Source organism: Macaca thibetana, chromosome 20 (genome assembly GCF_024542745.1).
Source record: "Macaca thibetana thibetana isolate TM-01 chromosome 20, ASM2454274v1, whole genome shotgun sequence".
Classification (NCBI taxonomy): domain Eukaryota; kingdom Metazoa; phylum Chordata; class Mammalia; order Primates; family Cercopithecidae; genus Macaca; species Macaca thibetana.
In genome coordinates this window covers 41,902,403-42,006,810 of record NC_065597.1, presented here as the reverse complement: position 1 = coordinate 42,006,810, position 104,408 = coordinate 41,902,403, and the positions used below count along the sequence as shown (strand labels likewise).

The 104,408-nt window shown below is 43.2% G+C and overlaps 2 protein-coding genes and 2 pseudogenes across 4 annotated transcripts in view; 3 read left to right on the top strand and 1 right to left on the bottom strand.

Moving 5' to 3' along the window:
- Nucleotides 1–11,540, top strand: part of CNEP1R1 (CTD nuclear envelope phosphatase 1 regulatory subunit 1) — an 11,953-nt gene extending 413 nt beyond the window's left edge. Inside the window, exons 2-6 of the mRNA XM_050774830.1 lie at nt 765–836; nt 3,731–3,804; nt 7,369–7,478; nt 7,912–7,966; nt 9,546–11,540. Coding sequence (XP_050630787.1) covers nt 765–836; nt 3,731–3,804; nt 7,369–7,478; nt 7,912–7,966; nt 9,546–9,587 — 353 coding nt within the window. The 3' untranslated portion in view covers nt 9,588–11,540. The remainder of the gene's footprint in view (nt 1–764; nt 837–3,730; nt 3,805–7,368; nt 7,479–7,911; nt 7,967–9,545) is intronic.
- Nucleotides 11,541–15,378: 3,838 nt separating this feature from the next.
- On the top strand, nt 15,379–23,901 carry LOC126944119 (regulation of nuclear pre-mRNA domain-containing protein 1A-like; annotated as a pseudogene).
- Nucleotides 23,902–34,492: 10,591 nt separating this feature from the next.
- On the bottom strand, nt 34,493–35,977 carry LOC126944924 (actin, cytoplasmic 2-like; annotated as a pseudogene).
- Nucleotides 35,978–43,434: 7,457 nt separating this feature from the next.
- Nucleotides 43,435–90,384, top strand: HEATR3 (HEAT repeat containing 3). Of its 3 annotated transcripts, none has more exons than XM_050774818.1 (15): nt 43,435–43,761; nt 43,860–44,032; nt 46,620–46,707; nt 48,026–48,138; nt 50,449–50,558; nt 53,691–53,831; nt 56,989–57,266; nt 63,134–63,224; nt 63,332–63,489; nt 63,768–63,850; nt 65,401–65,537; nt 78,115–78,203; nt 83,939–84,082; nt 85,945–86,121; nt 88,945–90,384. In XM_050774818.1, exons 1-15 carry the CDS (start codon nt 43,624–43,626, stop codon nt 89,065–89,067), a joined length of 2,043 nt encoding a protein of 680 aa, XP_050630775.1. In that variant the 5' UTR covers nt 43,435–43,623; the 3' UTR covers nt 89,068–90,384. The 3 variants fall into 3 exon arrangements, with proteins under 3 accessions (XP_050630775.1, XP_050630774.1, XP_050630776.1); XM_050774817.1 differs by lacking the exon at nt 88,945–90,384 and adding an exon at nt 88,408–88,936 and having other exon boundaries at nt 43,465–43,761; XM_050774819.1 differs by lacking the exons at nt 43,435–43,761; nt 43,860–44,032 and adding an exon at nt 44,062–44,476.
- The last annotated feature ends 14,024 nt before the right edge of the window (nt 90,385–104,408 follow it).

Below are 104,408 nucleotides of genomic sequence, written 5' to 3'. Positions count from 1 at the left end.
CAGCCTGCTAATTCATTTCATTTCATTCTCACAGCCCCGCGAGTTGTATCCCTGATTCCTACGGTGGTTTTCGGTAACTGCCAAGGTTAGGAAGTGCCGCTCGGTGTTTTAAAGTTTAAAGCACACCACTGCGGAAAGGATACCCCACCACTCGGAGGAGCTTAGACGCCCCTGTCTTCTAGAACTAGGCGCTGCCTGGGCGCCACGAAGATCACCTGTACCCCCTTCGGAATGTCTTTCCACACCCACCCGCTATCAGTGTCAAGAAGTCTAGTAAGGCCAGACAGCGTAGCCATTAATTAAATATAAGAGCTGGAAACAGCAGGCGGGTAATTGTAGTCAGGTAGACCTCGAAGACTTTGATGTTAGGCACTACGTGGTTCTAATAGGAAGTTCTTGGTTCCCGGAGAGCTAAAACTGGATTTTAATTTTATTTGCAACCCTGAAATTGTTCGCTTTTGGCGCTGGCTGAGGCAGCTGCTTAATTTCTCCCCATACCATTTTTATGAAGCTTCTAAAAGTGAATCAGTAAGTTTTCTTATATGAGAAATTGGAATTAAAGAACTCTAATGTTTTTGTCAAGTGCTTAAAAAGCTGTCATAGTAAATGAAATAAACAGTGCAGTGATACATGGAAGTTAGTGTGTAAGACCTGAAGCAGTTAAGAGTGTCTCACGTGTCGTCTTAATGTTAGGTAAATACTCTGTGACATTTCGTCAGACGAGTAAGAGTGGCTAATTGGAAAATTGACATCTTTCTACCTAGATCTCAAGGCTTTTGAGAGGAGACTTACTGAATATATTCATTGTTTGCAACCTGCTACTGGTCGTTGGAGAAGTAAGTTCCTGAATGTTATTTTAAGGGAAAACTAACAGTTGATAATTTTATCCTTATGTAGGAATGATTTGCTTTTATGTAAAATGTTTGCGTAAATTTATTTAACATTGTGAACAATGCCTTATGAAGAAATTTTTAAGAAAAGGAAATTGTAACTGGCCTTCTCAAAAGAACAGTCTATGTCGTGTGGTTGTTTTTGTTTTTGCATTAAAAAACATATTTTTGGCCAGGAGCTGTTGCTCACGCCTATAATCCCAGCACTTTGGGAAGCCCAGGCAGGCGGATCACCTGAGGTCAGAAGTTCAAGACTAGCCTGGCCAACACGGTGAAACCTCGTCTCTACTGAAAATACAAAATAAGCCGGTCATGGTGGTGCCGCCTGTGATCGCAGCTACTCGGGAGGCTGAGGTGGGAGAATCGGTTGAACCCGGGAGGCAGAGATTGCAGTGGGCCGAGATTGCGCCATTGCACTCCAGCCTGGGCGACAAGAGCAAAACCCAGTCTCAATAAATAAATAATAAAAATATTTAAATTTTTAAATTATTACAACTTTGATAAAGACATACCTAATAAAAATTTCACTAGCCCGTTTGGCAGTTTTATAATTTGCCTACAAACTATTGGAATAAAATTTTAGTAAGAAGAATCATATTGGCAGGGCGCAGTGAGTCACGCGCATAAAAATCCCAGTGCTTTGGGAGGCCGAGGCGGGAGGATTGCTTGAGCATGGGAGTTTGAGATCAGCCTGGGTAACATGGAGAGACCCCATCTCTACTCAAAAAAAAAAAAAAAAAAAAAAAATTTAGCCAGGCATGGTGGCACACCCCAAGGTCCTAGCAACTTGGGAGGATCACTTGATCCCCAGGAGGTTGAGGCTGTAGTAAGCTGTGTAGTGCGCTAAGTGAGCTATGTTCACTGCACTCCAGCTTAGGGAACAGAGGGAGACCCCGTGTTTTTTTTAAAAAAAAAAGTAAAGTCATGTTATTTAATGTATACTTGGAAAAGTTACAAAATTACCCTTAGTTGATTTTTAACAAAGCATAACTGCTGCTTTGAAGTCTGACCTAGAAAAGAAATTCACATTATTAGTATCTATTCATAAGTATAATGAGTGCTACAAAATATAATTTGAACAGTGATTACTTGCCCATGGAAATACATAGGAAGTGTGGACAAATATAGGAGCCATGAGATCATCAAACAAAATGCTTTGTTAGTATGTGTTTGGAATAGTTTTGGTTTGTTTTTTGGAATGAAGTCTCGTTCTGTTGCCCAGGCTAGAGTGCTGTGGCGCCATCTCGGCTCACCGCAACCTCTGCCTCCCGGGTTCAAGTGATTCTCCTGCCTCATCCTCCCGAGTAGCTGAGATTACAGGTGCCCGCCACCACGTGTAGCTAATTTTTTTGTATATTTTTAGTGGAGATGAGGTTTCTCCATTTTGGCCAGGCTGGTCTCAAACTCCTCACCACAGGTGAGGCTTCCCAAAGTGCTAGGATTACAGGTGTGAGCCACCACACCGGGCCAAATAGTTTTAATTTCTTGGATGGTCATTATTTAAATTTAATTCCTATCAAGAAGGAAGTGTAGTAGCACACATTGAGGATTTACTTTATTTCAAAGCGTAAATCGGTTTGCTGGACCAAAAAAGTACTATTGAAGCTAAGGATCTGGCAAGATTTTTTGTGTAATTGTTATTAAATCTATTTGCAAAGTTTTATTAGTATGCTGTGAGAATTCTGGTTGGTCAGAATTTACAGGTAATGATTTTCCTAGGTTCTCTGGTTTACCTAGGAATTATCCCCAAAACCTATGTTTCACTGTTAATTGAATATCTTTTAAAATGTATATGATACTGCCCTATCTTATAAAAGGTGATATAAATATACTTACTTTTTCTCTGACTCATGGTCTTAGCACTTACTTGGTTAATGAACCAGCCAAATAAAGCATGTGTATGAGGTCCTTTCTAGTGTATTGATTTTGCTTTTGCTTATTTTTTTTAAAACATACATGTGTAATATAGTGTGTGTATTTCTGCAAATACAGAATTGTAAGAAATTGAGTTAAGTCTATTCTGAGTTCAGAACATAGTTTTGATATTTTGATCCTGTTTTTCTATATTTGCTATATTTCTGTTGCTCTTGGAAACTGGATTTCCACATTTGAAAAATGTATGCGTCCTAACTGAAAGACAGGCAACGGTCATCATCTCCAGAATATTAACTGGGTCTTGATGCCCCTTTATTATTTTTTACTAATACCATTCTTAAGTTTTACTTACAATTTATTTAGAATTTCTAAAATCATGCTAGCTCAGTGGAGAGAAAGACCTTTTCTTAGTTTTACTGGCAGAATTTCTACCCTACCTTTAAGTCCCTTAAAGAAAATCCGATACTAACTGGTGTGCTCCATACTTCCTGCACTGACTTTAATGTAACCATGGCAGTCATCTGCAAAGCAAAATCCTTTAGTCAGTCTTCTCAGTACATTCAAAAAGGAGTCTTTGATGGTTTCTTTACAGTAGAAAATGAGTTTGTTGTTTTTTTAATTTGAGTTTACAAGATCTGTAAAATCTTCACTAAGCACAGTGAACATTACATAGCATAGACTCTTCTACTGAAGTGTCACCATCGAATTGCTTTTTATTTCATTGATCTTCATAAGTTCTGACCAAATCATAAGAGAAACAGTATCCTTAATTACTAAGGTTCACAATGTTTAAGAGAATTCCTGGAAGCCATATGGCAAGCCTCCTAATTCCTGAGTCTAGTTAGTGCATTTTCCATTTAATAAAGTGCTATATTCTTTGGTTGTCATTTAGTAGGAACTTCTGGTGATAGTATCACATATTAAGTATGTATTTGCTTACTAATTTCGTGTTTATCTTTCATCAGTGCTTCTTATAGTGGTATCTGTCTGTACAGCTACTGGTGCCTGGAACTGGTTAATAGACCCTGAGACACAAAAGGTAGAAGTTTTGTTTTAAAATCATTAGCATAATTAAATGAGATAATGGATATTGTAGTGCTTTGTTAATGATAAAGTATTCAAACACTACTACTAGTGATATTGTCGTATTAAAAATATGCCTTTTATTAATTTGCTCAAGGAAGATTTTGGCTGGCTGTTGTGAATTAAGTGTCTTTACAGGGAAAAGGTCTAAGAGATGCTATTATTTCTTAGACATTTAGTTGTTATTTGTCATTCACTTCTGAATTTATCATTTGTACATTTTTTATATATCTCTCATTTTTACTTCAGTGTGAGTATTCTCTTCATTCTGCTTTGTTCATTGAGTGTCATCAGTGCCAGCTTTTAAAAGTTCTAAAATAGGCCAGGCATGGTGGCTCACACCTGGAATCCCAACACTTTGGGATGCCAAGGCAGGAGTTCAAGACCAGCCTGGGCAATGTAATCTAGCAAGACCCCATCTCTACAAAAAATTTAAAAATCAGCCAGGTGTAGTGGCGCATGCTGTACCCAGCTACTTTGGAGGCTGAAGTAGGAGGATCACTTGAGCTCAGGAGATCGAGACTGCAGTGAGCTATGATTGTGCCACTACACTCCAGCCTGTGTGCCAGAGCGATACCCTGTCTCAGAAAAAAAGAGGGAGAGAAAAAAATTATTAAAAAACATTTTTTTCAATGAGTTATCTCACTGGAGATGACTTTATGGGAAACATATGATAAAATAGCAAAATACAAGTATAATAAAAAGGACTAGATAAAAACAAGTTGGACCATGAGGTCAAAACCAGAAAGGAAACCAGCTCACTGATGTATAGGCCATGTAGCCCAACACAGTTGCCAAAATTGGATTATAAATTAGTCTCTGAGTTACCTAATCAGTGAAGTCACAGTTAATTCTGTGATTTTCATTGTCTGTAAGATAACACATATATCAGTTCCTTGGGCTAGCAAAGCTTTTCTTTCCCAACATTTCTCTCTGAAAAAAAATTTCTTGCCTGAAGTTTAATATAGGAAACACTGAGGAATCTCCCATTGGGCACTGTGCAAAAATATCCCTATACCAAATGCAATAACTGATTTCATAATGTTATTCCTTGAAGCATCCTTTGATGAAAGCTGATAGCATGTTTCTCACATTTCCACCTCTTTCTACTAACTTGTGCCTTAATTTCAAACTCAGGGCTTTTTTTTATTAGGGAAGTAGTTAGTCTCCAATTTTTCAGTGAAGTTTCTTTCCCCCAGTGCAGTTTTATTTAGGGAGTAATGATGTAATTTTCACAAATCTTAAAAATCCCCTCCCCACTTTAAGCTGCAATTAACCAAGTAGTACTTTCAGTAGCTCTGTTTGTATTTGTTTTACAGAAGAAAAACCTAAGAGAAGGCTTTTGTCATCAGTCTCTATGGCAATTCAGACAGCCAGAGAGGTTTATTTCCCACATAGTCTCCCTAACTTTATCTGCTGAGGTGGAGATGTATAAAAGGATAGGTGGCAAGGGGAAATTGGTGATGGAATTTTATGTTAATAGAGGATTTTTATGGCAGACAGGAAACTCTCTTGTGTGTTCATTTATAAAAATCTGATCTTAAGGCTGCATTTGGTAGTCATCTTTAGGGGAAGAGTGGAAGGAGGCTGGCAAGAAGATTGAAAAAGATCCATCTTGGGAAATGAGTCTGACTTCTAATTGGGAAAAATATAAGCTGATTTCAGCTAGTTGAGATCTTAATAAAACACAAAATTAAATGTAATTTGAAATAGGCCCAAAACTATGTAGTTAATATAATTTTCTAAATTAGGTGAGAATATAACTATTCGCCTAAGGGTTGGCTCTTTATATTTCAGTATTTAATAACCCCAAACCTGACAGGAGTTTTAACCAGCAATTGTATTTGTAGCAAGAGTTGCAAACTCAGGAGCCAGTGGCTAGCTGGAAGAACCTAGGGAGAGAAAGAATATGGCAGACAGGAAGTACCTGACTGCCTGGCCTGGAGAGAACCACTGTTTCGATGCACTGGAATGTTGCCACGGAGGGAGGAAGGCTGAAACTGATGGCCTAATTAAAATGAAGACATAAAGCATTGTATATGCTAACCTGGTGCAGGCTACACACAACAGAGCTGGCTTGTGAAAAACTGTCCTCGGAGGTTTGAAGAAGACATTCTTCTGGAATATTAACTTTTCCTTGGGTCATCATCTTTCTGGCAGCTTCTTTCCTGGTATTTTCAGACTCTCATTTCTTCATCTGACAAACTTCTGTAACCAGTACCATGCTGGGCCATCTGATACCTGGCGCTTCTGTCTTAAAACGCGTACCTGCGCATCTCCTGCTGTGAGAGTCGAGTGGGGTGTGTGGAACTTGATTCTCTTGCTCCCATCTAGTTACTAATTCACTTGATTTCTTTCTACAGAGGCTCTAAATGCTTGTCTTCTCTGTGTCTCCAGTCGACATTTCCATTTCGGTGCCTACTCTTGTTCCAGTCATGGATCCTGGACCCTTGGCCCTCTACATATTCTTAGACTTGTGGATTGTGCTGTTTTCTGCTGTCATTCGATATATCCAGATCTGAAATCAGCCCTTTCTCTCTTTCATTTTAGTTCTTTATGGATAGCTACTAATCGTTTTTCCCTTCTTGAATGTCCTGTGGTCATTTAGATCTCAGTAGCTTCAAAACCAAATTTGTTTTTTTGCCTCTGCAGGGAGGAAGGGGTGATGCTGGAATTGAGTGTTACGAGGTTATGTAAGAGTTAGCCAGGTGAAGGGAGAGAAGTGAACAAGGCAGCGTATGTGTGGAAATATGGCAGGAGATGAAAATTAGACTGGGACCAGGTTATGAATGGCAGTTTGCTCAACTCTTCTAAGGAAGCTTTATAACAGCGAAAGTAGGCCGGGCGTGGTGGTTCATGCCTGTAATCCCAGCACTTTGGGAGGCTGAAGTGGGCGGATCACCTGAGGTCAAGAGTTCAAGACCAGCCTGGACAATATGGTGAAACCCTATCTCTACTAAAAATACAAAAATTAGCCAGGCGTGGTGGTGGGTGCCTGTAATCCCAGCTACTTGGGAGGCTGAGGCAGGAGAATTGCTTGAATCCTGGAGGTGGAGGTTGAGGTAGAGGTTGCAGTAACCTGAGAACGTGTTATTGCACTCCAGCCTGGGTGACAAGAGTGAAACTCTGTCTCTAAAAAAAAAAAAAACAGGGAAGGTAACTAAATCATGTTTGATTTGTGTTTTCATTGAGACCAGAGGCCTCATCTTCACTCGTTCAATGCAGAGTTCAGTAAATATTTTTGATAGGGTTGTTTTTTGATGATAGGAATGAATTTGTAATAGTTCAAGTATTTGAAATGGATGGGGGGAATACTGCTATATTTATCTTTATAGAAGATAGAAAGCCTATACATTTTTATTTTTACAACACAGCAATACAGAGAACTAAGATTATTAGAAGTCTTCAAATCCTCATAGTTTAGATGATAAAAAAAATTATATATATTTACGTACAAATGGGGAGGTAGGAATCAGCCATCCCAAGATTTTTAACATTTTTATATTTTCAACTCTTACAGGTGTCCTTCTTCACATCATTATGGAATCACCCATTTTTCACCATTAGCTGTATCACTCTAATAGGCTTGTTCTTTGCTGGAATACACAAGAGAGTAGTTGCACCATCAATGTATCCTTTACCAAGGATTAAGTTTCATTCTCTGAAGTGCTTTCTTGATGTAGGTAATGATTAAAAGCTTACTCTTGCTGGGCGCGGTGGCTCATGCCTGTAATCCCAGCGCTTTGGGAGGCCTAGGTGGGCGGATTTCCTGAGCTCAGGAGTTCGAGACCAGCCTGGGCAACATGGTGAAGCCACATCTCTACTAAAATACAAATAATTAGCCAGGCATGGTGGTCTGTGCCTGTAGTCCCAGTTACTTGGGAGGCTGAGGTGGGAGAATCGCTTGAACCCGGGAGGCAGAGGTTGCAGTGAGCTGAAATCATGCCACTGCATTCCAGCCTGGGCTACAGAGGAAGACTCTGTAAAAAAAACAACAACAAAAACATAATGCTTACTCTTGAAATGAGAAATGAGAAATTTTCCTTTGACCACATGTATTCAGTATAGCTGCTCGATGTCGGACGGTATTAGCAGAATACAATATGTCTTGTGATGATGTAAGTATTTTTTTGGTTAGAAAATTATAAACCTGCATGAAAACACTGAAATTTTTGGCTTTAGAAAGGTAGATGTTTTATTAGCAATAAATTTTCTCTGTGGAATGAATAATGAGAATATACTTAGAGCATTGATTTTAAGAATCTTTTACATTGAACATCTTTGACATTGAGATCTATGTTACAATCAGTGAGATCTGACAAATTGGGAGAGTTGACAATATTTCTTAATGGCATAAAATCATGGTGCATCTTATAACTGATGCATCTTAGAGTCAGTGAAGTACAGTGGTTGTTTGTTATTGACCAAAAATGGCTCAGCAGATACTGGTTTTGTAAACTACTGTTATTTATCAAGTGATATGCTATATATGTTATTTGTAAATAGAGTCATAGATTAATTTGTGGACTATGGACATATGAACCTATTGTGTTTTTAAAAGTAGATGATGGGAGACTGGGCATGGTGGCTCATGCCTCTAATCCCAGCATTTTGGGAAGCTGAGGCAGAAGGATCTCTTGAGTCCAGGAGTTTGAGACCAGCCTGGGCAACATTAGCAAGACCCCATCTCTACAAAAAATGTAAAAATTAGCCAGGCGGGTGGCGCACACCTGTATTTCCCAGCTGCTTGGGAGGCTGAGGCAGGAGAATTGCTTGAGCCCAGGAGTTTGAGGCTGCAGTGAGCTGTGATCATACCACTGCAGTCTAGCCTGGACGACAGTGAGACCCTGTCTTTAAGTAAATTAAAAACTATCATGTACCAGTGTATAATAAGGGTGTTGCACAATTTTGGTAGGTAGCTTCTATTTTGATTTGCTTATTTTATTTATAAAAGTGTCTTAGCCTTCAATTTAAAAAATCATTAAACAAGTAATACGTATTCATTACAGAAATTAGAATAAAGAGGCCAGGCATGGTGGTTCATGCTTGTAATCCCAGCAACTTTGGGAGGCCAAGGCGGGAGGATTGCTTGAGTCCAGGAGTTTGAGATGAACCTGGGCAACATAGCAAGACTCCGTCTCTACAAAAAATGAAAAGAGGAGAAAAAAAGATGTATGTAGTATTTTAAAATAAAGAGCTCAGGGCCGGGCGCAGTGGCTCAAGCCTGTAATCCCAGCACTTTGGGAGGCCGAGACGGGCGGATCACGAGGTCAGGAGATCGAGACCATCCTGGCTAACACAGTGAAACCCCGTCTCTACTAAAAAAATACAAAAAAATAGCCGGGCGAGGTGGCGGGTGCCTGTAGTCCCAGCTACTCGGGAGGCTGAGGCAGGAGAATGGCGCAAACCCGGGAGGCGGAGCTTGCAGTGAGCTGAGATCCGGCCACTGCACTCCAGCCTGGGCGACAGCGCGAGACTCCCTCTCAAAAAAAAAAATAAATAAAAATAAAAAAAATAAAGAGCTCAGAAGGAAACTCCACACAAAGGAAGCATTGAAAGCATAACTATTAATTGTTTAGTCTTGACTATAGAGAAGCGTTCTTATTCCTTGCACATAGCATTTAAGGTTTATAAATAAGCAATGTTATTTTTACTAGAACTGTGTATTGAAAAAATTTTATCTTTTCATTTTTGCAGACAGGAAAACTAATTTTGAAACCTAGGCCTCATGTTCAATGACAATCTTCACTCATTGTTATGGGACTTAAAATAGCCTTTCTTCAAATAAGTGATACAGCAAAAAGCCATAAAGGATTCCTTTTGCGGTTGGATATGTAAAGGTCATAGCAGCAACTGACAAGAAGTGTGCAATATTTACCTGGATTATCTTGATGATGGTGACTCATTATCAGTGCTTTGGTACTTTTGATTACCTGTGTTTCAGTATTAGTGTCACTTTAGTACTTCAGATCCTGCAAAGATTTTTGCAGATGAAGTATGTATGTATGTTACTAAGTTAAACTTAGAAACAGAACCTCATTCAGTTTTTATAATGTATTTTTTGCAAACTACTGTAAATAGCAGATCAATGCCAATGTTAAACAAAGAGGAAAACGTTGTGTGGACTTTGTTCTCCTGCACCGGTATTTCAGGAACATCTGCTTGCCATCCCCACAGCTCTTTAAAACTGGCTATTATGTGTGCCTTTCATTCTTACACTTCTAATCATACTGCAGGAAAAACATTGGATTCAGCTTAGACTGAGGAAAACTCTCCATTATGTTGTAAGAAATTATAGATGTTTTGAGAAACACTTTTTGTTAAGCCAGATATTGAACTCCAACTATTGTGGTTTTATTTTTAGTTTATTGTTTTCTTTTTTTTTTTTTTTTTTTGGTTTTTTTTTTTTTTTTGAGACGGAGTCTGGCTCTGTCGCCCAGGCTGGAGTGCAGTGGCTGGATCTCAGCTCACTGCAAGCTCCGCCTCCCGGGTTCACGCCATTCTCCTGCCTCAGCCTCCCGAGTAGCTGGGACTACAGGCGCCCACCACCGCGCCTGGCTAGTTTTTTGTATTTTTTAGTAGAGACGGGGTTTCACCGTGTTAGCCAGGATGGTATCGATCTCCTGACCTTGTGATCCGCCCATCTCGGCCTCCCAAAGTGCTGGGATTACAGGCTTGAGCCACCGCGCCCGGCCTGTTTTCATTTAAATGCTAAATATCCTTTATATTGCTTTAATAATTTTTTTTTTTTTTTTTTTTTTTTATGGAGTCTCGCTCTGTCGCCAGGCTAGAGTGCAGTGGCACTATCTTGGCTCTCTGCAACCTCTGCCTCCTGGATTCAAGCGATTCTCCTGCTTCAGCCTCCCGAGTAGCTGGGACTACAGGCACATGCCACCATGCCCGGCTAATTTTTTTTTGTATTTTTAGTAGAGACAGGGTTTCACCATGTTGGCCAGGATGGTCTCGATCTCCTGACCTCGTGATCCTCCTGCCTCGGCCTCCCAAAATGCTGGGATTACAGGCATGAGCCACCGTGCCTGGCCTCTTTAATAATTTTTAAAATACCCTAAAGGCTTTTGAATATACGAGTCTACTGATAAATTATGTATTGTCTGGGAATTTGATAGTCACTGTTTTAGATAACTGGATTTTACGCTGTGTTAGACAAGCTGTGACACTAGTGTTGCACAGGTATAATTGATCATCCTACACCTTCACCAGAATAACTTGGGAGCGGTGCCACAAACTAGAGTCTACAATTCTCACTGTTTAGAGAGTGTTAATGACATACTGTGTATGCATAATAGCCACATGTACTATAATAGCCCTTAAAATTAAACTATTGGGATTGCTGTAAATATTTTAAAGTACTGGAGGTGCCTTTTACCTGTTTATTAGATTTTGAAAAGGTTTAAATTATTTCATGAGCAATCTTTTAAATTTCATTTAACATAAAGCTGAAAATTCAATAACAGGATAAAAAACTTTTTAACAAGGCTGCCATTTAACTTAAATGTGTTCATCTTAGCTTTCACATGTATAAAATTTTATTCTTTGAACTGCAGCAATAAAACCCTCTGCTCCTAAGAAGTCTTAAGAGGGTATTCTATATATTCTGCTTTGTTTTATTTTCTGTAAATTTTGTAGGTAAATATGTGCATAAAAAATAAATACTTTATATATAACTCGTGATTGGACTTTTTATTTGGTTTATTGTAAGTTTGTAACTCTGAAAAAAATGTTAAAACATATTGTCTGTATCAGATATAAGCTAGTCCCAGATGAGACATTTTACTTTAGCTCTGTGTCCAAGACAGCAAATTTTAAGTAGCACGTGTAGCTACCCAGTTTATTAGGTTATGATTACTTTTGATATATTTATCATAGTGTAATAACACTTGGCTGTTAATAGGAAATACAGGTTTTGTCATATTGCCCTTTACAAACTTGGATTGCCAGTTTCCTCCAAGAGCATAAAGCCGAAGAAGTATGTTATAGGCCCTTCATCTTTTTTGGAGTCATGAATTCCTTTGAGGGTTTAATAAAAGACTTGACTCCTCCTCTAGGAAAACCCACCTGTGTCTTTGCATGCACTTGGAGGGAACTTCAGATGCCACATTACTTGGATTCCACGGGCTTCAAAAGAAAACAATCTGTTATAGTCCAGAGACTTTTCATACCTTAACTTCTAGCAGAACAACTCATTTTCCTAAAGAGTCTTCTTCATTTGGAATGGTCCAAGGATCCTTGTGACGTTAGTGTCTAACCACCACCTCTACCTTCTCATCCCTTCTCGCACGTTGTTAGGAGGTCACTGATAGAATCCAATCATCTAATTTTACAGGTGGGGTAGACAGTCTCAAATTTGCGAAGTCTCGGCCGGGCGCGGTGGCTCAAGCCTGTAATCCCAGCACTTTGGGAGGCCGAGGCGGGCGGATCACAAGGTCAGGAGATCGAGACCACAGTGAAACCCCGTCTCTACTAAAAATACAAAAAATTAGCCGGGCGCGGTGGCGGGCGCCTGTAGTCCTAGCTACTCAGGAGGCTGAGGCAGGAGAATGGCGTGAACCCAGGAGGCGGAGCTTGCAGTGAGCCGAGATCGCGCCACTGCACTCCAGCCTGGGCAACAGCGTGAGACTCCGTCTCAAAAAAAAAAAAAAAAAAAAAAATTTGCGAAGTCTCTATACGAAATCCCCACAACTTAACTAAAGACAGAGCCAGCACCAAAATCCAAATCTCTGACTCAGATTGAATGGATCTTTACATATGTGTGTGAAGTGAATTTATTCAAGAGCCATTATAATATTACTGTTAAGAATGTAGACTGTTAAGCCAAACTGCCTGGATTTGAATCTCAGATCTGCTACTTGGTAGTTTTGTAACTCTAGCTAAATTATGCAACCTTAGTTTCCTCGTTTATTAAATGGGCATAATGCCAGTTTCTTTGGTACATTGAGATAATATATAGGATACAGGCATAATGCTAATCTTCCAGGCTTATTTCAAGTCTTAAAGTGTTAATTCATGTAAAGCACTTAAATAGTGCCTAGCTACAGAGTCAATCCTCAGTAAGTGTGTTAACCCAAATCTTTAAGGGGAAAAAAAACCCCTGACTGTTACAACTTTGCCCAAAGTCAACATCTTAGTTGAGATAACCATGAGGAAATTTCACCTAATCTTTTGAACCAAGCAAACTCCTGAAAACGACTAAAGGCAAAGAGAGGATATTTGGCCTTACTCAGAAAATGGTGTTCGGTGTTTTCCTCTTCCTGAGGAACCTCTCTGAAAACATTCAAGCTCATGACTATCTGCTAGTGCTGCTTTTTGAGACGCTCCTTTTTCATTTAGAACTAGCCATCTTGACTGGCATTTTATAAAGATTTAACAATCCTTCTGACAAATGCCCTGCCCTCAGCAACTGAGGTGTCTCTCGCTCCCTGTCCTGTTGAAACCATAGAAATTTGAGTCTTACTCTTCAGACTCTAAACTTTATGCTTTTACAAAGGGTAAGTATAATTTCTTTTTTTCCCACCAAAGATAGGAAGTGCGTCTTGTCTGCTTCATCATGGAACACGTTAAAATCTGATGTTTTTAGTGTACCACTGAAACCTGCTATGCCAGTCTGACTGTATGAGAGACAGAGAAAAATAAAAGGATATTTGTTACCCTATTTTAAAGTGTGTCATCACTTTATAGACTCCCTTTTACATGGCAAGTGTTTTGCTGGGTTATTAATGTGTGAGAAAATTAGCTGGGCATAGCACACACCCACAGTCTCAGCTACTCAGTAGGCTAAGGTGGGAGGATTGCCTGAGCCTAGGAGTTCAAGGCTGCAGTGAGCTATGACTTGTGTGACTAGGACTCCAGCCAGGGTGACAGAACAAGACTGTCTCAAAAAAAAAAAAAAAAAAGGAAAATGAATTTCTGCCCTGTCAGAACCTCAGAACTTGTTATCTGGTGGGGAGTACAGACCAGTGGTCAAGTGGTCAAGCAGTTACCATGCGGTTTAAGTGCTATGAAAAGTAAAAATGCAGGATGCTACAGGAGTCCATGGGAAGAGGACCCAGCCAGACCAGCCTTTCCAAAGTAGGTGATTAGCAAACATCTGGTGTGTGTTGCCAGTAGGGGGAGAAGTTTTGCCGGGGAGGGGGCTGTGACGAGAGAAAACGGGAAGGAAGTAGGAACCAGAACATGGTATTTCATGAGGGCAATGGGAAGCCATCAAAGTGTTTTCAGTTAAGGAAGTGACAACTGGATTTGCATTTGTGATGACTGATAGGGCAGGACCTGGGAGGCCAGCTGGGATTGGCTGCTATAGCTCAGATGAGATATGTGGGCCCCAGAACTAGAGTTCAGGGAGTGGAATCGGAAATAAAACCTTAAAAAAAAAAAAAAATCTGTGCCTGGGCTTACCCAAAAACCTCTTAGAAGGCAAATGATAGGTCAGCTTTGGCAAGTGGGGAATTTTTTTAATATTAAAAAAACAGGCTGGGCGTGGTGGCTCATGCCTGTAATCCCGGCACTTTGGGAGGCTGAGGCAGGTGGATCACCTGAGGTCAGGAGTTTGAGACCAGCCTGACCAACATGGCGAAACCCCGTCTCTACTAAAATAAAAAAATTAGCCTGGCATGGTGGCTAATGCCTATAATCCCAGCTACTCGGGAGGCTGAGGCAAGAGAATCTCTTGAACTTGGGAGGAAGAGGTTGCAGTGAGCCGAGATCACGCCATTGGACTCTAGCCTGGGCAACAAGAGTAAAACTGTCTCAAAGAAAAGGAAAAAAAAAATATTTTTTAATGTCAAATGAATAGGACTTAGCAGAGGGCAGGAGAAGCAATTAAGCATAAAGCCTACCACCAGCACCACTTTTTCCATCATATGGATTTAGCCTGTTACAGAAATAAAAGTTCCATGATCACCAATATTTGGGAACTACTACATCTTCCTTCTGGAGATTGCTCATGCTGTAAAGCATATTAAAAGCTCCATGTTGGCTGGACACGATGGCTCACGCCTGTAATCCCAGCTGCTTGGGAAACCAAGGCAGGCAGATCGTTTGAACTCCAGAGACCGGGGCTGCAGTGAGCTATGATTGCACCACTGTATTCCCGCCTGAGCGACAGCGTGACACTCTGCCCCAAATGAATGAATGAATGAATGAATGAATGAATGAATGAATGAATGAATGAATGTCCCGAGTGGCCCTGCAGTAGATAAACCTGTTAAACTGCCTGCTTTTCTGCCATTTCACCAAAGACTTGTTCACATTCTTTGGGGGATGGAGGGTGTTTGTTGTGGTTTCTGTCTGTACAGTTCCTCTTCTTTAATTGGAGAAGAGGCATGCAAATGTATTGAACATCCCACAGAGAGAATCACAGGGTGGTTGCCCTGCCCAGCTCCCTCTGAGCACCCGTGCTAGATTTGGGGAATGCTGGCTATGTCAGTTCATCCTCTCTCAGGACAACCCAGAAAACTCTGGACTCCTGCATTTGGGACCCAGGCATGGGTGGAGGTGGTAAAGCTGTGTTTCCATGGCAGAGTACTCATTGGCGCTCAGTGTAGGTGGCATCAGTTTCCTCATCCGACCAGTTCCGTAAGATGGGTTTGGGCATTTTTTTCTTCTGGAACTTTAGCCTTGAACCAGTCTCTCTAGACCACTCCAAAACCCTGAAATACCCAATATCCTTTAAATAATTGGTTTTCAGTTTACTCAAAGTCAGTTTCTCTTGCTTGCCTGACTGCTAGAGTAGTACACAGCAGTTGTGTTCCAGGAGCATGCTGTGGAGAGTTGAACTAATGGATGAGAGTGCTTCCATCAAGCCTCAAGCCATCTGGCAGGTGAGAGAGCTCAGGGCCATGTGCAGTGGAAGGATCCAGACTTGGCAGATCAACGTGGATTACAGTCCCATTTCCTCCATTAGCCAGTGTGGCAAGTGACTTACTCTCTCTGAACCTTAATTTCATTTAGGCCTATTAGATAGCTATCTTGCAGAATAGCTAGAAGGATGAAATGAAATAATGTATGTAAAAGATAACTTTCCAGCTTTTTTTTTTTTTTTTACCACAAACTAATTTTTGAGTCGCTATTCTGAGTCCTTGTTATAGGTGTACCTTGAGTACCCAAGAGTGCTGGCATCTATGGAAGATGCTCAATTGTTGTTGAACAAATGGATGAATCTTGACTTTGGTATTGAAATTGAGTTTGTACATAAATACATAAATACACTAAAATATAAATTTTATTTCTTTTTGCAGTTGGGGTCTTGCTCTGTCACCCAGGCTGGCATGCAGTGACACAATCATGGCTTACTGCAGCCTCCAACTCCTGGGTTCAAGCAATCCTCACACCTCAGCCTCCCAAAGTGCTGAGATTACAGGCTCTTACCATTCCTAGCTAACTTTTTGATTTCTTGTAGCAACATAGTCTCACTATGTTGCCTAGGCTGGTCTCGAACTCCGGAGCTCAAGTCATTGTCCCGCTTCAGTCTCAGATTTGTAATTTAAATAACAGTAGGGAAACTAAAATAACTAAGTCTACTGTAAGTTCATTAAGTAAATTTAAAAAGAAATATATCCTTGCTAGAAGATGAGTTTTAAATTCTGTCTCCTACAATTATCAGATTTATTTTTTTTTTTCCTGATCTACCCTGAAAACCATTTAAAAACAAATTATTCTGGAACGTTTTAAACACATGTAAACATAGACAGAGTGATATAATGAACCCCCATCACCCAACTTGAGCAATTATCAACACATAGCCAATCTTGTTTCTTATACAGGTTAAGAATCCTTTATCCAAAATGCTTAGGACAAGAAGTGTTTCAGATTTCAGATTTTGAAATATCTGCTTTATGTTTACAGGTGGAGCATTCCAACTCCAAAACTCTCTCATCTGAATGCTGCAAAACAAGCATTTCCTTTAAGTGTCGGGTTAGCACTCAAAACATTTGGGGCTGGGCATGGTGGCTCATGCCTGTAATCCCAGCACTTTGGGAGGCTGAGGCAAGTGGATGGCCTGAGGTCAGGAGTTCAAGACCAGCCTGGTCAACATGGTGAAACCCCATCTCTACTAAAAATACAAAAATTAGCGGGGCATGGTGGAAGGTGCCTGTAATCCCAGCTACTTGGGAGGCTGAGGAAGGAGAATCGCTTGAACCTGGGAGGCGAAGCTTGCAGTGAGCTGAGATGCGCCACTGCACTCCAGCCCGGGCGACAGAGTGAGACTCTGTCTCAAAAAAAAAAAAAAAGTTTTGCATTTTGGAGCTTTTCAGATTTTTGATTTTCAGTTTTGAGATGCTCAGCCTACCCTATTTCAACTTGCTCCCTCACCCCCACAAAGGATTATTTTGAAGTAAATCACAGACATCACTTGATACAGAAATATTCCAGTAACTATCTCCAAAACTTAAGAAAAATTTTACATATAACCACAATACTGTATCATACCTGAAACGCTAATGACTTTGTAGCAATTTTATACCAAATATTCTGCTTAAACTCCTCCAGCTGTCTCATAAACGTATCCTTTAGAGTTGGGTTATTTGAATTGAGATCCAGAAAAGGATACTTGAATAGTAGCAGTTTCACAACCTAGGACCTAGGTTTCTGAAATCCCTGTTTCTGAATTCTATCTGATTACATATGTGACCTCAATTTATGCATATGGAATACATTTTCAAATAAATGACATACGGTTAATGGATGGATGGGTACAGAAATTTTTTTTAAAAAGGAGAGAGATAACAAAATGACGTACAGTGACTTCCGCTGAGAGCTTCCACAATAAACCAGCAGCATTATCACGGTGAACATCACTACCATCTCTTCACGTGCTAACAGCCACAGGGGAAATGGGACTCCAGCACGCAAGCCACAACGCATCCTTAGAGAGAGAGCACCCAGGCCGGGCGCGGTGGCTCACGCCTGTAATCCCAGCACTATGGGAGGCCGAGTTGGCGGATCATGAGGTCAGGAGATCGAGACCATCCTGGCTAACACGGTGAAACCCCGTCTCTACTAAGAAAATACAAAAAACTAGCCGGGCGAGGTGGCGGGCGCCTGTAGTCCCAGCTACTCGGGAGGCTGAGGCAGGAGAATGGCGGGAACCCGGGAGGCGGAGCTTGCAGTGAGCTGAGATCCGGCCACTGAACTCCAGCTTGGGCGACAGAGCGAGACTCCATCTCAAAAAAAAAAAAAAAAAAAGAGAGAGAGCACCCAATCCCGATGACAGCACGGGGTTAGGAAGGAGACCATCGGGAAGACAGTGAAATGGGTATGTTTAAATATATGCAGCGATAGACAAAGATGGTGGACATTAGGGAAAAAATAATGACAAATTGATGGGAAACCAGGATAAGAAAAAAAGGCAATTACTAACTCCAAGAACAGAGGAAGGAATTGTGGTTTAGTGGGCTTCTTAGTTCAGCAGTGAGCAAAATTTGCATTGTCCTAGAAATTTAGTGTGATTTGATGTAATAGAGAATTCCGGTACAATTTTGTTGGGCAAAAGAGAAATGGAGGAGAGAGTTTCGGAGAGCTAAGTCCTTACCTATCAGGCCAGCAAGTCAACAGATAACACATGATACTGATAAATTAGAAAGAGTGATAGCTTATCATTTGGGAATACAGAGATAACAACAAGAGAAACAGAAGGGGCTGGAGTGTTTACTTCCCATAGAGGGCTTGGGATTCTAGAGAAGGCAAGAACCTGCTGTTCTTTTCTTTTTTCTTTTCTTTTCTTTCTTCCTTCTTTTTCTTCTTTCTTTTATTTCTTCCTTCCTTCCAGACTCCCTTCCTTCCCCTCCCCTCCCCTCCCCTCCCCTTCCCTCCCCTTCCCTCCCCTCCCCTCCCCTCCCCTCCCCTTCCCTTCCCTTCCCTTCCCTCTCTTCCTCTTCTCTTCGACTGAGTCTTGCTATATTGCCCAGGCTGGTCTTCGACTCCTGGACTCAAATGGTCCTCCTGTCTCCGCCCCCCAAGTACTGTGATTAGAGGCATGAGGCACCACATCTGGCCCTTAAATTTTTAAATTGTGTATGCACATGAAATACTTTTTTCTCAGTGAGGTGCCTAAGTGTGAGTTTGCTAGATGGAGTAATTTATTTCACAAGTGGGGAAACAGGTATAGAAAGCATACTGACCAATTTGGGAACCCTTCCCCTGCTCTCATATCTAGTCATTTACTGTGTTCCTCCTTTTACCTGGCGTTATCTATTAATTAAAACTTTGATTTCCTCAATTTACTAGCTCTTAGGTATCTATCAGCAAATTCAGTAGGAGACAGCGTGTTGTAGTTATTACAAACTAAACTCTGGAGCCTGACCATGTAGGTTAAATTCTGTGTGTCACTTACGAATCATGTGCTGTGCTCTTAGGCAAGAGGCTTGCCCTCTCTGTGCCTCAGTTCTCCCATCTCTAACATAGGCCTACTGACATTGTGTGGTATTGTTGGTGGATTTAGAAGCTTAATATATGCAAAGCTCTTAGACCAGCATTTGGCACATATCGAGGGATCAATAAATAGTGACTGGCTGGGCCGGGCGCGGTGGCTTAAGCCTGTAATCCCAGCACTTTGGGAGGCCGAGACGGGCGGATCACGAGGTCAGGAGATCGAGACCATCCTGGCGAACACCGTGAAACCCCGTTTCTACTAAAAAATACAAAAAACTAGCCGGGCGAGGTGGCGGGCGCCTGTAGTCCCAGCTACTCGGGAGGCTGAGGCAGGAGAATGGCGTAAACCTGGGAGGCGGAGCTTGCAGTGAGCTGAGATCAGGCCACTGCACTCCAGCCCGGGCTACAGAGCGAGACTCTGTCTCAAAAAAAAAAAAAAAAAAAAAAAAATAGTGACTGGCTGGGCGCAGCGGCTCACGCCTGTAATCCCAGCATTTTGGGAGGCCAAGGCAGGAGAATCGCTTGAGCCCAGGAGTTCCAGACCAGCCTGGGCAATGTGGTGAGACCCCATTTCTACAAAAAATTAAAAAAATTAGCTGAGTGTTGTGGCGCATGTCTGTAGTCCCAGCTACTCAGGAGACTGAGGCCGGAAGATTGATTGAGTCCAGGAAACTGCAGTGAACTGTGGACAACAGACTGAGACCTGCTCTCAAAAAAAATAAAATAAATAAAATAAATAATAAATAAATACTGACCATCAGCAAGAAGCTCACTCTCCAAATAGGGAGTGCAACCCATTAAAATTAACAGTGAATTTGGAGGCTGGGCACTGTGGCTTATCCCAAATCCCAGTACTTTGGGAGGCTAAGGCAGGCAAATCACCTGAGGTCAGGAGTTCAAGACCAGCTTCGTCAACATGGTGAAACCCCAGATTTACTAAAAATACAAAACCCAGCTGGGCGTGGTGGCAGATGCCTGTAATCTCAGCTGCTCGGGAGGCTGAGGCAGGATAATTGCTCGAACTCGGGAGGCAGAGGTTGCAGTGAGCCGAGATCACACCATTGCACTCCAGTCTGGGTGACAAGAGCGAAACTCAAAAAAAGAGAAAACAATGAATCTGGGGAACTGATCAAAACAGAGACAGCTCTGTGGGCTTTAAAAAAATCAGTTTGGCCGGGCGCAGTGGCTCACGCCTGTAATCCCAGCATTTTGGGAGGCCGAGATGGGCGGATCACGAGGTCAGGAGATCGAGACCATCCTGGCTAACATGGTGAAACCCCGTCTCTACTAAAAATACAAAAAAATTAGCTGGGCATGGTGGCAGGCGCCTGTAGTCCCAGCTACTGGGGAGGCTGAGGCAGGAGAATGGCGTGAACCCAGGAGGCGGAGCTTGCAGTGAGCCGAGATGGCGCCACTGCACTCCAGCCTGGGCGACAGAGCAAGACCCCGTCTCAAAAAAAAAAAAAAAAAAAAAAAAAAAAAGTCAACTTTAGGCCGGGCGCGGTGGCTCACGCCTGTAATCCCAGCACTTTGGGAGGCCGAGGCAGGTGGATCACAATCACGAGGTCAGGAGTTTGAGACCAGCCTGACCAACATGGTGAAACCCCGTCTTTACTAAAAATAGAAAAATTAGCCAGGCATGGTGGCACGCGCCTGTAATCCCAGCTACTCTAGAGACTGAGTCAGGAGAATCACTTGAACCCGGGAGGTGGAGGTTGCAGTGAGCGGAGATTGCACCACTGCACTCCAGCCTGGGTACAAAAACAAAAAAAAAGAAAAAAAGAAAAAGAAAAAACAACTTTACATATAATGAAATGCATCCATTTAAGCTGTACAGTGTGAATTTTAGTAAATGTGGCCCCTGTGTAACAATCACCATGAGCAAGACGCAGAATATTGTTATCCTCTTAAACATTTCCTTTGCCAGGTCCCATCCCCAATTCCTGGCCTCGGGAAACTACTGTCCTGCTTCTATCACTGTAGATTTGTCTTTTCTAGAGTTTCATGCAAATGACATCATAGTATAATCATGCAGTACAATAATCCTGTCTCTGGCTTCTTTTGTTCAACATGCTTTTGATTTTTTTTTTTTTTTTTTTTTGGTCAACGTGCTTTTGAGATTTTATCTATGTTAACACACATGTTGGCAATTTGCTCCTTTCTTTGTTTATCCATTTACGGGTCGATGGGCATTTGGGTTGTTTTCAGTTTGGGGCTATAATTCATAAAGGTTCTATGAATAATGATGTACAAGTCTGCATGGATACATCACTTTCCTTGGAAATACCATGGAGTCGAATTGCTGGGTCATGAGCTGCCTATGTATGTAGCTTTATCAAAAACCATCAAACTGACCAGGTGCAGTGGATCATGCCTGTAATCCCAGCACTTTGGGAGCCCAAGGCGGGAGATCACCTAAAGTCAGGAATTCCAGACCAGACACCACGCCCGGCTGTTTTGTTGACTTTTAAGTAAATAGAATGTCCTTGGCCAGTTGCAGTGGCTCATGCCCGTAATCCGAGCACTTTGAGAGGCCAAGGCGGGAGGATCGCTTGAGACCAGGAGTTTGAGACCAGCCTGGGCAGCACAGAGAGACCTCATCTCTACAAAAAATTTTTAAAAACATTAGCCAGGCATGGTGGTGTGCGCCTGTGGTCCCAGCTACTCAAGAGGCTGAGACGGAAGGATCGCTTGGGCCCAGGAGTTCGAGGCTGCCGTGAGTATGATGGCGCCACTGCTCTCCAGCCTGGGCGGCAGAGTGAGACCTTGTCTCAAAAACAAACAAACAAAAAAACCAAAAGGATATCTTAGCACACTGGAGCAAAAGAAGTTAATGCCGGTTTTGATCACAACCATGTAAGGTGTGTCACTTTCCAAAGTTCGGATGAGTTAGATGGGATTTAGGGTAATATGTATTAGGATTAAATCTTACCAAGCAGGGTGGTACTGAGGGTGTGGAAAGGGTGGGGTGAGGGGGCGAGGCTGCAAGAGGGCAACAAAACTCTCCTCCTGTCACCCCACAGTGTGGGACGGTGTGAATGTGGGGTGGGAGGGATGTCAGTCTTCTCTGAGGGGCGCAGGAGCAGGAGCTGTTGGGGTTGAGCAACTCGCAGCAGAGCATGCAGACCTGGTCCCTATGGCTCATTCACCACAGCAAGCACCTGGGCCCATGGTCACCGCGTGGTAGCTGGAGCTGCAGAGAGCAAAGCCAAACGGGAGGCTTACTTTTCTCACCTTGCCAGTGAGACCACCTGGGCAACATGGTGAAACCTTGTCTCTACTAAAATACAAAGCAAAAGGAAGGGGCCAGAGCTTACAAAAGATTTGCACCGGTCATAGCGGAGACTTTTAAGCATGTTTCAAGTGATACTGAAGAGAGTTGTAAGAAGCACATTGGAGGCCAGGCACGGTGGCTCACGCCTGTAATCCCAGCACTTTGGGAGGCCGAGGCAGGCAGATCCAAGGTCAGGAGATCGAGACCACGGTGAAATCCTGTCTCTACTAAAGATACAAAAAAATCAGCCGGCCGCGGCTGTGGGCGCCTGTAGTTCCAGCTACTCGGGAGGCTGAGGCAGGAGAATGGTGTGAACCCGGGAGGCAGAGCTTGCAGTGAGCCGAGATGGAGCCACTGCACTCCCGCCTGGGCAACACAGTGAGACTCTGTCTCACAAAAAAAAAAAAAAAAAAAAACACATTAGAAGACTGTTGTCTATTTAGGAAGAAAGGTCTGTTTGTGCAAATGATGTATTTAGAGGCCAGGCATAGTGGCTCACACCTGTAATCTCAGCACTTTGGGAGGTCAAAGTGGGAGGATCACTCAAACTCAGAAATTTGACACCAGCTAGGACAACATAGATAGACTCCATCTCTAAAAGAATAGAAAAGAAAAAAAAAAAAAGTCAGTTGGGCATGGTGGTGTGCTCCAGTGGTCCCAGCTACTCAGGAGGCTGAGGTGGGAGGATCATTTGGGCCCAGGAGGTTGAGGCTTTGAGTCATGATCATACCACTGTACTCCAGCCTGGGCAACAGAGCAAGACTCTGTCTCAAAGAAACCACAAACAAGCAAACAAACAAGAAACAATGAAGTAATGTATTAGAGCAAATTAAACAAGCTCTGTGAGGCAATAAGAAGCCTACGAAGTAAATTTATAGACAGATAAAGATGAATGAAAATGAAAACTTTTCCTCTCTGGGATCTGCAAGTGAACCACCACCACAGACTCTAAATCTCATGAGAGCATTATAAAATCTAGAAAATGCAGCCTTGGGTGATGCAGCAGTTCACTAGAGGATCGCTTTTTTGCCTGCTGTAGACCAAGAAGTATCTCTACTAGATAAAATAGCAAATAAAGAACCTGGAGAAAGGCTTTCTAAAGTGATGAATGCATGTATGTTGCCAGGAGATTACAATGGCAGAATGGCAGCAGAAATAGATGAGAGGAAGCAACTCACTCGAATGTTAGCAGATTTTCTTCATTGTCCAATGGAAGCCCTTGCAGAGAAAGCATAAATTGGAAGAATACAAGTGCAAGTGAGCCAGAGTTTCCCTGGTGTGCAAAGAATTCAGGTCCCTGATCCAGAGCCTGACAGACTAATCTCGATTACCCAATGTCACTGGCAGCCGCATGCACCTGCCCTTTGCAGGGACATCTACGGTGAAGATTAATGGACCAGGTTCTTTCCTGGTCCCAAGACTGCAAGAGGTGGAGACAGGTGGATAGTCCTGTAGTGGTATTTTTGCATATTTTTGAGAGAGAAACACTAGCACAAGAAATGACAATTAGTAAAAATGTTTAAAATGTTGGTTTGTTTACTATTTTCTTGGTAAGTTAGCATGAATTAGTTTTGGGGTGGTGGGGTTTTGAGACAGTGTCTCGTTCTGTCATCCAGGCTGGAGTACAGTGGCATGCACCTGACCTATGACTTTGTTTAAACAAAGTGATGGGCTGGGCCTGTAGTCCCAGCACTTTGAGAGGCCGAAGTGGGCGGATCACTTGAGGTCAGGAGTTAAAGACCAGCCTGGGCAACATGGCAAAACACCATCTCTACTAAAAATACAAAAATTTGCCGGGCATGGTGGCACATGCCTGCAGTCCCAGCTACTTGGGAAGCTGAGGAAGGAGAATCGCTTGAACCCAGGAGGTGGAGGTTGCAGTGAGCCGAGATGCACCACTGCACTCCAGCCTGGGCAACAGAGCAAGACTCTGCCTCAAAAAAAAAAAAAAAAAAAAAAAAAAAAAAAAAAAAAAAAATGATCTCTGTGTATTAATAAGCTCACAAATAGTGATTATTTTTAAAAGGTCTTTTGGTAATTTTTTTCTTATCCAGGGCCTTGTGAGAAATCTCATGTTTCTGTTTCTTCATATATTTTCAATTATTTTTCTTTATTTTTCTTCACTGTCTAATCACTGTATACTATGTAATTCCTAAAGAAGAAAAACCAATCAGAGTTGGTTGAGACTTTATTTTGGTATAGTTAGGACTGGATTGTAGATGAGACTAAATGTCTCAACATAATCTTATGTTGGAACAAAGATTATTCCCCTTTTCCCCAAACAAAGTATGAATTCTGTCTCCATGCCTTTGATTCCATATTCCCTAGAGACTGATCATTTAACATTAAACATGGAGGTCATTAGCCAGGCATGGTGGCACACACCTATAGTTCCAGCTACTCAGGAGTCTGAAGCAAGACAATCGCTTGAGCTGAGGAGACAAAGGTTGCAGTGAGCCAAGATCATGCAGCTGCACTCCTAGCCTGGGTGACAGAGGGAGACCCTGTCTCAAAAAAAAAAAAAAAAAAATTGGTACCAAGTAGATGTGACTTGCTGGTGTTGAAACCTAGGTGGTTTTTGTTTTTGTTTGTTTGTTTGTTTTTTAGTGTTTATCTTGGCTAAACAGTCAACAAAGCAGGCAATAGATTTCAAAGGTAAAGATGTAAATATTCTACAACACAAAATTGATCTGGCTCAAGCAATGCTCACTATCGGCTTTGTTTAAAAAAAAAAAAAAAAAAAACTTTTACTTTTGTATTTTTATTTTTTAGAGATGGAATTTCTGTTGCCCAGGTTGGAGGGAAGTGGCACGATCATAGCTCTCTGCAACCTTGAAATCCTGGGTTCAAGTGATCCTCCTGCCTCAGTCTCCTGAGTACTTGGACCTACAAGTGTGCACCACCACACTGGCCTTTTTTTTTTTTTTTTTTTTTTTTTTTTGCATAGAGACAGGGTCTTGCCGTATTACCCGGGCTGCTCTCAAACTCTTGGCTTCAAATGATCCACCCACCTTGGCCTCCCAAAGTGCTGGCATTATAGGCATGAGCCACCATACCTGGCCAAAAAGTCTTTTTAAATATTAGTTCTCTACTTGAAAAAATGTTTAACCTCTTAGTACAAAATAAATAATTGAAAGGCTGTATCAGCGATTGGTTTATTTTTGTCCCTTTTGCTATTGGTTAAATAAGTGAAATGAAAATCGTAAGTCTGAATGTTTTATAGAGAGGTTATCTATTCCTTTTTCTTTTTTTTTTTTTTTTTGTGACGGAGTCTCACACTGCCGCCGGGCTGGAATGCAGTGGTGTGATCTTGGCTCACTGCAACCTCCGCCTTCCAGGATCACGCAATTCTCCTGCCTCAGCCTCCCAAGTAGCTGGGATTACCAGTGCACACCACCACGCCCGGCCAAGTTTTTGTATTTTTAGAAGAGGCAGGGTTTCACTATGTTGGCCAGATTGGTCTCCATCTCCTGACCTTGTGATCAACCTGCCTCAGCCTCCCAAAGTGCTGGGATTACAGGTGTGAGCCACCACGCCCAGCCAACGTTATCCATTTCTTTTGCAAGTATAATGTGGCATCAACAGACATGATTCTTTAGAGTTTACCTAACTTTGCATGTTTTATCACATTTGACACAGATTCCCTAAATAATAAATTGTAAACATTTTATTTATTTATTTGAGATATATAAAACAAGCCATCTGTTACTTTTTTTTTTTTTTTTTTAGATAGAGTCTCACTCTGTCGCCCAGGCTGGAGTGCAGTGGCATCATCTCAGCTCACTGCAACCTCTGCCTCCTAGGATCAAGTGATTCGCCTGCCTCAGCCTCCTAAGTAGCTAAGATTACAGGCACTCAATACCACACCCGGCTAATTTTTTTGTATTTTTAGTGAAGACGGGGTTTCACCATGTTGGTCAGGCTAGTCTCGAACTCCTGACCTCAAATGATCCACCCACGTTGGCCTCCCAAAGTGCTGGGATTACAGGTATGAGCCATCACGCCTGGTCACTCCATCAGTTACTTTTTAAAAATCCTTACTTCCAGGCTGGGTGTGGTAGTTCATGCCTGTAATTCCAGCACTTTGGGAGGCCAAGGTGGGAGGATCACTTGAGCCCAGGAGTTCGAGACCAGCCTGGGCAACATGGCAACACCCTGTCTCTACCAAAAATGCAAAACTTAGCCAGGCATGGTGGTGCACACCTGTAGTTCCAGCTACTCAGGAGGTGGAGGTGGAAGGATGGTTTCTGTCTGGGAAGTGGAAGCTTCAGTGAGCTAAGATCATGCCTTACACTCCAGCCTGGGCAACAGAGTCAGACCCTGTCTCAAAAATATTAATTAAAAAGAAAAAATAAAAATAAAAATTTCTTACCTCCATTGTTACTTGAAAATTTGATAAATCCTGATTTTGATGTAGCATGGAAGGCAATGCAAAAACAAAACTACATAATCACTAATATTAATAGTTACTTATTTAAAAATTGAAGTGATATTAGCCCATTGATCAGTTAAAATAAATAAAACAAGTACAAAAATAGAGTGACCTTTAGAGGAATCAGGGCTTGCCTTGACATGATTAAAGCCAGATGGGAATGCAATCAGCTAAAGCAATATACAAAGAACAAAGTTTAGAGGCATCTACCTGACTTCCAAAGATTCTACGAGGCCATAATAACCAAAACAGCATGATATTGGCATAAAAACAGACACATAGACCAACTGAACAGAATAGAGAATTCAGAAATTAATCTACATATTTATGGCCAACTGATTTTTTTTTTTTTTTTTCTGTGTGAAATCTCCCACAATCAACTGATTTTTGACAAAGGTGACGACAACATACATTGGTGAAAGGACACTCTCAATAAACGGTGCTGGGAAATCTGGATATCCCTATGCAGAAGAATGAATCTAGACCCCTCTCTCACCACATACAAAAATCAACTAAAAATGAATTAAAGGCTTAAATGCAAGACCTGAAACTGTAAAACTACTAGAAAAAAGCATAGTGAAAATGCTTCAGGACTTTGGTCTAGGCAAAGATTTTATACCTAAGACTTTAAAAGCACAGGCAACGAAAACAAATACAGACAAAAGAGACTATATTAAACTAAGAAGAAAAGGAAACAATCAACAGAGTAAAGAGACAACCTGTAGAATGTGAGAAATTATTTCCAAACCATTCATCCAACAAGGGACTAATATCCAGAATATACAAGGAACTCAAGCAACTCAACAGCAAAAAAACAAATAATCCCATTAAAAAGTGGGCAAAGGCTGGGCGTGGTGGCTTATGCCTGTAATCCCAGCACTTTGGGAGGCCGAGGTGGGCAGATCACAAGGTCAGGAGATCGAGAACAGCATGGCCAACATGGTGAAACCCTGTTGCTATTAAAAACACAAAAAAATTATCCAGGTATGGTGGTATGTGCCTGTAGTCCCAGCTACTCTGGAGGCTGAGGCAGGCGAACCGCTGGAACCTGGGAGGCAGAGGTTGCAGTGAGCCAAGATCATGCCACTGCACTCCAGCCTGTGTGACAGACTCCATCTCAAAAAAAAAAAAAAAAAAAAAAAGCAGGGGGACGGGCAAAGAACACATGAATAGGCACATCTCAAAAGAAGACACACAAATAGCCAACAGGTATATGAAAAAATGCTTAACAGCACTAATCATCAGATAAATGTAAATCAAAACCACGATGAACTATCATCTCACTCCAGTTAGAGTGGCTATTATCAAAAAGACAATAAATAAATATCAAATACTGGCAAGGATGTGGAGAAAAGGAAACTCTTACATGCTGTTGGTGGGAATGTAAATTAGTTCAGCCATTATGGAAAGCAGCATGAAGTTTCCTCAAAAAACTGAAGATAGAACTACTGTACAATCCAGCAATTTCACCACTGGGTATTTATCCAAAGGAAAGGAAATCAGTATATCAAAGGTATACCTGCCCCCACCATGTTTATTGCAGCACTATTCACAATAGCCAAGTTAGAGAATGAACCTAAGTATTCATCAACCAATGAATGGATAAAGAAAATGTGGTATATATACACAGTGGAATACTATTCAGCCACAACAAGAATAAAATCCTATCACAGCAACATGTATGGAATTGGAGGTCATTATTTTAAGTGAGATAAGCCAGGCACAGAAAGACAAATATTACATGTTCTCATTCACATGTGGAAGCTAAGTTGCTCTCATGGAAGTGGAGAGTAGAATGATGTTTACCAGTGGCTGGAAGGAAGTGGAGAGAGCTTGGTTAATGGGTGCAAACACACAGTCAAATAGAAAGAACAAGTTCTAGTGTCCAGTATCACAATAGGGTAACTGTAATTAACAACAATTTATCATACATTTCAAAATAGCTAGAAGGAGAATATTGAACGATCCCAACGCAAAGAAATAATAAACGTTTGAGATGATGAACATGCTAATTATCATGATCTGAGCACTATACATTATATGTATTGAAACATCACTATGTACCCCATGAATATATACAATTATTGCTTGTCAATATAAAAAAATCAAAATTTAAAACAAAACAAATAAAAAATAGCTAGAAGAGAAGATTTCAAATGTTCCCAACACAAAGAAATGATGAATGTTTGAGGTGATGGATATGCTAATTACCCAGATTTGGTTATTACATTGTATGTATTATATGTATCAAAGTATCACATGTACCCCATAAATATGTACAATTATTATGTATCAATTTTTTTAAAAACTAGATGGGAATGTACCAGCTCTTCAGCCGAGAGCTAGAAGTTCCTAGACTGACAGTGGGCTCATTGAGAGCTGAGCAAAGGAAACAAGAAACTACAAATAGGAAGGAAATGCTGCCCACCTGGGAGCAAAGAAAAGAAACTGCAATATTAAGTGAGTTCACTTGGAAAATGATAATTTTTAATGTAATGTATTAATTAATTAATTTTTTGAGACAGGGTTTCACTCTTGTTGCCCAGGCTGGGGTGCAATGGCGCAACCTTGGCTCACTGCAACCTCTGCCTCCCAGGTTCAAGCAATTCTCCTGCCTCAGGCTCCCAAGTAGCTGGGATTACAGGCGCCCACCACCATACCCAGCTAATTTTTAAAAAATATATTTTTGGTAGAGATGGGGTTTCACCATGTTGGCCAGGCTGGTCTGGAACTCCTGACTTCAAGTGACCCACTTGCCTCAGCCTCCCAAAGTGCTAGGATTATAGGCATGAGCCACTATGCCCGGCAGAAAATAATTTTTTTTAAGTGGAAAATTTTATAAGAATTCTACAAATGTCGGCCGGGCACGGTGGCTCATGCCGCCTGTAATACCAGCACTTTGGGAGGCCGAGGTGGGTGGATCACAAGGTCAGGAGTTCGAGATCAGCCTGGTCAATGTTGTGAAACCCTGTCTCTACAAAAAAAAAAAATCAAAAACTTAGCCAGGCATGGTGGTGCATACCTGTTGTCCTAGATACATGGGAGGCTGAAGCAGGAGAAGCACTTGAACCTGGGAGGCAGAGGTTGCAGTGAACCTAGACCGCCCCACTGCACTCCAGCTTGGGCAACAGAACGAGACTCCTTCTCAAAAAAAAAAAAAAAGAAATCCACAAATGTCATTTTGGGAGTCTGAGGTAGGAAGATTGCTTCAGGCCAGGAGTTCAAGACCAGCCTGATTAATAAAGAGAGACTGTCACTACACAAAAATAAAAAACTTAGCCAGGCATGGTGGCACACACCTGTGGTCCTAGCTACATGGGAAGCTGAAGCAGGAGGATCACTTGAACGCAGGAGGTCAAGGCTGCAGTGAGCCATGTTTACACCACGACACTCCAACCTAGTCAACAGAGTGAGACCCTGTCTCAAAAAAAAAAAAAAAAAAAAAAAAAAAGGTCCTAGCGTGGTGGTATGGGCCTATAGCAAGGGGATTACTTGAGCCCAGGAGTTCAAGGCTGCAGTGAGCTATGATCATAGCACTGCACTCCAGCCTGGGTGACAGAGTGAGACCCTGTCTCCTAAAAAAAAAAAAAAAAAGTAAAAAAGTTCTAGAAATGTAAGATCTTTGTACTACATGAAATACTTGTGCCACAACTAACCTGGTGTCCAGATACCAAATGAGTCTTCTGAGAGCCAAAGGCAGGCACTGGGGGGTCATAGGTGGGCATGTGGGAAATAGAAAAGGATGGGCACTGTGTGGAGGAGGCCAGAATTACATTGTATTTCTTCTAAAAAATATTTTGGCTGGGCGCGGTGGCTCACGCCTGTAATCCCAGCACTTTGGGAGGCCGAGACGGGCAGATCATGAGGTCAGGAGATCGAGACCATCCTGGCGAACATGGTGAAACCCCGTCTCTACTAAAAATACAAAAATATTAGCCGGGCGTGGTGGTGGGCACCTGTAGTCCCAGCTTCTTGGGAGGCTGAGGCAGGAGAATGGCATGAACCCGGGAGGCAGCGGAGCTTGCAGTGAGCTGAGATCGTGCCACTGTACTCCAGCCTGGGCGATAGAATGAGACTCCGTCTAAAAATATATATATATTTCATAATTTAAAAAATTATGCAAATACTACCCAATCATTTTAGAAAACCCAGAAAATACAAACAGAGCAATAAAAAGACTTTTTAAAAAAAATATCTGGCTGGGCGTGGTGGCTCACGCCTGTAATCCCAACACTTTGGGAGGCCAAGGTAGGTGGATCACCTGAGGTCAGGAGCTCGAGACCAGCCTGGCCAACATGGTGAAACCCTGTCTCTACTAAAAATACAAAATTTAGCCGGCTGTGGTGGCACGTGCCTATAGTCCCAGCTACTTGGGGGGCTGAGGCACGACAATCGCTTGAACCTGGGAGGCGGAGGTTGCAGTGAGCTGAGATCACACCACTGCACTCCTGCACTCCAACCTGGACAACAAGAGTGAAACTCCATCTAAAAAAAAAATATATATATATATATCTCGCCTTTAATTCTGCCCAGAGGCAAACACAGGAAACATTTTGGTATATATACTTTGTTTGTTTTACAAATGTGAAAGGTCCAGGTATCTATACTTCCATGAGTTTTTTCTGTGTTGTGTGTTTCCAAAAGTGTGATTATGTTATTTATGCTGCTTTGTAACCTTTTTACTTCCTAGTGCCTGATGAACACTTTTCTTTCCTTATGGATACACAGTATCAAAGGATGGTTTTCAAGTTAAAATTCTGACCTTTGTATACACATAGGGTGAGCATGTACATGTTCTTTAATGAAGGAACTGGGAGGATGGTAAAACAGGTTCAACAGAGAAACAGAAATTTATATAGTCAGTGTGGAAAAATGTATTTAAATGGGATTTCTAGGTTAGATAAGAAACTCATCTACAAGGCAATGAAATGCTATCCTTTGGGGTTATCTTTTCTGCTGGACAGAAATAATTTGCATCTCAACTAGACACAATCAAAATCATTTGCAATTTATTCATATATAAATTCACATCTAATTTCATAGAGTCTAGGCCCCTAAGTAAATGGTCAGTCAAACAAAAAAATATATTTCTCTAGAGCAATGATTCTCAACTAAAGGTGATTTTGTCTCCCAGAGGACATTTGGCAATGGCCAAAGACATGTTCGGTTGTCACCATTGGGGAGTGGTAGTGGCATCTGGTGGGTAGAGGCCAGGGGTGCTGTTAAACCTTGTACAATGCATAGGACAGCCTCCACAACAAAGAATTATCCAGCCCAGACTGGCAACCTCCACAACAGAGAATTATCCAGCCCACACTGTCAGTGGTACCTACCTCTACCTATTAGATGCTAGTAGCACCCCCATGGTTGTGACAACCAAAATGTCTCCAGACACTGCCAAATGTTCCACAGGGAGGCAAAATTGCCCCCAGGTCAGATGCACTGCTTTAGAGTTGCACTTTACAAATCCATCACCTCTAGTCATGTGTAGCTATTTATTTTTATTTTTTATTTTATTTTTATTTATTTACTTTTTTATATCATAATGTTAATGAACACCAGGGGTTCAGTCTAGGTCCTGTTGCTTGATGCACAGAAAGCCAATCACTGAGACAACAAGTATTACAGGGAAGAAAGCTTTCTTTAGGTGACATCAGTGGGAGAGACAGGAAATAAACCTCAAATCCATTCCTCCTCCCTGACTAAAGTTAGGTGTTTACACATCATAGGAGGATAACAGGAGCAGCAAGGAAGAGGAGTTGGTCAACAGGCAGCAGGGGCATCCCACAGAAGAAATGTACATTTCTCAAGCTTCAGTTCTGTAGACATCTGGCTTGTTGGAAAATTGGGCAGGCAACAACAAAATGTTTACAATCAGGCCAAATTGAAAATTTAGTTTACTTCAAGTGTTCAGTAGCCAATTGTGGGCCAAGTGCAGTGGCTCATTCCTGTAATCCCAGCACTTTGGTAGGTCAAGTCAGGAGGATTGCATGAGGGCAAAAGTTTAAGACCAGCTTGGGCAACAGGGCGAGAGACCCCATCTCTACAAAAAAAAGAAAATAAAAAAATAAAAAACAACAACAAAATAGCCATGTTTGGCTAGCAGCTACTCTAGTGGGCAGGACAGGCAGAGAACATTTTCCTCTTTGTGGAAAATTCTGCTTGATGGTACTGCCTTAGATAAATAATCATTTCACGGGTCTGTTAGACATTGGGACAATGTAATATTGAAAAAATATGCAGGCCAGGCGCAGTGGCTCAGGCCTTTAATCCCAGGACTTTGGGAGGCTGAGGCATGCAGATCAGTTGAACTCAGGAGTTTGAGACCAGTCTAGGCAACATGGTGAAACCCCGTCTCTACAAAAAAAAAAAAAAAAATACAAAAATCACCGGGCACAGTGGTGGGCACCTGTAGTCCCAGCTACTCAGGAGGCTGAGGTGGGAGGATGGCTAGAGCCCAGGAGGTGAAGGGTGAAGGTTGCAGTGAGCCGAGACCACACCACTGCACTCCAGCCTGTGCACGAGAGGAAGACCCTGTCTCAAAAAAGACTTTAAAAATATATATAAAGAAAAGAAAAAGAAAAAATGTGTGGCTATCCTTTTTCCTTATTTCCAAGTTTTGGATAATTTTTCTTTTTTTTTTCACCAGCACTTTTATTTTTCCTTACACACTCACGTGTTGTTGGGGCCTAATGCTCTCACATAACTGTAAGAAACCAAAATTTTTTGTCATCTCTTGAAGAACTGAGAATTGTATACACACACACACACATAAACCTTATGTAAATTAAAAGGATGAATACATTTACAGGTATAAATGCAAACCATTTCTTTTTTTTTTTTTTTTTTTTTTTTTTTTTGAGACGGAGTCTCGCTGTGTCACCCAGGCTGGAGTGCAGTGGCGCGATCTCGGCTCACTGCAAGCTCCGCCTCCCGGGTTTACGCCATTCTCCTGCCTCAGCCTCCGAGTAGCTGGGACTACAGGCGCCCGCCACCACGCCCGGCTAGTTTTTTGTATTTTTAGTAGAGACGGGGTTTCACCATGTTAGCCAGGATGGTCTCGATCTCCTGACTTCGTGATCCACCCGCCTCGGCCTCCCAAAGTACTGGGATTACAGGCTTGAGCCACCGCGCCCGGCCTAATGCAAACCATTTCTAACTCAAGGCAAGTAACAGCCATGGTGTTCTGGGAGGAAAACATCAGCTAAGAAAGGAAACTGGGTCCTATGGCTTAGACTTTCCAATCCTGACAGACCAGCAGGACAGACACAAGTGGTTCAGGAGCCCTTGCCAGCCTCTAGAGAAACCCCAGAACACTCAACCCTAACACATTAACACCCTGCACTGGTGGGAGACTGCTGGCCACGCAGACCCACCGAGCCATGGACTTGTCTTCCACAAGCACGTTCTTACCTCAGCCACAAAGTGACCAAGCCACATATACTAAGGGCTGAGATCCAAGATATGTACAGGGTACTTAACAGATAGCAAGGGAACAGTTAACTTGCATACAAGGTAAAAATCAGCAACAAGTTCTACAATCCAGTGCTGATATTGGATACAAACTTCAAGGACAGATTTCTTTTCGAAGGCTTATTCCAGTTTCATGAGGCTAGCATGGGGTGTATGCATTTGCCAGGAGCAAATTTATTCTTCTGAATTAACCCATGCAGCAAATGCTAGGCATCTGCTCGCAGTCCATTTAGAAGCATTTGCGCTGGATGATGGAGGGGCCCGACTCCTCATACTCCTGCTTGCTAATCCACATCTGCTGGAAGGCAGACAGGGAGGCCAGGATGGAGCCACCGATCCACACCGTGTACTTGCGCTCAGGGTACTCGATGATGTGATCTTCATGGTGCTGGGCGCCAGGCTGGTGATCTCCTGCATCCTGCCTGCAATGTACAGGTACATGGTGGTGCCGCAGGACAGCACCATCTCGGCCTACAGGTATTTGTGGATGTCCACGTCACACTTTATGATGGAACTGAAGGTGGTCTCATGGATGCCGCGGCTTCCATGCCCAGGAAAGAAAGCTGGAACACTGCCTCTGGACACCAGACCCACTCGTTGCAGATGGTGACGACCTGGCCGTCAGGTGGCTCATAGCTCTTCTCCAGGAACGAGGAGAACACGGCGGTGGCCAGCTCCTGCTTGAAGTCCAGGGTAACGTAGCACAGCTTCTCCTTGATGTCACGCACTATCTCCCACTCGGCCATGGGGGTGAAGCTGTAGCCACACTTGGTGAGGATCTTCACGAGGTAGTTGGTTAGGGGAGATGGGCATCATGTGGGCGACCCCATCTTCAGAGTCCGTGACAATGCCACTGGTGTGCCCAGAGGACTAGAGGGACAGCACAGCGTGGATGGCCACACACATGGCCAGGGTGTTGAAGGTCTCAAGCATGATCCAAGTCGTCTTCTCTCTGGTGGTCTTGGGGTTCGGGGGGCCTTAGTCAGCAGCACTGAGTGGTCCTTGGGGCCACACGCAGCTCGTTGTAGAAGGTGTGGGGCCAGATCTTCTCCATGTCATCCCGGTTGGTGACTATGCCCTGCTCGATGGGATACTTCAGGGTCAGGATGCTGCACTTGCTCTGGGCCTCGTCACCCACATAGGAGTCCTTCTGGCCCATCCATGTCCACCATCATGATCTGGTGCCTGGGGCACCCGACAATGGAGGGGAACATGGTTCGGGGGGCATCATCCCTAGCAAAGCCAGCTTTGCACCTGCCAGACCCATTGTCAATGATAAGCATGATGATCTCTTCTTCCATCGCCATCGTGGAGAAGCGGGTGGCTGAGCAGCAGGAGGACGCGGTGTGCGGGTTAGTGGTGGCCAGTGAGCAATAATTTCTTCTACAGGACCTTTGTTAAAGGCAGCATAAAGCCGCAAGGCTAGATAGACTGTAAACACCACGACGTCATGGACTGGGACTTAGTTCTCTCATTATCGCTAGCACCTGCTGCAGGGACTGATACCTGGCAAGCACTCAATAACCAATATCTACTAAGTGAATGAATAAATGAATGAATGGTGTGAAATTAAGTGGGTAGCAGGTCCCTTTGCAGTGACTTCCTTGGGTTGGCTGTCAGCAGTTATGCAATTGTCACACCTATCTCAGCAAGTTCTGAGGACCAAGTCGGGGACGACCAGCAACAGTGCCTATCCCAGGTTCTGACACCCGCTCAGGAGGCACCCAACAGGCGATTTTTCCTTCCTTTCCTGAAATCATCAAAATGGTTCCCAGCCCTCTAATATTTCAAAAACCCTTACCAAGTCTATGTAAATAAAAAAAACTTCCCTTGTACATGCAGCCCGTTAGTGGCAGAACTGCAACTATAGACCCAGTGTCTAATCACCTTGCAGATGACTTTGCCAGCAGTGACATTCCTTGTTGGTGACTACTGAGTCACTCTATGTAGGGTCAGCTGAGAAGAGGACAGTAACCGTAAAGAGGGAGTAGACATTCCAGGGACATTAATTCAGCGAAGTGCCAGGCACTGCTAATTCAGAGGCTAGTGTGGGCAGCTCATGTGTATATATATATTTTTTTGTTTTTGAAACAGGGTCTCACTCCATCACCCAGGCTGGAGCGCAGCGGTGCAATCACAGCTCTCTGCAGCCTTAAACTCCTGGACTCAAGTGATCCTCCCACTTCAGCCTCTGGAGTAGCTGGGACCACAGGCTTGTGCCACAATGCCTGGATAATTTTTTGTATTTTTTGTAGAGACAGGATTTGCCACAACGTCCAGGCTGGTCTTGAACTACTGGCCTCAAGCAATCTGCCCACCTTGGCTTCCCAAAGTGCTGGGACTACAGGCGTGAGTCACCGTGCCTGGCCTCACATATCACCTTTGATGACAACTCATGGACAATTACTTTTTTTTTTTTTTTTTAGGGACAGGGTCTCGCTCTGTCACCCAGGCTGGAGTGCAGTGGTATGACTGTAGCTTGCTACAGCCTCCAACTTCTGGGCTCAAGCGATCCTCCTGCCTCAGCCTGATGAGTAGCTGGGACTACAGGCGTGCACCACCACACCTGGCTTCATGAAAACTTCTGAGAGAGGTATAGGGCACATAAAGCGCATGGCTGGCCCAGGGTGCAGCATCTGCTGGGGCAGCAGGAAATGGAGGACAATACGCCAGGCCCCAGGGGTTGGCCATCTTTTGGGTTTGTATTTCTCATTCTTCCCACAATGAGTCCCTAAAGCTCACAGGAACTGTAAGTGGATCAGAGATTGTGTACTAGGAGAATGGCGATGATTAACACCAGCGTGAGCTATGGAAGCTTGCCCAGCTCTACAGTCCTCCAGGCCTAAGGAAAGCAAAGTCCCACGGAGTTTCTGGGAAGACTAAGGAGGCTCCCAGGGCTGGAAATGTGGTGTTGGAGGCACATGGCAGAGGGCTGTGGCCACATCTTGTATGTTATGTAAAGGGCTGAACCTGACTGTATAGGACAATGGGACTGTCTAAATGTTCTAGAAAATATTGATCTGAGTGTGTTGTAGGAAGATTACATTATAAAAATTCGAAGGGGGAGAAACAGGAGTCTGGTAGAGCAGCTCTTTTTTTTTTTTTTCCAGACAGGGTATCACTTTATGGCCCAGGCTGGAGTGTAGTGGTGCAATCATAGTTCACTGCAGTCTCGAACTCCTGGGCTCAAGTGATCTTCCCACCTTAGTCTCCTAAATAGCTGGGACTACAGGCAAACACCACTGTGCTTGGCTAATTTCTAAACTTTTTGTAGAGATATGGTCTCTTGATGTTGTCCAGGCTGGTCTCAAACTCCTGCGATCAGGTGATTCTCCCACCTTGGCCTCCCAAAGTTCTGGGAATACAGGTGAGCCACTGCACCCAGCCTAATTCCTTTTTTTTTTTTTTTTTTTTTTACTTTGTCAGACCAATAATTGATGACAAGCTTATTTCCAACTTGTCTCAAGGGAAGAGGCTTCTAAGCAGTCTAATTCAAAAACTCCCTCTTGACAAAGATAATTTGCAGGAAAAAGGGATAGTTAGCTAATCATTACTTCGCTGCATTTTAAAAAATGACTGGTGAAGGAAGATTAGACTGGTTAAAGATCACTGGGCTCCTTCCAAGACTGACAATCGACTGAGGGCGGCTCCCAGAAGAGCTCTTAAGCTTATTAAATAAAGCTAATTATTCATTTTAGCAGCAATGGTAATTTATCACTGGAAAGAGTAACTAACGATAACAGACCACAAAGTTCTGCTCTAGCTATGGTATTTATGTTTATTTATGTTTTTTAAAGACTTTATTTTTATTTTTTGAGACAGGGTCTCACTCTATCACCTAGGCTAGAGTGCAGTGGTGTGATCTCGGCTCACTGAAGCCTTCACCTCTCACACTCAAGTGATCCTCCCACCTCAGCCTCCCAAGTAGCTGGGACTACAGGCACACACCACCACACTCAGCTAATTTTTTAATTTTTTGTAGAGATGGGGTCGCATTATGTTGCCCATGCTGGTCTTGAAATCCTGGGCTCAAGCGATCCAGCAGCCACGGCCTCCCAAAGTGCTGGGATTACAGGTTACAGCCACTGAACCTGGCCAAAGACTTTATTTTTTAGAATAGTTTCAGGTTCATGGCAAAATTGAGAGGGAAGTACAGAGATTTCCCACATACTCCCAGCCCTAACATATGCACAGCCTCCCCCATGATAACATCTTACACCGTGATGCATTTGTTACAACCATGAACCTACATTGACACGCCATTATCACCCCAAATCTGTAGTTTACATTAGGGTTTGCTCTGGGTGTTATACATTCTAGACGTCTGGAAAAATGTACAATGACATGTATCCACCGTTATATCATATAGAGTATTTTCACTGCCCTAAAATTCCTCTGTGCTCATCTAGTTAAGGTTTTTGTTTTGTTTTGTTTTGTTTTTGAGACAGAGTCTCGTTCTGTCACCCAGGCTGGAGTGCAGTGGCACGATCTCAGCTCACTGCAACCTCCACCTCCAAGGTTCAAGTGGTTCTCCTGCCTCAGCCTCCCAAGTAGCTGGGACTACAGGCATGTACCACCACGCTTGGCTAATGTTTGTATTTTTTGTAGAGACGGGGTTTCACCATGTTGGCCAGGCTGGTCTGGAACTCCTGACCTCAGGTGATCTGCCCGCCTCAGCCTCCCAAAGTGCTGGGATTACAGGCATGAGCCACCGCGCCTAGCCTGGGTTTTGAACCACTTTTTTGTTGTTTATCGCCACAGTGAGAGAAACAGGAGGAATCTGTTTCTATCTTATCTAAATTCTTATCATCTTATTCCATCTAAATTGCATGCCCTACTCTTTCCTATGTGGTCTCTCCATTCATTCAAGAAATTGCATGACTAATCTTGTGCCAGGCTCTAGGCTAGTGTTGGGGATACCGTGATGTGTGAAAATGGGCACTGTCTTGTCTTTATAGGTGTGTAGTGTTCAGTTGGGGAGAAAGGCAATTGTATAACTGTTCATAAAGAAACTGAAAATTACAACTGTAATTTTGATATGTGCTTTGAAGCAAAGAAACGAGGTACATGCAGCTCTCAAGGGAGACCTGTCTCTCACTATGAAGTCCCTGTCCCTGCCTATGGAGACTGTGTTCACTAGTTCATAGGGTAGGGGCTGGGGTTTGTGCAAAGCCCTGAGGCCCCATAGATGTTGGCTAAAAGAGCAAAATGAAGAGGTGACGCTGGGGGCTGGGGTGAAACCCTGCAATCCTGCAACCCTGGTAAGATTTTGATCTTTATCCAAAGAGAAAGGGAAGCCACTGAAAAGTTGTTGTTGTTGTTTTTTTTTTTTTGAGACAGAGGCTTGCTTTGTCACCCAGGCTGGAGACCAGTGGTGCGATGTGGGCTCACTGCAACCTCCGCCTCCCTGGTTGAAGTGATTCTCCTGCCTCAGCCTCCTGAGTAGCTGGGATTACAGGCCGGCGCCACCACACCCAGCTAAGTTTTGTATTTTTAGTAGAGACGGGGTTTCACCACTTTGGCCAGGCCAGTCTTGAACTCATGACCTCAGTGATCCACCCACCTGGGCCTCCCAAAACGCTGGGATTACAGGGGTGAGCCATCATGCCCAGCAGCCACTGAAAAGTTTTAAGTGAGGAAGTGAATACAATATAAGGAGAAAGGTGGAGGGATATTTTGAGATCACTCTAGCTGCTCAATGGATGGGGGACAGGCAGGATGGAAATGGAGAGACCAGAAAGCCACGTGCTCAAGATAAAAGAAAGTAGCCTAGGCTGGGCATGGTGGATCACGCCTGTAATCCCAGCACTTTGGGAGGCTGAGACAGGTGGATCACCTGAGGCTAGGAGTTTGAAACCGGTCTGGCCAACATGGTGAAACCCCATCTCTACTAAAAATACAAAATTTAGCTGGGTGTGGTGGCACGCACCTGTAATCCCAGCTACTCAGGAGGCTGAGGCAGGAAAACCACTTGAACCCAAGAGGCGGAGGTTTCAGTGAGCCAAGATCATGCCATTGCACTCCAGCCTGAGCAATAAGAAAGAGACTCCATCTCGGCCGGGCGCGGTGGCTCAAGCCTGTAATCCCAGCACTTTGGGAGGCCGAGACGGGCGGATCACGAGGTCAGGAGATCGAGACCATCCTGGCTAACACGGTGAAACCCCGTCTCTACTAAAAAATACAAAAAACTAGCCGGGCGAGGTGGCGGGCGCCTGTAGTCCCAGCTACTCGGGAGGCTGAGGCAGGAGAATGGCGTAAACCCGGGAGGCGGAGCTTGCAGTGAGCCGAGATCGCGCCACTGCACTCCAGCCTGGGTGACAGAGCCAGACTCCGTCTCAAAAAAAAAAAAAAAAAAAAGAGACTCCATCTCAAAAAATAAAGACGGTTGCCTGGACTAGGTAGGTGGCAGGCAGATCGATGGCCTGATAAAAAACCCACCAACATGTATTTAGTGGCTCCAAGGTTGATTTTTTATTTTTTTTATTTTATTTTTTTTTTGAGACGGAGTCTTGCTCTGTCACCCAAGCTGGAGTGCAGTGGTGCGATCTCGGCTCACTGCAACCTTTGCCTCCCAGGTTCAAGAGATTCTCCTGCCGGGCACGGTGGCTCAAGCCTGTAATCCCAGCACTTTGGGAGGCCGAGACGGGCAGATCACGAGGTCAGGAGACAGAGACCATCCTGGCTAACATGGTGAAACCCTGTCTCTACTAAAAAAATACAAAAAACTAGCCGGGCGAGGTGGCGGGTGCCTGTAGTCCCAGCTACTCCGGAGGCTGAGGCAGGACAATAGCGTAAACCCAGGAGGCAGGGCTTGCAGTGAGCTGAGATCCAGCCACTGCACTCCAGCCTGGGCGACAGAGCGAGACTCCGTCTCAAGAAAAAAAAAAAAAAAAGAGATTCTCCTGCCTCAGCCTCCAAGTAGCTGAGACTACAGGCACACGCCACCACGCCTGGCTAATTTTTGTATTTTTAGTAGAGACGGGGTTTCATCATATTGGTCAGGCTGGTCTTAAACTCCTGACCTCAGGTGATCCACTCACCTTGGCCTCCCAAAGTGGTGGGTTTAACAGGTGTGAGCCACAGTGCCCAGCCCAAGACTGATCTTTGATAGGCCCAAATGCAACACGAGCTACACTTCTGTTACTCTCTAAAATTTGCCATAGTAATTAATGTTATTTCCTTTACTGGACAGTCAACTCTTTGACGGTAGGGTTGCCATGGAATGGAACTTTTCTCCAGTAGAATGTTGACCTGAGCCCGGGCGCAGTGGCTCATACCTGTAATACTAGCACTTTGGGAGGCTGAGACGGGCAGATCATTTGAGATCAAGAGTTCGAGACCAGTCTGACCAACATGGTAAAACCCCGTCTCTACTGAAAAAAAAAACAAATAGCTGGGCATGGTGGCACATGCCTGTAATCTCAGCTACTTAGGAGGCTAAGGCAGGAGGATTGCTTGAACTCAGAGGCAGAGGTTACAATAAGCCCAGATGGCACCATTGCACTCCAGCCTGGACAACAGAGTGAGACTGTGTCTTTTTTTTTTTTTTTTTTTTGAGACGGAGTCTTGCTCTGTCACCCAGGCTGGAGTGCAGTGCCGGATCTCAGCTCACTGCAACCTCCGCCTCCCGGGTTCACGCCATTCTCCTGCCTCAGCCTCCCGAGTAGCTGGGACTACAGGCGCCGCCACCTCGCCCGGATAGTTTTTTTGTATTTTTTAGTAGAGACGGGGTTTCACCATGTTAGCCAGGATGGTCTCGATCTCCTGACCTCGTGATCCGCCCGTCTTGGCCTCCCAAAGAGACTCTGTTTCAAAAACAAAAAGAAAAAAAAAGAAAGTTGACCCAAAGCTATGCATATATTGAGTACTCACTCGTTACATGTCTAATTGTAAAGACCACCTAAGATTCTCCTGTACTTTTCCCTCTGCTTAGTATTTACCACAATTTACCACAAAGTTATTAATATGATTATATATTCAACAGATCTCTCCCTGGACTGTAAACTCCATAAGGATGGGGAGAGAGGACAGGAACCAAATTGTCTTGATTATTGTTTTATTCCAATGCCCAGCACTGTACCTAGTACTCAACAAATATTTGCAAAAGAATCTTTGTTAAATATAAGTTTCCAAACATTTCCATAGTGCTTATTATCTGCCAGTCTCTGTTCTTAGCACCTTAAACATATGAACACATTTAGTTTTCGTAACAACTCCATGAGGTATATACTATCAATGTCCCCACTTCACTGATGAGGAAACTAAGGCAGGGAGATTAGGTTCTTAAGCGATTCTGTTTTATCAAATATAGACACACATTTGTTCCAAAACATTAACTGGTCTCTGTCTATGACAGGAGCTATGGGAGGTGCTGGGGACACAAAATAAAATCGTGGTTAATACTTTTTGAGTACCTACTATATGTCAGGCTTGGTGTTAGGCACTTTATAGAACTTTATGAACTTTACAGAACTTACAATATCCTTAATCACATTTGATTATTTGTACTGTTACTGATTGCTTGCTTGATTGATTGATTGAGACAGGGTCTCGCTCTGTCGCCCAGGATGGAGTGCAGTAGCAGGATCACGGCTCACTGTAGCCTCAAACTCCTGGGGTCAAGTGATCTTCCCGCTTTAACCTCCTGAGTAGCTGGGAATACGCACACACGCCACTGTGCCCAGCTAATTTTTAATTTTTTGCGGGGGAAGGGTCGGGGGGGGTGGAGTGTTTTCCTATGTTGCCCAAGATGGTCTCGAACTTCTGGCCTCAAGTGATCCTCCCGCCTGGGTCGGCGTTACTATTCTAGTCCAGCCTCCTACTTTCCCGGTAAACCCACAAGACTCCGCCCCTTTGCAGAAGCTGGCCCCGCCCATGCCCTCTTCCACGCCTGCGCCCCCCCCCCCCCCCCCCCCCCCCCCCCCCCCCCCCCCCCCCCCCCCCCCCCCCCCCCCCCCCCCCCCCCCCCCCCCCCCCCCCCCCCCCCCCCCCCCCCCCCCCCCCCCCCCCCCCCCCCCCCCCCCCCCGCCGACCCCGACACAGCAGACGACGCGCCGCGCGCCTGCGCACGGTTTCCCCATGTGTTCTCCAGCAGTCAGCAGGCCCAGCTGAGCAGCAGCCACGGACGTTGCTTGTCACCGGCGCGGCAGCCTCCACCGCCTGCTGTTGCCCTCCTCTCTCGGTGGTCTGTCAGCACAGCGCACGTCGGCATGGGTAAGAGCCGGACGAAGCGCTTCAAGCGACCTCAGTTCTCCCCTACGGGCGACTGTCAGGCCGAGGCGGCTGCGGCGGCGAATGGGACCGGAGGCGAGGAGGACGACGGGCCAGCGGCGGAGCTGCTGGAAAAGGTGAGGCGAGGGCTCCGCCGGGCCGGGAGAGCGAGACGAGGTTGCCCCGCGCGCGTGCGCACTGCTCTCCTTCTGACCCTCCTCGCTCTCCTCCCCAGCTCCAGCACCCGAGCGCCGAGGTCCGCGAGTGCGCCTGCGCGGGGCTGGCCCGGCTGGTGCAGCAGCGGCCGGCACTCCCGGGCCTGGCGCGCCGAGACGCCGTGCGCCGCCTCGGGCCGCTGCTGCTGGACCCTAGCCTGGCCGTCAGGGAGACTGCAGCCGGCGCGCTGAGGTGAGCCGGGAAGGGTCCGGGGCGGTGCCCACTTCTAGCCTCCCCCGCGCCTGGGCTGCGGGCGGTCGCAGCGGTCAGCCAGCGCCTTCTGTGTGCCACCAGGCCCTGGCCCGGTCTCCCGTTTGCAGAGATTTGAAGCCAGTCTCCAGGCTCCAGAGAACCCCAGTATCCCCGAACCACACGCATCTCATCTGTCCACCGGGCTGCTTCACCTGCAGCGTCCACCTGCTCAAGCGTCACGCCTGCGCACGTTTTACCCTCTCCAAAAACCCTCCTTAGGGTCCCTTGCTTGGATGAACTCTTCAATTCATGTGTCAGGAATCGTTCTAGATGCAGGGAATTTTGAGCAGCCAAGACTGTTGAGCGAGATCTGTTGACAGCCAAGATCCCCTGTCTTGGCACAAGTCGTGTTGATGGGGAGACAGACAGGAAGCTAGTAAAAAGGTAAAACATAATATTACATAGTGAGAATTGCTGTGGGAAAACGAGATGATGATGAGTTGGGGGTGGGAAGTTTGAATTGGGTGCTCTTGGGCCGGGCGCGGTGGCTCACGCCTGTAATCCCATTGCTTTGGGAGGCCAAGGAAGGAGGATCACTGGAGGCCAGGAGTCCAAGGCCAGTCTGGGCAACATAGCAAGACCCCGTCTCTAGAACAATTTTAAACAATTAGTCAGGCATGGTGGTGGGTGCCCTTTATCCCAGCTACTCAGGAGACTGGGGTGGGAGTATCGCTTCAGCCCAGGAGTTCGAGGCTGCAGTGAGGCATGATCACACCACTGCACTCCAGCCTGGGTGATAGAGCAAGACCCTGTGTCAAAAAAAAAAAAAAAAAAAAAAAGGTGCTCTTTAGATGGCTTGTGAACGGAGATCTGCAGGGTGAGAGAGCCAGGAGACATGGGAAAATAGGGGGAAGAGCATTTCCCACAAAGGGAGCAGCAGCAGCAAAGAAGCGAAGCAGCAGGCGGCTTGATGTGGTTAAAGAGCAGAGCGGGTAGGTAGGTGGCAGAAAAGAGCAGGGGTGGGTAATTACAGGAGGTGAGGCTGGAGAGAGAGATGAGCTGTACGATTGGTGTAGGGCTGAGGACTTAATCTAAGCAGGGAAGAGACATGCTGTAACTCACCTTTTGAGAAGGCCACTCTGCTGGCTGTGCAGAGAATGGACTGCAGAGGGGGCAAGAGTAGAAGTTAGTATTTGTAGTTCTTGTAGCTCTGTCTCTACTTGTTATTTATATTTCATTCACTGATATAGCAAATATGTATAAAGTGCCTGTGTGCTAGACACTGAGCTAGGCTGTGGGCATGGGGTAATGAGCAAGGCAATGTCTCTCCTTAAGAAATCTTAAAGTTATTGAGGGAGATAAGCATTAACCAAACAGTTACATAAGTGTATAATTACAATGAATGATAGTGACAAAGGATGCTACAGGAGGGTACAAACAAAGGGTTCAGGGAAGAAGACTCTGAGTGAGTGGTGCTGGAGGTGAGCTCTGAGGGATGAATGGGCATTCACCAGTTGATGGAGGGAAGATAGACGCTCTTCTTCCTCTAGGGAGGAAACAGCATGTGGAAAGCCCTTCCCTTCCTCCCACAGCATACACAGGCTAGGGGATCCTGGCGGATTGTGAGGGCATCTTCTGACTATCTCTATATCCTTAGGTACTAGCACAGTGCTGTGTACTCGGAAGTCATGTCTTTCCAATTAAATTTACCCAGGGCTGCTTTAGGGGGTATCATTCTCAGTAGCCCCACCTTGCTGCCCTTGCAGTTCACTTTTTCTTTTTTTTTTTTTTCTTGTTTTAGAAGCAGGGTCTCCCTGTGTTGCCCAGGCTGGTCTTGAACTCCTGAGCTCAAGTAATCCTCCCACCTAGGCCTCCCAAAGTGCTGGTATTACAGGTGTGAGCTACAGCACCTAGCCTTGCCCTTGTAGTCTTGATTCCAAGAAAAGGTCCCTTCATACATGATGTGATTTATTCACATGGGAAAAGTCTCCCCACTTCCCTTCTTGTAGCCATGTACCTGTATACTGTCTCAAACCTCAGAACTAAGTTGTTATATGACAGCGTCATCTTTTTATATCTTGTAGAACAAAGATCAGAACAGAACAGGTGGGGCCGGGCACGGTGGCTCAAGCCTGTAATCCCAGCACTTTGGGAGGCCGAGATGGGCGGATCACGAGGTCAGGAGATCGAGACCATCCTGGCTAACATGGTGAAACCTCGTCTCTACTAAGAAATACAAAAAATAGCCGGGCGAGGTGGCAGCGCCTGTAGTCCCAGCTACTCGGGAGGCTGAGGCAGGAGAATGGCGTGAACCCGGGAGGCGGAGCTTGCAGTGAGCTGAGATCCGGCCACTGCACTCCAGCCTGGGCTACAGAGCGAGACTCCGTCTCAAAAAAAAAAAAAAAAAAAAAAAAAAAAGAACAGAACAGGTGGAAATCTCTGGATTGGTTCTGCAGCATATGACAGAAACAATAAGCTATTTCCTCTGGGAAACCTTAAATATGGCTAAAAATAGAAATGTGAGAGGGTAGAAGTGTTCTGTGACATGCGATGTGGAAGTAAAACATGTTTGAAATTTCTTGTGTAGAAATCTCAGTGCTTGTGGAGGTTTTGAAGTTTGTGATGACATGGTGACTAAGGATATCATGACCCCTCTGGTTGTGCTGCTAAAAGAGGTATGCAGTTTTTACAATATCTTGATGGTAGCTTTTGGGATGCAAACTTAGAGTTTTGGTATTACTTTGGTGTTAGTGACTTTGTCTTCTATGCAAACATCCTGTGGAAATTTCATTCCTTTTCCTGGAAACACCAATCTACTCTCTTAATTGATACTAATCTCTATTATTTTGTAGCTTTATTTTTATGATAGTTAGAAAAGACCTGCCTAAAACTGTACAGACTCACTCCTTTAGATGTTAAACTTCTTACAATAAAAATAATTAGTATTTAGTCATTGCTTATTTATGTGCCAGGTATTATTTTCATGTTTTGGATATTATATAATTTAATCCTCACAGTATCCTATGAGGCAGGTATTATTCCCATTTTACAGATGACAAAGCCGAGACACAGACATTAGGAACTTGTGAAGATTACAGTAAGTTCTCATGTTTGATCTCATTCCAGTCTTATTGCATGACATAGTTCAGAGGTTAAGGAGCTTTCTCTCTGGAGTGCTTCTGGTCCGCTATTCTGAATTGATAGGTAATTTTCAGTTAAGGCTACATAAAGGATATCCAGTTTTGATGAGAGGCATCAGTCGTTTTAGAGTAATGATTCTCAACTGGGTATGATCTTGCTTCACAGGGCACAACTGGCAATGTCTGGAGACATTGGTTGTTACAGAGCTTGTGGGGTAAAAGTTGCTACTGGCATCCAGTGGGTAGAGGCCAGGGATGCTGCTAAACATCCCCAAATGAACATGATAGCCCTTCCTTCCCCAACAAAGAATTTTCTGGTGGAGAATTTCAGTAGTACCTGGATTGAGAAACCTTGCTTTAGAGTGTCTCCTGGTCTGTACTAGAGGGGCTTAAGAGCACCAGCTTTGGAACCAAGTGCTGGGGCCTGAATCCCAGCTTCACCACATGCTAATCTAACACCTTCAGCAGCCTCCCTGTACCTCACTTTCCCATTTGCAGCTGGAGATTGGCGATAATAATAGTCATCCTACCTCATAGGTTTATTGTTTGGATTAAATGATTTGATACATGTAAAAAGCTTAGAATAGTACCTTAGAAGGTGCTATGTAACAAAAAAAAACGGAAGGCGCTAGGTAGAAGCTCTTATTTCATCTTTCGTTGCCTTCTTACTGTCTTTTATTACATTTATTAGGTAAAATACTTTGTATTGATTTTGTACTGCTTGTAAGGATTCGATTGACTTGTTAACCACGGTAATTTCTGATGTCTAGCCTTTGTGTTTCATCACCATCATTACCCTATTTGTTTAATTCTTCTTTGGAACCAGGGTGCTAATCATGATATTTGGTTACAGTGTAGTGCTGGACTGGATTCAAATGAGATGTCCCTGCAGGAGAAAAAAGATCAGAACAGAAATTCTGTTGAGAACATAGCCAATGAGGCTGTGAACGTGCTGTGGAATATATGGTAAGATGCCTTCCAAACACAGCCTCCTGCTATAGCAGTACCCAGGCTGCTATTCTCTGTTATACTGTGTGGGAATCTCTGTTCCCCTTAGTAGGCCTGTTAATCTGGGATGTTAAGACTTGGTAGGAGCCGGACGTGGTGGCTCATGCCTGTAATCCCAGCACTTTGGGAGGCCGAGGCGGGTGGATCACTTGAGGTCAGGAGTTTGAGGCCAACACTGTGAAACCCCGTCTCTACCAAAACTATAAAAAAATTAGCCGAGTGTGGTGGCACATGCCCGTAATCCCAGCTACTCGGAAGGCTGAGGCAGGAGAATCGCTTGAACCCTGGAGGCAGAGCTTGCAGTGAGCCAAGATCATGCCACTGCACTCCAGCCTGGGTGACAGAGCAAAACTCCATCTCAAAAAAAAAAAAAAAAAAGACTTGGTAGGAGGTAGGATCAGGTGACCTAAGATCGACCTTCCTCCCCAATCCCTTTCCTCATTGCATCACTGCATCTTTTGTTTTACGGCTTTCCTTTCCAGTCATTGCACCTGACAAAAAATAGGAGGACTCATGACCACTAGCACCTGTGGCTCCTCCTTTCCCATGACTTCCTGCGCACCCTGAGAAAAATTTGTCTTTAAGCTGGTCAGGCCCAGATGCAGGTGCAGCTTTGGTTTGGCTCTAGACTAAGATGGGGACCACAGACCTTGGCTGGTGCTTTTCTTCCTCTCCCCTGGCGGTTACCGTCTGAGTGGGAAGTGGATGCCTAAGAAGAGCTCCCTTGGCCCCTGGAGGAAGAAGGCCACTCTCCATTCTGTGATTGTAGCAGTGGTGAGGGTGGAATGGACTTGCTACTAGGAATGGAAATGGCTAGAAACCCAACCTGGATTTACTTTTTTCTGCCCCATTTTATGTCCCACATTTCTAGCAAGACTCTGTCACAGTTTCTTATCTTCAGTCAGCAGCAATTACAGTGGCTGACCTGAAAGCACAGATGTTTCTTAGAATACAAGATTAAGTTGGATCCTGAAATGCCTATGTAGCAATCTGACCTTGCCTGTGATTTCATTTTACTGAATGCATTCCACCAGAAATATTAGAGAGATCAGATCTGAGGAAATGGCATTTGAGCAAAAACTGATGGGTGCTGTTTTTCTGTGCACCAGATAACTTTGAGTCAGAAATCGTTGCATTTGGAAATTTTTTAAAAATTTCCTTGAAAAGAGTCTGAATATATCTCCAAGGTGATTTCTCTTTTCTGAATACCTGTGAGCCCTGTATGTATCACTGAGTTACTTTTAACATTCTTGTTTCATAATTCATATTTCAAATTATCTTTACACACATATGGCTTATCTTCCTGACTAGACAGTGGTCTCCTTCATGCTACCATAACTAGGTAGGTAGGTAGGTAGGTAGGTAGATAGAAGATATGAAATATTTTTCATCACATAACAGATTTAGTTTAATAATTTAGTCAGCTCTGTTAGCTGTTAGCATGTCACGTGTGTATGTTGTATGTATGGAGGAAACATACAACATGGATATTTCCTCTGGAAACATGGATACAATTATTATAATTAGCCTTGTTTACTCTTATTTAATGTGTTTGCTTATTCATAACACTGATAGCTGTCTGAGTCTTTTATTAAAAGGTAGTATAATTTTAAAAATACTTACTGTAATTTCTCTATTGTAGACTGCAAATTCTGCTTGATGAATTTATGATTGCACTCTAAAAGGCTTGAATAAAATATAATTTTATTTTCCTTTAAATTTGTGTTTTTGTTAATGTTCTAAAATATAGTAGGTTAAAAAAATATAAATTTGTGTTTTTGTGTGATAAATATAAAGGCCTTTTATCCTCCTTTAACTTGTTATCATTGTGGTATAGAGGGAAGAAAAAACAGTAGGCTGGACACAGGGAACCTAGGTACTGGGCCTGGCTTTACTGCTGACAAAATATTTGCTCTCTGATGGGCCACATTACCGCTTGGGTCCTGGGTCTTTGCATTTATAAAATGGGGAGTTGAATTAAACGATTTACAAGATCTCTTCCAGCTTTAACCTGCTATAAGGAAACTGGCATCATAGCAAAGAGATTGATGAAAAGGTCCCACTGTGATAGGGATAAAATATAGATAGCCAGTTCTCATGTATAGTGAATATGAATGGGTGTTAGTTCCTTCATCGATAAAAATGGTGGGTGTTTGATTCCAACTCCTTGGTTTATAAAGCCTGATTTGTTTTTTTATGGATTGCTATGGTTGATTTCCTACTGTTAAAATGTGAATAGTAAAACTTTTTTTTCCCCCTTCAATTTAGTGAATGCAGTAGTAGAGCAGTGTCTATATTCAACAAAGAAGGGTGTTTGGAGATTGTGTTAAAGTATTTAAGTAGGTTTCCTACCAATGTTGACCTGGCTATTTCAGTAGGTAAGTGAAGAAAAGGTGATGACTTATTAAGAATGTGTAGCCTTGTTCAAAAATTTTCATGCAGCTTTAGTGTGTTTATTCCACTGGAGTGATTTTTTTTCTCATTGTATGTGAATGTGTAGCTCAGCACCTGTTTTTTCTGGGTCTTCTTAAATCTGTGATTAATATTAATTCTTTACCTGCTCATTCAATTTTTCTGCTTTTGGCTCTGAAAGGGAGAAAGGTAATTATGTGAAGATATGTGGTTTCTGGCCTGTTTTCATTCTTAGCAGCCTTTATTAATTCTTAAAGTTTTCATCTCCGTTTACTAAGAAACAGTAACCCACAACTACCAGGTCTTTAAGCCAGTTAATTGGAATCTAAACTTACTTAAATGTGTTATGCTACTATCTCATACTTCTGGCAGAAAACTGATGGCCTGAGTTTTGTTGAGAGAGAAAGAGAAAAAGAAGTGATTGAAATTCCACTTAGGCCTGCGTGCCTTCCGTGAGACAGGGAAGGCAAAGTCCAGCAACTTCAGTGTCCTTGGCTGCCTTGCCTTCTCTTTATTGGATTGAGGAGCCACTGGGGACCCTCAGCTCAATGGCAGCAGGCAGAAACCAGAGCATGGGCAGCTCAGCAGAATGCTGGGTGGGAGTGGAGAAACAATTGAGGGAGAGCATTTCTTTTCTCCCCATCATTACGGCAGGTGTCCAGCTGTCCCTTTGTGGAACTGCATTTCTTCTGGGGAGGAAGAAGTGTATTCCCCTGACTGCTATTTCTCTTGACTCTAATGGATATTTTTAAGAGAACAGAATTGGGGGAAAATAGTAGAATAAATACTACTGAGAAAATTTTAAAAATCATTTCTCCAAATGGAATCTTGGTGGGTTTGGGGAGCTGTGAGTAAATGGGGATTTTAAAAACAATTCAGCCATTTTTAGGAATTTGATAGGTGACTTAATCTCAGAGGACAGTTTTTGTTACAATAAGAGAATTTCAGGAAAGTTAGTTCATATGTTTTAAAAGAAAAACCACTTCTATTTTTCTGCCTTTAGTCTTACAGATTTATTTCTGTTTTTAGCTTTTCTTCCCCTTAATGAGCATTTTTGAAATGGATTAGAATAAAGTCATTTTGCATTGCATAATAGTGTTTTCCTTCTGCATGTAGCTAGATTAATGATTTTTAAAATACATTATTACTTTTACTTCTAAAGTCAAGCAATGCTTACATATAGTAAAATGAACTACAAGATTCCGTCCCATGTATTCATATAACTTTTTTTGAACTTGTATGGTAGCAATCATGGCTGTTAGCTAAAGTAAATTAGTTTCTTAATGACAAAGATACTACATTTGAATATATGTACAGAAATGCATATATATGGATTTCTATGTAAATATATTGTCGATCACAGCAGTAACATGCATTTTAAGTAATTTTGATGGGCGTGATTTAATATTTTACAGGTCTTAATTTGCTCATACTTTTATATAAACTACTTTTTTTCTTAAAGAATTATTGCTCCACCAGAAATAACCCTAACTTTGAAGGTCATGATAAATTTAAAGGAAGCCAGACATCCCAAAACCTAGGACTGTTTGCTACTGGTCCTTGATAAGTACATAAATTGAGGGTAAATTTTTTTTTTTTTTTTTTTTTTTTTTTGTGATGGAGTCTCGCTCTGTCGCCCAGGCTGGAGCGCAGCAGTGCGATCTCGGCTCACTGCAAGCTCTGCCTCCCGGGTTCACGCCATTCTCCTGCCTCAGCCTCCCAAGTAGCTGGGACTACAGGCGCCCGCCACCATGCCTGGCTAATTTTTTGTATTTTCAGTAGAGACGGGGTTTCACTGTGTTAGCCAGGCTGGTCTCGATCTCCTGACTTTGTGATCCGCCTGCCTCGACCTCCCAAAGTGCTGGGATTACAGGCGTGAGCCATCATGCCTGGCCTTTTTTTTGAGACGGAGTCTCAGATCTGTCACCCAGGCTGGAGTGCAGTGGCACAATCTTGACTTACTGCAACCTCCACCTCCCGGGTTCAAGCTATCCTCTTGCCTCAGCCTCCCAAGTAGCTGGGATTTCAGGCGTGCATCACCATGCCTAGCTAATTTTTGTATTTTTAGTAGAGATGGGGTTTTGCCATGTTAGCCAAGCTGGTCTGCAACTCCTGACCTCAGGTGATCCTCCTGCCTCGGCCTCCCAAAGTGCTAGGATTACGGGCATGAGCTACCACGCCCGGCCTGAGGATAAGCTTTTATAAACATTTATAGTAACGACATTGCCACATTTAAGAGTCTTTTTAGGCCGGGCATGGTGGCTCCCACCTGTAATCCCAACGCTTTGGGAGGCCAAGGCGGGTGGATCACGAGGTCAGGAGATTGAGACCATCCTGGCTAACAAGATGAAACCACGTCTCTAGTAAAAATACAAAAAATTAGCTGGGCATGGTGGCAGGCATCTGTAGTCCCAGCTACTCAGGAGGCTGAGGCAGGAGAATGGTGTGAACCCAGGAGGCAGAGCTTTCAGCGAGCCGAGGTTGTGCCACTGCACTCCAGCCTAGGCGACAGAGCGAGACTCGGTCTCAAAAAAAAAAGAGTCTTTGTAATTGTATTTTGTAAAAAAAAAGTGTAGATCTGGCTGAACGTGGTGGCTCATGCCTGTAATCTCAGCATTTTGAGGGGCCAAAATGGACACCACTTGAGACCAGGAGTTCCAGACCAGCCTGGCCTTGATGGTGAAATCGTCTCTACTAAAAATATAGAAATTAGCCAGGCATTGTGGCGCACACCTTTAATCCCAGTTACCTGAGAAGCTGAGGCACAGGACTTGTTTGAACCTGGGAGGCGGAGGTTGCAGTAAGCTGAGATGCGCCACTACACTCCAGCCTGGGTGACAGAGCAAGACTGTCTCAAAAAAAAAAAAAAGTATACATCTGTTCAGCATTAGAAATTTAAAAAGAAACGTCTTTTCCAGCACTGATAGGTTGGGAAGCCTCATTTGTGCATATCACCCTGAGATAAAGCATATATATTCTACAAAAGCTACATGTATCTAATGAAGTAACAATACAACGTTTTATTGATGAATTATGCTGGTATAAATTATCCAAAGCAGAATTCATTTGTTTCTAAATATTTATGTTTTGCCTTATAGCATATTGTTTGCAGACAGTGACTGAGGATAACCCAGAGCTGCTGAAGTCTTTCAGTGCTACAGCATTGAACGTGCTGGAATCAGCACTGCTTTCTCCTGTTAGTTCCATGGAATCCCTTCTATTGAAGACATTGGTAGCAGGTAAAATTTAGCCTTATGGCATAGTATACTGTTTTAGTAGCTTTTGATATGGATGTGTGGCGGCAAAATTTAGTCATTCATTTCAACACATCGGGCCTTCTGTGCTTTTATCTGTTCTGAAAATTTTAATATTTGAGAAGAGACCCTTACTTCAAGCAGTTGTCTATAGTTGTAAAGCCTTGTGGAATAGATTTGTTTTGAATTTAACAAACTACTGTTAACCTGATAAAGAGACACTGTTGTCAGGATCCCCACTTATTTATGAACCAGTGATTTCAGAAATTGACCACTTAGTTTTCCGTAAGTTTTTTTTTTTTTTTTCCACCAACTCTTTTCTCTCCAGAATCTCTGAATACAGAAGTAAGAAATTATCTGAAGGTCTGTTTAGTATGTACTTTATTTAGTTTCTGTATCTATTTTCTTCTTGCCCTTTGGCCTTACAGAGATAATTTATATTGAGAGGTTTTTTGTTGTTGTTGTTGTTGTTTTAAATTTTTTATTGTTTTGAGATGGAGTCTGGCTCTTTCACCCAGGCTGGAGTGCAGTGGCTGGCTCTGCAACCTCACCTCCGAGTTTCAAGTGATTCTCATGCCTCAGCCTCCCGAGTAGCTGGGATTACAAGCATGCGCCACCATGCCCAGCTTATTTCTGTATTTTTGGTAGAGACAGGGTTTTACCATGTTGGCCAGGCTGGTCTTGAGATCGGGACCTCAGGTGATTTGCCCACCTTGACCTCTTAAAGTGCTGGGATTACAGGTATGAGCCACTGTGCCTGGCCTGTTTTTTTTATTTTAATAGTGGTAAATGCACATGAAATTTACCGTCTTAATCATTTTGGGTTTTCTTGAGACAGAGTCCTCCTCTGTTGCCCAGGCAGGAGTGCTGTGGTGCGATCTTGGCTCACTGCAGCCTCCACCTCCTGGGCTCAAGTGATCTTCCCATCTCAGCCTCCCAAGCAGCTGGGACTACAGGTGCATGCCACCAGGCCCATTTAATTTTTTTTTTTTTTTTTTTTTTGAGGCGGAGTCTCGCTCTGTCGCCCAGGCTGGAGTGCAGTGGCGCGATCTCGGCTCACTGCAAGCTCCGCCTCCCGGGTTCCCGCCATTCTCCTGCCTCAGCCTCCCGAGTAGCTGGGACTACAGGCGCCGCCACCACGCCCGGCTAATTTTTTTTTGTATTTTTAGTGGAGACGGGGTTTCATTGTGTTAGCCAGGATGGTCTCGATCTCCTGACCTCGTGATCTGCCCGTCTCGGCCTCCCAAAGTGCTGGGATTACAGGCTTGAGCCACCGCGCCCGGCCTTTTTTTTTTTTTTTTGAGATGATCTCTCACTCTGTCACCCAGGATGGAACGCGTTGGTGCAAGCTCAGCTTACTGCAGTCTCTGCCTCCTGAGTTCAAGCGATTCTCCTGCCTCAGCCTCCTGAGTAGCTGGGACTACAGGCGCCCGCCACCACGCCTGGCTAATTTTTTGTATTTTTTTAGTAGAGACGGGGTTTCACCTTGTTTGCCAGGATGGTCTCGATCTCCTGACCTCGTGATCCGCCCGCCTCGGCCTCCCAAAGTGCTGGGATCACAGGCGTGAGCCACCACGCCCGGCCTAATTTTTTTATTTTTTAATAGAGATGGGGTTTCACCATGTTGACCAGGCTGGTCTCAAACTCCTGACCTAAAGTGATTGGCCCGTCTCGACCTCCCTGTGCTGGGATTACAGGCATGAACCACAGTGCCCAGCCACAGTTAATTCTTTGTATTTTTTTTTAGAGATGACATCTCACCATGTTGCCTACGCTGGTGTCAAACTCCTGAGCTCTTATAATAATGCCCACCTTGACCTCCCAAAGCGCTGGAATTACAGGCGTGAGCCACTGCACCCAGCCTTTAATTGTTTTTAAATGTATAATTTAGTGGTGTAAAATACATTCATATTGTTGTGCAATAAAAATCCGGAACTTTTTTTCATCTTGCAAAACTGAAACTGTACCCTTTAGACACAATTTTTCCCATTTCCCCTTCCCCCAGCTGCTGTCAGCCACCATTCCTTGACTACTCTAGATACCTCATAGAAGTGGAATTATACAGAATTTGTCTTTCTGTGATTGGCTTATTTCTTTTTGCATAGTGGCCTCAAGGTTCATCCATGTTGTAGCATGTGTCAGAAATTCCTTCCTTTTTAATGCTGAATAATATTGCCTTGTAGGTATAATACCACATTTTGTTGATCTGTTCATCTGTTGATAGACACTTGGGTTACTTTTAACTTGGCTATTGTGAATACAGCTATTGTGAAAGTGGATGTAATTTTTTTTTTTTTTTTTTGAGACAGAGTCTCGCTGTGTTAACCAGGCTGGAGTGCAGTGGCAAGATCTCGGCTCACTGCAACCTCTGCCTCCTGGGTTCAAGTGATTCTTGTGCCTCAGCCACCCAAGTAGCTGGGATTACAAGCACCCACCACCATGCCTGGCTGATTTTTGTATTTTTAGTAGAGATGGAGTCTCACCATGTTGGCTAGACTTGTCTCGAACTCCTGACCTCAAATGATCCTCCCACCTTGGCCTCCCAAAGTATTGGGATTACAGGGTGAGCCACCGCACCTCGCAAAAATGGATGTAATCTGTTCAAGTCCCTGCTTTCAGTTCTTTTGGGTGGATAGCCAGGAGGTGTTTTTATTTTTGTAGTAACTGAAAAAAAAATTACTCTGACTACTTAATGATAGCTCCTGTTCTTTTTTGATAACCAAAAAACTAAGAACCTGCTCTCATGTTTGTATGTGAGACCGACATTGGAATTTTAGTACATTCCATTCCACTCATGGAATATAAGAAGCTGCTGAGGAGAGCAGCTTAGGTTACAACGAGAGAAAGTGAAGCCACTCACTTTGTCATTTTAAAAGAAACTTGATGAGTGTTCTCTGGGTCTGCTGATAACGCAGTGTATCAGAGAAAGGCATTGTGTGCCAAGAAAGGAAGATGATTGTGCAGGGTTATAACTAAGGGCACTGCCCCAGTGCAGAACTCATTGACATTTAATAAATAATGAACAAAGGCAGTGGGGCTGAGATTTTTTGAAATTACACTGGCCTTAAAAGTCTTGTGAAAATTTAAACTTAATAAAATATTTCACAGGCATTTCTTCTCCTTATGCTTATTTTTTTCCCAGGCACAATTTGGAATCTAAAGGACATTATTCCATGCAAGAGTCAAGCAGAAATCATAAATGCCTTACTAAAGATCTTATCTGAAGTTTTGGGAATGGATGCTGGTGAAACAGTTATTCAAATGAAAGAGACTGAAACGCAAAGGTTAAAAACTGCTGCAGAGGCTGAGGAAATATTAGAGAACACTAATGGGGATGATTTGATTGAAGATGATGAAATGGAAGGAATTTCTCATAAGAGAAAAGTCAGAAGGAAAACTTTCGTTTCAGATTTACTTCCGGTAAGTCAGGTTGATGTTCTCAAATATGGATTAATACAGCTGTTTTTTTTTTCCAGCAGTTATCCTTGGCTTTGCAGAAAAATATTATAGCAAAGTTAGCTATAAAGGGCGTTTCGGCAAAAATGAGTCGTATTTTCCTGTTGATTCTCTTTATGTCATTAAAAATCTCCTAAAGGGGGAAAAGTCTTTTATCTAACGTGATAGTTTTATACACAGGAGAAGATTTCAGAGATGGGATAAACCTATCCTTTTGGAACACTTTAGAAATAGATGATCATCTTTGTAACTCTTGCATCTCCACACTTGTGTTACATACTGTCTGCCAGACTGTCTTCAGACTAAAGGAATTTGTACTTTGCCTGAATTGTCCCTTGCATTCTTGCCTCTTATTTTAGTATTTAGCCTTATCAAGGTGGCAAACCAAATCTTCATTTATCCACTACTGATCCGCAGAGGTTGGGTAACTGTGAGATGAATGATGGTTTGTAGTTTTCTTGGAGTGGGTGATGGTGGCATAGTTGTGCTGGTAGTGTGATACTGCAGTAAAGGGGAGCAATCTGGGGTGCAGGAAGCATTTCAGCTGACAGTCTGCAGAGAGAGAGCCGTATTTGGGGAGAACACTTTGTTAAGGAGGAGAGCAAATAGGAAAACAAGGAACACAGTGACTGAGGCTTTATTCATTCAGGTTCACATTTACTGTGCTCCTAATGTATGCCAGGCACTGTGCTAGACACTGGTCATAAAAAGATGATTAAGATGTAATTTCCAGCCTTCAGGAACTTCCTCCGTGTTGGGAAGACAGACACATAAAACCATGGCTCTAAGGCCTGTGCCGAGAACAGTGCTGTGGCCCTGCATAGATTTCTAAGGGAATGGTATCTGTAGAGTAGGCCCTTGTGACTCAGCCTTTATGGGAGAGCTAAGGAAGAGGCTGCCAGAGAGAGCCTTTTGGACACAACATCTGGGGCGACATAAAGGAGGGGGTAAGAAAAAGCAGGTTAGTGTTTGGAGAGCGCACTCAGGCAGCTGGAGGAAGGAAGAGCACAAGGGGCCTGGCAGCAGGAGGACCAGTCAGGAGGCTGCCAAAGGACAACGAAGGCTGAGTTGGGAGGAGGCAATCATGTCCTCTCATGCTTACCTGTGTTCATGATGTCTCAGGAAGCATAAATTGATGGTGTTTCAAAGAAATCAAAATGTAGATAGAACCACTTTTCCCCTCATATGAGCAACCTGTGGGTGCAAAGCACTGTGTTAAGTGCTGGCACAAATAACAAAAATGGGAAGGCCACGCTGTCCTTGAGTTGCTCACAGATTTTTTTTTTTTTTTTTTTTTTTTTTTTTTGAGACAGAGTTTTGCTTTTGTTGCCCAAATTGCAGTGCAGTGGTGTGATTTCGGCTCACTGCAACCTCCGCCTCCCAGGTTCGAGCAATTCTCCTGCCTCGGCCTCTACAGGCATGTGCCACCACACCTGGCTAACTTGGCATTTTTAGTAGAGATGGGGTTTCCGCATGTTGGTCAGGCTGGTCTCAAACTCCCAACCTCAGGTGACCTGCCCGCCTCAGCCTCCCAAAGTGCTAGGATTACAGGTGTAAGCCACGTGCCCAGCCTAGATCTTTTTATTTTATCATTATTGGTTTATTTTGAGACGAGATCTTCCTATGCTGCCTGGTCTCAAGCGATCCTCCCACCTTGGCCTCCCAAAGTGCTGGGATCGTAGGCGTGCACCGTGGTACCCAACCTGTTTCATACCTGTTTGTGGAAAGAGGGGATGTGATAAATCAGGGCTTATGGGGTCATTTTCAGCTGTGGGCACCATGGTACTCAGGTTTCTGTTGATCCTATCTGATGCAGGTATACTGTGTTTGAAGGATCTGAAATCCCTTGCTGGGAATGAGAGAATGGCATTCTTGTGTGATTGTCCCCACCTCCAGCCTTGCTTCCAAGGACCTTCTCCAGGGAGTAAGGTTGGGGGTGAGACCCAAGTCTAACAAGGTTTAGATAGGCGTGCCACTGTTGAAAAACTATTGATACTTAACTGTTACGTAGAGATTTATTTTCTTATTACTTTTATTTTGGTGCTTATAAAAATGCAGTTTTTTTTTACAGTAAAAACTGGCTTTTTAAAGTCTTCTGGCCAGGTGTGGTGGCTGACGCCTGTAATCCTAGCACTTTGGGAGGCCGAGGTGGGCAAATTTCCTGAGTCCAGGAGTTCAAGACCAGCCTGACCAACATGGTAAAACCCCATCTCTACTAAAAACACAAAAATTAGGTGTGGTGGCATGTGTCTGTAGTCCCAGCCACTCAACTTGGAAGGCTGAGGCCCAAGAATCACTTGAACCTGGGAGGTGGAGGTTGCAGTGAGTCAAGATCACGCCACTGCACTCCAGCCTGGCAACTGAGGGAGACTCTGTTTCAGAAAAACAAAACTAAATGAAAATAGAAATAAAGCCTTCCTTTTTTTTTTTTTTTTTTTTTTTTTTGAGACGGAGTCTCGCTCTGTTGCCCAGGCTGGAGTGCAGTGGCGCGATCTCGGCTCACTGCAAGCTCCGCCTCCCGGGTTCACGCCATTCTCCTGCCTCAGCCTCCCGAGTAGCTGGGACTACAGGCACCCACAACCGCGCCCGGCTAATTTTTTGTATTTTTTTAGTAGAGACGGGGTTTCACCGTGGTCTCGATCTCCTGACCTTGTGATCCGCCCGCCTCGGCCTCCCAAAGTGCTGGGATTACAGGCGTGAGCCACCGCGCCCGGCTAAAAGCCTTCCTTAAGATTGTAGTAATGGGCGGTGGTGGGGTGGTGGGATAGAGGAGAAAAAAAAAAAGAAAAGGAAAATAAAGTGTTCTTAACTGACTCGACTGGATGATTAACATGCTAGTTGGTCAGCCAGCCGGTGTTTAAGTGCCACTAGGGTGCCAGGAACACAAGTTATATTCAGCTGTGGTCTTCCACACTATCCAGTGTCTTCTGCAGCACTCCTTCAGAATCAAAACTGCGGCCGGGCGCGGTGGCTCAAGCCTGTAATCCCAGCACTTTGGGAGGCCGAGGAGGGTGGATCATGAGGTCAGGAGATCGAGACTATCCTGGCTAACATGGTGAAACCCCGTCTCTACTAAAAATACAAAAAACTAGCCGGGCGTGGTGGCGGGCGCCTGTAGTCCCAGCTACTTGGGAGGCTGAGGCGGGAGAATGGCGTGAACCCGAGAGGCGGAGCTTGCAGTGAGCCGAGATCACGCCACTGCACTCCAGCCTGGGAGACACAGCGAGACTCCGTCTCAAAAAAAAAAAAAAAAAAAAAAAAAAAATCAAAACTGCATCATTTAACTTAAGAAGGTATAACCACAGAGATACAAAGGAAGAGCAGTTCAACCCGTTTTTTTGTGGGGGCACATGCAAAAGTAAAGTACTCTCTGCTTAGCTTCCACAGTTACCAATTTTCAAATCCTCTTCTATTTGATTTCATCTAGTTCCCCTCACACTGTCTTTTCTCTACTGATTATTTTGAAGCAAATCACAGATGTCATAACATTTCATCTAAATTGGTTCTTTATGTCAGCTCGATAGCAGTGAGAAGCAGAGAAAAGTTCTGAGCAAGAGAGTTACATAAAGAGGTGGAGTTTAATTTCAGAGTTCCTTTTAAGCCACATCTTTGGCTGGGCATGGTGGCTCACGCCTGTAATCCCAGCACTTGGGGAGGCCAGGGTGGGTGGATCACTTGAGGCCAGGAGTTCAAGACCTGCCTGGCCAATATGGTGAAACCCTGTCTCTACTAAAAATGCAAAAAATTAGCCGAGCATGGTGGTGCATACCTGTAGTCCCAGCTACTCGGGAGGTTGGGGCATGAGAATGGCTTGAACCCAGGAGGCGGAGATTGCAGTGAGCCAAGATCATGCCACTGCACTCCAGCCTGGGTGACAGAGCAAGACTCTGTCTCCAAAAAAAAAAAAAAAAAAAGAATAAAAAAGAATAAGCCAGATCTTCATATATTTTAAGTGGATGACAGCCCAGCAGCAACATGTCTTGTTTAGCTTTGAATCTTCTCTAATAAATGTATATTTAGTTGAATTAGCACACACACAAAGCAAATAGAAATTTTTTTTATAGGCCGGGCGCGGTGGCTTAAGCCTGTAATCCCAGCACTTTGGGAGGCCGAGACGGGCGGATCACGAGGCCAGGAGATCGAGAGACGATCCCGGCTAACACGGTGAAACCCCGTCTCTACTAAAAAATACAAAAAAACTAGCCGGGCGAGGTGGCGGGCGCCTGTAGTCCCAGCTACTCGGGAGGCTGAGGCAGGAGAACGGCATAAACCCGGGAGGTGGAGCTTGCAGTGAGCTGAGATCCGGCCACTGCACTCCAGCCTGGGTGACAGAGCAAGACTCCGTCTCAAAAAAAAAAGAAGAAAAAAAAAAATTATTTTTATATACATTCTTGCTACCAATAAGTAGAATTCAAATTTAGGGATCCCTGAGCTACATCTATTAAATTAGCAATTTGCTTTTCTTTCTTTTTTTTTTTTTTTTTTTACATAATATGATTAAAAGTTATAGTTAAATTGTTGCACAAAGAAGTCACTGGGGCTGGACATGGTGGTCACGCCTATAATCTCAACACTTTGGGAGGCTGAGGTGGGAGGATTACTTGAGGTCAGGATTTCAAGATCAGCCTGGGCAATATACTGAGACCCCATCTCTCAAAAAAAAGCAGGTAAATTTATTTATTTATTTATTTTTGAGACGGAGTGTCACTGTCGCCCAGGCTGGAGTGCAGTGGTGCAATCTCGGCTCACTGCAACCTCTGCCTCCTAGGTTCAAGGGATTATCCTGCCTGAGCCTCCCAAGTAGGTGAGATTACAGGCATGTGCCACCATGCCTGGCTAAGACCTTGTCTCTACAAAAAAGTGAAAAATTAGCCATCTATGGTGGCGTGCACCTGTAGTCCTAGCTACTCAGAGGCTGCAGCAAGAGGATTGCTTGAGCACAGGAATTTGAGGTTGCAGTGAGCTATGAACGTGCCACTGCACTCCAGCCTAGGAAACAGAGTGAGACTCTGTCTCTCTCTGTCTCTAAGCAGGGGAAAAAAAAACAGTTGAAAACTAAAGTTGGGAAATATTCAAATAGTAAAATATACATTATTTTTAGCCCATGTACTGTTTTGGAATATCAGTGTGGTTATTTCACTTTTCATAGACAATTTGAGAATAAAGGTTATATAAATTTATATTACCCATTTTAAGAAATATTAGTTGATACGTTAAGTTTAAGTTGGCGTTATATATTTTCAGAGGAAAAAAAAAAAGCTTCCTGCTTTCTTTAGTCTTAGAGAAATGCTTTATTATAGTCTTTAAAGAAAGGCAGGAAGCAAGTCCGTCTGCTCCATAGCAAGTTCTACAGGTCATATAAGGGCTCCTTAGTAGTGTTTGTTAACGCAGCCATTGCAAGAAAGACATCTAAGCTGAGCATCTAAAAGCAGGTTTGTTTGTAAGTGCCTGGTGTCTGAAATGAACTCTTGTTTAAATCTTAGTATGCCCAGCTACTTCTTGACATAGTAGATTAAGTTTCAGGGTGAATTCCGTTCAGAATTCCTGGATATTTGTCTGTTCTCTCCAGCTAACTAAGCGACGCTTGGGGAATAGCCATGCAGATGGATGGGAACCCAGTTAATGGGGGCATGCTCCACCGTACCAAGAGGAATTATAATGCTCGTTTGTACTTCTGGCACTTCATGACTTTTCTTTTACCTACCCCATTCTCCATGTGCTCTATTCCAAGTACAAAAATCTAGTAGGCTTTCACTAAGGAAATTCCCCAAAAACATTTTCCCAACCATTGAGAGTTGGTCATTTACTTTTTTTTTTTTTTTTTTTTAAAGCCCACTGACAAGGAGCTGAGAGAGACTATAGCATTGCTGACAGCTCAACAGACTGCTCTGGAAATTATCGTCAACATGTGCTGCAATGAAGGTTTGTTAACAGTTTACATTTAGACATTTTCCCCCTGGGCCAAGAGGGAAACTCCCGTGGAGATTTTCTTAACTATTCCAGTTCTGCGTGGTTTGCCCGCTTCCCAGATCCCTCTGATGACGAATGGGAAGAACTTTCTAGCAGTGATGAAAGTGATGCATTTATGGAGAATTCCTTCAGTGAGTGCGGGGGACAGCTGTTCTCTCCCCTCTGCCTCTCCCATGAGGTTCACACTGCTCTCACCAACTACCTCATCCCAAAGAAGGTAATCCGTTTTCATTCTAGGCTTACCGTGGAGCGTGGGAAAGGCTTAAGCAAGGTATTCATTCTGTGTACAAAAGAAGCAAGCTCACACTTTCAGGTTGTAGATGGTGGTAAGATCTGAGACAAAGCTGAGCTAATAGTACTGGAAGTAGGTGAAAAGGTCATTCTATATGAAGCCTAACCATTTCACTTAGGAGTAATATTTTGGAATTATATAAGGGAATCATGTGTTAAATGACTACTCTTTAACTTTTGCTTTACTGCCTCTTTTAAATCTAGATTTTTGAGAAAACTGCCTTTCCAAACAGCATTGCAGTTGACCTATGTTCTAGGAACCCTACTTGGAAACCTTTGATTAGAAAGTAAGAACTTTTCTACTTTCAAGAACATTTGTCATTATTTTATTTTATGAAATGATGGGCCATTAAATAGAAGGTGCTGACTCCCCCTCAGACCCAGAAGTTTTGTTCCTGGGTATATATACCAGAAAAATACTGCCCATGTGTCCTAGAATACATGTTCATAGCAGTGTATGTCACAGTTGCCCCAACCCGTAAACAAATTTGTTGTCCATCAGAGTTAGAATGGTAAATATATTTTGGCAAAATCACTCAGTGCAATACATGCAGCAGTAAAAGGGATTTGAATTAGAACTACTCACAACTTGGATGGAGCTTACATTGTTGAACCAAAAAAGCAAGACATGAAAGAATACGCACACTGTGATTCAGTTTTTACAAAGTTGAGAAACAGGCAACATTGAACTATTTTGTTCAGGGATGCATACCTTGGTGATAAGCCTATTAAAAAAAAAAAAAAAGGGCAAGAAAATGTTTACCGTAAAAGTCTGTGTGGTGGTTACCTGTAGGTGTCAGGGAGGTGGGATGTTATAAGGAAGAGAGACAGGCTTTCAGGGTCCGGCAGTGTTTCTTTCTTTCCCAGGTGCATGGGTGTTGGCTTCATAGACTATTTGTTAAGCTCTCTATATATGTTGTGTACTTAACCATATATTTGTCACATTTCACAATTAAAAATAATTTTAGGCTGGCGTGGTGGCTCACACCTATAATCCCAGGACACTGGGAGGCCGAGGTGGGAGGATCACTTGAGGCCAGGAGTTTGAAACCAGCCTGCGCAGCATAGCAAGACCCCATCTCTACAAAGAAAAAAAAAATTACAAAAACTAGCCTGGCATAGTGGCACTCAGCTGTAGTCCTAGCTACTCAGGAGGCTGAAGTGTGAGGATTGCTTGAACTCAGCAGTCCAAGGCTTTCGTGAGCTATGATGGTGACACTGTACTCCAGCCTGGGAAACAGAATAAGAATTCTTCCTATCTGAAGAAAATTATAATTTTAAGGATGCTACCCTACATAGAAATTTTTCTAAAACAGATTCCTCATGACTCATTAATGAGTTGTATATCAGAGGGCGTGAATACTCAAGCAGTTTGATTTGGCAGATTAACGGTTACTTTACAATTCTAGCACTTATCCAGGCAGGAGGATTGTTTGAGGCCAAGAGTTCCAGACCAGCCTGGGCAACATAGCAAGACCCCTATCTACAAAAAATAAAAAACTCAGCCAGGTGTGGTTGCGTGCACATGTAATCCTGCTCCTTAGGAGGCTGAGGCAGGAGGATCACTTGTGCTCAGGAGGTTGAGGCTGCAGCGAGCTGTGATCACACCACTGCACTCCAGCCTGGGCAATAGAGCAAGACCCCGTCTGAAAAATGATAATACATTTTAGAAAACACAAAAAACAGTTCACCTTGTGATTCTTTGCTAACTGCCATAGATCGCCTTGTATTTATAGATATTTCCAGTCAGAACCTGAAGCTTAGACTAAAAGTTAATACTGAATTCTGATGGGCAACTTCTGGAGAAACAGACAGCATTGTTTCACTTCCTTTCCAGAATGAACACTATTCAGTGCAGAGCCCTCTTCTGTCTCCAGAGTCTTGTGTCCCTCCTGGATGTGGAGCACCTGGGAGGAGCCGCAGCCCTTCAGACACTTGCACAGCATCTGTCACAGCTGCTTTTTTCTCAACCAGGTAAATATTTAGGCTTTATTGTGAAAGACTACGCAGACAAAACAGAATTTTGAAGGGGCAGGAACTTGGATTTTGTAAATGTGTATTGTTTGTCATCCAATCTGCAGAAACCTTTCCCAGACACAGAAATCACATATTTATAGTTGCCCGGGGGTACAGAGTCAAAACGAGGTATGCAGGCAGCTCCTGGGCTTATAGTTTTCTTTTTTATTAAAATTGTTTGCATCTAGTTTTATCAGGCCAATCAAGGCTGAATCATAAACATCATAAAGGCCTCATTAAGGTATTTGGGTAATTCTTGACCAGGCGCGGTGGCTCATGCCTGTAGTCCCAGCACTTTGGGAGGCTGAGGCGGGAGGATCACCTGAGGTCAGGAGTTGGAGACCAGCCTGGCCAACATGATGAAACCCCTCTACTAAAATACAAAAATTTAGCTGAGCGTAGTGGCGGATGCCTGTAATCCCAGCTACTCGGGAGGCTGAGGCGGGAGAATGGCTTGAACCCAGGAGGCGGGGATTGCAGTGATCTGAGGTCATGCCACTGCACTCCAGCCTGGGCAGCAAGAGCAAAACTCCATCTCCAAATAATAATAATAATAATTGAGTAATTTTCTATTATTTTCTTCCCAGTTATAAGCATTTAAATTTGATTCATATATGTATGTAGTACAGAATTCAAAAGTTTATTAGAGGACAGAAACTGGAAGCCTCGCTCCTTTCTTCCACACCCAGTTCCTCTCTCAGAGTCAAGTTACAGTTACACCAGTTACTTGTGTATCCTTCCAGAGAGATTCTCCATATGTAAGAAAGCATGTGTATGTGGGCATGCATGCGTGTGTGTAAGGCAAATGGTAGAATACCATCCACACAATTCTACACCTTGCCATCATCTAATATATATATTTCTTCAAACACATTTGCATGGTAGGAGCTGAATCTCTAAGTTAACAGGTCTCTGATATGGATTAATTTCATATGCACACAAAGATCTATAGAGATACTGGAGTTAAATATTCTTTTAAATGACCTAGCTGTGAGTTTCACTTGGAGGAAAAAAAAAAAAAAACTAGCTGTACAAAGTCCGATGCATATTCTTCTAACAGATTTTCATAGTTCCTCATAGTAAAATCTTACTTAACTTGACTACATTAAACTATAGGAGCTCAAACCAAACAAACAAAAACAATAGAGACTGAGAGAGAAGAACAAGTGGTGTGTTGTATACTAAAGGAAAACTCTCCACGTTACTCCACCCAGCATCCATTGCTGGAGTGAGGGTAGCCTGGGAGGTGGGATTCTGCCCCTCTCTCTCAGCTGCTGAGGTTCCAGGTGTCTCTCAGGACTTTTGGGGGGTAAATGTGAAGATATTTGCTTCCTACGCTGACAAATAAGATAATTCCATTGTGTTACATGCAGTGTATTCTTCATATATTTTATCCTCCTTTTTAGACACAACATTAAGTCCAAGAACTGAACTCTTAAAAGATCAGGCCAGGCGCGGTGGCTCACACCTGTAATCCCAGCACTTTGGGAGGCCAAGGCAGGTGGATCACCTGAGGTCGGGAGTTCGAGACCAGCCTGGCCAACATGGCAAAACCCTGTCTCTACTAAAAATACAAAAATTAGCTGGGCGTGGTGGCAGGCGCCTGTAATCCCAGCCACTCGGGAGGCTGAGGCAAGAGAATCACTTGAACCCTGGAGGCGGAGGTTGCGGTGAGCCAAGATCGCGCCATTGCACTCCAGCCTGGGCAACAACAGTGAAACTCCATTTCAAAAAAAAAAAAAAAATCAAAAGAGAGTCACTTTTTACTAATACAAGTTTTTGTGTCAACATCCATTCAAATGTTGGTCCCCAGTTCTTTAGACATTTGTTTTACATTCCATCAAGTTCCTAAGAGGTGCTGTGTGTTTAATGGTACATGTTTTTCAAGTTCTAAATTAATCTTTAAAAATTAAGTAATTAAATGTTCAGAAACCCATAAATGGTTACTGAGCTGTCTCTGCCGCCCTTTCAACATTGATCAGTTAACAGGTGTAGCTTTCAAGTACTCCCTGACTGTGCATTCATTGGCTGGAATGATCCCATGAAAGCTGTGCCCAGCCATGCCCAGGACAGGATATAGTCAGGATATGGGCAGTGCTAGTCCCATTCCCATTCCAAGGCAGGACGGGACAAGCACTGGAGTACAAAGGCTCATCAGTGTGAGCAGACCAGATGATGGCTGTAGCTTTGTATTTGTCTTGCAACCTCCTTCTAAACCTGGAAGAGATCTGGATGATAAACGGGGAGGGAACTTTCCCCCACTTTTGCAAGCATTCTGGCTCCCATCAGCCCAGCAAGGTGTCCTGTGGGGTGGGAGTGAGAGGGCTGCTGTTGCTCATGCCCACCCCCACCAATTCCCCTGGGTAGAGGCAAGGGGCAGAGCCAGGCAGGGAGACCACAGCCAGAGTCCCAAGTGAGCAGGACCCCAAGTCTCTCACTGCTTCCAAGCCCTGCCTAAGCTCTAGGTAACCCTGGCAGCCCTGGTTCCACAAGCTGCCATCTCTCAGCTCTGGGCCATTTCTCAGTGAGAGTCTGGTCCAGGTACCCCAGGTCCCATCCCCAGGCAGCATGCAAAGTTTATTTCACTTGAAACAAACTCCCTGTGTGCCTGTGCTATAGTGAAAGCACTCAGATATGTTTCTCCTGGTTCTGATGGTTATTTGTGGTCACTGAGGCCAGCACATTTATTAACTGCAAAGATCACAGGAAAACCATCCCAAGCTGAGTCCTGGAGAAATAATGGAACGTTTCTGAATTGTGGGAAAATATAACTAAGCACTTCGATTTTAAATAAATTCCCATTTCATGTCTATTCTTGACATCATCTTTTTTTTTTTAAGGTTCAGGAATGTGACATGCTGCTAGGTTAAGAATGCTTTTGTGTATCCTGAGGGCCATGATGTTATTTATGTAGAAATCACCTACCACACATTACTGTCACAACAGTGATTTTGAAAATGTATTCACCTAACGACATGGGCTCAGTTACTTCCAGGGATTGGTAGTCTGAATTGGCCTTGCATGTGTAATGGGTTTGGATGGTTACTGCTGGGGGAAGAGGGCCATTACAATACCTCTGGGCTATCCAGCTTGCTTGGGGCCCATACTCATATCCCATCTATGGCCTTCGTATCACCTGACACTGGCATTTGGAGAAATGGAGAATGAAAATGACTCGAAAAGTAGTATCATTGTTATTTATTTTGGAGTAACAGAATATTTTCTTATCAGAATGAATTTGATAAAGGATAATTGCTTATATTTGCAGGTGATTTTTTTTTTTTCTCTCATTTGAGATAGAGTCTCACTCTGTTGCCCAGGCTGGAGTACAGTGGCGCAATTTTGGCTCACTTCTATTTCCGCCCCCTAAGTTCAAGCAATTCTCCTGCCTCAGTCTCCTGAGTAGCTGGGATTACAGGTACCAGCCACCGTGCCTGGCTAAATTTTTTTTTTTTTTAATACTTTAAGTTCTAGGGTACATGTGCACAACGTGCAGGTTTGTTACATATGTATACATGTGCCATTTGGTGTGCTGCACCCATTAACTCATCATTTATATCAGGTCTATTTCCTAATGCTATCCCTCACCCCTCCCCCCACCCCATGACAGGCCCCAGTGTATGATGTTCCCCTTCCTGTGTCCAAGTGTTCTCATTGTTCAATTCCTACTTATGAGTGAGAACATGCGGTGTTTGGTTTTTTGTCCTTGCGATAGTTTGCTGAGAACGATGGTTTCTAGCTTCATCCATGTCCCTACAAAGGACATGAACTCATCATTTTTTATGGCTGCATAGTATTCCATGGTGTATATGTGCCACAGTGGTTGAACTAGTTTACAGTCCCACCAACAGTGTAAAAATGTTCCTATTTCTCCACATCCTCTCCAGCACCTGTTGTTTCCTGACTTTTTAATGATCGCCTTTCTAACTAGTGTGAGATGGCATCTCATTATGGTTTTGATTTGCATTTCTCTGATGGCCAGTGATGATGAGCATTTTTTCATGTGTCTGTTAGCTGCATAAATGTCTTCTTTTGAGAAGTGTCTGTTCATATCCTTTGCCCACTTTTTGGTGGGATCGTTTGTTTTTTTCTTGTAAATTTGTTTGAGTTCTTTGTAGATTCTGGATATTAGCCATTTGTCAGATGAGTAGATTGCAAAAATTTTCTCCCATTCTGTAGGTTGCCTGTTCACTCTGATGGTAGTTTCTTTTGCTGTGCAGAAGCTCTTTAGTTTAATTAGATCCCATTTGTCAACTTTGGCTTTTGTTGCCATTGCTTTTGGTGTTTTAGACGTGAAGTCCTTGCCCTTGCCTGTGTCCTGAATGGTATTGCCTAGGTTTTCTTCTAGGGTTTTTATGGTTTTAGGTCTAACATTTAAGTCTTTAATCCATCTTGAATTAATTTTTGTATAAGGTGTAAGGAAGGGATCCAGTTTCAGCTTTCTACATATGGTTAGCCAGTTTTCCCAGCACCATTTATTAAATAGGGAACCCTTTCCCCATTTCTTGTTTTTGTCAGGTTTGTCAAAGATCATATGGCTGTAGATGTGTGGTGTTATTTCTGAGGGCTCTGTTCTGTTCCATTGGTCTATCTCTCTGTTTTGGTGCCAGTACCATGCTGTTTTGGTTACTGTAGCTTTGTGCTATAGTTTGAAGTCAGGTAGCGTGATGCCTCCAGTTTTGTTCTTTTGGCTTAGGATTGTCTTGGCAATGCGGGCTCTTTTTTGGTTCCATATGAACTTTAAAGTAGTTTATTCCAATTCTTTGAAGAAAGTCACTGGTAGCTTGATGGGGATGGCATTGAATCTATAAATTACCTTGGGCATTATGGTCATTTTCACCATATTGATTCTTCCTATCCATGAGCATGGAATGTTCTTCCATTTGTTTGTGTCCTCTTTTATTTCGTTGAGCAGTGGTTTGTAGTTCTCCTTGAAGAGGTCCTTCACATCCCTTGTAATTTGGATTCCTAGGTATTTTATTCTCTTTGAAGCAATTGTGAATGGTAATTCACTCATGATTTGGCTCTCTGTTTGTCTGTTATTGGTGTGTAAGATTGCTTGTGATTTTTGCCACATTGATTTTGTATCCTGAGAGTTTGCTGAAGTTGCTTATCAGCTTAAGGAGATTTTGGGCTGAGACGATGCGGTTTTCTAAATATACAATCATGTAATCTATAAACAGGGACAATTTGACTTCCTCTTTTCCTACTTGAATACCCTTTATTTCTTTCTCCTGCCTGATTGCCCTGGCCAGAACTTCCAACAGTATGTTGAATAGAAGTGGTGAGAGAGGGCATCCCTGTCTTGTGCCAGTTTTCTTTTTCTTTTTTTTTTTTTTGAGACGGAGTCTCGCTCCGTTGCCCAGGCTGGAGTGCAGTGGCTGGATCTCAGCTCACTACAAGCTCCGCCTCCCGGGTTTACGCCATTCTCCTGCCTCAGCCTCCTGAGTAGCTGGGACTACAAGCACCCGCCACCTCGCCTGGCTGGTTTTTTTGTATTTTTTTTAGTAGAGACGGGGTTTCACCGTGTTCGCCAGGATGGTCTCGATCACCTGACCTCGTGATCCGCTTGTCTCAGCCTCCCAAAGTGCTGGGATTACAGGCTTGAGCCACCACGCCCGGCCTTGTGCCAGTTTTCAAAGGGAATGCTTCCAGTTTTTGCCCATTCAGTATGATATTGGCTGTGGGTTTGTCATAAATAGCTCTTATTATTTTGAGATACTTTTCAGCAATACTTAATGTATTGAGAGTTTTTAGCATGAAGGGCTGTTGAATTTTGTTGAAGGCTTTTTCTGCATCTCTTGAGATAATCATGTGGTTTTTGTCTTTGGTTCTGTTTTTATGATGGATTATGTTTATTGATTTGCGTGTGTTGAACCAGCCTTGCATCTCAGGGATGAAGCTGACTTGATCATGGTAGATAAGCTTTTTGATGTGCTGCTGGATTCGGTTTGCCAGTATTTTATTGAGGATTTTTACATCAATGTTCATCAGAGATATTGGTCTAAAATTCTCTTTTTTTGCTGTGTCTCTGCCAGGCTTTGGTATCAGGATGATGCTGGCCTCATAGAATGAGTTAGGGAGGTCTCCCTCTTTTTCTATTGATTGTAATAGTTTCAGAAGGAATGGTACCAGCTCCTCCTTGTACCTCTGGTAGAATTTGGCTGTGAATCTGTCTGGTCCTGGACTTTTTTTGGTTGGTAGGCTATTAATTATTGCCTCAATTTCAGGGCCTGTTATTGGTCTATTGAGGGATTCAACTTCTTCTCGTTTAGTCTTGGGAGGGTGTATGTGTCCAGGAATTTATCCATTTCTTCTAGATTTTCTAGTTTATTTGCATAGAGCTGTTTATAGTATTCTCTGATGGTAGTTTGTATTTCTGTGGGATCAGTGGTGCTATCCCCTTTATCATTTTTTATTGCATATATTTGATTCTTTTCTCTTTTCTATATTAGTCTTGCTAGCGTTCTATCAATTTTGTTGATCTTTTCAAAAAAACAGCTCCTGGATTCATTGATTATGTGAAGGGTTTTTTGTGTCTCTATCTCCTTCAGTTCTGCTCTGATCTTAGTTATCTCTTGCCTTCTGCTAGCTTTTGAATGTGTTTGCTCTTGCTTCTCTAGTTCTTTTAATTGTCATGTTGGGATGTCAATTTTAGATCTTTCCTGCTTTCTCTTGTGGGCATTTAGTGCTATAAATTTCCCTCTACACACTGCTTTAAATGTGTCCCAGAGATTCTGGTAGGTTGTGTCTTTGTTCTCATTGGTTTCAAAGAACATCTTTATTTCTGCCTTCATTTCATTATGTACCCAGTAGTCATACAGGAGCAGGGTGTTCAGTTTCCATGTAGTTGAGCAGTTTTGAGTGAGTTTCTTAATCCTGAGTTCTAGTTTGATTGCACTGTGGCCTGAGACAGTTCATTATAATTTCTGTTCTTTACGTTTGCTGAGGAGTGCTCTACTTCCAACTATGTGGTCAATTTTGGAATAAGTGTGATGTGGTGCTGAGAAGAATGTATATTCTGTTGATTTGGGGTGGAGGGTTCTGTAGATGTCTGTTAGGTCTGCTTGGTGCAGAGCTGAGTTCAATTCCTGGATATCCTTGTTAATTTTCTGTCTCGTTGATCTTTCTAATGTTGACAGTGGGGCGTTAAAGTCTCCCATTATCGTTGTGTGGGAATCTAAGTCTCTTTGTAGGTCTCTAAGGACTTGCTTTATGAATCTGGGTGCTCCTGTATTGGGTGCATATATATTTAGGATAGTTAGCTCTTCTTGTTGAATTGATCCCTTTACCATTGTGTAATGGCCGCCTTTGTCTCTTTTTATCTTTGTTGGTTAAAATCTGTTTTATCAGAGACTAGGATTGCAACCCCTGCCTTTTTTTGTTTTCCATTTGCTTGGTAGATCTTCCTCCATCCCTTTATTCTGAACCTATGTGTGTCTCTGCATGTGAGATGGGTCTCTTGAATACAGCACAGTGATGGGTCTTGACCCTTTACCCAGTTTGCCAGTCTGTATCTTTTAATTGGAGCATTTAGCCCATTTACATTTAAGGTTAATATTGTTATGTGTGAGTTCGATCCTGTCATTATGATGTTAGCTGGTTATTTTGCTTGTTAGTGGATGCAGTTTCTTCCTAGCATCGATGGTCTTTACAATTTGGAATGTTTTTGCAGTGGCTGGTACCGGTTTTCCTTTCCATGTTTAGTGCTTCCTTCAGGAGCTCTTGTAGGGCAGGCCTAGTGGTGACAGAATCTCTCAGCATTTGCTTGTCTGTAAAGGATTTTATTTCTCCTTCACTTATGAAGCTTAGTTTGGCTGGATATGAAATTCTGGGTTGAAAATTCTTTTCTTTAAGAATGTTGAATGCCCCACTCTTTTCTGGCTTGTAGAGTTTCTGCCAAGAGATCTGCTGTTAGTCTGATGGGCTTCCCTTTGTTGGTAACCCGACCTTTCTCTCTGGCCTTAACAGTTTTTCCTTCATTTCAGCTTTGGTGAATAAGCGCCTGGCTAATTTTTGTATTTTTAATAGAAACGGGTTTCACCATGTTGGCCAGGCTGGTCTTGAACTCCTGACCTTATTATCCACGCACCTTGACCTCCCAAAGTGCTGGGATTGTAGGCATGAGCTACTGTGCTTGTCCTAGAGATGATATTCTAATACAGTCCTTCTAAGCATTTGAGATTTATTAATAATGTAATCCTGTGGGTTCTATATGGATAGTGGGAACTGTTACAAGATAATTTAGTGGAGGCTGGCCACGGTGGCTCACACCTGAAGTCCCAGCACTTTGGGAGCTGAATTGGGAGGATCACATGAGCCCAAGAGTTTAAGACCAGCCTGGGCAACATAATGATACACTGTCCCCACCAAAAAAGGTTTTTTAATTAGCCAGGAGTGGTAGCTTGCTTGCGCCTGTGGAAGCTAAAGTGGGAGGATTGCCTGAGCCCAGGAGGTCAAGGCTGCAATGAGCTATGATTGTGCTGTTGTACTCCAGCCCGGGCAACAGAGTGAGACTCTGTCTCAATTAAAAAAAAAAAAAAAATGGAGAATTTAGTGGGGAGAATGGGGCTAAATATCTCTGCTGTTTTGTGTTATGGTTGAGAGTTAAAGGTATGATGGTTCTACTTCTCTATCTAACTTGTTTTAATTTTAATGCTAAATACAGTTCCGAATACAGTAGTTATAATGTTTGTGATACTCTGTACATACCTACATTTATGTTTGTGTCTGATATCAGAGATAAAAGGAGGACGTTTTAGTACAATCCGGTCCTTGCATTCAAAAGCACTATTATCTTTGTCTCCTTCATTAAAAGCTATTGGTTTTCAAAACATCAATGTGTTTTTTAGGAATGTTGTATTTCATATTGGGTCAGTCTGTCATTCAGCTCTATTACATGAGTTCTGAAATCATTTAGGATTCTGTTTTTCCAGATTTTCAGAATCAGAACATTCTTTTTTAGTTATAATTAAAATGGTAGTATCCCATTCTGGGATATATTTTCCATTCCACGTCAGAATATTGAAAATTCAGACTGGGTGTCCGGGCACGGTGGCTCACGCCTGTAATCCCAGCACTTTGGTAGGCCAAGGCAGTTGGATCACCTGAGGTCAGGAGTTTGAGACCAGCCTGACCAATATGGTGAAATCCCGTCTCCACTAAAAATATGAAAATTAGCCGGGCATGGTGGCGTGCACCTGTGGTCCCAGCTACTTGGGAGACTGAGACAGGAGAACTGCTTGAACCCAGGCGGTGAAGATTGCAGTGAGCCGAAATCGCACCAGTGTACTCTAGCCTGGGTGACAGAGCAAGACTCCGTCTCAAAAAAAAAATAATAATTAATTAATTAAAAATAAGAAAAAAAGAAAATTCAGGCTGGGCGTGGTGGTTCACAGCTATAATCCCAGCACTTTGGGAGGCCAAGGCGGGCAGGTCACCTGAGGTCAGGAGTTCAAGACCAGCCTAGCCAACATGGTGAAACCCCATATCTACTAAAGATACAAAAATTAGCTGGGCGTGGTGGTGCACACCTGTAATCCCAGCTACTTGGGAGGCTGAGGCAGGAGAATTGCTTGAACCTGGAAGGCGGAGGTTGCAGTGAGCCCAGATCTTGCCACTATACTCCAGCCTGAGTGACAGAGTGAAAAATATTAAAATCAGTCTGAAAAATTCACCTGAGTGTAATTACTCCTGCGTTGATTATGTACCTACATTTAGACGTGCTACAAATTCTTAAATACTGTTCAAAGTTGTTAAGAGTAAAGATATTTTGAATCACCTCTTTGTGTACAATTCATAAATTTATTTAGACCTTTAATCAAATATACATTTCACAGTCAATGTGGTAACTTTTTGAAGCAACAAATTGGCTGGACAGGGTGGCACACACCTATAATCATAGCACTTTGGGAGGCTGAGGGGGGTGGATTGCTTGAGCTCAAGAGTTTGAGACCAGCCTGTACATATGATGAGACCCCGTCTCTACAAATACAAGAAAAATTAGCTGGACATGGTGGCACGTGCCTGTGGTGCTAGCTACTCGGAAGGCTGAGGCAGGAGGATTGCTTGAGCCCAGGAGGTCCAGGCTGCAGTGAGCCTAGATCACACCACTGCACACCAGCCTGGGTGACAGAGCAAGACCCTGTCTCAAAAAAAACTCAAATGTATTAACAACTTCACGCTGATTTTTGAGTGCCTGTTAGGTACCATGTTTTAAGAGATAGGCCTTATTACTTCATCATCCTGCTGAGGAAGCTGAGATTTAGGAACCTTAGCTGAGAGGTTAAAGAACCTCTTCCAGGTCATTCATTCTTTTTTTTCTTTTTCTGAGACGGAGTCTTGCTCTGTCGCCCAGGCTGGAGTGCAGTGGCGCAATCTCGGCTCTCTGCAAGCTCTGCCTCCCGGGTTCATGCCATTCTTCTGCCTCAGCCTCCCGAATAGCTGGGACTACAGGCGCCCACCACCACACCCAGCTAATTTGTTGTATTTTTGGTAGAGACGGGGTTTCACCATGTTAACCAGGATGGTCTCGATCTCCTGACCTCGTGATCCGCCTGTCTCAGCCTCCCAAAGTGCTGGGATTACAGGTGTGAGCCACCACACCCAGCCCAAGGTCATTCATTCTTTTAACTTGTATTTATTGAACGCTTTGTGTCGTACACTGTTATAAATGCTAGGGTTGCAGGCGTGAACAAGATAAGCCAGGTCACTATGCTCATGGAGTTTGCATTCTAGTAGAAATAAATGTTTTATGTGATAACTAGCTATGAAGAAAACAATAAAAGCAGAATGATATGAGGCGTTACACTAGGCCAGTTAGTGTGGAAAGGCCTCTGTGAGGAGGTAACGTTTGAGCCAAGACTAAAATGAAGGCGGGAGGAGTCACATAATGACTCTATCCCAGGTCTCCTATTACTTGTTCTGTGATCATCACGGGAAGTCCCCTATTTTGGTACATTTTGTATATCTGAAAATGAAAGAGCCAAAAAATAAAATCAACTGGGATTAAAATTTGAACAGAAGCTGCCTCTCTTCCACCCGGATAACCTAAAAGCAGGGGATCGGAATGATATCGAGTCCCAGGCACTGTGGGGCAGGAAATGAGTGTATCTATTGCTGCATAACAAGTTACCCCAAAACTCTGTGACTTAAAACAACAACTATCATTTATTATTTCTGAGAGTTTCCTTAGGTCAAGAATTTAGGGTACAGTGGAGATGGCTTGTTCCTACTCCACAATGTCTAGGCCAGTGGTTCTCAACCTTAGCCACTTATCCCCTCTCACCTCCCACCTGGGGACATTTGGCAACATCTGGAGGAATTTTTGGTTTTACAACTTGGAAATTGCAACTGGTATCTAGAGGGTTGAGGCCAGGAATGCTCCTTCACATCCTGCGGTGCCCAGGAGACCCCTGCACACACACAAAATGAAGAATTATCTGGTCCAAAATGTCAGTAGTGCAGAGGCTGAGAAATACTAGTCTAGGGCCTCTGCTGGAAAACTTGCAGAGTGTGGGCCAGAATCATCCGAAGTCTTGTTCACTCACGTGTCTGCCAGTTGGTGCAGGGGTTGTCAGGTAGAACACCCACGGTGACCTCTTCATGTGACGTGGGCTTCTGCATAACAGGATGGCTAGGTTCCCAGGGCAGAAGTTGAGGGAAAAAAGAGCTTGCACACATGCGTCAGGGCTGGAAGTCATACTGCCTTTTGTGACCATCACTTTGTATTCTGTTGGTTGAAGAAGTCACAGAGTCCTACCCTGATTTAAGGAAAGGAGAAGTAGATTTCACATCTTTATAGGAAGTGGCGAGGTTCTTGAAGATTACACAGGACTTGAAATATTGCTGTGGCCATTTTTAGAAAATACAGTTTACCACACCAAGCAAATCTCTTCCCATCAAAGGGGTTAAGGAGCCAACTCCCCTGGGTGACCCTCACTGTCCCTTGCCCATGCCTGTGCCAGAGTAATGGCTTACTGCTGGTGTTCTGTTTGTCCTGTGTGGGAAGAAGGGACAATAGGAAAAGTGTGCAAATAAGGAGTAGGAGTGGGAAGGGAATGTTAGGTCAGTTAAAATGATGGTGCTGTCATGTCCTGGCTCTGCACAAGCAACAGTTTGTGGCTAGGCAGTGAGCTTGGGTTGGCAAGGAAGCATTCTGACTCCACCAAAGGTAGGTCTCCCCAGCACCGTGATGGAGATCTATGAATGACAGAATTCAGTCTGCAAAAGCTAGCTCAGGTTTATTATGTGCTAACGTGTGAGTCAAATGAAAACCCAGTGTCTGAAGTCAAGGACTGTCTGTAGAACACCTCCTTGCTGTGATTATTTCAACCACAATCATCTTTCAGACTTAGGTTTAGAGTGTACAGGGGACTGTTAACTAAATATTTTGGCTAAATATCGAGGGTTTTTTTGTTTGTTTTATTAAGAATAGCATTTATTCACATTTAGCATGCTTTGTTTCGTTTGCTGCTTCTACAAAATAGCCTATCTTGGAGAAATGCAAATTTTATATTTCAGTTTTGTGTTTTAGATTTTGCTAAACACGCTGACTTTCTAGAAGCCATAAGTAGTGCTTTGAGGGCCCTTTTGCAAACAATGGCCTCCAAGAACATTTCCCAGGTAAGAGTTCTAAAATTTTTTGTATGAAACTTGTAAAGATTCTGTATTATGGAGGCAAAATTCATTACTTCACTATTTTTAAAAATACATATTTCTGTTACAAGAGTAATACATTATCTTTGTAAAAAAGAAAACAAAAGTGATTAAAATAAAGAGTAATATCTTTCTGCCCCCTACCATCAGCAACACACAGGTGCTTTTAATTTAATTTTTTAAATTTTTTAATATATAGGCTTACTAGCTAAACAAGTGCTTTTTAATCAATACAACTTAATTGATAAATATGTTGTAAATAATTTATCTATCATTGGTCTTTTTTTTATTTTATTTTATTTTATTTTTTGAGACAGAGTCTTACTCTGTTGCCCATGCTGGAGTGCAGTGGCACGATCTCAGCTCACTGCAACCTCTGCCTCCTGGGTTCAAATGATTCTCGTGCCTCAGCCACCCAAGTAGATGGAATTACAGGCATGCGTCACCACACCCAGCTAATTTTTGTTTTTTTAGTAGAGATGGGGTTTTGCCATGTGGCCAGGCTGGTCTTGAGTGCCTGACCTCAAGTGATCCACCCGCCTTGGCCTCCTAAAGTGCTGGGATGACAGGTGTGAGCCACCATACCCAGCTCTTTTTTTTTTTTTTTTTTTTAACATTTCATTACAGATTTTGCAAGCATGTCCTCCTCACCCTCCACAGCAGTCCATGTGCACTTCATCTCCCATAGGTGCCTTACCACTTCTGTTAACTTTTTACTAAGGAGATTTTCAAACATTCCTAAAAGCAGAGATAATTCCGTTGCTTTGTTTTTTGAGACGGGGTCTTACTGTGTTCCCCAGGCTAGTCTCCTGGGTTCAATCCTCCCACCTCAGCCTCCCAAGTAGCTGGGATTACAGGTGTGCGCTACAATGCCCAAAGCAGAGATCATACAATACCCTATGAGCCTACGTGCACTGTCACCAAGCCTCAGCAGGTTATTGGCATCCTGTCATTCTTGTGACATGGTTTCATTCATCTCACTGGGTCCTTATTTTTGTTTCCTGGAGTATTTTTAAAGCAAGTCATGTTTGACCCATGAGTATTTTATTATGTAGTTCAGTATGCATGTCTGACAGAAAATTAAATGTTTAAAAATCTTAACCCCAGTACCATTACCCCAAGCCTCCAAATTAATGGATATTTCTTATTATCCTTTGGTTTGCCCTCTGAGTTCAGTTTTCCCGGTTGCAGTCTGAATTCAGTTTTCCCAGATTGCCTTAAAAATGTATTTTAACGTGGCCAGGCACGGTGGCTCACACCTGTAATCCCAGCACTTTGGGAGGCTGAGGCAGGCAGATCACCCGAGGTCAGGAATTCGAGACCAGCCTGGCCAACATGGTGAAACCCCATCTCTACTAAAAATACAAAAGTTAGCTGGGCATGGTGGCGCACTCCTGTAATCCCAGCTGCTTGGGAGGCCGTGGCAGGAGAATTGCTTGAACCCGGGAGACAGAGGTTGCAGTGAGCCGAGATCATGCCACTGCACTCCAGCCTGGGCAACACAGCGAGACTCTGTCTCAAAAAAAAAAAAAAGTCTTTTAACAATTGGCTTGTTCAAATCCGGATCTAAGCAAGGTCCACGTGTTGCTTTTGGTTGATATTTTGGTCTCTTATTAACCTTTTTTTTTTTTTTTTGAGACGGAGTCTCGCTCTGTCGCCCAGGCTGGACTGCAGTGGCACGATCTCGGCTCACTGCAAGTTCTGCCTCCCGGGTTCACGCCATTCTCCTGCCTCAGCCTCCCAAGTAGCTGGGACTACAGGCGCCTGCCACCATGCCTGGCTAATTTTTTGTATTTTTAGTAGAGACGGGATTTCACCATGTTAGCCAGGATGGTCTCGATCTCCTGACCTCGTGATCCACCCACCTCAGCCTCCCAAAGTGCTGGGATTACAGGCGTGAGCCACCGTGCCCGGCCATTATCTCTTAAAAAAAAAAAAGTTTTACTGAGATTTGATTCACATACCATGCAGTTTATCCATTTAAAGTATACAATGCAGGCCGGCTGCCATGGCTTACGCCTGTAATCCCAGCACTTTGGGAGGCCAAGGCGGGTGGACGACATAAGGTCAGGAGTTCAAGACCAGCCTGGCCAATATGGCGAAACCCCATCTCTACAAAAAATACAAAAATCAGCTGGGCGTGGTGGCAGGCACCTGTAATCCCAGCTACTTGGAAGGCTGAGGCAGGGAGAATTGCTTGAACCGGGAGGTAGAGGTTGCAGTGAGCTGAGATTGCGCCACTGCACTCCAGCCTGGGCGACAGAAGGAGACTCTGTCTCAAAAATAAATAAATAACTAAAGTGTACAATTCAGTGATTTCATTGGTTTTAGATTCTTAAATCTCTTAATCTATAACATTTCCCTCACTCCCCTGCTTTCCCCATACACTTACCCATTGAAGAAACTCTAATTTTGTTCTGTAGTGTTTTCCACACTGGCAGATTTGGCCAACTCATCATGATGGTATCATTCAGCATTCCTCTGTCCCCTATGTTTCCTGTGAGCCGGGAGCTAGGTCTAGAGCCTTAATTAGATCCAGGTCCAGATTATTTTTTGTTTTTTTTTTTATATTTATAATAAGTAATCTAGACAGGTCCAGATTTTTTGGCAAGAATAATTTATAGTGCTATATATATTTCCTACATTTATATCACAAATCATGTGGTATAAAATAGTGAAGCTGAGATTAATTAGTGAGTTCACGTTAATGGTTTCATAACCAGTGATTGTGGTTGCCTGGCTCCATTATGTCATTAGTGGGTTGCAGAATAGAGATATCCTAATTTTGTCTATTTTTTTACATTTATTAGCTATGTTTTTTTTGTTTTTTGTTTTTTGTTTTTTCCAGAATAGGTATCCTAGCAATCTCTATTAAGTGGCCAGTGATTTTTTTTTTTTCTTTTTAGTATCATTTTGAACTCAGGGTTTTTAAAATATATTTGTATTTCATTCCATTACAGTCATGCTTTTTGCTGCCAAATTCGTCGCATCTTTGGATAGTAGGAGTCCCTTCAAATTGGCTCCTGTGTCTCTTTGACAAGAATTTTAGGTTTTTGATCACTTTTGCTTCCAGGCATAAGATTTTCTTGCTTAAAACCTGGAATCTGGCTGGGCACAGTGGCTCATGCCTATAATCCCAATACTTTAGGAGGCTGAGGTGGGCAGATCACTTGAGGTCAGGAGTTCGAGACCAGCCTGAGTGACATGGCAAAACTCCATCTCTACTGAAAATTCAAACATTAGCTGGGCGTGGTGGCACGTGCCTGTAATCTCAGCTACTTGGGAGGCTGAGGCAGGAGAATCACTTGAAGCCAGGAGGTGGAGGTTGCAGTGAGCCGAAATAGCGCTGAGCTCTAGCCTGGGTGACAAGAGTGTGACAAGAGTGAAACTCTGTCTCAAAACAAAAAAAAAAAAACCCTGGAATTAGTTACTTCTCCAAGAAGCTCTGATGTCTTTAGTCGGGAAACTGAATTGTAGAGTGCTTATTGCTACCATTTGTCATTGTTTCTAGGTCTTTTTAGTGGAAATAGCTAGGAAATAAGCATTTTTTTAGGAGGCAAAACTAGTAAGTTTATACTGATAATTTCCAGTTTAAATTAAAAAATGGTACAATGTTTTTACTTAATTTTTGATTTTATATTTGTATCTTTTTGTACCCCCAAAAAAGATATATTTGTAACCAAAAAGGTACATTGTACCCAAAAAGATACATTAGTGACATTAAAATTCTTACTTGCAACTGGTCTGATGGTAGTGGGTTATCAGAGCTTATTAACATTGTGTCACTAAAGTTGGTATATGACCCCCCCATGCTAAGTTTGACTGGCTTAAAAAATAATAGAAAATAGGCCAGGCGCGGTGGCTCACTCCTGTAATCCCAGCATTTTGGGAGGCCAAGGTGGGTGGATCACGAGGTCAGGAGATCGAGACCATCCTGGCCAACACGGTGGAACCCCGTCTCTACTAAAAAATACAAAAAAATTAGCCGGGCATGGTGGCGGGTGCCTGTGGTCCCAGCTACTTGGGAGGCTGCAGCAGGAGAATGGCGTGAATCTGGGAGGTGGAGCTTGCAGTGAGCCGAGATCGCACCACTGCAGTCCAGCTTGGGCGACAGAGCGAGACTCCATCTCAAAAAATAATAATAATAATGATACATAATTTTAAAAATTAAAATTAGAGAAAAGAAGAAAGAAAAAGATTTTTCAAAAATTTTATTATTTGCTTTCTCCTACAGAATGTACTTTGTAGTAGTGACATTAAAAGACATTAAAATTATTTGCTATACAGTAATACTAAAATTGTTTGCTGTAGTAACATTAAAATTGTAGTGACTTTAAAACTATTATTTGCTTTATCCTACAGAATGTACTTAATAGTATCAAAATAACAATGCCCTTGTTATTGCTAACAATAACACTATTTCTTTTTGCCTCTTTATATACTTTTTTTCTTAATGCTTTTAAATTTTTTTATACTTTTATTTTTTAATTTTTTAATAGGAGGTCTTGCTATGTTGCCCAGGCTGGTCTTAAACTCCTGGCCTCAAGTGATCCTCTTGCCTCAGCTTTCCAAAGCTAAGAATTTTTTTGAAGAGCATAATTTGACCTTCAGTTTCTAAGAAATGGGACTGGTAATGGGATGCATAGCATGCCGTGTGGCTGTTGGATGGACCAGAAAACCTTATACTCTAGGGCCTATAGGAATATCAATTATTTTTATTGATTTTCCCTGGTATGTAAGCAGCAGCTTATGGGATCAGTGTGATGGTTAAGGAAAATTACTCAAAGCCCATGCTCAGGGCCAGGTGAAGTGGTTCATGCTGATAATCCTAACACTTTGGGAGCCTGAGGCAGGAGGATTGCTTGAGCCCAAGAGTTCAAGAACAGCCTGGGCAACTTTGTGAGACTCCATGTCTACAAAAACTAAAAATAAATTAGTCTAGTGTAGGGGCGCACGTGAGTGCTAAGTAGTGAAGCTAGGATTTGAACCCAGGGTGTCTGGCTCCAGATTCCAAGCCTTTCATCACCACACTGTGCTGCTGCTTATAGGAGATAGTCTCACTCTGTTGCCCAGGCTGGAGTTCAGTGGCATGATCTCAGCTCACTATAACCTCTGCCTCCCGGGTTCAAGCATTTCTTGTGCCTCAGCCTCCCGAGTAGCTGAGATTACAGGCATGAGCCACTGCGCCCAGCCTTAAACTGAAAATTATCCACTACATGGTAGAAGCACCATATAATGTAATGGTTTTTACAATGTTTAATTATGATAATACAAACATCTCAAAGTAAGTTCTTGCCTTGTATAGACTCAGCCAGTTTTTTTTAAAGCTACACAATCCTGTTTATATTTTCAAAGCCCTTTTTTTTTTTTTTTTTACCATTAATATTAAAAAGAAATTGGAATCTCTTTAGTCTGTGTACATCTGGCATGAAAGTCTTCATCAAATTAAATGAATAGGACCTGGAGCCCCTTTGATATTAAGATAACAATGGCGACATGAGCAGGGCTCACCCTAGTTCAGAATTACCAGCTCTGTCTGGGAGAACTGGAGTATATATTAATAGTAACTTACCTGCCAGGAGTTTATGTCACTCTTAAAATCCTGTAGCCTGTAGAGGAGATTCCTGTCAGTCCAGTTTTTGCATGCTGATATAATTGATTGAGTTTAACATTATAAATACTCTCCTCTTCTCTTTCAACAGTGCATGACTCCTGATCAGCTAATGACATTATGCAAAGCAGGCATTCATAGTAGTAATGTCGGGGTTAGAGTGAATGTCGTTAGCATTTTAGGAATCACTGGCAGCGTCCTTGCCAAAGAAGATGGTACACTTGAAACCCTTAAGGTAAAACAATTTGCTTCTGACCTAACATGTTAAATAATTAGAAATGGGAGGAGAAGAACTGTTGGTGTAGGATTTCCTAAAACTTGTGTGGACATGAAGAGAAGTCACATCAAGTTGCTTTATTGAGTTATATTATTAGAATGTACCCTTTGGCTTGATCTAACCATGTGTATTAATTAGGTAAGTACTTGAAAAGTTGAGCCAGATTTTACAATTTAATGTTATTCCAGAGGTACTTGTTTTAAAAAAATAAATCTCTCTTTAGTGAAAGGGCAAATTCAGAATTTTAAAAGATGCCTTCTGCCTTTGCTATTGTATCCAATGTATGCATGTTACATTCTCCTGCTGATGAAGGAACAATCCAAACCATTTTCCTTGCACATCAGGCAACATGCATTCTGAAAAATACCACACAGTTAATTCTAATACCACTCCATAAATGTTAAGCAGCAACCCTGGTAGTGCCAATATACTAGGAATTCCCTCAACATATTTACTCTTAACACTTGGCGTAGTTGTTTACAAACTGCACTGTTAGGAGTACAGCGTCACTAGTAATTAAAAGGACAGTCATAGTAAAATTACCCTTTGGTGTGCTAATAATTGCTGAAGTGTGAGACTAATGGATAGTAAACTCATTATTATAAAGTACCTCTTCACCTGCTAAGAACTTTACAGTGATGACTGATGTTTTTAAGAATCTATTTTTGAAAAATGATACTTGCAAAGCTTTTTTTTTTTCCCCCGAGATGGAGTCTCACTCTGTCACCCAGGCTGGAGTGCAGTAGTGTGATCTCGGCTCACTGCAACCTCCTCCTCTGGGTTCAAGCAATTCTTCTGCCTCAGCCTCCCGAGTAGCTGGGATTACAGGTGCCCCCTACCACACCTGACTAATTTTTCTATTTTTAATAGAGGTGGGTTATTGCCATGTTGGCCAGGCTGGTCTTGAACTCCTGGGCTCAAGCCATCTGCCCCCTTCAGCCTCCCAGAGTGCTGGGATTACAGGCATGAGCCACTGCACCCAGCAACAGTTATTTCTTAGTGTGTCTAATTCCGGTCCATATTCATAATTTTACAGTTGCCTCAAAATTATCTGTTTACAGAGAGCTTGTTTACATTGATGAAGTCCACATGTTATGTTTCTTGTGGGGTCTTCTCTTTCTCTCTTAATCTTGAACAATTCCTCCCCGGCACCACCTGGTTATTCTCAGCTCCTGAATCAATTGTCCTATATGGTGTCCAGCCTTCTGGATTTATCTGATTGCTACCTTGTGGTGTTAAATTTGTTGTTTTATCCTTTTATGTCCTGCACACTGACAGTTAGATCTACAGACTAGTTTAAGATTCAGATCAGTCCTATTTTACATTTTTTAGAGATGAAGACTTGCTCCATTGCTGAGGCTGGTCTCGAACTCCTGGGCTCAAGTGATCCTCCTGCCTTGGCCTCACAAAGTGCTGAACTTACAAGTGTGAGCCACTTGCGACTGGCCCTAAAGTGTTTTTCTTATGCTTTTAAAAGCAGATTTTTTGTTGTCAAGATAATGCACAGATAAGATTTCTATGCATCTTGACATCATAGAGCAAGCCTTTTGAGAGAGGTAGAGAGGAAAGTTTAGTGATTTCCTAAATCATACATCATTTATGGTTTTTAATTCACTTTATGAATATAAACTATAATATGTTTAATTTATCTTGCTTATACTTGATATGTTTATAAGTATTTAAGTCTGATCTCTTAAAGTTTTAATTTTTCCCTGGCATTTGTATATAAAATAGTATGCATGAGTTATTGCCACATTCAAAGTTAGTACTTGTTTTGGAGACTGGTGTTAGTCATATTAAATGTGTTTTGTTGTTTCCAGAATATTGGGTGCTTTCTGCTTGAGGTTACCACCAAAGATCCTTCCCTTGTGGTAGCAGGAGAAGCTTTGGATGCCCTCTTTGATGTTTTTGCAGATGGTAAAGAAGCCGAAAGAGCCTCGATTCAAATTAAATTATTATCTGCTCTGAAAGAATTCCAGCCGGTCTTTAAAATGAAGGTTTGTAGCCATTTAACTTATAAATGCGTAAGTCTGAACATTCTGTGGGGACGAGGGTGGGTGTAGTTACCGCTGTGCAATTCAGAAGCATGTGCATGACAAATCCCCATACGTAGCACAGCATCCCCAGTACTTTGTAAAATGTTTATTGACTGAGTCATAGCTCAACAGTGTGACTATTGAATCACTGAAACTGAAGCCAAAATGGTATCTGACAAGTTCTTCTTTTTTTAACAGTTCAGTAATTTTGACAATGCTTCATATATGTCAGTATTATACTCTGTATTTTGTAAAGCACTTTCATATACATTTTGCATTTATTTAATTTTACTTTTGTGTGTTTTTGAGACAGAATCTTGCCCTGTTGCCCAGGCTGGAGTGCAGTAGCGCAATCTTGGCTCACTGCAACCTCTCCTTCCTCGGTTCAAGTGATTCTTGGGCCTCAGCCTCCCATGTAGCTGGGATTACAGGTGTCCACCACATCACCCAACTAATTTTTGTATTTTTAGTAGAAACGGGGTTTCGCCTTGTCATCCAGGCTGCTCTCGAACTCCCAACCTCAGGTGTTCCCCAACCTTGGCCTCCCAAAGTGCTGGGATTACAGGTGTGAGCCTCCATGCCTAACCATATTGTTTTTAAAGGTTACAGTCCTTTAAATTTCTGGATAAAGAGCTTGCAAGATAAGGAAAAAATATCCCCTATTTCCCTGCAACTTTAAGGAAAGCAGATATATTAATAGTTAAGAGTCATCAAACTCTGCAGAAGCAGGTGCTTAGAAAAGGTTAGATAGGCCGGGCGCGGTGGCTCAAGCCTGTAATCCCAGCACTTTGGGAGGCCGAGACGGGCGGATCACGAGGTCAGGAGATCGAGACCATCCTGGCTAACACGGTGAAACCCCGTCTCTACTTAAAAATACAAAAAAAAAAAACTAGCCGGGCGCGGTGGCGGGCGCCTGTAGTCCCAGCTACTCGGGAGGCTGAGGCAGGAGAATGGCGTGAACCCGGGAGGCGGAGCTTGCAGTGAGCTGAGATCTGGCCATTGCACTCCAGCCTGGGCGGCAGAGCGAGACTCCGTCTCAAAAAAAAAAAAAAAAAAAAGGTTAGATAAACAGTGAACTGGAAAAATAACCCCCGACTTCTGAAAGGTCTTTGTGCTGATTGATTTTCCTACTCAGTATGTATTGCTGTGGTAATAACATTTGTTTTTCTTTTATCAAAGGTATAAAGCTCTAATGAGATTTCTTACTAGCCAGAAGCTAGCCTGTAGTTATTTATATGAAACTTTTTTTTGCGAAATGAAGCCACAATTTGTATTAAAGGCTGTTCAGTGTATATTTAGCTACAAAATGCATTTATGTACAATCAAGAACTTCTCTTGAGCAGTGTTTCTCAAAAGTGCCCTCCTTGTATCAGCAGCATCAGCCCTGTCTGGTAACTTGTTCAAAATGCAGGTCCTTGGCCCCAACTCCAGACCTACTGAGTCACAGACTCTATGGATGGGTCTACCAGTCTGTTTTTTAACAAGCCTTCCAGGTGATGCTGTTGCACACTGAAACCTGAGAGCCACTGCTCTAGACTAGAGGTGAGATCAAACTCAGATTCCATACAATTGTTATAAAAAACCACAGGCCAGGTGCAGTGGCTCACACCTGTAATCCCAGCACTTTGGGAGCCCCAGACAGGAGGATCACTTGAGTCCAGAATTTCAAGACCAGCCTGGGAAACATACCAAGAACTTGTCTCTACAAAAAAATTTTTAAAGTTAGCCATTAAGTGGTGACTTATGCCTGTCGTCCCAGCTACTCAGGAGGCTGAGCAGAAGGATCGCTTGAGCCTAGGAGTTGGAGGCTGCAGTGAGCTGAGATTGCAGCACTGTACTCCAGCCTAGGTGACAAAGCAAGACCCATCTCTACTAAAAACAAACAAAACCAGTGCTGGGCATGGTGGCTCACACCAGTAATCCCAGCACTATTAAAGGCCAAGGTGGTAGGATCGCTTGAGCCCAGGAGTTCAAGACCAGCCTGGGCAACATAGTGAGACCCCACCTCTACTAAAAATTTTAAAAAATTACTCCAGCATGGTAGTACGCCGCTTGTAGTCCTAGCTACTGTGGTGGCTGAGGCAGGAGGATCACTTGCGTTCAGGAGGTTGAGGCTGCAGTGACCCATGACTGCACCATGGCTCTCTGGCCTGGGTGACAGAGAGAGACCCTGTTCCCAAAACAAAAAAACCCACAACACTACAGACTAACCTCTGGCTAACAAAGGAATTTTTTCTTTTTTTTAAGATGGGGACTCACGTGTTGCCCAGGCTGGTCTCGAACTCTTGGACTCAAGCAATCCACCCGCCTTGACCTCCCAAACTGCTGGGATTACGGGCATGAGTCTGCACCCAGCCTAACAAAGGAATTTAATTAAGGCTTTATACCTTTGAGAGAAGAAAAATAATTAAATATTATTACCATAGCAATGCATACTAATTAGGAAAATCAGTCTGAACAGCAGACCTTTCAGAGGTTAGGGGTTATTTTCCCAATTCATAGTTTACATAATTCCTTTCTATAGTTTATATAACTCAACACCTGCCATTCAGTCACCTTTGTAACTATCATTTTTAACATGCACATTCTCAGTTTATTCTTTACTTACCGAGTTCCATTTACCTTGGAAGTAAAAACGTTTTTGCCAAATTCTTGCAGCTGTCTCGGTCAGCAAATGGTTAAATACACCCTAGATTAAATACTTTATATAAATGAATTAATAGTATCTACCAAGTCACATATGATCTGTTTTTTGTTGTTGTTGTTGTTTTGGTTTTTTTGCAGATACGTAAAGAAGGGAGAGGTAACTATAGCACAGATCAGCTGTGTGTTCTTGACAATGTGAAAATGAATTTGAGAAGATTTATTGCTTATCAAGAAACTGTTGAGAAAAGACTGACTTCTTAATCCCAAAAAGAAACAGTTCTTCCCCCAAACTATTCAATGCTTAGAATACTAAAAGGTTTTCTTTGAATGTATATGTTTCTGAAAGTCATCTGTTAATGCTTACATTCTGTACATTCTGTAAAAACTTCAAAACCTGGCCGGGCGTGGTGGCTCACGCCTGTAATCCCAGCACTTTGGGAGGCCCGGGTGGGTGGATCACTTGAGGTCAGGAATTCAAGACCAGCCTGGCCAACATGGTGAAGCTCCATGCATGAGCATGGTGGCAAATGCCTGTAATCCCAGCTACTCGGGAGGCTGAGGGAGGAGAATCGGTTGAACCTGGGAGGCGGAGGTTGCAGTGAGCTGAGATCACACTACTGCACCCCAGCCTGGGCGACAGAGGGAGACTCTGACTCCAAAAAAAAAAAAAAAAAGAAAAAAAAAAAAAAAAAAAAACTTGCAAAACCTGTCAGAAACTCTGTTGGTTTTTTTGTTGTTGTTGTTTTTTTCTTTTTGTTGCTGTTGGTTTGTTTTGAGATGGAGTCTCACTCTGCTGCCAGGCTGTATTACAGTGCCGTGATCTTGGCTTACTGAAACCTCTGCCATTCCAGGTTCAAGTGATTCTCCTGCCTCAGCCTCCCGAGTAGCTGGGGTAACAGGCACCCACCACCACACCTGGATTTTTTTGTTGTTGTTGTTTTTAAGTAGAGACGGGGTTTCACCATGTTGGCCAGGCTGGTCTTGAATTCCTGACCTCAAGTGATCTGCCCGCCTTGGCCTCCCAAAGTGCTGGGATTATAGGCATGAGCCACTGTGCCTGGCCAGAAACTTTTTTAAGCGTTGAGATCTGTGTGCCGTTTCTAGCGCTCTCTAAATTATGTCTCTGGCATATTTTAATCACTGGAAATTCAAAGAGTGGAAGAGTGGAAGTGCAAAGGAATCTCAGGTAGCTCTTAACTAATTCACCAGCAGTGAAGAAACTTCAAACAATCATGTTTTCCTTGAATTTTGCAAAACAAGAAAATCCAAAGCATTGCTTGGATGGTCTTTTAAGGCATTTTATATCAGCTGAACCTTAAACTGAAATATGAAGACAAGCTTTATAAACTAGTTTTTTTATATGAAGTATACCGCTTATGTCTGCCTTTTGTGAAGAAGTGAATGAGTTGAATTTGTATTTCACTTACTAGATTATACTAATGAGCTAATGGGGTCATTGCCATCCTCCCTACTCATGACTTTGATGATTTATTGGTGTAATATCACTTCTTGATTTAATTTGATATGGAATCAGAATTGGGAGAAGGTATTTTTAAATAAACAACTTTTTGATGGAAAGTTTTGTGTCTTACAAAATCTTTTTTAAGATACTAAATAAAGGGTTATTAGTAGAAGATGAGATGACACTATTCCTGGATGTTTGTTTGCTAATGGATATTGCTTGGAATATATGTGAGACATTAAAAAAATGACAGCACGACTTTGCAGTATTTACCTCTCAGTGTCTTCGAAGTACTAGGTGACAGCTAGAGCTCGAGGGAGCTTCCCTGTGCATCATTGTCTTGGCTGGGCCTCTGAACTGGCTTCATTGTCCATCCGTTTACCTGATAAGAAGGGAAATTTGAAAATTTCTTTACAATTGATCTCAGTTGCCCTGATAAAAGGCCCAGTCCCCAGTATAGGACTTAATTTTAATTCACTGCTTCCGTAGCAGCATAAAATGAGCTAGTAGTGTTAGATTTCATCTGCACTGTGATATGTTTTACAGTTTTTACCTATATGATATAGATGGTTGGGAAACCAAGATTGTTTCCCAGCCCTAAGAGTTCCTAGCCCATGGCACCAAGTAAAATGACCCAAATTGTATATATAGTGGGAAAACGGAAATCGTATACCATATACAACACCTCACTTTATTATGGTCCTTGCGCATGAATTTTAAGGTATGCTTGCACGTTTAGTGATGCATATGGTGGGAAAATGGAAATCGTATACCATATACAACACCTCACTTTATTATGGTCCTTGCTTATGAATTTTAAGGTATGTTTGTATGTTTAGTGATCATTTCAGCTAAATGATTGGCCCAAGCATGTCTCCCTGGAGAACGATTCTTCCCAAAAAGGAAGTATTAGCATTTTCTCTGCCTCAATTATTTATAAAATATACTTATTTTCAAGGAGAAGAAAGTTTCTTATTCTGTTTGTTCTTCCCCACAGTTTCTGACCTATAAACAATCTGCAGGATATTTAGCACAGGACCTAGTATATAGTCAACTCTTGATAAATATTTGTTGAGTAAATAAATGTGGGTGATTTTCTCATCATTTTGTGTGTGATTTTCTGTTTTACTAAGCAAGCTCTAAAGTGGCTGCTGAATGCAGAATCATCCTTAAAACACAGTAGAAGATGAGATGACACTGAAGATATGCCATCCTAAAAATCTCTTAGATTCTGAAGCATGGATAATTGGGTCTGGATTTCTCCCATTCAGCTTTACTTTAACAACACAGAGGAAGGGAAAACAACTCATAAATACAGCATACAGTTTTAACTATTTACACAATAGCTCAATAGAGCATGCAAGTATTATTCATGGCACAGTATGATGGAGAGCTTTTTCTGTATGACCATAGGGGGAAAAAGTCTGCTTTAAAATACACTTATTTGAAAATCACCCAGAATAGCCCGTTAGAAATACACACTGGGGGCCCAGCGTTTTGGGAGGTCGAGGTGGGCAGATCACATATGGTGAGGAACTTGAGACCAGCCTGGCCAACATAGAGAAACCCCATCTCTACAAAAATACAAAAACTAGCTGGGTGTGGTAGCATGCACCTGTAATCCCAGCTATGTGGGAGGCTGAGGCAGGAGAATCACTTGAACCTGGGAGGCGGAGGTTGCAGTGAGCCGAGATTGCACCACTGCACTCCAGCCTGGGCAACACAGCAAGACTCCACCTAAAAAAAAAAAAAAGAAAAAAATTAACCAGGTGTGGTGGCCCATGTCTGTAATCCCAGCTACTCAGGAGACTGAGGCATGAGAATCACTTGAACCCAGGAGGCGAAGGTTGCAATGAGCCAAGATTGCACCATTGCACTTTAGCCTGGACAACAGAGTGAGCTCTGTTCAAAAAAATATATATAGATACACTGTTCAACTGTTCAGGCATAGTGGCTCACACCTGTACTCCCAGCACTTTGGGAAGCCAAGACAGGTGAATCACTTGAGCTCTGGAGTTTGAGGACAACCTGGGCAACATAAGGAAACTTTGTCTCTGCTAAAAACAAAAAAATTTAGCCGTGTGGTGGTGCACACCTGTAGTCTCAGCTACTTTGGAGGCTGAGGCAGGAGGATGGCTTGAGCCTAGGAGATTGAGGCTGTAGTGAATCATGATTCCATCCTGAGCAACAGTGCAAAACCTTTCTTTAAAAAAAGGGGGGAGGGGGGCAGGTGCGGTAGCTCACACTTGTAATCTCAGCACTTTAGAAGGCCAAGATAGGCAGATCACTAGAGCCCAGGAGTTCGAGACCAGCCTGGCCAACACGGCAAAATCCTGTCTCTACTAAAAATACAAATATTAGCCAGGCGTGGTGGCATGCGCCTGTAGTCCCAGCTGCTCAGAGGCTGAAGCAGGACAATTGCTTGAACCCAGGAGGCAGAGGTTACAGTGAATTCAGATCGCTCCACTGCACTCTAGTCTGGGCGGCAAGAGCGAGACTCTGTCTCAAAAAAAAAAAAGGGTGGGGGCGGGCGCGGTGGCTCATGCCTGTAATCCCAGCACTTTGGGAGGCCGAGGCAGGCGGATCACGAGGTCAGGAGATCGAGACCATCCTGGCAAACACTGTGAAACCCCATCTTTACTAAAAACAAAAAAATTAGCTGGGCGTGGTGGCGGGCGCCTGTAGTCCCAGCTACTCTGGAGGATGAGGCAGGAGAATGGCATGAATCCCGAGGGGTGGAGCTTGCAGTGAGCAGAGATCGCGCCACTGCACTCCAGCCTGGGCAATAGAGCGAGACTCTGTCTTAAAAAAAAAAAATGGGAGCCGGCCTGGGTGTGTTTGGCTGTGCATATGCGTCATGCGACCTAATTTTAAACTTACTGTGTATAAAGCTAAAGCAATCAAATCAGTATGGTTTTAGCATAAGTAAAGACATACAGATCAATGGAACAAAATTGAGTCCAGAAATAGGCCCATAATTATATGATCAATTGATTTTCCACTAAGGTGCCCAGTTAACTTGATGGAGAAACAATAGTCTTCAATAAATGGTGCTAGAATAACGGATATCTATATGAAAAAATACATACTGGGGTCAAAATTTAATAACTATGAATTTTTTTTTTTACTAATTCATCAAGTACAGTCTTGGGTGCAGCTTGCTTGCTTTTTCCTATAAGTGCGTGACTGGGGAGAATGCAGTGATAATTAGTACAGTTTGGTGCCCATGCCCTGATTCATACTAGACACCAGCAGTTTCATCCCATCACTTTAGTGTCCACAGCCCCAATGTGCCACTATAGCAAAAAAAGGCAAGTCACATTTAGTATTGTGAAAATAGTATTGACCTCATGAACCCCCCCAAAACGATCCGTGGAACACACTTTGAGAACTACTGGTCTAGAAAGAGCTAGAAAGAGAAAATAAGGAGGATTGAGACAAAGTTGTGAAGAAATCTAGTAAGTGCTGGCCTGGTTGGAGAATGAACCTGAAAAGAAACACAGAAGGAGTCTTCTTTTTTTTTTTTTTTTTTTTTTTTTTGAGGCGGAGTCTCGCTCTGTTGCCCAGGCTGGAGTGCAGTGGCCGGATCTCAGCTCACTGCAAGCTCCGCCTCCCAGGTTCACGCCATTCTCCTGCCTCAGCCTCCAGAGTAGCTGGGACTACAGGCTCCTGCCACCTCGCCTGGCTAGTTTTTTGTATTTTTTAGTAGAGACGGGGTTTCACCATGTTAGCCAGGATGGTCTTGATCTCCTGACCTCGTGATCTGCCCGTCTCGGCCTCCCAAAGTGCTGGGATTACAGGCTTGAGCCACCGCACCCGGCCAGAAGGAGTCTTCTGAGACGTAGAAGAAACCAGAAGGCTGAGCACAGTGACTCACACCAGTAGCCCTAGCACTTTGGGAGGCCTAGGTAGGAGGACCACTTGAAGCCAGGAGTTTGAGACCAGCCTGGGCAACAAAGCAAGACCCCGCCTCTACATTTTATACATTTGATTGATTGAATGATTGATCAATTGGTTGATTGATACAGAGTTTCTCTCTTGTCCCCGAGGCTGGAGTGCAATGGCACGATCTCGGCTCACTGCCACCTCTGCCTCCCAGGTTCAAGCGATTCTCCTGCCTCAGCCTCCAAAGTAGCTGGGACTATAGGCACATGACACCATGCCTGGCTAATTTTTATATTTTTAGTAGAGATGGGGTTTCACCATGTTTGCCAGGCTGGTCTTGAGCTCCCGACCTCAAGTGGTCCTCCTGCCTCTGCCTCCCAAAGTGCTGGGATTACAGATGTGAGCCACGGCTCCTGGCCTCATTTTATACATTCTAAAAGAAAAAAAAAAAAAAAAAAAAAAAAAACAGAAGAGTGCAGTCAAGAAGTAACGGAGTGGCCAGGTGCAGTGGCTCAGGCCTGTAATTCCAGCACTTTGGGAGGCCATGGTAGTGGATCACTTGAGGCTAGAAGTTCAAGACCAGTCTGGCCAACATGGTGAAATCCCGTCTTTACCAAAAATACAAAAAATTAGCCTGGTGTAGTGGCACACATCTGCAGTCCCAGCTACTTGGGAGGCTGAGGCACGAAAATTGCTTGAACATGGGAGGCAGAGATTGCAATGAGCTGAGATTGTGCCATTGCATTCCAGCCTGGGCAAGAGAGTGAGACCCTATCCCAAGAAAAAAAAATTTAAAAAGAAGGGAGCGGCTTCAGAAGGAAGAAGGGGCCATGAGCATGGATGCAGTTGAGAGATGCGAGGAGGGATGAGGGATATCTGTTGGTTTCGAGGCATGATATCACTGGGGAGCTTAGCAGGGGATATTTCCATGGTGACCAGGTCAGACGTCAGGTTGGAGGGAGTTGGGGGAGTGTGAGAGGGGAGGAGATGGAGCTGGTGAAATCAAAGCAGTCTTCAGAGAAATGTATGAAGGAGAAAACAGACAGCCGCAGCTGAATGAAGGAGTCACAATTGCTAATGTCCTCCTCCTGCATAAATGGATGAACTGGTGATGCAGAGGATTTGGAGGATGGAGCAACGGAAAATGCTAAGCTGATGCTTGGGTTTCCCACTTGGGGAATCGACTGAATAGTGGTCTATTGAGATGGGAAAAAGGCGTAAGTTGGGTAGAACACTCCTGTAGTTTGAGGTGAGAAAGCATTTTCCTACAAAATCTTTATTTCCTTTTTAAGGAAGTTTTTGGGTTCTTTTCTCCCAAACCTCAAAGACTGCCTACTGCTTCTGTTGGTTTACACACACACACACACACACACACACACACACACACACACACAATCAAGAGCTTCAAAATCTTACACGGTCTTGTTCTGTTGTCCAGGCTAGAGTGCAGTGGCATGAACATGGACCACTGCAGCCTCGACCTTCTGGACTCAGGCAATCCTCTGACATCAGCCTCCCAAGTAGCTGGGACCACAGGCACGTGACACCATACCCAGCTCATTTTTTTTATTTTTGTAGAGACAGGGTCTTACTATGTTGCCCAGGCTGGTCTCAAATTCTGGGGCTCAAGTGATCCTCCCACTCCACCTCCCAAGTGCTGGGAGTACAGGCATGAGCCACTGTGTCTAACAAGGTCTTAGTTTTAATGCTCTTTTTATCTTTCTTTTTTTTTTTTTTTTTTGAGATAGAGTCTCACTCTGTCACCCAGGTTGGAGTGCTGTGGCATGATATCAGCTCACTACATCCTCCGCCTCTGGGGTCCAAGTGATTCTCCTGCCTCAGCCTCCAGAGCAGCTGGGATTACAGGCACACACCACCGCACCCAGCTAATTTTTGTATTTTTTAGTAGAGATGGGGTTTCACCATGTTGGCCAGGCTGGTCTCGAACTCCTGACCTCAAGTGATCCACCCGCCTCAGCCTCCCAAAGTGCTGGGATTACAGGCGTGAGCCACTGCGCCTGGCCTAATGCTCTTTTTATCTTGTCCCTTCTGTGAGTTAAAAGTACGTATTAATTTATCTAAGAACAAAAAAAGTTATGTCTTCATATTGTGGAAGATTCTCAATTTTTGCTCATCAGAGAAATGTATATCTTTAATTGGGACTATTTTGGTCCACTTAATTGAGCATTTTCTTCTTTTAGTGAACAGAATTAACTTGAGTCATTTTCTTCTATGCAGAGTGAGAAATTATAAACAAGTGGTTTCAAGAGTTTTGCTTAAATGTATTTTTATCCCTCCTACTCTTATATAGGAGTCCTAATTGTGAGAACACAATTGCCCTAAAATTGTTACATTTTCAGCAATGTATGCTTGCCCATGAAAATAACACATTCTTTTTGAATAAAGAATCTACTATCTTCAATTACTTCCATTTAGTAAGAGTAATACCAGGGCCAGATGCAGTGGTCACGCCTCTAATCCCAGCACTTTGGGAGGCTGAGGCAGACAGGTTCCTTGAGCTCAGGAGTTTGACACCAGCCTGGGCAACATAGTGAGACCTCCTCTCAAGAAAAAAAAAAAAAAAAAAGAGCAAAACCAGGAAAAACACTTTTCTACTCTCATTTGTGGGGACAAATATCGCAAGTTTATTTAACAAAGATAATTATTCAAGTAAAATAATAAGAAATGACGTTTTTCTGTTTTGTTTTAAGATGGAATTTCACTCTTGTTGCCCAGGCTGGTGTACAACGGGAAAATCTCAGCTCACTGCAACCTCTGCTTCCCAGGTTCAAGTGATTCTCATGCCTCAACCTCCCAAGTAGCTGGGATTACAGGCGCCCACTACCACACCTGGATAATTTTTATATTTTTAGTAGAGATAGGGTTTCTCCATGTTGGCCAGGCTGGTCTCAAACTCCTGACCTCAGGTGATCTGCCCACCTTGGCCTCCCAAAGTGCTGGGAGTACAGGCATAAGCCACCACACCTGGCCTGAAATGAAGATATTTTTGAATGAATGTTCTTGCATTAAAGGAATAATGGCCAGGCGTGGTGGCTTGCACCTGTGATTCCAGTTGCTCAGGAGGCCAAGATAGGAGGATTGCATAAGCCTGGGAGTCCAAGGCTGCAGTGAAAATACACAGATAAATAAAGGAATAATGGATTTGCTTTTAGGCCCATCAGATTTTAAATTACATATAATGGAACAGGTACAGAACATGGAGCTGAAATGATTTTCACAAAGCTGTTTCAAATAATCACCTTCATATTTTTTTCCTTTTTAAAAAGAATTTTAAATAAAAAAGGTATAGAGACAGGATCTCCCTTTATTGTCCAGACTGGTCTCGATTTCCTGGGCTCAAGCAATCCACCTGCCTCAGCCTCCCAAAGTGCTGGGATTACAGCCATGAGCCACCATGTCTAGTCTCCTTTTTTCTTTCAAAGATGAATGTACAAAAATGGAAATTAAGTTTAGAATCTTTTTTTTTTTTTTTTTTTTTTGAGACGGAGTCTCGCTCTGTCGCCCATGCTGGAGTGCAGTGGCGCGATCTTGGCTCACTGCAAGCTCCGCTTCCCAGGTTCACGCCATTTTCCCGCCTTAGCCTCCGGAGTAGCTGGGACTACAGGCGCCCGCCACCACGCCCGGCTAATTTCTTTTTTTTTTTTGTATTTTTAGTAGAGATGGGGTTTCACCGTGTTGGCCAGGTTGGTCTCGATCTCCTGACTTCGTGATCCACCCGCCTCGGCCTCCCAAAGTGCTGGGATTATAGGCTTGAGCCACCGCGCCCAGCCCATTCGAATCTTTAAAACGTTACACCGTCCAATGAAATAGACAACTGCATATTGCACAACTATTTTCATGAAAATTTGCACATAAATTTAATGCATTTCACAATTTGACAAAATATTCTCATAAACTACCAAAAAAGCCTTAACGCTATATGAAATATATGGAAATGTTCACTTTTGATCTGTCACTTTCACCTTAAATAATAAGGTAAAATAAGTTCTGAAAATTTCAGATGACATTTTCCATTGCTGTATTGAAAGAAGGTATAGTTCCTTTGTATTTTCTTAAAACTGTGTTTAATAAAACAGGTAATACCCATGCATTATAAACAGTTAAAACAATATTAAAAGAGAATTCTTTTTTTGTTTGTTTGTTTGTTTGAGATGAGTCTCGCTCTTGTTGCCCAGGCTGGAATGCAATGGCACGAACTCAGCTCACTGCAACCTTAGCCTCCCTGGTTCAAGCGATTCTTCTGCTTCAGCCTCCCAAGTAGCTGGGATTACAGGCACCCGCTGGTCTACAACTCCTAGCCTGAAATGATCCGCCCACTTCAGCCTCCCAAAGTGCCGAAATTACAGGCGTAAGCCACGATGCCCAGCTTTTAGGTTATATTTAAGTTGTTGTTTGAAGTGGGGGAAATGTCTCTCTGTGTTTGTCTAAGATATGCAAGTTCATAAATTTACATTCTGGGTATTTAAGAGTTCTATTCATTAGTCACACTTGAGTAGTGCTTGTCCATGTATAGGGCAATTATATTAGATTTCTTGCCTTAGGATAGAAGATAATTCTCCTGGCCAGGTGTGGTGGCTCATGCCTGTAATCCCAACACTTTGGGAGGCTGACACGGGCAGATCACCTGAGGTTAGGAGTTCGAGACCAGCCTGGCCAACAGGGTGAAACCCCATCTCTACTAAAAATACAAAAATTAGCCAGGTATGGAGTACGCACCTGTAATCCCAACTTCTGGGGAGGCTGAGGCAGGAGAATTGCTTGAACCTGGGAGGTGGAGGTTGCAGTCAGCTGAGATCCCCCCACTGCTCTCCAGCCTGGGTAATGGAGTGAGACTTCATCTCAAAAAAAAAAAAAAAAAAAAAAATTAGCAGGGTATGATGGCATGTACCTGCAGTCGCAGCTACTTAGGAGGCTGAGGCATGAGAATCGCTTGAATCCAGGAGGCGGAGGTTACAGTGAGCCAAGATCACATCACTGCACTCTAGCCTGGGCAACAACAACAGAGCAAGACTCCATCTTTAAAAACTAAAAAAAACTAGACTCTGTCTAAAGAAAGAAAAATCTAGACTCTGCCTAAAATATATATATATATATATGTGTATATGTATATGTGTGTGTGTGTGTGTGTGTGTATATATATATATATTCAGGAGACTGAATATCTAGAATATACAGGAGACTGAATATCTAGAATATACAAGAAACCCAAACATCTCAACAGCAAAAAAAAAAAAAAAAAAATCCGATCTAAAAAATGGACAAACAAGGGCCAGGTGCTTACAGGCTCACACCTGTAATCCCAGCACTTTGGGAGGCTAAGGCAGGCAGATCACCTGAGGTCGGGAGTTTGAGACCAGCCTGTCCAACATGGTGAAACCCCATCTCTACTAAAAAGTAGCCTGGCGTGGTGGTGGGCACCTGTAGTCCCAGCTACTTGGGAGGCTGAGGCAGAGGAATTGCTTGACCCTGGGAGGTAGAGGTTGCAGTGAGCTGAGATCACACCATTGCACTCTAGCTCGGGTGACAAGAGCAAAACTCCATCTCAAAAGAAAAAAAAAGGACAAATGATCTCAAAAGAAGACATTCAAATGGCCAATAAATATAGGGGAAAAATGAACAAAATCATTAATCGTCAGGGAAATGCAAATCAAAACCATAATGAGGCATCATCTCACCCCAGCTAGGATGGCTATTACCAAAAAGACTAAATAAATAAATAAATAAATGCTGGTGAGGATCTGGAGAAAAGCGAACTCATGCAGTGTTAGTAGGAATGTAAACCAGTACTGCCACTAAGGAGAACAGTTGGGAGGTTCCTGAAACAACGAAAACTACAACTACCATATGATCCAGCCATCCCACTACTGGATATTTATTAAAACGAAAGGAAATCAATATACCAAAAAGACATCTCGGCCGGGTGCTGTGGCTCATGCCTGTAATCCCACCACTTTGGGAGGCCGAGGCCAGTGGATCACCTGAGGTCAGGAGTTTGAGGTCGGCCTGGCCAACATGGTGAAATCTCATCTGTACTAAAAATACAAAAATTAGCCGGGCGTGGTGGTGTGCACCTGTATTCTCAGCTACTCAGGAGGCTGAGGCAGGAGAATCCCTTGAAGCCAGGAAGCAGAGGTTGCAGTGAGCCGAGATCGCGCCATTGCACTCCAGCCTGGGAAACGAGTGAAACTCCATCTCAAAAAAAAAAAAGCAAAAAAATAAAAGACATCTCACCCCCTTGTTTATTGCAGCACTATTCTCAATAGTCAGGATATAGAGTCAACCAAGATATGATATCAACTTTTTTCCAGTCATCTGAAAAAAATAGATGAATGGATAAAAAGAATGTGGTATATTTACACAACAGAATACTATTCAGCCACGTTGTCATTTGTGGCAACAGGGATCAAACTGGAGGACATTATTTTAAGTGAAATAAGCAGGGAACAGAAAGTTAAATAAACACTGCATGTTCACATTCTTTTTTTTTTTTTTTTTTTTTTTTTTTTTTTTTGAGACAGAGTCTCATTTTGCTGCCCAGACTGGAGTGCAGTGGTGCAATCTCGGCTCACTGCAACCTCTGCCTGTCAGATTCAAGCAATTCCCATGTCTCAGCCTCTCAAGTAGCTGGGACTACAGGTGCGTGCCACCACACCCGGCTAATTTTTTTTTTTTTTTTTTTTTTTTGTATTTTTAGTACAGACAGGGTTTCACCATGTTGGTCAGGCTGGTCTCAAACTTCTGACCTCAAATGACCCACCCGCCTTGGCCTCCCAAATTGCTGGGGTTATAGGTGTGAGCCACTGCACCCGGCCTGCATGTTCATATTCATATGTGGAAGCTAAAAAAAGTTGATCTCATAAAAGTAAAAAGTAAAATAGAGGATACTAGGGCTAGGGAGGGTAGGGAGAATGGAGGGATAGGGAGACATTTGTCAAGGTTACAAAATTTCAGCTAGATAAGAGGAATAAGTTTTCGTGTTCTACACCTGTATAGGATGACTACAGTTAACAATAATATATTCTACAGTTTCAAATAGCTAGAAGGAGGGCCAGGTGCAGTGGCTCATGCCTGTAATCCCAGCACTTTGGGAGGCCAAGGAAGGAGAATTGCTTGAACCCAGGAGGCGGAAGTTGCAATGAGCCGAGATGCACCATTGCACTCTAGCCTGGGTGACAGAGTGAGACTCCGTCTCAAAAAAAAAAAAGAAAAAGAAAAGAAATAGTGAAGGGGCCAGGTGCTGTAGCCCGTGCCTGTAATCCCAGCACATTGGGAAGCTGAGGTGGGACAACTGCTTGAGGTCAGGACTTTGAGACCAGCCTGGGCAATATAGTGAGACCTCGTCTCTATAACAAAATCAAGAAAATTAGTCGGGCATGGTGGCATGTACCTGTAGTCTCAGCTACTTGGAGAATGAGGTGAGAGAATCGCTTGAACCTGGGAGGTCAAGGCTGCAGTGAGCTGAGATCATGGTACTGCACTCTAGTCTGGGTGACAGAGCGAAACCCTGTCTCTCAAAAATAAAAAAAAATAAAAATAAATAAATAAAAATAAAAGTAGTGATGGGAGGGATATGTGATTTTTGCTCTTTGAAATGTGTCGTGATAGGGGCTGGGTGTGGTGGCTCACATCTGTAACCCCACCAATTTGGGAGGCCAAGGTAGGTGGACCACCTGAGCCCAGGAGTACAAGACCCACCAGGGCAACATGGTGAAACAAAAAAATAACCAAAAAAATTAACCAGATGTGGTGGCGTGTGCCTGTAGTCTCAGCTGCCTGGGAGCCTGAGGAGGAAGAATTGCTTGAGCCCAGGAGGCAGAGGCTGCAGTGAGCCAAAATTGCACCAATGCACTCCAACCTGGGTGACAGAGAGAGACCCATCTCAAAAAGAAAGAAGAGAGAGAGAGAGAGAGAAGAAAGAAATGTGTTGAGATAGATTCTTCCTGATCGTTCTTTCCTCCTTCTCTTCACTTGGGAATCTGAGGATATGGCACCAGGATGCTCTGCTCCAGGAACACCAATTTCCCCACTTGAGTTACCCATCCTCTGTGTTTCTTCTCCAGGAGCTCGCACTCCAACCAATTGAGAAAAGATTTGGCTACAATGACACATTGGCTGGAAGACGCACCCACAAACCCATGGACCACTGGACTGTGAGTAACAGTCCTTACTTACGCCTCCTTGCACCCCAGTGTTAAATATTGGTAGAATGAATGAATGGATGAATGAATGAATGGCAAAGACAACTATTTAGTCAAGTACCCAGATATTTCTTGAAAAGGATGTTATTGTGGCCCAGAGGCTGTGCACCGCCTTATTTATTTATGTATGTCACCCAGACTGGAATGCAGTGGTGCAATAATAGCTCACTGCAGCCTCTAACTCCTGGCCTCAGGTGATCCTTCCAGCTTGACCTCCCAAAGCTCTGGGATTACCAGGTGTGAGCCACCATGCCTGGCCTGAGCATGACTTTTGATCTTCATAGGATCCCAAGCCATGAACTTGTAGCCACGTTGACAACTTGTCCAGCTTGAACAGATTGAATAATCAAGCAGACGTGGCTGTAGTGTCACCTGTGAGAAACTGCAATATTTTATAGCTGCTTTGTTTTTTGAGATGGAGTTTCACTATGTTGCCCAGGGTGGTCTTGAACTCCTGGACTCAAGCAACCCTCTCGCCTCAGCCTCCTGAGTGGCTGGAACTACAGGGACTCACCACTGTGCTAGGCAAAATTGTAATGTCTTACAGACACGCACATACACACAAAACTAAGATTTAAAAAGCTAGACAGAGATAATATCTTATAATTCAAGGTTTTTTAGCCATCAACACATAGATGTTGATTAATCATTCAACATTAATTATGGTTGTGTTTTTCAGGTCCAGTTTTAGAACTTTGAACAAGGTTAATAATCTTGTATTGCTGTGGTCATAGTCCCTTGCTAATTACCGAAGATAAATAAGATGTGATCACAAGAACAGTCCACTCACTGTGTCTCACATATTCTCTATAGCCCTAAGAGAAATGACTTTCATCATATTTTAAGTTGGTTATATTGGCTAGTTTCTTTCTTTTTTCTTTTTATTTATTTATTTATTTATTTATTTATTTATTTTTTGAGATGGAGTCTTGCTCTGTCGCCCAGGCTGGAATGCAATAACACGATCTTGGCTCACTGCAACTTCCTCCTCCCAGGTTCAAGCAATTCTCCAGCCTCAGCCCCCCAAGTAGCTGAGATTATAGGTGCCCACCACCATACCTGGCTAACTTTTGTATTTTTAGTAGAGACGGGGTTTCACCATGTTGTCCAGGCGGGTCTCGTTCTCCTGACCTCAAGTGATCCACCCGCCTTGGCCTCCGAAAGTGCTGGGGTTACAGGTGTGAGTCATCGTACCCAGCTATATTGGCTAGTTTCAAAACAGATCAGGGGTTATCCATTTGAAACCGTTCCACTAACATGATATGACAAGGTTTGTAAGTGATAAGCTTGGCAACTTCGATTTCTGGCACAAGGTGTGTGGCCTCCCAGAGCTCTAGCCTGTCCTTTCTGACTCAGTTCGTCTTGCTCTGTAATGGGTTCTGTCCATTTGTCAGCCTGCAGATTTTCAGCTGGGTTTTTTTTTTTCATGTCAGCCAAATAAATACAGAAATTGCTCCCCCAACCCTGATTATAATCATTTTGGTCACATTTTTCAAAGCTTACTCTTAGACTATCCCCAAACTCCAGGGTAACTCCATATTATTATTCAATTTTTTTCTCAGATTAAATGTCTGTTAGGCTGGTTACACAATTACAATAAGGGAAAAGCGTGGCCCTTTCATTTTGCATTTTACCTCGGAGAAGGTCCTCACGGCTTGACTTTGCACATTTCTGGAAACAGAATTTGCCTTTCTGCTCCTGTGTGAGGTAGTCAAAGCACGATGTGCATGTGGTTCCAAACACATTTAATTCTGTAGCTATTCTTTTGTTGAAGGCGCTCACCACAAAACATCCTGGAAGGGGATTACGGGGCAGGTGCAACAGACGAGGGTGTTTCCTGGATGGGGAAGGCAGAGCGCCAAGTAAAGGAGTAAGTGCTGAAGAAAGGATTTTACTTGAAATTGGAAGTCATAGGAGCTTTTTGGTTTTGGGGGTGGATGTGTAAGTGATACATTTACAGAGTAAAAATGAAATTCAGGCCACGTGCAGTGGCTCACACCTGTAATCCCAGTGCCTGCGGAGTCTGTCCTGCCTTG

What these genes read in the sequence shown, in the direction of transcription:
- HEATR3 (XM_050774818.1), top strand. Translation starts at nt 43,624, where the DNA reads ATGGGTAAGAGCCGGACGAAGCGCTTCAAGCGACCTCAGTTCTCCCCT. An exon ending in CAACATGTGCTGCAATGAAG is followed by an intron (nt 63,225 to 63,331) that starts GTTTGTTAACAG and finishes CCCGCTTCCCAG; the next exon opens with ATCCCTCTGATGACGAATGG. An exon ending in GTACACTTGAAACCCTTAAG is followed by an intron (nt 84,083 to 85,944) that starts GTAAAACAATTT and finishes TGTTGTTTCCAG; the next exon opens with AATATTGGGTGCTTTCTGCT.